Genomic DNA, 144179 nt, shown 5'->3' with positions numbered 1-144179 from the left:
ATCAGAGGCAAAAATGTATCGAAACATTGAATATTTAATGATAGACTGCTTAAAACTTAATTTTTGATGCATGTTGGTGTATTTTTAATTCGAAAAGTCTGCTTAACCATCTAGATGGGGAGAAAAATCAAAGTAGACGAGGGAGTTTGGTTCTCAACCTGAGTTTTGGCAGGATGGGTCTTGAGAATACTCTGTTTCCTGAAAAAAATCCTAGAACTAGTTGGTAAGTGCCCCAGACAGTCCACGGTGGGAAAACCAGCAAGGCTATCTATAAAAAACAAACACTTTAATTGACTAGATTTTCTTAATGCTGTAGAATTGTCTCTGCAGGTTACCTGCACTTTACACTGAGGAAAATAAAGTGAGTTCAAGCATTTCCAAACATTTTAGAATAACTCAAGGAAGTACTTTCATCATAATTTTGAAAGGCATAATTGAGGTTAACAACTGCAAAAACATGTATGCTTATTAGAATATACGCATTCTAATTTATCAAATTAGAATTTCAGATAAATCACCTCTGGATATTTATCTGTAGAAAGCTATGCTTTATGGGATACATATTTTCAATTTCAAAATGCATAAAACATCTAAGTTTTTCTCTTTTATTTCCCAATTAATTTTAATTATTTTACATTTTCTGGCCTCTGGATATCTTTATAATAGTCGTCTTTTATTTTATTGATAATGGGGGAGGGGGGAAAATGGCAGGCCATTTAAAGAATATTAGCACACTTTTAATAAGCCATGACAAATTAAACTGAGTAAGATTTTGGTCTCAACCAATTGCACTGCATATAAAAAATATTGGTCAGTAGACATACCAGAGAAAATAATTGAAGTTTAAAGTATATGAAGTCAGGAGGAAATAAGAATCTTATCATATGATGTAACTAACATACCAATGATTTATGAAGTGACACTATACATGGTTTCTCAGTTTCCTAGTTTGCAATTCATCAACAAGTTGACTAAGATATGAAATAAAAATTAGAGAAAAGAAAACAGTATTTAATAAAGAAAACACTGCAATAAAATTAAGAAAATAAAACCTTATTAGGTATAAATAAGCAGTTAAATTCAACTTTGTTGAAGGTTTTATTGTTCTTTCAAAACCTCTGAAAGTGGTGATATTTTGTATAAGATTTAATTGTGCTACACTTAAGATCTATCTCTAAAACTAAACCAAAACATGTTTATCATGATCACTGTGTTTTTAAAAATTTGATATATACATTTTTTTCTGATTGTAAGGAGAAAAATAATTATAGAAGGAATGAATTGCACTTCATGGTGTATCTAAATTAGTCAAATTCCTAGAAGCAGAAAGTGGAATGGTGGTTGCAGGGCCTGGAAGAGTGTGAAACGGGGAGTTGCTGTTCAATGGATTTTAGATTTTAGTCATGCAAGATGAACAAATTCTAGAGTTGTGCTGTGTGGAATTGTGTGCATATAGTTATCAGTACTTAATATAAACTACTAAATTTGTTAAGAGCATTAAAGTGCTATTTGTTTGTTTTACCACAATAAAAATAATTTGTATAAAGCAGATATTTTTTTCTCACTGTCTTAGTTATTAAATAATAAATAAAAACTTAGAATATTTTTATTGAGAGATAAAGACATGGCAATCTGTGAAAATAAAGAGTTAATGTATCTGGAGATATGTGTAGAAGTCTGATGAAAGCATTGTAGAATACACTATTACTATAATTGATTTATCTCTTTTTTTTTAAGTTAAAAGATAGTAAGTTTGTTTTCTCACTCGTTTTCTAATGAGGAAATTGAGTCACGGAAGTTAAGTAACTCCTCCGAAGTTATACAACCAATAGGAGGCCAGAGTCTGTGCTCTTTACCATTATTCTATAGGAATAAATGTAAACATTTTGTGGTCTGAGGGTTTTAGGAAGGTGATGTAACTTAGTGGAGAAAAAACTGGGTAGTGAATTAAATAACTTACATTCTGGTCATAATGCTTTATTTAGCAACTTTGTGATCTTGTGAGACCAAATCATTTGACATAGTTAATTATTTGAATATCAGTTCTTTTAATTATTTAAAAAAGGGCATTTATTTAGGTTATCTCCAAGGTTACTTCTAATTTTGTGAGACTATGATATAAAGATCATAGGATATAAGCATTGTCTACTAATAATAATAGAATTAGGTAATAACAAGACTGTCAGCTACAGCATTTATCCACACACAATTTATCCTGAGAATTACATTGTGAACAGGATGATCTTATAGTAATAAATAGTAATAAAATGCCTCTCTTCCCTAAGTGTTGTTCCAAAGTTATAATAACTTAAATGAATTAACCAGCTTTTGAAAAGGTCACTTTTCCAATAAATGGCAAATGAAGAAAAAAAAAAGGTTAACAAAATGAGTCAGACTCATAAATTGTTCCTTACAAGGGTTATTCCATCTGACATCTATATGCACATAATTATAGCCAAAGCTCTAAAATTGTACAAAAAAGCTTTTTGCCTTTTTTTTTTCCAGTCAGCAGAGCGAAGATTATATCTAACTGCTGCATTTTCACGTGTTTCAAAGCGACCTCGCTCCTCGTAAATGTGCAACCGCTCTGGTTGGAAGCAGCTGCTAGATGTTTTCTGCCTAGAGGTGTGTGATGGGTGGAGAGAATGAAAAATCTAGAGTGGTGTTCACATTGGGAAGGAGAGTCTAGCCTGGGGTGGAGTGGGAGGCTGAAGTAAAAAGCCTACCGTAATAGGTAAAGAGAAACAAACAGGGCATCCTTCACATCAGGGCTGGTACCCACATACACAGGGTAGCATTCAATTTAGAGAAGAGAGAAGGAAATGGTTCCTTCTATGGGGTTCTTTCTGTTGGCTATCACCGGGGTACTTGCATTATGGGCTAGGTCAGCAACAAGGGTTACATAGATGGGAAATGCCATCATACTCCACAGAAATTCCTTGTAGTTTGCTTTGAAGAGACGTCTCACTTTCAATTCTTCATTCAGGAAAACACACACGCGGGCGCGCACACACACACACACAGTTGCATCCTCCCTTGAACAGGCCTGCATTTAATTAGGATTTGTATATTTTCTGTAAACCCCAAAATTGGTACAAAAGGTTTGTGTGGAGGCTTTTCGTGTGGACATATTATTAGTTACATGAAAACTCCTTTTGTTGGGAAAGCAAAAATGTAAGACCTATGATTTAGATCCAAGGAAAGGCCTCAGAGGCAGAGCAGTGGGACCAACTTGAACGTCGCCTGCTGTCAGCCACCTTGTTCTCCTACCATGTAGTCAGAGGTGGTGACAGAAAGAGATGAGATAGATAGATATAGAGGAGAGAGAGAGAGAGAGAGAGAGAGAGAGAGAGAGAGAGAGAGAGAGAGAAAGAAAGTTACTGACATTTACTATCTAAAAGGGATAATTGAGGTATCATTGCACCAACGCTGAGGATACATCAGCAATGTGGTTAAGAGTGCATTTTGAAGAATTTGTGATGACAGAGGTAAAGCAGTGCTTTTTAGATGTCTATACAACTTGAGGGGTAACATTTTATAAATGTTACCCCTCGAGTTGTATAATATCAAAACACACAAGCTGCCAGGCTGGCATGGCTTGATGGTTGAGCGTAAACCTATGACCCAGCAGGTCACAGTTCAATTCCGGGTCAGGGCACTTGCCCGGTTGCAGGCTAGATCCCCAGTGTGGGGCATGCAGGAGGCAGCTGATCAATGATTCTCCCTGATCATTGATGTTTCTATCTCTCTCTCCCTCTCCCTTCCTCTCTGATATCAATAAAAATGCATCAAAAATGCACAAGCTACATAAAATCATTTAAAATTTTAAATTTAGCTTTATTAAAAAATCATATATTGTAGGAAAGTGGAGAGGACAATCAGTTCTTTATTTAAAATACTACAAATATTGGAATCCGGATTTTCTTTTTTTAAATAACTTTAAAGGCAGAAAGGAAAGTGCAATGTGGCAACTGTCAAATTTCCCTTTACCAGCAATTAACAATCATTTGGGAGAGGAAAAGAAGCCGACAGAGTTAGAATCAGAGTGCGGAGGTAGTCTGTTAAAAAACAACAACAACAGTAATGATTTACAATGCTAACATTATGACATGTTTTAATCTCTAATTATCGTCCTGCCATGTACTCTTATTTTTTATCTAATTGATATAAGAAAAACACAATCTCTATATTTGTGTTGCATTAAACACACATGTGTCACTAGAACTGAATACTTCTGTAAACCTGATCTAGTTTTATAAAATGTTCAAAAATATTTAGAATTAATATTGATTCTTGGAACTCAGCCAATCTCTGAAAAGAGTATTGTTAAAAACGGTAAATTAAAAAACAAATATTTCTCTTTAACCTAAAATCTCCTATTGTTCTGAATAAAGGAGCAGTGTTGAAGAATGACTTGGAATTAAACGATTAAGATTTTACTTGCACCCATCCGGTGTGGCTCAGTGGTCGAGTGTTGACCCAGGAACCAAGAGGTCTGGGGTTTGATTCCAGGTGCGGTTACGGTCTGGGTTGCTGGCTTGAACCCCAGTAGAGGGCCTGCAGGAGGCAGCCAATTGATGCCTCTGTCTCATTGATGTTTCTATCTCTACCCCCTCTCCCTCCCTCTTTCTCTAAAATCAATAAAAACATTTTTCAATAAAGACAAGATTTCATTTATCTTATATTCTCTTTAATAGTAGCAATAAAAGCCAACTTGCCCATTACCCCCAATAAAATGCAAGCAAAGGATATCATAAAGTTTTGTACCTGGGAAACACAGGTATTCTTTCTATCGGAAAACAGCAAGCCTTTCATTTTGGTTTGAAAATGCTACCTTTAGCCTCAGTTCTGCATTATTTGAGAAAAGCTGTTGTGAATGTTGCCAAGTCCATTCTGTACACTTCCCTGTTGTGTAGCAATGTTGCTAAGTGTGAAGAACAGTCAGGAAATACACTGCAGAACTATGTAGTGGTGCACTTGCTCTTCTGCCCTACTCTAGACAGACTAAAAAGTAAATTATGGATTTGTTTGTAAGTCAGAGCTGAGTGCAAATCCCACCTTTGCTGCTACAATGCTGCCTAACCTTCGATGGGACCTTTCTTTACCAGTTTGTTTCTTCTTGTTATTAAAGATCCCATGAGTTCTAGTATGACATGGTAAGAAAAAGTAATTGATCTAAAGCAGAAGGCTTAGGTCCCAGGGACAATATACTCTTACTAGCTCTTTGATTTTGCATGTATTTTAATTCTTGTTAGTCTTTTTATTTATTTCTAAAATTATTTTAAAACACTTATTGATAATACTATTATAAGACATAAATAATTTATGTGAAAGTGCTATTTCAATTACATTGCACTAATGTAATGTATTCATTATGCTATTACATACATCATATGTATACTGTACATTTTTATTTACTATATTTACAAAATTTGGATGGTATTTTTTTATAACTGATAAATTGGGCTACTTCAGTGGGTTGTGCAATTTGTACTTCAGCTCTTTAAAATCACTAACTTATCACATTCTAAAGCTTACCTTTTTCAGAGATGAGGAAACTGAGAAACAGAGAAGATGGATGATTTAAAAATATGGAGTAGAGAAACATATGGAGACATAGCGGAGTTCTAAAGATTTGTTAAATGAAAAAAAGTAAACACTTATCAAACCATTATATCCTTTTAACGAAAGGTACTCTGCATTAAAATTAATAGAAAAAGCAAGTCATTACTCTGCATCAGAACTGTGATGATGATGGGCATTGTTACTGCTTTAGGGATAATTCAGATATTTACATTCACTTGCTTCCATTTATATTTGAATGTGTTTACAATGTAATCCAGGGGTCCTCAAACTAAGGCCCGCGGGCCACATGCAAATACAAATATTGTATTTGTTCCCGTTTTGTTTTTTTACTTCAAAATAAGATATGTGCAGTGTGCATAGGAATTTGTTCATAGTTTTTTTTTTAAACTATAGTCCGGCCCTTCAACGGTCTGAGGGACAGTGAACTGGCCCCCTGTTTAAAAAGTTTGAGGACCCCTGATGTAATCAATGCCTTTTTTTTATTTTTTTTCTCTTTAATTATTGAAAGCATTTTGTTTCTTTGCATTTTTAGATCACTGATTTTCAAGTTTCTTAACTTCATTTCTAAGGGAATCAAGTATATTCTCAATGTGAAAAAGTCCATAAACAAAAACACATTTTAAATCTCTTGTTTAAAAACGTGGGAAAATTGTAGAAGTGCTTAGAACGGCTCCCTCTTTTTAGACCTCTAAATACAATTCATTAACAAACACAACAACTTTTACCTCCTAAATACCTCTTCGACCCATTCATTTATTTCCATATTTGGTACCTGTGACCTAATCCCCAAATTACCACTATTTATTTCCTGGACAATAACGTCCTAAGGGGGTTACCAATATTCCTTCAGGTCAATTTCCTAATCCATTTTCCACATTGACGTCAGATTAATCATTCAAAAAAGTAAAATCTGGTCTTGGCACACTGCCCTGCTGAAATGGCATTTTTTGCTCTTTCTTATTTCTCTAGCCTCATGCTGCTCCATACTTCTCCTTGGCTCTCCCCACTCCAGCTACCCTCGTCTTCATTTAGTTCCTCATGCTTCTTATTCTCAGCACAATAACTTTGCTCAGGGTGTTGCCTCTGTCTGGAATGTTATTCCTTCTCTCTTTATCAAATTCAATTCTCAGGTCAGTCATATTTTCCTCAGGGAAGCATTTTTGGAATTCAATTAATTGTCCCTCACCCCAGTATAAGCTTCCATAGAACTATGTTTTCTCTTTACTTCCTTTTTACAATAAAATGCTGTGTTTTTATGTGCAAATATGCTATTACTATCTGTCCTTACTTCAGGACCTATAGTACATATGGGCCGGATTTTTTTCAATATTCATTCATCATTGGATACCCATCCCTTAAAACAATTCAAACCAAAACAACAATAAGTAGCTATGTCTACTGTAGATGTGTTATTTTATTTAACTCTCATGATAAGCCTATAAACTGAGTACAGGTGTTAGTATTATCTTAAAACTAGGCAACTAGAGGTAAAAAGAAAGCAAATAAATTGTGGAGGCGACATATCTGTTAAATGGAAAATGTGGATTTTTAAACTAAAATTTTGTAGGACTCTGTTCCAGAAACCTGCTAAGAACCTCTATGTGGTGCCTTACAGGGTAGAGGCACTGAAGATGGACAATCATAATCCATGATGAAAGAATGTGTGTTTCTACCCATACATTCAAAAATTGAATTTTGAATAATTCATTCAATATATGGTTTAAGTTGAACAACATCATACAAAGGCTCCAAATTTGATGAAATTCCTTTGGTGTTTTCTATGTGATATAATACAAACAAACAGAGAGAATGTAATTGTGTTTACATACGTTATGTCTAAAGCAATGCAGCCCCTGTATATATACTAAAATCTGCAAACAAATATATGAAAGTTTTCTTGTAGACTAAATAATATTCCTATGTTTAGTAGAGGATTTTGATGGTGTTTTCTCAACATCTAACTTCAACTAAATTTAACTTGGCAATTCACTTGTTGATTAGTGAGAGGTGATCAAGTTTTATTCCATTAAGCTGTTACTTTAGAATATGGTACCTTTCTTCATATAGAGTCCACCTACTTTGTGATTAGCACTTAGGCATTATGCATGTAAATATATATGTAGAGTAGATGCTGTACTTTCGCTGAGTTTGGTCTATTGGGAGACATAGAGAAGATGACAATGCAATTTGATAGTGTGTAAAATACAGAGTACTGTGTAAAATTCATGGAAAAATTTTAGAACCAATAATTGTTAGCCAATTGAATATTGGGAAGAAGGACTATTTTTCTTCTTTTGTAAAATCATAGAGTTATCGAAGTTTTCATTCAGAGACCCAAGAGTAGTTTGTTATGACTGTAGTGTGGGATGTTTCAGAGTTAGACAAGATGGTCATGGAGATAGTGAAAAATGAAGCTCAAAATGTTAGCATTGGCCAGATCATGAAGAAGCTTGAGGTTAAGGACAGTCAACATTTTCCTGAATGTTAATGGACATAAAAAACATGTAGCAGAAGAGTGATGCATTTATATTGTTATGTAAATAACATTATCTTTGGGAAGAATGTGTTATAGAGATGGAGGGGGGCTTTTTTCTAGTAGAAATAGCAATTTAGAAGCAGGGTATGTATTTTGTTAAATGTAAAAGCATGATTGTTGTACTAAGGTTGCATTAAAGCTTTAAAAAATGGAAGAATGAAACTAATATGATTGAAAATGAGTCATTAAGGTTGGGAGTAAGCAAACATTAAACCAGATATTGAACTTTCCTAATCGATAGAATGGGGATGTGATATCTTTCTGTCTTTTGTCCCATAGAAACTGTCTTAGAATTTGTTCACATTAGTCTCCTCAGTTTGGGGTGAGGATTTACGCATGTTTTTTTTTAATTTTATTTTAGTATAGATGATTTCATTTAAAAATATCAAAATAAGTAAAATATTAAAACATCTGGCATGTAACAGGTTCATTTGTAAGTAAGATCATTTTAGGTAAGTACATGGCTATTAAATGGCTCAACCAAGGGATGAATCCAGACCCATCACTCTCCGTGGGAATTAATCACTACTGATTGTTTGCTGGGTGAAAGATGAAATGCATCAAACAATTAAGGAGATGATTTTATTCAAGCCATTCCAATAGGAAGCACTCTTGATATTAAGCGCCATTTCAAAGAAAAGGAGGGAGCACTGGGTTTATAGAGCAGGTAAACAAGGCAGTCATCAGTGAGACTTAGGAAGTAATGAGGAAGGATGAACAGCCAGCCTTACTGGAAGGGTGGAGGCAATTAATGTCACAGAATATGTGAGGACAGGATGGCCCTTTGTGATTAGCTATTTTTCAGAACATAAAAGGGTGGGGGTTTTCTTGACCACCACTGCTTCCCAGAAATATCAGGCTCAGGTAAAGTTCAATGCTGTCATCTGTTACTCAATTAAAATGATTTGCTGATTTGCAAAAGCTGTGTAGTGGAGATAATTCAGCAGCTCCTGCTAAATAGAGGATAACTGTTATTTTAGTAATTCTAATTACTAGAGTGCCTCTGTGTAATATAATGGACATGTATATATTAGATAGATTATTCCAAAATCTTCAATTTTTTTTTCTATTTTTCCCCCAGGCTTCAAAACTTGATTCCTGCTATGTACTTGCTGTTTCCATATTTAAATTATCTGGGAACTTAAGGTTCCAAATGCTCAAAACCCAACTCATTATCATCTTTTCCAAAACATGCTCATTTCATATTCCTTCTACAAATATCTATACAAGCATTCACCCTAAAAACTCAGAGTGACCCAAGACTCCTCCCAATCTTTTATTCCACACAGAAAATCAGTATAAAAATATTGTTAATTTTATAGTCTAAATTGATCTATAGTGAGTTCTTTTGCTTTTATGTCCACTGCAGTTTCTTTATTTACTTATTGGAATAGTTGCCTTGTCTTACTCTTATTCAGTGGTCGGCAAACTCATTAGTCAACAGAGCCAAATATCAACAGTACAACGATTGAAATTTCTTTTGAGAGCCAATTTTTTTAAACTTAAACTATATACGTAGGTACATTGTTATTAACTTAATTAGGGTACTCCTAAGGCTTAGGAAGAGCGACACTGAATGGGCCAAAGAGCCGCATGTGGCTCGTGAGCCATAGTTTGTTGACCATGGTCTAGGTCATGGGTGGGCAACCGCTGGCACGCGTGCCAAACATGGCATGGCAGTAACTTTGCTGGCACGCGAAACCCTCTCTTATAATCTTCCATTTACAATTTTTTTCTTAATATCAACTTTTTAATTTTTCAGGTAAATTCAGTGTAGGTGCATCTTAGATAAATAAATAATTTTACATAACAAGTTATCTTAAAGACCATAGACATGGATTGACAAGAGAGGGGAAGAAGAATTTCTATACCTCTGCCTTAATTCTCCCTGCCTTCCTAGATCTGACCAGTGTTTTGGTTTCATCCACATATGCTTGTGAATCTTTGTTCTCAGTGATGAATTTTGTTAAGTCTCCTAATAGGAGTAGCCTGACGGATGAAAGTAGTAGCTTGTGCATATCTCTGAAGGTCACGAAATATAAACCTGATGTAAAATCTCTGTCATCTGTGATGCAGCAGCAAAGATCCCATTGATAACATCAAACAGAGTCATAAAGTTTTCTGTCAGACTATCAGTGTACATGTATACATTAAAAAATAAATGTATTTTTCATCATCATATACTGTGTTTTTGTCGCTCGAATGAATTTTATTATTTATTCAAGGTTCTTCACATATGTACACCTTAAGAGATATCAAGTAGGCGTAACATATTCTTAAAAAATTAGGGTTGGCACACAGAAGTATTTTGAGTCAGAGATTTTGCTGGTTTTGGCACGCACTCACAAAAAGGTTGCCCACCCCTGGTCTAGGTCATCCACTCTTCCCAGTTAAGTAGTAACAGAAAATATTTCTTGCTCACTAAGGAAAGAAAGAAAGAGAGAGAGAGAGAAAGAGAGAGAGAGAGAGAGAAAGAAAGAAAGATTACATAATATTTCTCTTTTTATACTAGGATTATGAAATTTTACCAATGTACTGTTATATGTAAACATTTATTTTTTCATGGATCACAAAAAACTGTATGCCATGGCATCAGATGATTTTCCTAGACTCCTCTGCTCTCAATTTACATCTTTTTTTTTTTTTGGCCTTTAAACTGGCATCCAATAAACACGTACATTTGCATTCCGCAGTATGTCTCTCATTCTTGTCATACAAAGCCCTTCTTACCCTGTGCGGTACGCCTATGCATCTTGTGAGACCCTGCTCACAGTTCATTTTCATTCATGTGCCTTTGAAGACTATTGCATTGAACATAAACTTGTGTGCTTTTATAGTTTCTATTGTTTCTATAGTTTCATTTTCACAGTTACCGCTTCTCTCTCCCACACCCACTCCTACATAATTACACCTATGCTTGCATATATTGTGTAACAATACATATACACACAGTATGCATCTTGAGAGTCCAGTATGCATCCTGTATTACCCACAAAGGAGTTGTTCTTCTGAAAACTCCATGGAAACAAGCTGTGGCTGAAGGACTAATGTCATTTCCAATCACAATCACTGAGCTACATAATAGAACACAAGGCAAAGTTTTTCCCAGTGTTGCCCATTCCACATCCCAGTAGCGGAGGAGCTGGGTCAGTGCTCCACTTTTCATGCAGCTTAAGTGCCCTACCCCAACTCTGTAGATCCCTCTTCCAAAATCTGATTAGCCTGGCTTGGTTAGACGTCTGTACTCACCTGGAATGCAATGCGCAGATGGAGACCTGCACACTTGAGACCATGTTTGCCTCCCAGTGTTCCTCTCAATGGACACTGTTGCTATAGGCCTGGTGTGGGTCCTAATTTGCTTCTGTCTTGTTTTCCTTATATTTATGCACTTATGCAATGGCAACCAGAACAGGATCATGTTGGGGCACTGACGGTCTCCCCAGATACCATTATTGATTTAGCAATAATTTGGGGTATTGCTGGCTTAGTTTGTACAACAGAAGCAGAACGTCAAAGGGAAAGGGGAATTCTTTCAACTTCTGGAATTAGGAAGGCTTATGAGAAAGAGCCTCAAGTTGCAGGATATGAAACAAATGACTAGATCTCATGGAGGCCCTAAGAAAACTCAGAAAATTATTGAGCTTTGCAACAGCTGGTGACTTTAGGGGGGAAAAAAGTATTTTGATCCTTCAGCTGGCATGATTAATGATGGAATTGAAGATACTAAGTGCTTTGCCAAGGTTACAAAAGGATAAAGTGAGGAAAAGGAGCCAGATCTCCTACTACCCAGGGTTTTTTTCTTCACTCTTCAGTAATCTTTTTCAGTATTCTTTCCTGTATCACACCCTTACAGCTAAAGTTGGAGGTGTAAAATGCTTATGGTATTTTCAACTACATTAACACTGAGTGAACATTTTAACCAAATGCAATGTTTACTTACAAAACTCTTTACATGTTCTACTACATAGATGAGTGTCAAATAAGTTATATAGGCACAAAGGTTTAATTTTTGATTTCATTGAAATTATAATCAAATTGCCTGGAAATATGTCTGTTTGGTGGGAGAACTCATAAAATTTTCATGAAAATATTCATGCTGCCCTAAGTAAAGTCTTTCTACCTTCTACTGCAATGCACAATCTACATTGCTAATTTGTTCACAGAAGATTCTCAGTAGGTAACTATTTCCAAATCACTATTTTTTTTCAAATAAGTTTTTGTGACTGTTTTTTTATTTCTATTTTTATTCAATTTATTTGTAACTGTTCTTAGAAAATTGATATCAGTAGTTAATTAATTTTATATTTCCATTAGACCTCTAAAATTTCTAATTTGTTATAGCATCTCTATATTTTATTTTTAAAATAGTGGATAGAGCATTGGCCTGTAGAGTGAATGGTCCCAGGTTTGATTCCAGTTAAGGGCACATACCTCAGTTGCAGGCTTGATCCCTGGCCCAGGTTGGGGCATGTGAGGAAGCAAACAATTAATGTGTCTCTCTCACATTGATGTTTCTCTTTCTCTGTCCCTGCCCCTCCATTCAACTCTCTCTAAAAATCAGTGGAAAAAATATCCTCAGGTAAGGATTAACAACAAAATATATCTTGTCAAACAGTCCTTTGTGGGATACTGTATTAGAAACACTGTTTTTTGTGTGTTTGTGTGTGTTCCACTTAAACCTATTATTCAATATACTCCAATGATTTTACATAATCTATTGTATTAAAAAATCTAAGTCTTAAATATAAAAGAGTGTTCCTTAAGATTCTATAAATCCACAATTTTATTGCATTTCTTATATTACCTAGAGATAGAAATATAATAGTGTTTATATACAGTGTTCATGGTATTTTCAGCTACATTAACACTGAGTATACTGAAAATGCTACTTGTATAAACATTATTGCAATAGGATTTTATATCACAAGTAATGGAGAACATATTTGGGAGAACTAATTACACAAACAAGAGCACTAAAGACAGTGTGGGTAAGGAATTTCAGACTAAAACAACAAAAAAAATCAGGGCCTTGTTGATATCAAGGCCGCTGAGGGAGGAAGAGAGTGTCAGTACCTTCATCTGTGAAAGGATTAATATCAAATGAAGAGCAATAGTTATTACGGAAATAAGACCTGTATTCCAATAGATACTCCATCCATTTCAGAGTTGGAATATGTAATTTGTACCATTTCCTGAAAACATGTGATAAAGTTCATAAAGTACTGAATATCATCTTGTGTTTTTTTTAACTTTGTTTTAGCAGTTTTATTGAGATAATAATTTACATACCATATAGCACACCTATTTAAATATACAGTATAATTCTTAAAAAATATGTATATTCACAGAGATGTGCAACCCCCACCAAAATCTAATCTAAGAACATTTTCCTCATTCCAAAATGGATGTCTACATACATTAGCAGACATTTCACATTTTCCTAACCACTCCCAACCACCGGCTCCAGGCAACCAATGATCTACTTTCTGTCTCCATAGGGTTGCCTGTTCTGGACATTGCATATAAATGGGACCATGATATATCTGGTTTTGTGAGGGCTTTCTTTCCTTCCGCATAATACTTTCAAGGTTTGTCTGAGTGGTAGTCATTGTTTTCCACTAGTTGAGTTATTCCCCCAATTTCTGAAATGTTTAAATTGTAGTTGTTTGCTACCATTTTCATTATTTCTGTGGGAGGATGGATGGCCTCTCCAAGAGAAATCTTTGTCACTCTGGTAGTCCACCTTTTCATTTTGTTTCCTAAACAAAATATTTTACAGGTTTAAGATATCACCTATTTTTGGTATCATTTTAAACTAGTTTATCAGCATAGAATATTGCTCTCTTTTTAGCCTTTCAATTACATAATAGTCAATATAAAAAAAATAACAGACCCAGAAAAGAAGACAGAAGTATGGCTCACATAAAAAAAAAAATACATCTTTACAAAATAGCATGTACTCCAGTTATATAATATTTTTGAAACTGCTTACAGTCTTACAAACTGCAAAAGAAAACTGCTGTGGTCTTATAAAGTGAGCAGGATTTTGGACAGGTTCCCTATGGTTTTCCCTTAAAGCCCTGGGATTTTTTTAAAGGTCAGCAACTGACTGGTTTGTCATTTGATATATAGGTGACTTGAAATAAATCAAAACAAGGCATAGAAAATATTTTTAAATGAGAATTGTATAGTGGACATCCTACAGAGAAACCTTTATATGCGTTAGATCCCTGGAAATATAAGGGGAGATAGATGTTTTGAGAAATATCAGTAGGGTGCTCAGAGACAATACAGTACAAAAATATAGTTTGTAAAATATTACACAAAAGGTTGATGTAGTATTCATAATGCAGATCTTTATCTTATGAGCAATTATCCAATGCCTAGGGCATTGCTCAAAAAGGAATAAGTCCATATAATGGGGCCTCCTGTTGTGCCACTTGAGAAGAAAACTCTGCAAGGACCAAAACATGAAAAAACAAAGCTACTTTCACTGGGAACCTTGAAACAACTAATTGACGTCCTAGATTAAATTTAACTTTTTTTGTGTAGGTATGGGCATGAAGATTTTAAGGGAACTAAGTTCACTGCTTTAATAATAAATAACTTCATCGATATTAAGGGTGAATGTGTGCCAGGAATGCAGGCCATTCATTTCTTCATTTAAAAAAATTAAAGAAAAAAACATGTTGAAGTCATAATATGATATTTAGATGTTGGGGTGACAAATTTAAAGTGTTCATTTATATCACATAGATTACTGCAGTCAGAGAACACTCAATACATGTTTTTCAAAATAACAGTTTAAAAATATAATTATTGCAAGTCAATATTCTACTTGTTATTACATATTGTAGAGTTGGCTCTGACTTCCTTTGACTCAATGAATGACTGATGTCCCAATGTCCTGTTCTCAACAGTCCTGCTCAGCTCCTATAGACTCCTGCCTACGGCTTCTTTCATGGAGGCAATCCATGTCATATCTGATCTTCTTTCCCACTACCTTCTATTTGTTTCCAGCAGTATTGTCTTTTCCAAAGAACTTACCGTCTCATAATGTGCCTGAAGTAGGACAGCTTCCCTTTTGTCATTTTTGCCTCCAGCGTGTTTCAGGCTTAATTTGCTCTAGGACCTTCTTATTCAAGTCTCATAAGAGATAAGACTCTACAGCAAAAATTATTTGAGTAGCTACATATGAATTTAGGAATACATACTATTACTGCATTTTGATGATAAGATCATTAGTAAAGGCTTAATGTTATAATTATGTATATATTAATGTTATAGTTTTATATACACTAGAGAAGTGACGGCGAACCTGTGTGTCAGAGGTGACACGCAAACTCATTTTTTTGGTTGATTTTTCTTTGTTAAATGGCATTTAAATATATAAAATAAATATCAAAAAAATAAATCTTTGTTTTACTATGGTTGCAAATATCAAAAAATTTCTCTATGTGACACGGCACCATAGTTAAGTTAGGGTTTTTCAAAATGCTGACACGCCGAGCTCAAAAGGTTCGCCATCACTGCACTAGAGACCTAGTGCACAAAATTCTTGCACTCGGGGAGGGGGGCCCCTCAGCCCAGATTGTGACAGGGTGCAGGCCAGGCTGAAGGACTCCACTGGTGCATGATCAGGGCCTGGGAGGGATGTAGGGAGGGACGCGGGAAGTTGGCCAGCTGGTTAAGGACCTCGGTAGGGCTCCAGGGCATGTCCGTCCTGTCTCGCTCAGTCCTGATTGGCCAGACCCCAGCAGCAAACTAACCAACCAGTCAGAGCGCCTGCCCCCTGGTGGTCAGTGCATGTCATAGCGAGCAGTTGAGCAGCCTCAGCATATCATTAGTATATTATGCTTTGATTGGTTGAATGGCCGACCAGATGACTGGACACTTAGCATATTAGGCTTTTACTGTAAGTAGTGTTGGGCTTCTTGAGATATTACCTAACAAAAGTTCTTCCCTGAAAGCCAAACCTCACTGCTAAACAAAGACAGTATTCCTCTTTACTAGTCCTGAATGATACTATAAGCATCACAGGGTAGGAGCTATGTGTGTTTTGTTCCTCATGACCCAGTTTTGCGGAGCCACTCAGTTCTCCTTTTAGTTGCTTGATTTTGTTCAAGATGCATTCTTGTCAAACAGGAAGGTTTCTAATTAATACAAACGCATTTTTATGATTTCCCTTATGTGTATATCCCATTGTTTATTTCAGTTGCCATCTGGGAAGTGTGAAGAAAGACATATTTGTTTAGTATTATCAATGCTCATGTCCAAAGTACTTCAATTTTAATTATGATACAGTAGTTATGTCACCATCAAATGCTCCATTTGTTTTACTTATCACGACATAGTTAATAAACTAAAATTATTAATTGCATTTTCTTTGAAGATAGTTTCTTGAACTGTGCTTCTTAATCAAGTTATAAGTGATATAAATTCAAGATATTTTCAGTCATGTAACAAATTTCTTGATGACATCGACATTCTGTACACAGAAATGTAATGTTTCTAAGCAATATTGTTTTTCTTCATATAACTTGACACTCAATCAAAACAACTGAGTAAGGGACAGAGCTGGAAAGAATTGTCATAAACAAAATACCATTATAAATCACTGTATGGCATCTCGACCTGTCAAGATGATTCATTAGTCATTATTCCAATTTCAGTTCTGAGCCATTGACATATAATCAAGAACCAGGCAGAGAGACTGGATAGTTTGTCGAGTCCACCAACATCCCAGTCTTGCCATGAAGAGGCAGTTTTAGAAAGACAATACTTCCTTGCAGATGAGCATTTATTGAAAACTGTGGACTGAAAAGTATAATTTAAAATGTCTATTTAATAAACTGGAAAGACAGTACCCTGCCATTATCTTGGCTGCCATATTTCCTCCAGTTTTAGAACCTCATCAAATGTTCAGATCCCTATTACCAACCGTTTGTTAAAGGAAAACAAAATTCTACTAATGACTTTCCTACTAACTCCTTTTAAATCATTCATCTCCAAGTAGGAGTTATCTGAGCTAGTTCTACCTTTGATTTCTACTGCACAGGCCTTAAATATTTTCCTTTATGATCCTAAACTTTTTGGGGAGGAGGCTAACTTTTCATTTGAAAATTCTTCCTATAACATTCCCATGATTTATTTAAATTGAAACCAGGTGTTTTGTTCGTTTGTTGTTGTTTTCTTGTACTTCAAACTAGCCAATTATTTCCAACAGGAGCCATTCAAAATTGAATATTCTTATTCATGCATTCAATATAACAGAATAGTCCCTTATTTTATTTTCAATAAATGCTTAGAAATTTAACCTTATCCACTTTATAGTCCCATCAGCAATTTATGAGAGTTCTAATTTCTCCATGTCCCCCCCAACATGTGTTATTAAGTGCCTTTTTTTTTATTATAGCCATTCTAGTGGGTATAAAATGTTTTCTTATTATGGTTTTGACTTGCATTTCCCAGAGATAACTGATTTGAATGTCTTCTCATATGCTTATTCATATTTGTATATTATCTCTGGAGCAATATCTATTCAGATCATTTACCCACCTTTTAAAAAATTTGATTTTTTTTGTTTTTACTTGTTAGTTCTTTTTACAATATAGATTAGATACACGTTCCTTATAAGATGCATACATGACTTCCAAATATTTTCTCACAGTCTGTGGGCTGTCCTTTGACTTTCTTGATAATCTTTTTGGAAGCACAGACTTTCATAATTTTCTGGAAGTCCAATTAATCTAGTTTTTGTTTTTATAGTACTATGAAAATGATTTTAATATATGTTGTGAAGAATCTTAGATTTAATAAGGTTTATTGGTGCTATCATGTCTTAAAATTTTTTCCATTTCATTTTTCTGTAGGGTTATTGAGTATGGAATCTTTTTGGTGCAATGTCCTTTGTTCCTATTTAGTACAGGTAGAAGGTAATTTCCTGCTCGCTTTGTAAATAATTCCTCTTCTTTCAGTAAATACAATAAAAACCCCTAGCTTCCTTAGAGGAATGCTGGAAATATTCCTTTAATTTTCCTTGCTTAATAAATCTTTCCTTTTATACAAAGGTTAGTCAAATATTATGTTAATATTTATATTTTACACCACTGACTAGATTAATTTCAGGTTTAGTGAGTATAATATATTGCATTTAAGAAAAACAAAATAGCCCTAACCAGTTTGGCTCAAAGGATAGAGCGTCAGCCTGTGGACTCAAGGGTCCGAAGTTCACTTCCGGTCAAGGGCATGTACCTTGGTTATGGGCACATACCCAGTAGGGAGTGTGCAGGAGGCAGCTGATTAATGTTTCTTTCTCATCGATGTTTCTAACTCACTATCCCTCTCCCTTCTTCTCTGTAAAAAAATCAATAAAATATATTTTTAAAAAAGAAAAACAAAATAAATAATATAAATTTTACTAGAGTAAATTATAGCCAACATATTTAAAAATATTCCTTGCATTTGCATAACACCTCATAATATTCTATGTCACTTTAATAGACATTGAATCACTTGACAATCATGAACATACAACCAATTAAAATAGTCAATGGTTACAATAAGGAAATTACATTTCAGAGAGATAAAGAGTAATAGAAATATTTTAATTTGCTTTGTGTGCTTCACAGTATACAAAGCAATTTTACTGACTGTCTCTTTTGATCTTGTCACTGATTTTGTGAGGTGCTTGTGGAATATTTCAATTTCTAGGGCAGCCTAAGGGTTATTTGTTAGCAATAAATTATGTAGGTATCTAGATAAATATATGTAAAAATTTATCTTCAGTTTCTAATCAAATATGGAGTATTATTTTTGTCATATTTTAAATAAATCATTGGGTAATAAAGATGATAATTAGACAATTTCCAGAATATTTAATCACCAAAAAGAAATGATTATCTGGATAGAAAATCATGCCTATAAACATTTCAACGAGTCTATTTACCTGTGTAATAGAAAAATATTTACCATTTCTTAAGTATAAGACCTCTTCTAATTTACCTAAACTCATTTACATAATTTAAATGGATGTTCCTAGTTAATGCTGTTGCTCCCTGACTTGGACTTTGTTCCTGCCACCTAACGGGTTAATGTTTTTGCTGGTTCATTCTGAATGTTTTCCAACTTTGTCCACTCAAGCTTTGTATTTAATTGTCACTTGTTTAGCAACTTAATTTTCTAGTATTTCCACTTTATCTGGTTGCCATACCTTACTTCCTGAGTGATCCTTCTAAAAATGTGTTATTTTATATTCTTATGTCTTAGACTCTAAGATATCCTAAATATCTCTTTCCATTCTGCTTTCCCATGCTACTATATATTTTTTTAAATATATTTTATTGATATTTTACAGAGAGGAAGGGAGAGAGATAGAGAGTCAGAAACATCGATGAGAGAGAAACATCGATCAGCTGCCTCCTGCACATCCCCCACTGGGGATATGCCCGCAACCCAGGTACATGCCCTTGACCGGAATCGAACCTGGGACCTTTCAGTCCACCGGCCGACGCTCTATCCACTGAGCCAAACCGGTTTCGGCACTACTATATTTTTGATCATTGCAAAAGGTACTTTCCTCTAAGTGACTTATTATCATACTGGTATGCCACCTTTAAAAGTCAGAATTTGAAGCTCCTTCTTGCTTATAAGGAAACTAAACAAACTCGTGTAATTAGCCATTTTTTCATTGTTAATGTATCCCTGTGACAACATTGTAAACCCAAAAAGAATTCAGTAGTGTTAAAGAGGTTCTAAATGCAGAATAACAGAGCCCTAATACAGATAAAAGATGATCTCTTCTGCTTAAAATAAGTCCAGAGGTAGACAAGTCAATTGTGGTATATCAATTTAGCTCCATAAACTCTATAGGAGCCAGGTAACTTTCAATTCTCTAATCTACAGTTCCTAAGATATGGCTTTACTGCTGGAATACCAGCCATCCTAACTGCCTTAAACTTGATGTTGGAGGCACAGGGGAAGAGTCCGGACTCTTCTTAAGGGCTCTTCCAGGAGACTGCACACAGTACTCTCACTTATATGGGAACACTGAACCTTAACACATGGGCCAAACACAGTTGCGAAGAAACCTAGAAAAAGTAGTGTTTAATGTGGGCAGCAATTTTTGCCTCTAAGGTGCCTTTTCCCAGCATTAATGTCCTTGAGTCCATTTCTAAATAAACTGGAACAAGTGTCCTTTCAATGAGAACTACATCCTATATCTCCAGGCTGTTTGATAATACTCAAGTTTGTCATATTTCACTCCCCCATAGGGAAAGTGTGAGGTGTGTATATAAATATAATCATGTGCTATACAAATAGAAAACAAATTAAAGGGCATATAGAACACCATATTTATATGAATTTTGTGCTTTAAAAAACAACGTTTTACATTTTATCTGTCTTCTGAATATTCAGCAACTTGTTAAATTAATTTGAAGTCAGCAAACTATTACACTAATTTGCATTTTTAACTGGGAAGAGTTTTTTGAAATATAGCATCTGTCTCTGCCAAGTGCAATGCTGTATTTTCTCAAAGTTTTAGGGTTCTGCACGACTCATTGCCAATCACGTATAAGCTGCAGCAAAATGGAAAAATCCTCACAAAGAGTTCCACCAAAAAAAATCCTTAATGCTCTGATTATGAAATAGGAACACCTTTAAAGTGTTTACCTCAAAAAGGAACAAAAGCAGGAAAGACGTAGTGACTTTGCACACAATTTTCAGAAATAAATTATCTGGCAGCGCTGCTAAGCTCCCTGAAAGCTGCTTTCTCATAGTTATTAGATGTTCTGCACCCAACTACAGGGAGAACAAGAGACTCTCAACCAAGGGAACTGAGGTAAAGAGGTATTTCGTGAAAATAGTTTTTTTCTGTTATTTTTAAATTACAGCACATAACAATAGACCTAAAAGTGACATTTTAAAGATGTATTCTATTGCACAATATAAACATTTCTATGACTACAGTTAGATTACCTTTAATCCTCATATTGCACTCTAAGGAAAATGTCAAACTTGAGTCAAACTGGCTTTAAAAATAGGGGGATTGATTGTTTTCTTTCAAATATGTCTACAGATAACCTGACTTTAGGCCCAGCAAATTGGGCTCTGGTTCCAGGTTTCTATGATTCTCTGGGTTTTGCCTCTCCTCACTCCCCCACCCCCTCCCCAGGTTAGTGTGAGACAGGCCTTGCCCAAGAACACCAAAGAAGAGAGGCCATTTTCTTTATCATCAGTGTTTCCTAAATGAAGCAGAGAAACCTTCCCCAGAGCTCCTGAAGATATTCAGACCTGGGTTCATAAGGAAATCATGGCTGAGATAATGTTTATTATGTGGAGTGGGGTATCAGGCCACTTACTAAAGGTTATGCCATATTTTAAATTCAGAGTCTTACTGGTGCACCAATATGGTTTTTCTACATTGAGTGGCCATCCTGGTTGGGTCTCAGCTCTGCCTCACATCATCCTCACAGGCTGGGCCTGCATCTAGGAGCAGCTTCCATTTGGGGAAGGGCAGAGAGAGAACCACAGCCTGACTCTTAGGCCAGAAGGGTACCCTTCTCTTCTCCTCACTCTTCATTGTGTAAAACAAGTTCCATGCCCAGATATGCCATCCACAGGACAGGGAATAATGCTTCCTCAGAGAGAGGCCCTGTAAAAGGAGCCCATGGAAAAAAGACAATTCATATTTTGACCCCAGGACAATAGACCACAGAAAGGGAGGAAAATAAGTTTGTGTTCTTTGTGGTTGGGGTGTCCTTATCACTCATTATTGCTCTTCAGTGTCATTGCATGTTGCGGGACAGAATGTAGTATTGTCCATAGGGATAGCTTGAGGTCTACTTAGAAACTGTTAGAATAATGGAACCATTCAAACCTTTTTGTGTAAACATAGGTAAGGAAGATGTCTTTACTCTGACCTCAGTATGGTAACTAGATCGATTTATCACTTCCTATTTTTCAAGTTATTTAACATCTGCACTTATTTTCTTTAGTTTATAAGCTTTTGAGTGAAATCATTGATTCTTGATTTTTGTTTTTTAAACTAGTAAAAAGCATGACAGATGTTTAGGATTTTTTCTTGCAGAAGCAGCAGCACATCACTAGCTGTTAAACGTAACTAAAAATACACAAAAAGTAAGAATTATCTTAAGTGCTGCCTAACAAAGTTGCATACATTTCCTTTTTCTTGAAATGTCATTGTATTTTGTATTTCTTTCTACTAATATCCTTTTGAATATTAAACCATATAACTCATTTTTCACTATTAAAATATTGATCTTTGTAGATATGTGTAACAATAAGATTGGGAAAGAAATAGAATGCTTATATTTTTTAAGACAAATTTATTATCTAGAAATCATAAGGTAGAGACAGAAGCACACACATGAAAATGACTGCAGACTATCAGTGAGTTTAGCAAGGTTTTTATAGAATAACGAAAAGCTGAGTGAGTGTCTTTGCAGTTTTCGCTTACACACCGTCCTTGACTTTAAGCAAACTTATGGTTTGGAATCATTCCTGTGTCCATACCACTTGCTTCTAGTCCCAGGAAAAATCAGAACAATGTTTTCCTGACAACTGTTGAGGCAAGTGTTGTGTTCATTACCTAGTCTTGAGAATTCTGACTAGGTAATGAACACAACACTTATGTTCATTACCGAGTGACAGGACAGACACAGCCAAAAGGAAAGGAAAAGGAGAGAAGATGAAAGGCAAAGAGGTTATTCCCAAAGGTGACCCTCCATAGTGTCTGTTTAAGTAGGTTACAGCCTACTTGGATTCTGCAATAGCTCATAAATTATTTAAGCATAGTAGCCACTTTTACAAGAGGAGGACATATTTCAGGTCTAGAGTTGGAGAATAAACCTCAAGAATCATCTTCTATATTATTTTTTTCCACAAATGTTATGATTTGTTTTCAATTTTACTATACTTTTCGATTTTAAATTAATTAAACCGTGTGATTGTTTAGGTCAGAAAATTTTGTTTTGTGAAAAGTTATAGTATTAAGAGTTTTCACCTCAAATAAGAGAAGGAATTACACTAGGTGTTATAAAAACTTTAGATTGGGAAAGGGGAGGTGAAAAAACAATTTTTTTTTTTCTCACTCTCCCTGAAAGGTTCTTTCCGTTATGTCTCCCTCCATAACTTTTTTCTTGGCAAATTTACCTGACTATTTAAATTGTACAAAGTGCTACAAAATGTAGCTCTAGACCTAAGTCCACATGAGTTTTTTTCAGTATAGAGCCTACAGCTTTCAAACGGATTTTCTTCATCTGTCAACTTCATATCCCTCTGACAGGGAATTACCCAGGTTGAATCTCGTTGAGGGGTGGAGTGAGTTCATGTATGTACCTTGCCTGCCCTCTCTGCTGAACAAGGTGGGGGTTTGCCTGAAACAGCCCTAGAGAGAAAAAGAATGCTCAAACCACTGGAGAACTTGGAGAGTACAGACCCAGCCTAATGCTGCTAATACTGGCAACAAGCAGAATCAAAAGCATTACTATTCTGGCCAATAAAACATGGCTGAGGGCGTTTGAGCAATGCTGTATGTCGTGGAAAAGATTGAATAGTTGTTGTTTTTTCTGTATTTCTTGCCTTAAAGTCTTCTCTGAAATCAGAGACTACCTTCTTGGTCCTGAGTTTGCTAATGCACATAGAAATAACAAACATTTACATAAACATTGCTGTAGTTTTATTTTCTATTTCAGTTATTTCTTGGATTTATTGAATTTTGGGATGGCATTTTCTATATGCTCTTTTTGGGAAAATCAATTTGTTATCATTAGGAGAACAAGACAAAGAGAATTAACCCCAGGTATTAAGCTAGAACTTGCTAGCTATGAAATTAAAAGTTACACATACACACACACACACACACACACACACCAGCTTCAATCTACTAGCTGCAGCATGTCTGAAACTCAAAAGATAATTGAATTTCATGGGTTTTAACTTTTTCTTGGATGACAAATATTCCATACTCAAAAACAATAATTATAAAGTAAATTAAATAATAACCTAAGCTAAGCACAAATTGATATAAATCCCTTTTGGCTCAAATAAATATGCCAGTACACATATAAGCCTTAAAAATAATATTACTTTTTGAAAAATAAATATTTAAAAATACAATGTTGTTATGATTCATAATAAGAATGTTATCAAAATTATTTTGAGAAAACATGAGCTCATTTTTTGTGGTATTTTTCTCTTTGTAATCTGTATTAAAGAGAGTTTAAGATAAAAATTTTACAAAGGTTTCATTGAGAAGTTTTACTTATTAAATCTTTATAAAGAAGACCTTGGTAAGATATTTAAGATAGGAGCTAATTTTTCAAAAGGCAGCTAAAAATTTTCACCTTTAAGGGGATGATGACCTAATATACATTTCTATTGTCACATTCTGAGCTTCATTTCTAAGCTACATTTCAATGCCACCTAAACATATTCAGATAAATATATTATCATTCTCTCAAAAACTAAGTTTGTAACATTTATCCCAAAAGCTAGCTTTTTGTCCCTTAATACAAACTTAAGTTGAACATTCAATATAATGGTAAATATCCATACTTGTTTTAAACTTTCTCATCTTCCATTTCTATTAGTATGTATACAAATATATTAAATGGTTGCCCATTATTTTATATCTAGTGATGGATATAATAGTCATCTGAAATAGATCATTTTCTTTATAAAAAAAATGAGTGCTAGAAAAAACACACAAATACTACAAAAGCCTTTTATGTATTTGGGAGTCCCTGCCATTCTGGGTTTAAGTAATTCACTGGAAAAGTTAGAGGCATGTGATAACATTTTTATCCCAAATGTAATGAACAGTTATGTTTTAGGTTCTTATTTCAGAATGTTTACACATTCTCATTATCTAATTCTAAACATCAGTACTGGAGCCCTCTGATGTTTAAAAGTGGCATGTATCTCAATGCACAAAGTTTACAATTGGTTTCAGAGGTATAAGGATTCTGTGATGATACCCAGCTCTGAAGGCTCCTGCAGAATGCTGTAAAATTCACTATCAAGAATGTAGTGGCTAGACTGGCAATATTTAATACGAAGGCATAAATATAGAAGCTAAACCAATCAAGCTTCTAGAAAAAGCATAACAGGATATTTTCATGATCTTTAGACAGAACACAGAAAGCATTGACTATAAAAGTTTAATAAATCAAAATTCATTAAAGTTAGATGTGAAAAAGAAATTGGCTGTGCATATATACTATAATTAAGTACAAATATTCAGAAAACACAAAGAACTCCTAAAAATCAATTAAAATATTTTGATGAGAGCATTGAAACAATCTTTTCAGGAAATCATATTAGTCATTTCAAAAAGACCAATAGTACTTTAGAACAAAAGGTAAAAACCATTGAAAAGGTTAGAGGAAACAGGAAAGTATGAACACTGTGATAACAGAATACAAGTCATACAATAACTGTGGAGAATAATGGTTACCCTTGATGATGGTATGGATTGCAAGGGGGCAGTAGAAGCTTTCACTGTGCTGGCAATATTCTATATATTGATCTAGGTATTGGTTACACAGGTGCTTACATATGTAAAACATTGTATGAAAATCATACTCAATACTGAGACCACCCTTTATGTTCCAAGTCCATCATCTCCCTCTCCTCCCCTTCCCCATAAAGAACATTCTTCATTGTCACCTACAATTTACTTTCTCCCTCTCCATTCTCTCCTCAGCACCCTATAACCTGGTTTCCACTCTCATTAAAAGGTTCTAAAAACCATCACTAATTTTATTGCTAAAGCCAAGGGACTCTTTTCAGACTTCATCTTGCCAGGCCTAGAGATGGTGCTGCTATTGCTCAGAACTCTCTCTCCTCTGGACCACCCCCCATTGAAATTTTATTCTCCTTTGCCGTTTCTGGGAAAGGGTTAAAGTCAGTGCACACCTCACTGCAATGCTGTTGAGATGGATCAAGCTTGTATGATCTCTATGTAGATCTGTGACTGCAACTTCTCATTCTTTCACTTTCCCATTGGTAGGTGTTTCATGAAAATAAGCAGTCTTTAGTAAAGTTTGGAAAACTCGGGGTTAAACCAAGTTACACAGGTTTCTATTACAGAATATTTTCTTGCTTTCGACATACCCGTATGTTTTGTGAATTTTCAGTGGAGGATATTGAGCGTAGCATTTCTGACTTTATTTAACCACAAGACTTGTTTATACTGTTGTATTCTGTGGAATCTGCCTGATGAACAACAGCCAGGATACTGGATGTAAAAATTTACAAGGGAAGTAAGAGTGAGAGTTCAGCCATATTTTTCTTTCAATACAGTTAAAATACCACATAGCCAATTAGTAAAATCCTGAAACTATTATGAATATTATTATAGCTTTGGTCCTCCCAGTCTTGGAAAAGATCTGACCAGATTGTTTACCCTTTCATTTGCTGTAATTTAATAATGCATTTTCAAAACATGTCTAGTAATTTAAAATGCTAGATATATTAACACGATGAAGAGGAAATGTCCATTGTCACGAAAACTCATTTAACAAAATAACCTGTCTACAAAATCTTGACTTATGTAGAATCACATGATTTGGTGTTGACACCCCTAGAATTTATTCCAGCCAAGGTTGCAGAGAATAAAATGTCTTCATTATTGAAATGTTTATCTCTTAGCCTGTCATCTTTGAATAGATGAACATTAGTCCTTTGCCTTTCCAACCTGCATAACAACATGCCTTTAATGCCATATTCTTTTCTTTAAAAAAGTAAAACTTCCGCCATCTTAATATGTTTTTCCCTTCTTATGCAGTTACTTTGTTTGACAGGGAGTGAGCTCACATTTGCCTCTGCTGAAGAAAGCAATCTGTGAATCAAATACAGTTTGAGAAAAGCATCACCTTATTCAAAAGATAAATCATATGATATTGTTATGCTGAATGAATAAGAAAGCATGGATTGAGAATAGATTAGATGATTGCATTATAAAGACATCAAAGTAAACTGATCTGAAGTGTGCACTATGAATGGACTGAAATTCAAAGATATTACATCGCTACCTACGTCTATGAGAACCTAAAGAACAAATGCTGATTTTCTATTATAGACTTTCAGAAGACTGAGCATTAATGTGAGCACTATTTTAGGAAGTTTATTATATTTGTTATCCTTATTATGTATGGAATAATATGCTCAAGTAACTTATTTTTACTAGTAAGAACATTTAAAAAACTTTTCAGCTTATCCTTAACTGATTAAATAAAAGTCATTGCACTTTTAATGCTTAAATATTACATTAGTGTCCTATATCTGCAGTATAAAGTACCAAACCTGGGTAGCTTAGCACAAGATAAATGTATTGTAATAATTTTTGATAATAGAAGTCTAAAATCAAGGCATCAGCAGGCCCATGTTCCTTCTGAAGGCACAAGGCAGGGATCTTTTTTAGCCTCTCCTAACTTGTGGGGGTTCCCTGACTTCTGGCAACATAATTCCAATCTTTACATGAGTTTTCCATGTGTGATTGTTTATATCTGTGTCCAGAGTTTTCCCTTTTTATAAGGACACCAGGCAAACTGGATTAGGGCTCAACCTCAGGACCTCATTTTAACTAAATTATCTCCCAAAAAAGTCACATGCTGAAGTACTGAGGATTAGGACTTGCTGTAATTGAATGTGTCCTTCCAAAATTCATATGCTACAACCTAATCCCCAATGTGAGGCCATGAGGGTGAAATGCTCATGAACAGGATTAGTGACCTTATAAAAGTCTGTAACAATGAGAATCTGATGATGTCTAATGAAGTTGGTGATCCTGTCTTTTGTTTTCTATATCTTAAATTAATCACAAATAGGACTTAAAAAATGAACACAAAAATAGAATATTGAAGACCTGAGAGTGCTATCCTAAGTTTTTAATATAGTTTATTTTGCCATGGTAATCAATATGTTATCTCATTAATTATATCTTTTACATTACTAAGATGTAACAACATATGAACATACAATTAGTATGTGAGGGTGCTAATTTCTAAAAAAAAATAGCATACTTTTTCTCCAAGTATCTATATATATAAAAGGCTAATATGCAAAGTGTCCCCTCAGGAGTTCGAGCGGGAGACCAGGAGTTTGATTGCTAGCTATCATGTGTGCTGACCGCCAGGGGCCAGCACAGAAAAAAGAAAGGCCCTGGCTGGCAACCAGCAGCTGGGCAAGGGAGGCCCCAGCCAGCAGCTGGAAGACCCTGATTGGCCCTGATCACCTGCCAAGCCTCTAGTCCTATATAATAAAGAGGTAATGTGCTAATTGACTGTCACATCCTCACAAGATGGCGGTGCCCAGTCCCCTCAGGCACACCAGGGGGTGCCGTGAACCTGCCTCCAGAGTCCCCCAGTCCCCTCAGCCCTGCCTGCAGTGAATTTTCATGTGACCACTACCTTTAAAAAAAATCCTTACCCAAGCATATGATTATTTATTTTAGATCGTCTGTTCTCAGGGAGCAGGCCTAAGCCAGCAGGTGGGCATCCCCCAAGGATCCCAGACTGTGAGAGGGCACATGCTGGACAGAGAGACCCCCGTGTGCATGAATTTTCATGCACTGGGCCTCTAGTATTATTATAAATTGAAAAATATTTTCTCCTAATGATACATTTTATCCTGCCTCATTTAGTCTAATACAAAGGAAGTATACTTGTTTAAATATTATACAGAGAGACAAGTGCCTGAAGCAGAAATAATTTTAATTTATCATTTAATAGGGCTCTTGAAAATTTTTATCAGCCTAGTTCACTACTCTTATTTATGAATAAACAGATAATGTTGTGTATATATTAAGAATTTTTCTAATAATTACAAGTGTACATTGACATTTCTGTATACCGCACAATGTATTGTTGCTGTTTTGTTGCAGTATACATTTGTAAAATGTTCTGAGAGATAAAATATATTTATGTTTACTGTTTATCAGGATTGAACTGAAAGAAAAAAACCGCATGTTTCCTTCTATAAAGTTAAAAAATAACTGTCAGATGACTATATGCCAGGTACCAACTAGAACTGAATCCCTTCAGAGCAGACAGAAGTAAAAATAAATGGCATTAAAGTTAAGCACTATCGCTGAAAAGAGAACTTAATGAAAACAGTGAATCAAAAATAAGATGTCTTGAGGGTAGTAAAATGTCTAGGATAACTTAGGGCTTGTAACTTTGGCTTATATTATTTTATATATATCATATAAATGGCACTGCCTGTTCTTAGGAAAACAGTAAGTAATATTTACCAAAAATAATATTTTTCAAGAAAGACATTGTCTTGCTAGATGATTCAGCAGTCAATAAAATTGATTGCAAATAAATTGAAGCAAGTTGTATCAGACAAAATAATTCACAACTAGAAATAATCTTTATAAAATACTGCTTCAAAATAAATCTGGCAAAGTTCAATAAAATACCCACTTAAAATTTTAACTGTAAAACATCACAATTAAAGTTGAAGTAAACTATTTTATAATATGTAAAGTCTCATAAATCTTCCATAATTTTTTCCATTTACAGAAATGCAATATTATATTCAAATAGTTAAAACCAACTTTATCATTTAAGTTGAAAGAAATGTGTAATTGTAAAACATCAGGAGAATTTTACCTCCAAATGTGAGACTTATTTTTAAAGTTTATTTTTGTTTGAGTATAGATATGCATGATATTCAAAGAAAAATTTAAGCCATAAAGTCATAGACATCCAGCCCTAGCCAGTTTGGCTCAGTGGATAGAGCATTGGCCAGTGGACTGAAGGGCCCTGGGTTCAATTCCGGTCAAGGGCATGTACCTCAGTTGCAGTCTCAATCACCGGCCCTGGTCGGGGCATGTGCAAAGGCAACCAATCGAAGTGTCTCACTCACATTGATGTTTCTCTCTCTCTCCATCTCTCTCACTTCCACTCTCTCTAAAAATCAATGGAAAAATATCCTCAGGTGAGAATTAACAACAACAAACAAAACTAAATAAAAAAGACATAGACATTCATTCAAGAATCTGAAATGTAAAATATATATAATCAGTTTTGGGGGAAGTTTCAAGTTAGTGAAATATCATAAAATTGCCATTTTTTCATAAACCATGCCATTCCTATGCTATGTTGAAACCCTCGTTTGTACCAAGAAGCAGTCTTCGTAATATTTAAATTCCATTATTTTCTGCTTATTTTGTTTATTAAAGCAGTCCAGTCTATTTAAAGGTCTAATCTCAAACCCATTTCAGAGTTTACTTATTTCCATCTCCACACATAGCCATCTCTGGAATGGCGGCAGGGTCTCCCTGGCTCTAAGACACCAGGTCTACTCTGGTCCCCTGGTGTGGGGCAGAAAGGGATGAAGAAATGCACAGATCCTCTCACATTAGGACCCTCAGGCCTCGAGGAGCTGTCCTTCCCATCTCGGGGGTCATCAGTTTCCCTCTGTGATGCTGGTGGCCTCTCTGGATGGATGTCATGGCCTCCCTGTAGCAGGACTCATACCACTAGGGTACAATAGAAGATTGTACTCATATCACCTAGGGCACCTGGTGAGGTGCAATCATGAACTAATTTTGTCCTCCTGTTATTCCCTCAAAATATTTTCAATAGGGCAAGTACATCCCTGATCTTCCATGAAAAATAGGAAAGTTCCATGGTAAAGCATTTCATGATTTAAAAAAAAATCCTTTTGATATAATAAATATTCTGTTCTCTTTAAATCACCAAACACAAACACACACACACACACACACGCACACACACACACATACACACACACACACACCAAAATTTGGGTTTTTTTTGCTATTGTTTTTGTGCCCACTGTAGGGAGAGTGGGATGGCCCATGAGAAGTGTAGTGGATAAAGACCTAGGGCCTTTCCACTGCTTTCTATGAGTATGAGTAGAGAATGTAGACTCTACACTGTAGAGGGTGGATTCCGGCTCTGCTCTTTGAAAGCTCCTTGACACCCCTTTTTGCGCTGTGCATATTAAGTGCCCTCGTCTTCTGACTTGGATCATAGCTGTAATTCCAGGATTCGTGGAGACCCCTTACTTTCTCTCACATATTAATGAGTTACTTTTGTGCTCTGTATTGCGGTGGCAAAAGGAACTCATGTCTGTTATCTTTTCTTCTGGTTTCTCTCATAATATAGCCCATTAATCAGTTTTCTATAATTATCTTATTCCAAAAAGCATTGTGAAGGTTTTCAAACAACTTCAAAAGTGGAGTAAACTTAAAATTTCACTTTGGGAGTTGTTTGAATAGTTGCTCTAATACTTCATATTCTCATCCCAAATTTTGGAAAAGGGATTGGCCTACATTCTCCTTTTATAAGTTTGCCTTGATAAATTCTTATGTATAGAACTATAATAAATAAAATTATCAGGAAGCACTAATCATCTTTATTCCATATTTTGATAGTCACCTGACTGCTATACTTCATTACTTTTAATACCATCTAAAATTAGAACTTAAACTATTATATGATGTTTAGAAAATATACCACACATAGCCCAGCTGCGTGGCTCAGTGGGTGTGCATTGACCTATACCCCTATACCAGTAGGTCCTGGTTCAATTCCTTGTCAGGGCATATGCCCAGGTTGCAGGCTTGATCCCAGCGAGCAGGAGGCAGCCAATCAATGATTCTCTCTCATCATTGTTGTTTCTATCCCTCTCTCCCTCTCCCTCCCTCTCTGAAATCAATAAAAATAATATTTTTTAAAAGAAAATATACCACATACAGAACTTTTCTTTCAAACCTTTTTATTGATGTTTCAAGGTTACAATATATTTCCACATCTCTTTATATTTTATACGTTTTTAATGATATTTATTCAGTAAGCCCTCCTCCTTTGTCCCCTGTCTAGTTGGCATGGAGGAGAAGAGCTTTGCTTAGCCCTGAGACCTTTTCTGGGCCCAAATCTCCTGAGACAGAAAGGAATAAAAGAAAGGCAAAGATCTTACATAGCCAGACATAACATCAACTGTATTTCAACCACAATGTGCCAAAATGTTTAGCAAGTTCTTTCCTTCAAGTTCTTTTCCTTGAAATCCTTTACCATATCAGTTCGTTGGAGTCTCAACTCAGAGTGATGTCATGAATATATGTTTTTCCAGAAACCATTTCTGAATGGTGTTATTTTTATGCCCTTTTTTCAAATGTTATTTTTAATCATAGATGACATACAATAATACATTAGTTTCACTTACACAAGTGATCAACATTCATATACATTAGGAAGTGATCACAATAAGTCTACAACTCATCTGTTATGAATGGTGCTATTTTAAACCTCTTATTCTATTGCATGTAGCTTGAATTAAAACATTTAGAAATTAATTTTAGATAATAATTATGTATTTTTTATGTGTTATATATGTATATCATTATAATTTAGATTATATTACCATAATGATTCCCTGTTTTAAAAATAAAGTAAGCCATGCTTTAAAGGAAAAGGTTTGATAATACACAATTCAGAGCAGGAAAAATCATAACATTTTAGAGACAAATAAACTTACTTCAAGTTCTGGCACTGGCAATATACCAGCAATATGATCATTGCAAAGTTAACATTGTTCTAAACATCATATATTAAAAATGTAAAATTACAATAATACCTACCTATAAAGTGCGTTTAATAAATGACCTTAGATTACTTATGTAATTATTTCACAAAAGCTGACACAATAAAAGAGGCTTCATGATATTAAGACTATAAAATTGTTATTGTAAATTAAGGAAGAAAATCTGAAGTTTTAAACTAAAGTTATAAAATTATTTTGTAAGAATCTAGTGTAAGTCAAAATCCAAGGCAATGTTCATATGTAAAAGTATGATTTATCAATGCTTATGAGACACCTTTATCTTCTGTAATTATTCTAATATTGCATTTCTATTAAAAAACATGAATTTCTATGACATGATTTTAAAGTATTTGATGTGTATTTGTCATGCTGTTGGGAAAGTTTGATTTCAATACACATAAAATAATAACATAATTCCAAATGTTATATGAACCATCAGAACTTATTAAAAATAACTTTACATTCTATTCATGCATTTCATTTTTAGTACTATCAGTGAATAAAACTGTATTGTCTAGCAACAATTCTGCTAAAAACGTAATAACACATATTTATATTGACTATCTGGCCATCTGATTTTACTCTGTTATAAACCTGCAAACAAAAATCTGACGAGTAGAACATCATTATGACAGTTATTTTTATCATGACTTTTATTAAATTTTATGAGGTACTTGATGCTCATAAATATTAATATAAAGTTTACTCACACTTTTAAGAGATTCTTGTAGTAAATTATATTGATTTAGAAGGACTTCTCAAAACATTAATTTTATAGTGAAAGCAGGTTCTCTCCTCTAATCAAGGTAGTTCAGGACACAGTAGAAGCAAAAGTGACAAATCTACTCTAAATAAGTATATACATCATATTCCATCATCTGAAAACAAAACAAACATAAATGGTATGCCCTGGAGATAAACTAAGTATGTTATATCACTGTATCTAGGTCTTATCTCCCTAAAAATATAAAACTGAACATTTCCCAGAACTTACTGACTTCTAAAGAGGAGAACTTTATTTCTGACTTTCGTTATGCAAAATTATGTCATTTTTTTTAAATCATAAAGAGAATAATTATAATATCAGTAACCTAGGACATCTGTTTTTCTTCATTGAAATACCTTGTGTGTGTATGTGTATGCTTGTACATATGCATGTGAGGTTGTTTTGCTAGTTTTCTTGAAGTATAATTGACAAATAGTGATATATTTAAGGTATATGATGATTTGATATACATACGCATTATGGAAAAATGAAAAAATGCCTCCATTGAGTTAATATATTCATCATCTCATTAGTTACCTTTTTTGCTTGTTTTGGTGAGAACCTTTAAGTTCTACTTGCAGCAAATTTAAATTGTGTAATACTGTGTTATCAACTATAGTCACCACGTTTTACAGAAGATCCTCAGATCTTATTTTTATTATTGCTAAAAATGTGTACCTTTTTACAAACATCTTTCTGTTTTACCCCTTTAACCCCTATCAACCATTTTACTATTATCTCTCTATGATTTTGACTTTGAAAATCTTTCATATAAGTAGTACCATATAATATTTGTCATTATGCATTTGGGTTATTTCATTTAACAAATTTAAAAAAAAAGTGTTTTTGCAAATATCAGGATTTTCCTCTTTTTTAAGGCTGAATAATATTCCACTGCATATACATCTGTGTTATATTTATTGGATGCATTTTCATAGTTTAGATAGCTTTCTTAATAAAATTCTTAAGGAATAATATTGAAAATATTATATAACAGATCAAAAAGTTAAGAAGCTATAGAAAGTTTAGAAAAATGCAAAGCCTTGAGAGCAGGAGGAAAGTTTTAGCAAAAGTATAAACTGAACTCTGCTAATATTTTCCACACAAACTGTAGAAGAATTGGTGAAGGAAAACTGGGTAGAAACTTGACAAATGAGCATTACAAACTGTTGAACTGGTGACCAAAGAAGGGAAGGAGGGAGAGGAGGTTGCCCATAGGTTGGTCTAGCTTTGATGAGTAATAGCAAACATTTATTCAGTGCATACTTTGTGCAAAATGTTTTTCTTAATGTTTTGCATGTATTAAGTCATCCATCTTCACAGTATTCCTTTAAAGTAATGGCTATTATTGTTTTCATTCTGAAAATTATGGAGTTGGGTCACAGAGAGGTAAAACAACTCGCTTAAAACCACATAGCAAGTATGTGACGGAACTAGTGAGGCATTAAATATGTTAAAAGAAATAGCACTGAAACTGTCCTTATTCGCAGATGACATGATACTATACATAGAAAACCCTAAAGACTCCATCAAAAAATTATTAGACTTAATAAATGAATTTGGCAATGTAGTAGGATACAAAATTAACGCCAAGAAATCTATGGCATTTCTATAAACCAATAATGAACTTACAGAAAGAGAGATTAAAAAAGCAATCCTATTTAACATCGCACCAAAAAAATTAAGATACCTAGGAATAAACTTAACTAAGGATGTAAAAGACCTATATGCAGAAAATTATAGGACACTGAAAAAAGAGATAGAGGAAGACATAAACAGATGGAAGAACATACTATGTTCATGGATTGGTAGAATCAATATCATCAAAATGTCCATAATACCCAAAGCAATCTATAGGTTCAATGCACTCCCCATTAAAATTCCAACAGTATATTTCATAGACCTAGAACAAACTCTCCAAAAATTCATCTGGAATAAAAAAAGGCCCGAATAGCTGCAGCAATCCTGAGAAAGAAGAACAAAGTAGGAGGGATCTCAATACCAGATATCAAGCTCTATTACAAAGCCACTATTCTCAAAACTGCCTGATACTGGCACAAGAACAGACATATGACCAATGGAATGGAATAGAGAACCCAGAAATCGACCCCAAACCACTATGCTCAATTAATATTTGACCACAAAGACAAGAACATACAATGGAGTCAAGACAGTCTCTTCAATAAATGGTATTGGGAAAATTGGACAGATAACATGCAAAAAAATGAAACTAGACCACCAACTTACACTCTACACAAAAATAAACTTAAAATGGATAAAGGACTTAAACATAAGATGAGAAACCATAAAAATACTAGAGGAATCCACAGGCAGCAAAATCTCAGACATATGCCAAAGCAATTTCTTCACTGATACTGCTCCTAAGGCAATGGAAACTAAAGAGAAAATAAACAAATGGGACTACATCAAAATAGAAAGCTTTTGCACAGCAAAAGAAACCATCAACAAAACAACAAGAAAGCCCACTGCATGGGAGAACATATTTGTCAATGTTATCACCGATAAGGGTTTAAACTCCAACTTAACAAAAGAAAGATAAACAACCCAATCAGAAACTGGGCCACGGACCTAAATAGATACTTTTCAAAAGAAGACAGAAGGAAGGCCAAGAGACATCTGAAAACATGCTCCAAGTCACTAATCATCTGAGAGATGGAAATCAAAATGACAATGAGGTACCATTTCACTTGTCAGAATGACTATCATCAACAAATCAACAAATGACAAGTGCTGGCAAGGATGTGGAGAAAAAGGAGCCTTCCTGCACTCCTGGTGGGAATGCAGACTGGTGCAGCCACTGTGGAGAACAGTATGGAGTTTCCTCAAAAGACTAAAAATGGAACTCCCATTTGACCCAGTGATCCCACTTCTAGGAATATATCCCAAGAAACTAGAAACACCAGTCCGAAAGGATATATGCACCCCTATGTTCATAGCAGCACAATTCACCATAGCTAAGATTTGGAAACAGCCTAAGTGCCCATCAGCAGATGAGTGGATTAAAAAACTGTGGTACATCTACACAATGGAATACTATGCTGTGGTAAAAAAAAAAAAAGAAAAAAAGGAGTTCTTACCATCTGCAACAGCATGGACGGAATGGAGAGTATTATGCTAAATGAAATAAGCCAGTCAAAGAAAGATAAATATCACATGAACTCACTCATTTGTGGAATATAATGAACAACATAAACTGATGAACAAAAACAGATCCAGAGACAGAGACTCATTGATCAGAACGTCAAACCTCAGAGGGAAGGCAGGTGAGTGCAGGCGTAAGGGAGAAAGACCAACCAAAAGACTTGTATGCATGCATATAAGCATAACCAATGGACACAGACAACCGGGGGGCGGGGTAAGGGCATGAGTGTGCGGGGGCAATGGGGGCATAAGGACACATATGTAATACCTTAATCAATAAAGAAATTAAAAGTAAAAAAAATGAAATAGCACTGTAATAAAAATAAGATGTTCTCCAAATTGCCTTGGTTTTATTAAAACACAGTATTCCTGTTTAACTACAATGGAAAAGAGAAGCAACTTCACAATTAAAATTTCCAGTAATTCAGGTTGTATTTGCTAAGAAGTATAATTTAATGTAGAAAAGGAACTACCAATTTTCTTGGCTCCTAATGTTATGGGGAAAAATCACACATAAGGGATGTAAACCAATTATAAACCAATACACCAATACCAGATGTGAGATTTTATTATATTTTTAAATCTTCACCTGAGAACATGCTTAGAAAGTGGGAGAGAGAGAGAGAGAGAGAGAGAGAGAGAGAGAGAGAGAGAGAGAGAGAGAGAGAAGAGAGAAAGAGAGAGTGGGACTCATATGTGTCCCACTGGGGATTGAACCAGCAACATTTCTCTTTTCATGCAAGGATGGCACTCAACCAATTTAGCCACTCTGGCCAGGTGATTTGGTTTTTAAGCGTTAAATTTGTAGATCTACATAAATGGCTTACTGTGAGATATATTTTTAAGAACAGAGAGTGAAAGACAGGCTGCCTCACAACAAAATAAATGCTCATTCAGACTATTTGGAAACTCTAGGGAGTATTGAGATTCCTCACTGCCAGCCTCAATGTTGTGAATATGATCACTCTCAAAGTTTTGTGGGGGTTTTTTATCCCCCAAACTAAACATTCTGTGATTTATATGCTGCTATAGGATTCTGTGCTTAAGGGTATAATTGCAAGTTAATACATCATATGATAGAAACTTGCCATAACATAGTGATTATAAATCTTTTAGGTTTCTCTTCATAAATAAAGATTTATGAGCAAGAGTTACATTTTTCTTTTCTTTCATGTATAAATTAGCCCTAGGATTTTATGAATAATTCAATATGAAAAATATCATCTTTCAAAGCTATGGTAAATAGTAAACTTGTGTGATTTTATGCAAGTGTGTCTATGTGTACAGCTAAATAACACAAGTCTAACATGTGAACAAATTAAGAAAGCTTATTTTAATGTCTTCTAAACTTTTGAATATGTTCTTAAAATATTATATGTCAAAATACATATTGTAGTCTTAAAAGACCACCTGTAGCATAGGGTGATTTGTGAAGTAAATATTTTATTTATTTAAAATATTTAAATAATAATTTACATGGTATGTTTCTGTCCCCATGTATTTTTAAATCTGCAAAGAAAAAGCAGAACATTTTTAAAATAAAATTTTCAGTTCAAGTTAGGCTGCCTCCCTTGAGGTACTGATTCCACATACTACCAATTCTCCTGAAATAAAAAGAATATTAAGGCATGCAAAGCATTGGGAATTAGCCCAATCAGTATAATATTGTCCTTAAAATTATTTTTGACTTGTAAGAAAAATTTTCAAATTTAGGTCACATCTGGAATACATTTAAAACATTTATGTGCTATAATAAATCCCTAATCTTTTAGCAAACACTCATTAATACACTGTCCAAAATTCTGTGTACTAAATATTTTATACCCACAAATTTAGAACATTTTACTAGAAGATGAAAAATATTACCATGTTCTTAATTTGGTTTATTCTCTGCTTTAATTATCTTAATACTGAATACTTCTAATGTTGGGGAAATATTACAAAATACTGTTGCAACTAATTTTTGAGTCAACATTTGAAGCAGGCTGTGAGCATAAGATTTATAACCCGCCAGGACAGCTTTGGGATTCTTCTTTGGGTACTAATAACATTTCGGAGGTAAGTTTCTTCATCTCTAAAATGGAGATAACAAAAATCACTTACCTTGCTTGCCGATCTAAGCAAAAATGAGTCAATGGACATATATAGCTTTGTATGGTGATGCTTCCTAGTCCAGAGGCACATATTTTAACAGCCTCTGGGTATATAGGGGGTGAGGTAGTAGAGTAAAAGGAGGCCCTGATTTGTAGTGTTGCCAACCTCTTTGAGGTATAAAATAGTCTCACAACCCCAGCCGTTTTGGCTCACTGGATAGAGCGTCGCCCTGGGGACTGAAGAGTCCCGGGTTCGATTCCGGTCAAGGGCATGTACCTTGGTTGTGGGCACATCCCCAGTAGGGGGTGTGCAGGAGGCAGCTGATTGATTCTTCTCTCTCATCGATGTTTCTAACTCTCTATCCCTCTCCCTTCCTCTCTGTAAAAAATCAATAAAGTATATTTTAAAAAAATAATCTCTCCAAAACCGGTTTGGCTCAGTGAATAGAGCGTCGGCCTGCGGACTGAAAGGTCTCAGGTTCGGTTCCGGTCAAGGGCATGTACCTGGGTTGCGGGCACTTCCCCAGTGGGGGATGTGCAGGAGGCGGCTGATCGATGTTTCTCTCTCATCAATGTTTCTAACTCTTTATCTCTCTCCCTTCCTCTCTGTAAAAAATCAATAAAATATATTTAAAAAAAATAATCTCACTGTGGTCACTTTCAAGCTACCAATGGTTGAAACAGCTTGAGAACTTCCTAAAAACATAATAATCAATGAATAGCCAATTCTAGTGAACTGATATGAACCAGCTCCAAATTGTTGCTGCATTACTCAGCTTTATTTTTCATTAAAAAACTCATGGTCATCTAACATAGTCTATACTTAATAGTTAATTTTTAAAAATTATATCTCCACACAGCCTCTTACTAGAATGTAAAGTCACTGTAATAATGAAAATAGAGATAGCAGTCAATATCTTCTTTTTCTCCAAACTTGGCAAAAATACTGATTAATTTACCAATTACATTCTTCCCCTCAATGTCAGCAAGTTTGTAATGAATTTCTGTAATAAAAAATATTTTATGTTGAAAATTTATATCACCGCACATTCTCCGAGGTAAGAACTAGGTCATTTAAACTAAGATGGTTCCAATTACAATGGATCCACTAACTATACTTGTGAAAACACAAAATGGTCCTAACATTTTAGTACTATGAGAACAACTATCCAGATAAGTGAATGTTTTTAAAAGCCCATTTAGTCGATTACTCAAGTATTGAATTCATACCTCATATCAGTGGATCTCCACCTGTCTTGGGTTAAAGATTTTCATGGGTTGCTGGCTTAAAATGAAGATTCTTGGATCGACTCAGGATCCATTTTAGTATGTGAGAGGTGACTTTAAGAGGCCTGTATTTTTAACAAACACCCTCCACCCCCCAGAAATTGTGCTGCAGGAAATTATTGGGACACAGCTTACACTTTAGAAAACACTGCCATTCTCCATTGAAACTAGTTGTGTCGCAGAATAAAGATGGTTGTCATGAATGAGTGACCAAATCATATTAAGGGAAATTTCCTTGGAGACTTTTCATTTGTATCAGTGTGAAGACCATTTCTTATGTCACCACAGAGAGGAAGAAAGTGAGGATAATATGTGAAATCTCGATGTAAATGAACATCAAGGCTTGGAAATTTGTTTTATTAGACACAAATTAGCATCTATAAGACACTTAAAAGGTGACCAATCCATTCACATTCTGGCAAGCTGGAAAGAGAAGCCTATAACTGTAATCATCTCAAAATATTTTTGCAAGCTTGTATACTGCACACATGAGACATTTGATCATTCTGTAACTTAAATCAGTCATTTATATAAGCTATAATAACTCTGAATAATGCAAAAGTAAGTGACATATTGTTAATGCAAATACTTAAATGGGATTAAAAAATAGGGTTCTCTTTCTTTGCAATCTGCCTTTTCCTCTCATGATCGAGGTTGTGTGTTATTTTTAAAAAGCTGCATACTAGTTACCTTATAGGCAGAAATCAGGTATTCTTACAAGAAGTGGTGTGTCTTGTTCTTGAGAAGCTGGTTAAATAGAGCTACTGTCTCAAGGTCTCTAAGATTCTGCATGGGCAAACAGTATTGCTATGGTACATACTGGCTCTTCCTCCAGGCAGAGCAAATTTTAGCTACTAGATAAAGGATGTAAATTCAGGTCAGTGCTTGAGTACAAAAAAACAAAACAAAACATACACCATGTTATTAGCAAGTTACTAAGTTTTCCCTCTCCCACTAGGGTTAATCGTTTCTCTTTTTCAGTAAATTTATATTTTTGAGGGGCAGAATTTATAAATGTAAATTTAGCACAACTAGACATCAAACTTATGAAATTTCCAAATCAACACAATAAAGGCAAATGGAGAACTTGCTCATAAATCAGAGAATTAAGTTTACACCTTTTTATATTTGAAACATGGGCCCCATTAAATTATAATAACTTAGAAAATATTCTGAATTATTTACAATCTCTTAAAGCAAGATAGGCAAGGCCCTGAAATGAAAATTATTTTAAAGATTCCTGTGCATTATGCAGTTCCATTTGAATATATACATTTTTTTAAGTGAAGGAGATTCCCCCAAATAAGGATATTTCTGCCTCCACAATTTTCTGTCATTTGGACATGCTTTGGGACAGCTTTTATTATTTTCTGTCACACAGGTATATTTGGGGAATTTCTGAGTCCTTCAAAATAGCCCCTGATCCCTCTGCTATTCTCCCTGGCAATGGGTCGTATTTAGCTTACAGGATTAGTCAATGTAAGAATTAGCTGAAAAATCCACAAACACTTTATATGTAGGTTGATAAAAGATAAGAATAAAGAAAATCAGATTTCTATTTATTAACTCATCTATGTTTTAAAAATGATTATGTGCATGTAGTGTCCTCAATATTGCGAAATGTCAGCAATACAGGAGGAAGTTCTTCCAATAAGAAGCTTGCATTTCAGTTTGTGTATAAGTGTGGGTCAGAGGCCTATTTACAAAATTATTCTTATGAAAAGACATATTTATAAAAATATTCTTATGAAAATGTAAAATACAAACTTTCATAATCTAGTTAGTGTACTAGTATATAGGAAATGACCTTCTGAAAACTTACAGTTGGAGTAAGCCTCCTGGATACAGAATGTCACTGATAGTTAAGCAAGCAGAAGTTGAAGAATATTTTAAGTAGTCTGAGAAAGTTTCATCAGAGAAAAAAGAGGAAAATAATTGGCAAGAATGCAAAAAAAATAAGAAAGCAGGGAACAGTTTGAGAATGACAGTATTCAGTTGAGATGAAATGATGCAGTGGTTTTTCAGGGAAAGTGATTAACATTTCTGTTTTTGTCATGTTACATTTGTGACATATGTTCGACATTTAAGTTGAAATATTAAGTGGAAGGTTGAATATTAGAAAGGCTGCTGTCATATTGGTTATTAGAAGGACATTTTGAAAATAAAAACTTCAGCAATTTATTTCGTCTGTATAATCATGACTAAAGATATCTTTTTTTCCTTTTTCTATAGTTACACAACTAGCATGCCATGATATCATCCCATTCATAGCCTAGAGGAGCAAACATGTATTCCTCTTCATTGCCATATAACACATTTCCTCCCTTTTATATGTCAGGATCAAGAAAGGCCCTCATCTTCTAAAGGCAACTATCAGGCCACTTGCTATCAACAGAAGATGAACTAGAATTAATCAAACCAGGCAATCACCTGGCCTGCCCTGTACTCCCACCACACCATTTATCAAGTGTGTATTTTGAGGAAGTCAGACTCTCAGAGCAGCCATCTCCTCAAATTAAAATGTGGACTATAGTAACACCTGCTTATCCGAAAGATTACATATCAGATCATGAGCACACAGCAAGTATTTATGAGTGTTTGTTCCTGTCATATTTTCCACCACCTTTTTCTTATAATTTCATAAACCTTATTCATACATTATATATTTAAAATAAACAAAATTAAATATTTATTCAGCAGAGATTAAAGTGACATTGAAGAGCACGAAGAACAATTTTTAGGAGTTTTCAGGTTTAAAAGCTCAACCTAGGAGAGGTAAACATTTCTTTCAGGTTCATAATGTTGTTTGTATGGAGACAAAGAAGAATGCTGTAATTTAAATCCTTAGCATGTGATTCGGTATTAGATCACTAATGCTGTGGTTTGCCAATTGAAAATTTTTATTTCATAGCTTCCTTGAATAATTAAAAAGTGAGACATTGATGATATACAAACATTTTATCAATACACACCCTAATAGCTTCTCCCCATTCTAATTGCTAAACAACATCTTTACATATCTACTACATTTCAGAGCTCATTGTCTTTAGCTTTCTGCAATTATACTCACAATCTCAGCCACTGGACACATCAATCTCCAACTTTATTTAATAAACTGACATAATGCATATGACTATTTCATAAATGTAAACAAAATATTGGCCAAAGAAAAAGATGAAAGGAAGTAAATTAATAAACTAAAATGGAAAGCTATTGCAGAGAAGACAGTCATACGTTTCCTTTGGCCCAGTAGATATAAAAGCAGCCGGTAAAATGGGATTGAGGGAGCTAACATTTATTGAGCAACCATTAAATGCCAAGCATTTTATATAGGGCATTTCATTTTAGCATTGCCACTCAGCAGTAAGTATCATTTTTCTCACTCCCCATTTTAAAGATGTCAAACCTGAGTGATACTGAGTTTAAGTAGATGAAGGTGTTAAGCTTTAAGTAGTGGAGTTGAGAGTCAAACCGCAAACAATCTGACCTTCGTACGAAAGTACAATCTATTTCACTAAATTGAAAAGTGGTTATAAGAGAAATAACATGTCACTAATACAGGACTTACAGATACTACATACTCCCCAACTATTACTGCTGTATTGTGGGGGGAAAAGGCATGAATAAGTGGTCAGGAGTAAATAGATTTTAGCAGCACATTACTGAGAACAAATTATTGATCAGTTTTTAATGGATCTAATGTTCACCTTCCCCCCCCACCCACCCCACAGGAAATGTTGCATCACTTAGAAAACTACTACTCTACTCATCATCGCTTTGTAATTATTTTTTCTCTCTTATTTGTCTTAGATCATGGGATATACTTTATGACCTCTTAATAAGTCTATATATCTTCAAACATAGAAATAAATTATGTTAATATATTACAGATAATGCCCTAAATAATTATTTTTGACCATGAGAATTATGCTAACACAATTTTTCTGCAAAAAACTTTATAGTGATTTGTTTTCTAATGCTTCAAAGGCAATAATATGTATGCAACAAAGGTCATAATAATTTCTATAAGTGCAGGCTATTTTTGTTTTAAAATCTGCTTCATTCCATTGATTTAGAGGACTAGCTGGGAAACTCCAAACATGCAGAAAATGGATAAAGAATACTGAAAAGGATGGCCCAAGGAGCGTCGTTGCTGTAGGCCTTTCATTACAGAACTTGAATTAGAATGAATGCCTGAGAGAATTATATCCCACCTGAGATTCAAAAGGTACAGTTGAAGTAATTAAAGGAGAAGGAGGCTGTAAAAGACAAAAAATTATTTTAGATAATTATTGTTCTGTTGAAGTAAAAATGTATTAATAAAATTTTGACTCAGAAAAAAAAGCTTTAAGAATAATATTTTAATTATCTCCATATGTGATGACATATTATAATTACAGGAAATAAAAATCACACAATCATATGTATAATAGTGTTTATATGTATACTAGAGGCCCGTTGCACGAAGGGATTCGTGCAATAGGCCTTCCTTCCCCTGACTGCCGGCACCGGTTTTCCTCCGGCACCCGGGACCCAGGCCTTTGGTCCGACTTCTCCATCAAGCCTCTTCAGTCTTCAGTCTTCAGTCTTCAGTCTTTACTCTGGAGCCTTCAGTCTTCACTCCATGCCTGCATATGCAAATTAACCTCCATCTTTGTTGGGTTAATTTGCATAGTTGCTCTGATTGGCTGGTGGGTGACACCAATTTGCATGTTTCTCTTTTATTAGTGTAGATATTCAATATTAAGAATCAAGATATAGTAAAAAAAAAATCACTGAATTATGGATACCTAACTTAAAGTAAATAACATTTGACAGTGCAAAACAAAAATATATGTAACAAAATTTTGAGTTAGCAGTGGTTCTCAACCTTCTGGCCCTTTAAATACAGTTCCTCATGTCATGACCCCAATCATAAAATTATTTTCGTTGCTACTTCATAACTGTAATGTGGCTACTGTTATGTATCGTAATGTAAATATCTGATATGTAAGATTGTCTTAGGCGACCCCTGTGAAAGGGTTGTGCGACCACCAAAAGGGGTCGCGACCCACAGGTTGAGAACCGCTGAGTTAGAGGGTATCAATTCTGAAAATAATTCCCTTGTCTTTCACTTTATGTCTGCTAGGTGGCATAATATTGGAAATGCTTTCAAAATAAGAGATATCAGAAAATTTGGAACACTTATGTTTTGTAAAATAAAATTGTCGGGTTCAATTTTAAAATTGAAATTTTTTTAATACTTGGCAATTTTGTCACCCATCACCCTCACCAAAGTACAAGAAATTTTATTATCAACTTTTACTTTTTTTTTAATAATAAAAGTTAACAAAAGTTGAGACCTATCTATGGACCAGACACTGTTCTAAGTACTATACATGTATAAACTTATGTAATTTTGATATCAGAACTTGAAATGAGTACTATTATCATCCCTATTTTGGAGATGAGGAAACAGAAACATTCCAAACATTAGATGAATGTATCTGAAAGCCAATGTTGCAACACAGGAAATTAGATTTCAAAGCTTATATTCCTAACCAAGATATCACTGTCTATTTATGGTAAGGACATTTGTAAATTCATGTAAGTAAGCAAAAAACAAAAGAAACTGCATTGAAGCTGGATAGAAAGAATAAACAAGAAAGAGAACCAATTGTAACCGTCACATATAGAAAGTGGAATCGGCTAGTGTTGGTCAGTCAGGTCACCGCGCATCTTAGGACCCATTCATTGAGAATTTGGTATTTGAGCAAAGAGCTAAAGGAGATGAAGGAGTTAGCCATGTGATATCTGCGAGAAAATATTTCTAGGCCAAGGTTAAAAACTGGAACATGTGGAACCTTCACAACTTATCCATGAGCAGAGATGTCACTCTCTGGTTACAGTGAGTAAATTTGGTTATTTGTCATTTAAAAAACAGGCCTGTTGCAAGGATTTGGAAAGAGTTGCAACATAACTTTGACATTTTCTTTTCAAAAGACCATTGTTGTCAGCTGTTTTGAAAACAGAATGTAGAGAGGCAAAGAGGGGGAGGAAGTAGCTTAGATCTAGGGGACAGAAGGGAAATGTTTCAATTCTAGTTACAAGAATGTTTAATCAATGGGCATTCAAGGATTTTGGTCTCTGGAATTGAAAGGATGGAGTTGCCACTTATTGAGATGGGGAACCTGGGTAGAGCAGATTTGGGGAGGAAGAATAAAAGCGTTTTAGTTTTTTTGGTAAGTTAATTTATAGATATTTATTTTTCATCTACATAGTAGGTAGTCATGGATTTAAAAAAGCTGGGATAGATGTAGAAATGCTAATACCTTGTCTTATCTCAGTACTCTGTATCATGTTTAGATGATGTTGACCTGAACAAAGGTACTTGCAGAGGAATAGAGAAAACAGGAAAAATATTTAGATGATATAATTGAAGGCTATTATATTAATGCTAAGGGAAGAATGGAGGGAATAAAGGAAAAATGGAGAATCACAAGTTACATTTAAGAAATACTTTCATGGAAAATTTTAAATTATTACAAGACCTTTAGGTTGAAATCAAAGCCTGTTGGTCACACTGTTTTCTTAATTTTGGCTCAAGTATAATTTCAGAAACATAAAAAGTTCTGAGACTTCCAGACAGACTTATAGATTAATATCTCTTGCACTGCCTTCACAGAATACAGGATGGGGCAAAGTAGGTTTACAGTTGTAAGTATATGAAACACAGTTTATTCTTGTATTATTATTTATTATTGTATTATTTTCCATGCAAACTGTAAAGCTACTTTTGTACTATCCTGCATTTATATTACTTGTTTTATAGTATTCTTAGTGAAGTAGTCAATCACATCATGATACTTGTATTTAACACTAAAATAATAATATTATTTATAAAATGTTGAGATTAAGCTTTTTTTATTTAAGCACAAGGAACACAACCACACTGTCCCCCACTTAACAGTATTGAATACAAAGAGCAATTTAAACTGTACTAATTTTGCATATTAAACATTAATATTTAAATGGGATAAAATTAAAATGTAAATAAGACTACACATATCAAATGTCAATGTCCAAATGATATTTAGATAAATATATTTCTAGTGCATTCTATATTCTAGCTCACTTACTTTCACCCCTACCTCCTTGAAGAATGACTTTCTGACAGCACAGGCTGGAAGCTAAAAACATTCCCCCAGTTCCATAGCAGTTTATGTTTTAAATGTAACTTTTAAGAAACTTGTACCCAAAAAGGATTTAAGTTGGGAGTGAGAGGTGGGCATGAATAATGACGTTCTGTTGTATATTATTGCAGAACCAAGGCAGCTGCCTATAGATTAGCTTTCTGATTTGGTGACTTCCCGAGATGCCAACAACTTTCAGCTTTAAGGGGAGGCAGAGAGATGTCTAAGCGTTTAGCCAGCTTTTTGAAATTTGCCAAGGCCCCTTCAATAAAATGCTATAAATTATACAGGCCACATATGAATACTTTCTGTTAAGATTTTAAAGTGTTGAAGTGCACTCACGTCAAGGAATCACTTTAGGGATTGGTAAATTTACTAGTTTATGTAAATTTTACTAAAATAATTTTTTACATTTTTAGAATCATTTTCTACACTTAAATTTAACTTCCTGTAACTTAACCATCCTCTATTTATTGGAGACCCTTCTACCCTATACCAACACATATATTTACCACATTCTTTTAAAAGTGCTTGGTACATTATAATACATTAAAAAACAGTGTATTTTGTTGGAACAGATTTGGATGTGTGAATATACTTTAGAATAGATTTCTAGAAGTAGAATTACTATTTCTGTGTCAGAATATAAAAATGTCAGAATATAAAATGTACTAAAAATAATCCTCCAAAATAATGTAATAATTTACATTATCACCAACAGCATATGAATATATACATTTTAGTACACTTGATTTGCTATTGGTAGTATTTTAAAAATGATAGAGCCAGAACTTAAACACAAGTAGTCAACAGTCCAGTGACCTAGGGTTTAAATTAAGATAACATACTAATTATTGAAATGACCACAGGAAGGAATTCTCATTTTGCTTACATTTTTTTCTGAATTTGGAATTTGTGTTGTATTTTATTGTGCACTTTGGTTTCTTAATCTCTGAAGGGTTTTGAGCTATGATATTCCATTCTTATTTCTTTACATACACAATCTTGTCTTTTAATAACCTCACAAAGTCTCAGTACATTCTGGTCTGGTGACATAATCACTTCATTTTTTTCGGTGGTCTGATATGATTTATTCCATTATGTATATTTTTTGCAATTTCAAGGGTAATTTTAGTGAGAAGAGCATTAAAAAATATGTAATCTTATAAACCAAATTTTTGTTTCTTGTATGGTTTTCTCTACTGTATTTCAGCATAATATTTTATCATTGTGACATACAGTACAAGATATATTTTATAATTATAAAACACTAATCAATGTTTATAGCATTAACTGTTACTTGCTCAGACACTAATTTTTTCATGCTGATCTTTTTGTTTTATATTTGTTACTATGCTCTGATTGTTTATTTTCAGATACTTCATTACTTCTTAATATTTTATTGGTATATGTCTTCTTTAGAAACATACATTTGGGATTGTTACTTAAAGTTAATTAATGTTCTTTGTCTTTACAAATCTAATTCATGTATGTTATAACTGGTATTTTAGTTTTTAACTGAATTAAGTATATATTTAAATTGATGCAAATTCAGAGGACTATACTTATATTTCACCTTATAGAACAGATACAGGTGTTGTCCTATTTTTTGGCTTTATCATGTTTGAAATATTTACAAACATACATAACTTCTCCAGTAGGTGAAGAATGTATGTAGTATTACTGGATTGGTAGAATTGAGGTTCATGAAAATCTAAGATGAGGGACTTTAATATTATGCCAGTAGAAAAAATAATAATTTGTATGTATTTGTGTAAAAACTAACAGCAAACTTAATGATTATTTTATATAATAAAATAATAAAAAACCCTATGAAGATGAAAGTATTGAATCTTCATTTAACAAATGAAGAATAATAGAAAAACGGCCTTATTAGTCAAGAGCACACACAAAAAAGTTGGAAGAGCCAGGATTGAACCCAGTGCTCATGTAGGATACCACTTGGTTATTTGGCCTCTCAGTTAAGGATGATAGTATATGACCCAGGAAATGGTGTTTTTCCTCTGAAGTGATATGGATGAGCTTCTGCCCTGACAGTGTATGACTGGTGTTTGAACATCTCAGAACCCAAACTACTAATGTCGATGATCTTATTTTGTTTTAGAGTTAAGACAGTCAAATGCCTGACATCTATAGAAGTGAGTTAAACATCTATTCACTGCTAACTTTATGAGCGTCAGCTAAGCACTTTGACTTTCACATCATATTTCAAACTTTTGCTACTTCTTACATATATTGAAATTTTCCTTTTTAAAATAGTGAGTTATGATCCTTGAGTCATTTGTTATTATATCATTAATCTCCTATGTGTTGTATTGTTGATGTGAACATACTTAACCTAAAAATGTGAAATTCACTTCTTCAGGTATAGCGTTCTTTTTATTTCTCTTGACATTGACAATATTTTATTATATGGAGCCTTTGTGTTGTAAATGGAGCAATACTATGGTAAGTTGGTAATTTTAAACACTCTACTATAAGCCAAAATGATTAGCGTAGAAATTAGAATTGAAATGAGAGAACAACATGATTTGTGTATAAAACACTAATGACACACAATTATTCACTCACAACAAGCATGCTTTGTCTTTCTGCATGTTATCATTGGGAGTTGCCTGTACCAGCACAACACTTCAGGCTTGCGGTGTTCAAGTAATTCATGACACTTAGAATTACATGTGTTGGCAGACTATTTTTACAAGTTTTGAACAGATGGTTTTATACCAGAGATTTTTATAAATATAGAACAAATAAAAGTATGTTGTTTGTGGCCAAATTGTCTTTCACTGCATGAATTTCTATTAATTCGAGCGTATTGAGTGTATTTCTCTCTGAAATTCTATTTTGTAACTTGTGTATATGTGCGTTTCAAAGACTGCAATGCATTGCACATTTTAGAAAGTTGAAAATTTTTATGATAACCTAATTGTTAACATATTTTGCACAAATTTTCAGGATAATTATTCTTGTTAAAAAATAGGTTGCAGGAATTTCCTTTGGGAGAGATTCATTGCTCAAGGCTCACTTTTCTATGACTGAACTGTAGTAGGTTCTGCGAGGAAAATTGATTATTCTCAGCCTGGTGTCTTCAGTTCTGTATTGAGTGTACAGCATATAGAGGTAACCTGAAATCAGATTACACCAGTGAATGCTATCATAAAATGGGAAAATTTGCATATTTATGGAGGGATATAAAATTATAACACATTATATGATTAAGCCAGGAAAATTAGGGTCTTGTTTATATCATAGTTAAACAAATAACTTTACAGAGTTGCAATCTTACTCATCTTTAAAAATTAATTATTAAGCTATAAACACATTAATTATTTACCAGCTATAATTTCCTATGATTCCTGAGGAATTCATAAGTACAGAAAACTTATTTGCTTGTTAGAAGCACTCACTCTGCCTTATAGAATGCTTTATCATTTTTTTTTTCAAAATAAATACTAACAGGCTGTTTCCTAAAAAAATGCTTTAAAATATTGGTCTCATGTAAACATAATTGAGACATAATAATAAAAACCTATTATAAAAAAAGTTTGTCATAAAATAGAACTCCAAAGTTTTTATGTAATATCTACATAAAAATAATAAAATAAATAACATTGAATAGAGATGTTATAGATTTTTATCTTCTACTCAGTATTATAAGCTCTTTTATATATTAATCTAGTAAGAAAAATGTAAAGACACACAAACATATTTAAACAAACTTTATGTATAACTGATTTCTACTAATATGAAATCAGAGGCAAATGTCTATGTGTGTGGGTGCTTACGTCTTTTTTTCTATAACAGGTGCAGCATATATTTTGCATTATAGTAGTTGGTTCCATAAACTCAAAAACTTATTAAACAACTGGTGGATAGAAAGAAACTAAGTTTATTTGGCCATCTTAGCACTGGGGGAGAGTGGACTAGTAAGGCATGGTATTGTGTTATAGGTCAAGTTTTTATGACAGGGAAGATTGTTTTATGTGTTAAAAGCATCGTGATGTTTATAGGATAAACTCAAGAAATGCCTGATTGTCTGTATGAAAAGATAATGGCACCCTAGCTGGTCTGCTCAATGGATAGAGGGTGGTCCTATCGACTGAAGGGTCCCTGGTTCGATTCTGGTCAAGGGCATGTACCTTGGTTGCAAGCTCAACCCAGGGCAGCGTGAATGCAATGTGTCTCTTACACATTGATAGTTCTCTCTGTCTCTCCACCTCCTTTCTACTCTCCAAAAAACAAAACAAAACAAAACAAAAAAAAAACAGTGGAGAAAATATTCTCAGGTGAGGATTATCCAAAAAAAGGAAAAGGGAAAAAAAAAAAGATAATGGCAACACAAGAATGACACATAAACCCTCAGAATGAAATAGGGGTCCTTTATTTTTTATTCTAAATTAACACCAAGGATATTGTTAAATCATCTAGGATCCCTTATCCTCCTAAAACTAAGTTTGTTCTATTTAACATCATATTTTCAGATGTTTACAATGAAAGAGTAAAGAATTTAGATTTAACACACAAAATATTACAGTTCTTACTTTCTTTTCCCTTTAAAAATTCCATTTTGGTATATTGTTGACAGATGGCTGAATATGACATGGAATAACATAAATTTATAGATCAGTTTAAACAATATGGCCCCAAACCATTTAGAAAATATCTATATTCATGAAGCTCTATTGGGCAAAGGTATTCAACAAAGATGCTATTGTCTTCCACATGTTTTCCAGAAAAGTCTCCATTAAAAAAATGTTTACAGATAAATTTGAATATATGTGGATTTTCAGATGTGTTTATATTGAAAAGAAAGAAAAAATATGGCTAGTTTAGAAATATTCACAAATATAGTGTATGGACTTTTATTGGTGCTGGGGCACATAGGGAATTTAAATATACTTATTTTACAAATGTGTGATATATTCTGAAATAACTACTTACAATGGTAAACAAAACTATAGCCCTGAATATGGGACACTCCTTAGTTTGAGGAATCCCTCATGCCTATAGATGTATAAATTTGGAATAAAATATTTGAGTAAGGGACTAATAAGTGCAAATAATTGCATGTTTAAAACATCTCACTTTATCTCATGTAAAAATTATCTTTATAAAGGCTGGCAAATAACTAAAACTTGATGAGTATGAATGTCAAAATTTGTATTTTAGAGTTCATTCTTGGAAGGTGAACTATTAAGTCATCAAAGTCATGAGATGCTAATCAAGCAGATAACAATACAAGTTTATAATCCATTGTAAAACTTGGAAAAGATGAATATTGCAATATATAGGATCCGATAAATCACATAAGACTCTGCCATTCCTGTCTCTCTCCTGTGTTAATAATTTAGAAAAGTAATGTGGCATTATTGTTAGTGTCATAAATGAGGAAATTTTGGTTATTGTAGGAAGTCAATATAGATAAATAAGTTCGTTAGAAACTTTATCATAAAAATATAAAACTTTGAATTAATTTTCCTAAATACACTAGTGTACTGTATCTAAACCAGAAGTGTTGAATGATGTAGGTTCAGAAATAATATGAGTCATCTTGTAGTATAAACAAGTTAAATTAAGATATTTATTTAGCCTGGCCAGTGTTGCTCAGTGGTTGAGCATTAACCTATGGACCAGGGGTAACAGTTCAATTCCAGGTCCAGGCACATGCCCGGGTTGTGGACTGGATCCCCAGTGTGGGGCATGCAGGAGGCAGCCGATCAATGACTGTCTCTTATCGTTGATGTTTCTATCTCTCTCTCCCTCTCTCTCTAATATTAATAAAAATACATTAAAATTATATTTATTTAATGAAAACCTAATATCTTGCTGCTAATTTTTAATAGCATAGCATTAAGTATATAAAATATATTATGGTTAAAACAAAGGGGTTTGGAGAACAACACATTTTAATATCCCAAAATTTTCCCAGAAAACTACGTGAGTGTGGCCTCTCTACTGTTAGAGCAATTAATCCTCAAATGTACACATAGTAAATGGCATGAATATGTTTTAAGAAATAAAAACACCAATACAAAGATATTATCTGACAAACATTTCTAATATGAGAAGTCTTCCATGCCATTGATTTTTTTTTTTTTTTTAAATCAAGTCATGCAACTAACTCTGTGAAGTAGGCCACCATTTCAGCACAGGGGGAATTGTATATAGCAGAGCTTTAACCAGCACAGCGTTTCATTCAAGAAGACTGCTTCATGACTTCATTTAAAATTATCAGGGGCGCATTATCTGGGTACACAACAAGAAGCAATTATTGGCTTAATTAGCTGGCATTCACCACATCTCCCTCTTTCTCTTTGTTCCATTGCCAGGCAATTTTCTACAATCATTAAGCAAGGGAACTATAATTCCACAATGACCTAATTTACAGTTTCGTCTTATCACATTGGAGTATTTTAATGTTATTTATGACTGTCCTCAATAGGAACTAAGTCCATTGGGCAGAAAACACTTTAGGCTTAAAAATCTAATATGCATTGCCATATTCTAAATCTTAATTATATTTAATAATCTACTATGTTTTATTTCAGATAGATATTTGCCATGAATATTTGATTGAAAGGGAATATATATGATCTCTTCTACATGTTAAAACTCTGCAAGTAATTTGTATGTCTTTTACAAGTAAGTATACAAGTATCAGAAGAAAAATTTGCAACTAAATTTTAAAAAGTGAAGAAACTTTAACATATAACTTACTGAAAACAAACAAAAAATAGACGAATAGACTTATTCCAAGATGATTTTATCAATCAAACTCGGGCAGATGGTCAAGAGAAAGAATTTTCCCACAATTTAAACACTGATTTAGGTGAATTGCTAGAATTGTAATTGTAATGAAAGCTTCCTACATTAGGAGGCAAGAGTAAGTTCAAAGGCATAAAATTCTTTCCTCTGTGAGGCCATAATTAATACAGGTGTCTCTGTATTGCATGGGCATCTGGAAGAGGATTTAGAAGCAGTAAAAATGAAGTTCTATCTATATAATAAAAGCCTAAGTGACCTTTAAGGTGGAACGACTGGTCGCTATGATGCATATTGACCACCAGGGGGAAGACACTCAATGCAGGAGCTGCCCCCTGGTGGTCAGTGTGCTCCCACAGGGGGAGCACCACACAGCCAGAAGTCGGGCTCATGGCTGATGAGTGTAGCGGTGGTGGCGGGAACCTCTCCTGCCTCTGAGACAGCGCTAAGGAGCAGCAAGTAGGTGGGCGATAAGGAGCGAGGGCTCTTGGGCTATGAGAGGGATGTCCAAGTGACGGCTTAGGCCCACTCGTCACAGACAGACATCCCCTAGGGCTCCCAGACTGCAAGAGGGCACAAGCCGGGCTTAGGAACCCCCCCCCCCCCACCATGGTGCACAAATTTCATGCACCGGCCTTTAGTATTAAATAATTCATAAAGCAGGGTTTGGACCAGGAACTGTTTTGCAGGTAATTCCTGGATTATGAGGAGTCTGGTCATCCATTTAGCTAGTTCCATAATTCTTACCTCATTATGCCTCATGATCAATGAATAGTTTTTACAATGTTCTCCAATACATAAATGTCCAAATAGCTTATCTTATTCATATGATGCTTTAGATTTCAATTATTTTTATAGTAGCAATAAGCAGTATATTTATACATGCTTTTATTTTGAATTTTAAACAATAGTAGAAAAAAGAGATCAGTAAAGTGATGAAGGAATAAAATAAATATACTACTTCCAAAGAAAAATACAAGATTTTAAAATAAATTATGTGATATCTAAGAGTTGATGAACACCATTTAATAACACTAGTGTTGACCAGATGGGGTGGCTTGGTGGTTGAGTGTCAACCCATGAACCAAGAGGTCAACGGTTAGATTTTTGGTCAGGGCACATGCCCTGGTTGTTGGATTCGATCCCCAGTTGGGGGTGTGCAGGAGGCAGCCAATCTATATTTCTCTCTCATCAGTGTTCTGTCTCAATATACCTCTCCTTTCCCCTCTCTCTAAAATCAATAAAAACATAAAATTTTTAAGAATATATTTTTATTGGTTTCAGAGAGGAAGGAAGAGGAAGACAGAGATTGAAACATCAATGATAAGAATCATTGATCAGCTGCCTTCTGCAGGCCCCCTACTGGGGACCAAGTGGGCAATCCAGGCATATGCCCTTGACTGGAATTGAACCTAGGACCCTTCAGTCCCCAGGCTGACGCTCTATCCACTAAGCCAAACCAGCCAGGGCAAACATAAAATTTTTAAAAAATGTTTTAATAACACTAGTGTTGACAGACTCTATCAAGTAGCTGACAATTATATATCTAAGTGGTATGTGTGTCTGTGCTTTGCATTTTTAATTACTGAATAATCCACAAATTATATTTATTGTAAGATGTTCAAATGTAGAGATATATTGAGATAAATAATGTCTCCCTTTCAATGACTTCTCTGCCATCACTACCTTTTTTACCCCACCAAACAAACAAAAAACCCACATAGATGTCCATGTAGACAAGGTTTACATAAAAGGTACTATACATATTCATTTGTGACAGTTCAAACAATATTTGGTTTGTTTTAATCTTAAGGTTTTGATTACTAACAGGTTGGCACTTTTTGAAAAAAATGTATATTTTTCTATTTGCAAAAATGTCTTAACATTTCCCTACTTCTTCATCCATCCATTCCCCTCTTTCTTCATTTTTTAATTAGTCTTTTTGCTCTCTTTTAGGATAGGATGTGTTTTCTCATGTTCTTGGTTCCCACCCTTATTGATTCAGTAGTTTTGGATCTCACCTGTAATCTTCTAACAGTTATCCTCAATTTTTTATTACTCATACCTGGAAAATAGATTGGCATGCGTTCTCGTAAGTATCATTGAAAACTAAGTAAGATCTTTGAAAGTATCAATTTTCTTCCAATTTCTAGTTGGCAAAGAGAAACACATGACATAACTCCTATTTCTTTGTTAATTTAAACCTTTCAGAGGCTCAGATGCTTCTATGTAAGTTAGTGGCATAACTTTACCTATATTATGGAATTGTAAAGATTGAAATAACAGGGAGTTGCGCCTATGTTAATCACCTGAAATGACAGATGGTTAGAAAATGGCATTTTTTTAATTCTCATTTCTTTTTAAACATCAATATATTTATACTACGATTAAAGAGTTATGGATGTCATTGCTTTTTTCAATAGAGTATAGGAGTAAAATATTTGTATGCTAAAGCTAAGCTGTACTGTTCACACCAAATCATTTCAATGCCTCTCTCTGCTGTATAGGATGACAAGGTCATGTAAAGGGTATAGGAGTAAGATAGACCATTGAGCTTTCCTTAAAATAACACCAACTTATGAAGTGTTTAAGAAGACGATATCAGCTAATTTATGTATAAACACATAGGACACGGCATATACTTGAGGAGTATTAAGTAGAGTAATATTGTTATCATCATTTAATTATTTGAAATGTTGTTTCATCACATGCTTTGGTCAGGTTTCTGAATTGTACTTATTACCTGATGTAGGAGAATATTTGCAATTTCATGCTGTAACACCATGAAGAGCCGTGAAAGTATATAAAGGAAGAAATATGAAGAAAATCAACACAGCAAGAGGCACAGTCAATATTCAAGGTACAGATGTTTCTCCTAAATAATCAAGGATAAATTAAGAGAATGGGAAAAGAAAAGAGACAGCCAAGCCTGGAGGGACACGAGACGGAAACGGCAGATCGACTAACATCCAGACCAGCGAGGTTCTCACGTTTGGAACATGGCACAGTGATATCCTGAATCGTGGAGTTTTGTTGCTCAATTCAGCTGGAAATGAATGTACCCTCGTGGGCAGGTGTTCAGAGAGATGCAATATTTCGGTATTGGAGAGAGACATGTTCCTACTGAATAGCATACGGATATTAAAACAGAAAAAAATCCCTCAAATGAGAAGAATTGCTTGAGAACAAGATGTTCTAGCCAGCATGATAGCTGGATACAAGTATGGTTAAAATGCAACATCTCGTATCATCATGGCTTGGGGGAATTTAATGTTATTACACACAAATGAGAACTTTCCCAAATTATGTATCCAGTGAAAGTATTTCAATTAAAATGTTCATATTTTAAATATCCTTTTTTCCATTTCTCACTCATTCTTGTTGGTCATTTTGTTGTGCATTTATTCATCAACTATGTGCCAACCTGCACACTAGGGGAATTCTCTTATTAAATTCCATTTTTATCATGTACTAGCTATGTGCAAATTGAAAGTTAGCTTTTCTGTGCCTCAATTTTTCTTCTTTTAAATAGGTATAATGAGGTCCTAAGGGTTATAGAGAAAATGAATGGAGTAATTTGTTCGGTAGCACGCCTGGTATATATTTGGTTCATAATAAATGATAGTTTCCGCGTCCCCCATTTAGAACTAGAATCTAATTAGTCACAACAGTATGCTCAACACATATGCTTAGGTAAACTTGAAATTATTTTCTTAGCTATGTATGACTTTCTTGGCATTGAACCCACCTGCATTTTCCGGATGCTGTCATCTCCAGTGTGCTGCTGGCCCAACATATGGCAGCGTCCCACCCACAGCCTTAGCAGCCAGGACACACTAGCCTGACTTCCAAATACCAGCTGCTCACTTTGCCTCTGGGTTCTCTCGCCCCTAGACCCAACTTGACCACTATGCAGCCAGCTACACATGCTTTAGCATTAAACACCACACCACACCCCACCCCACCACCCCTGCACACATGCGGACAGAATCAATGAGAGGCAGATAAAGACCTCAGCTCTCCTAGCTGTCAGGTGGGGTAATTCTGACCATGTTCCTCATTGTCCCCAGGAGTCTCTCCAGGGAGACTGGATGCCAGTGTTCCACACGGGCAGCTGGCTTGATAATGTGCCCTTCTTCCTACTCCATTCCACTCTTCTCACCTTTCAAACTACTTGCACTGAATCTTGGTCTTGGGCTCTGCTACTGAGAAAGAAGAAATGGATTTGCTCAATCCAGACCAGTGCCTACAAAGCTAACCTGGCATTAAAATTCCAGCTGCTGTCAAATGTTTCAATGGCCCATTATTCCCATATCCAGGCGTTGTTTCAAGCATATTTTGGTCCCTCCCAAATCCATCACCCATCCTACTTCTTTACAAAGGGTGCGACTGCCTTGGAGCAGACACCTAGAGGAGGAGTCCAATGATGTAATTTAAGCCGCGTTAAGACAAATAGGGTGGTGCCAGCCTGTGGTTTCAGCCTGACTTAGGGCCAGTCGGGTGGTCTTGACACTGTGGTCTCTGCACAGCGTGGGTGTGACATATTTGGTGTCTCTCATAGAGCTGGTTCTTCACCTCTGAGGCGTCCAGAGTGGCAGCAGGGTCTCCCTTTGTCTCACGGCGGCTCACCAGCACACCACCCACCCTTTCCTGTTGTGGACACTGCTGCTCCTTCTTCCCATCGTTGACAGCCAGGATCCTTAAAAGTGTCTCAGGATATCGAGGGGCCTCTTTTGCTTCTTGCAACGTATGATTGCCATTTGGACTGTGTGCGCTGGATATTCCAGTAAATATTTCATTTTCAGATATTTCCATATGAGAAAAATCAAGTACTAGTCTTTGCCAGCCTCCTCTAAAAAAAACTCCCAACTCTGAAGGACACATAGATCCTCCCTCCTCTCAAAGCCAATTCCAAGACAGAGATGGGGGATGGGGTTAGTGGGCGGTACTCATAAATTCAGCTTTTTCTGTGAATGACTCTTTTGCATAGACAAGTTCACATGCACTGCCCTTTATGACCCCCTAGTACACAACCCCTTAGAACTCAGACTATGCAACGTCTAAAACCACAGCCAATGTTGCTATTAACTTAATATGTGAGATGAACATTCTTATTCTGAGATGTGAAACTACTCCTTGCAAAGCCTTGTTATTTTTAGAAGCACTGGAAATCATTTTTATGAAATCACACACGCACACATGCACTCATCTATATGATATATGTATGTACGTATATATGTCTATATAGTGTGTATAGATAACCCCACCCCCCCCCACACACACACACACATTTACTTATATGAAGGAACCAACAAACAAAAGTGATGTTGGGAAGAGACCAACCAAAGAATGTGTGCATATAAGCATAACCCATGGACACAGACAATAAGATGGTGAAGGCATGGGGAAGGGAGCGGGGGCGGGCTAGAAGGGGTCAATGGGGGGAAAATGGGGGCATATGTAATACTTTCAATAATAAAGATTTTTTAAAAAAGTGATATCTTAGAAATGTGCACAAAAATGTCAATGTAATTTATTGATTAAGGAAGTGATAAGAGTGAGATCAGAGACAAGAAGTAATTTTAATTGGACATCTTATTCAACAAATATTTACTGAACAGCGTTTATATGTGTCACTCTTCTAGGACCTGTAACACAGTAGTGAACAAAGACAAAACTCTCTCATGGAGCTGACAGAGTAGAAGGGAGATTGAACAAACATGTAGTCATAGATAGTGATAAGGGCTACAAAAAATTCTAAAGCAAAGAGGAGATGGATGACTGGTTGGGGAGGTGAAATTGTGGATAGGGTAATTCAGCAGATACAGAACACATGAAATAACAAACTTTCAGATTACACTGATCTAAGTTGCTGTTGAAACCTCTAATTTATTAATAAATTTAAATACTTCTCAGAGCAAGTGAATAGATAGAAATGACAGCTTACAATGTTATTAAGGGCAACACAAAACAGGAAAAATAATTCATATAATAATTTTTTAATTGTGGTTTCTGTCTATTATAATTTAACATCAGGAATTCAAAAAATATGAGACTTTTATAAAAATGACCATCTCCCCAATCCAGTGCATCATTCCTAAAATGTTTTATGAAATACTAATATCTCATTATAATATTTCTTTTATAATTTACATATATATGCTAGAAAAATATTTAATAAATTCATATTCATATATGCAAATATATTTTTTAAATTTGCTCCATAAGATGAGTGATTACAAGTAGCTATCATTTTCTAACTGACCTTTTTAGTAATTATATTTAAATGTTATAAATTTGTTTTAAAAAATCAATATGCTTTCAATATTATTCAGTTTTTACTGTATTAAATAGCACTGTGTTGTAAGAATTTAATTTTTATAATTTCTTGTACCAATTGTAAAAATAGTTTTCTGTTTGTTTTCAGCTCTGCCTTTTAGAACCTCCTGTTGGTTTTCTTGAAAGTTCTATTAATGCAATATAACTTGAAAAGGACCAAGCTTCACAAAAACAATGGAGTTCAAAAGGAAAGCTACTAAGTATTAAGTGTAAAACTTGATTCTGGCCAATTAGCTATTTTACATGAGAAATATTTCTGTACTTTTAGTTGATGTATACCAAGAAACAGATAGCAGACATGGTCAGGCCACTAAAATGATGAGGGGGGAAACTGAGGAAATGAAACTAGTTAAAAGAAACAGACTTTATTGTGATTCAAATCATCCTTCACGCGATTTTCTCCATTAACTTCTATAAGCTCATCATTAAGCATGTGTTTGCATTCTCCGAAATTTCTTTCACTGGAACTTATTTATACAGGTTTATGATTAATTTGTTTGAGTCCTATACTTGTAGCTCACTAAACAAGGCACCTGGTATGAAGCTAAAAGTGCATCACTTTGTAAATCTGCATATAGTCAAGAATACTAGAAGCCTAGAAACCCAGGAAAGGTGTGTTTGTTTTTGTTTTGTTTTGTTTTGTCTTTTCTTCTACCATTTTTTTTTCTAGGAAGACATGTTTTTTTTTCTGCAGTATTAAAAAGCACAGGATTTACAAAGGTGCAGAAGTTGATATAAAAAATGCATGCATATTCCTGGAACATTAATCTGAATGCAAGATTATCACAATATTTAAGAGTAGACATATTTAAATTTGTATAATACTGTATACTTTGGGGAGTGGTTGCTTATAGAATATTTTCTTCAATCCTCATAAAATTCTTTGCTGTAAGAAGACTTGCCTTAGGTACAGAACTGATAAATGGTAAATAGTGATGAATTCTTAATCTATATCAGCATGCTTGTCTTGTGTCTTTCACCTATTCTTCCAATTAGTTTGTGAACTTTTGACCCTGGTACTTGAAATCCTGAGGAGCCATTCATTAACATGATCAAAATAAAGTCTCTTAGAATTGTTTGCTGTTATTTACAACTGTGTACTGGCATAAAAATCTCTATGATTAGAAAAGAACTACCTAATTAGGATTGTTGGTGATATATCACATTTCCAATTGCACAAGAAAAAATAAAAGTTATGTAATCACAAATCATAAAATCTCAGGGTTTGATGGACAAGATCATCTCAGCCAATCATCCAGTAAAACTTAAGAAATATGTGCAAGTAAATCTGAGTTATATTAACATACCTGCCCTCTTATTTTAAGAAATGGCATGTTTTTACTTGACAAGAAACTGCTTAACCTTTACCAGAAAAAAAGTAGATGGTTTTAATTTTTTCGGACATTCAATTAAAATTGCTATAGAAAGAAAACTTAGTATTTAAAAATGAAGGGACAGAACGGAACTTGAAAGAACTAAGCAGAAATGCACCCTCCTCCCTCTTCAAGGACGCGGCAGAGACATGCTCTTCTCCCTCTCCTCTATCTTGTCTTGCAAGGCTGGGCCCTCAGCCCGAGCCACCCCGCCCCCCCCACCCCCCTGAGACTGACCACAAGAATGCTGGTATTGTCCTAACTCTCCCAACCACCCACCTGAGTGGACCAATGAAGCTCCAGAAATGTAGCTAAGGTCCTAATAAAGCTATAGTGGAGGACGGCTCCAACCTTCAGAATGTGATGGTCACTTCCTGACCCTTATGCTGTAAAACCCTGACCAATCTCTGTAACTCAACATCACCCCTAAAGCCCACCCCAAATAGCTAGCCCTATATAACCTTTGTTCTCCTGGGACACGCTCTCTCGCCTCACCGCTGCGCCGGATAGAGGCTGGGAGCCAATTCTAGAATTGATCAATAAAGACTCGTTGCTTTTGCATCGGAGGAGGCTCCCTGGTGGTGGATTATTGGGGACCCCGAACTCTGGGCATAACAAAAACAATATATAAAATGAAACATTATTTATTTATTTATTATATTTGGAAAACTGTTCAACTCTCCTGCATGCATGCAAAATTCACTCTTTTTTTAAAAAATATATTTTATTGTTTTGTTTTGTTTTGTTTACAGAGAGGAAGGGAGAGGGATAGAGAGCTAGAAACATCAATGGGAGAGAAACATCGATCAGCTGCCTCCTGCACACTCCCCACTGGGTATGTGTCCGCAAGCAAGGTACATGCTCTTGACAGGAATCGACATGGGACCCTTGAGTCCGCAGGCAGATGCTCTATCCACTGAGCCAAACCAGTCAGGGCGCAAAATTCACTCTTGCCTTTCCCTTGACATTTGATATTTCCAATGATATATACAAGAGTAAATTTCCTAGGGAACTCACACATGTCATCAGTAGGCTGATGCAGCAGGTAAAATATACGAAGTCTCTCTTGTCCAGTTTGTTTCCATTTTATCTCCCAATTAGCATTCTTCAAGTTGTACAATCTTTTGAAACTTATTCTGCCTCTTGATCTAATCTAGTTTGTTCATACTCCTTAAGACAAAATTAACTATCACAACTTTTTTTAACTTTCAAAACCAGCAACTTTTTAACTTACCAAGATAATGTGAAGTACCTCTCGAAACGGAAGGTTAGCTCACTACCTTTCCTCCTCCTAGTTAATTTATATGCTTTTAAGAAGTGAGTTTCCTTATTATTTTTATTTCCGTTTTTAAAATGCTCAAAAAATTCACAAGGGGCAAGGAAGGTAATGTTTGGCGCGGCCATTTAGGCTTCTTCAGATCACATCCTGTAGATTACTTTCCCCTGTTCCTTTATTGTCATCATTCTAACGTAGGCTGTATCAGGTAATATTTAGTTTGATGAAATAAAAGGAAATTAGGTAACCTATGATTAGAACTTCTAAGCTCTGCTTCTTTCCACGTTCTGTTTCTTGATAAAATAATACATTCTATTAAGCCTAATTTTAGGGATTTTTATGTAAGTTACTAATGTGATGTGTAAACTTAAACATTTAAATTTATTGTGTCATTTCATAGTTACCTGAGTGCTATATCATATGTAATTTTAAACTTAATTTTGAAAGTTTTTTGTGTTATATTTTATTCATTTTAATGATGCTGTTGGAAGCTAAGTCACTAGCTTTTTATTATAATCACTTGATTCATTTTCAGAGGTTTATAAATGTTTCAGTGTGTGATTTAAGTTTATATTAATATGCTATTGATAACATCATTTTTAATTCAGTTTATAAAGTAGACTTTGCCAAATATATTGACTTGGATTTAATTTATTATATTACTGATTAGGAAGGTTATATTTGCAATATACAATTTTATCTGAATTAGTAGATGATGATTTAAGTTCTCTGGAGGCTATATTAAATTTATGGTGTATAGAACTTAATTCAATATTTGATATAGGAAGTAATAGAAATTTCAGGAGTTAGCATATTCATGAGAGTATTCATGAGTGGATAACTGATAACAAATTCATTAAAATAGAAAATCAATTTCAGAAAAAAAATAATCACTTGATATTAGATCTTGGATTACAAATATATTTTGATATCTTCACAGTATTGATTATATCACTTTGCATATACTAAGGACCTTACAGATGTGACTCAATCTAAAGAATCATGTTCCTCAGATACCATTTTTATAAAATATATTTTTATTGATTTCAGAGAGAAAAGGAGAGAGAGATAGAAACATCAATGATGAGGGAGAATCATTGATTGGCTGCCTCCTGCATGCCACCTAATGAGGATCGAGCCTGTAATCCCACACATGCCCTGACTAAGAATCGAACTATGTCCTCCTGGTTCATAGGTCAGTGCTCAACCACTGAGCCACACTAGCCAGGCTCCTCAGCTACCATTTTTAAAAAGATATCTAAGAAAATAACTTGATAGCAACTAAGGATTTTTCAGAACAATACCTATTCATCATCTTCATTTTGGAGAAGACCAAAAATTACCTTTAGAAGGGAACTGAATCTTAAAATAAGTAATAATCCAATAACCATTGTTGAGATTTCTAATTAGGTGTACTGGAGTTGCACTTATCTGCAGATTTTTATGTTTGCCATCTCAGTTACCTATGGTCAATCACAATCCAAAAGTATTAAATGAAAAATTCCAGAACTAAACAATTCATAAGTTTTAAGTTGCATGCCACTCTGAGTACCATGATGAAATTTCTCACCATCTTGCTCCATCCCTCTCAGAAAGTGAATCAGAACTTTGTCCAGTGTATAGTTTCCCCACTGGTCAGTTAGTAGCCATCTCTGTTATCTGATCAGCTGTAATGGTATTGCAGTGCTTGTGTTCAAGTCACCCTTATTTCACTTAATAATGGCCGCAAAGCACAAGACTTAATGATCCTGGCAATTCGGATATGCCAAAGAGAAGCTGTAAAGTGCTTCCATTAAATGAAAAGGTAAGGTTATCAACTTAATTTTTCTACTTTATTTGTTATTATTATTAATATTTTTCTGTGACTAATTCATATATTAAACTTTATTGTAGCTATATATATATATGAAAAATAGTATATATATATATATATATATATATATATATATATATATATATGTATATGACTTAGTCTTATCTGTGGTTGCAGGCATCCACTGACTGCTTTGACACATACCCTCTATAGATAACAGGGCACTACTGTACTCTGATTTTGAAATTCCTTTGCATAGTCTTTTCTGCCCTCAATCAGGTCACAAAGTTTCTATGTGCTATGTCCTGCCAGACTTTATAATGAAAGTTTGTACCTATGCTAATCGAAGCTTCATGTCTATAGCATTCAGGGTTCAACTAGAGTAGAGCTAGTAACACTACATTTATATAAATAGAATGCTTATATTTACATATAAAATTATATATCTATATATGGGTTTGTTACAAGAAACTGGCTTACACTGTTGTGGATTTGTGGGGCTGGTTGAGCCAGAAGTCTATAGGGCAGATCAAGGGGAAGGAAAGATCATGAACAGGATGGAGCCCCACAGGAAAGAGCCAAAGCTGTTGTACACAGGTGGACTTTTCTCTCAGATGCGTATACGCATAACCCATAGAAACAGACAATAGGGTGATAAAGACCTGGGTTGAGGGGAGCAGGGTGGGAGAGGTCAACAGAAGAGGGGGGGGAGACATATGTAATACTTTCAACAATAAAGATTTTTTTTAGAAAACCTTCAGCTCTGTATTAAGACTGTTCAATCAGTTAAGTCAGGCTCACCAAAATAAGATCCCCACTTCAAGTCAACTGTTTAGAGATTTTAATAAATCTACAAAAATCTCACAGGAGAACCTAGGTTAGTGTTTGATTGACTACCTGAGAACTCTAGTCTAACCACAGAGCACATATTATCTGATTCTGTCTTACGACATTCAAGAGACAAAGCTAATGTAGGTGATAGAAGCCAGAATAATGGTTACTAAAGTGATTAAATCTTAATAAATATGTTTTATTAAACTATAGATTTATATTTCCACAACCCTTTGCAGAATCAGGAGTATTATTTTTTTTCTGAACTACAAAATTCCAAAGAGGTAAAACGGCATAAAGTAATGTCTAGACATAAAATAGTAAATATGGGAAAAATACAAGTCAAAAAGGCACTTACTGGTAAATGAGTAAAATACAAGATTAAGTAGTTCAGGCTACCTTAGGCAAAAACGTAATTCACTTGGTGACCATCAGAGTTTCTGATGGATAATATGATGGTGGGCAGTGCTTGGATAAAATGTAGAAATTAAGGACTCTCTAAATATGGGAAAGCAGAAAGCATATCAAAGGCCAGGCTCACAGCATATAACATCACCTGTCCTTTTTTCGATGATCCTGACATACCTGTGGGAGAGGATGGTTCTGGGACACACTGATGGGCTGAGCAAAATAATGTATCTTGGTCCTCAGGCATTTGAAGTGGAGCTGGGTGGGGGGTGGGGTGGTGGTTCTGGTCCCTTATGCCTTGGATGATGGACACATTCTCCAAGATCACACAGATACAGAATAAATTAGAGTCTTGGGTGGGGAGGGAAATTTGTATGAAATTTGAAAAAGTAATTAAGGAGAAAGGTTAAATGGATCTTCTGTGTTTGAATCTGCTTTATCTTTTAAAATGTTGAGAGGTTAAGAAAGAATAGAATGCATGTTCCTCGATGGAGCTAAGTCAAGCTACTTAATAATTTTATTTTTGATGATCACAATTGCTTTTGAAAAATGGAAAATTTCCCTCCTTATATAAAGTATTAAAATGATTATAAACCATTGAAGGAGAAGTGATCTACCACTGAGTGAATTAATATTTGTTTACTTATTAGCCTTTATAAACATAAATAAACTATCATTTATACTGAGTCACCAGATTATTATGACTGGCCAGATTATTATGACCACCCCATCAGTACAATGAAGTGAATTAGTTATGCAAATGATAATAATAAAACCTTGAGAGTATTTGCTTAGGAAGTTTTCAATATTCAGTATTTTTAGAAGTGTCAGTGAAGTACTGATGAGGTGGTCATAATAATCTGGCCGGTCATAATAATCTGGCCACTCAGTGTAGTTTATTTAGATCATTTAGTTTATTAGATAGTTCCTGAAATAAATAATTTAAGCTGATATTCTGTTATACTATAGTTAATGCCACAGGAAAAAATGTATATTTATTATATCATTTATGAAGAATAAATATGAACTACTTAATAACTAGGTAAAAATAAGCAAGCACTTTGATAAATTAATGACTAATAATAAATGATTTAAATTTAATTATAGTTCTTTAATATAAATTGACTATATTATGTGTAAAAATATATTTTTTCAGGTTTTATAAGTAAAAAGAGACACAAAATCTTTATTAATTTCAAACATGCCATTAAAAAGTTGCATGGTTGCTGATTTGTTTGTTACATGGATATAGTTTACAAAAACCCAGAACATTACATTGATATTATTGATATAAAGCTACTAAAATAGAATTACAGTAACAAAGAAAGTTGGGAAATTTTTTACCTCAATCAAATTTAATTCTAATTCTTTTGTTTAAATATCATGAACATTTAAGTTGTCTTGAGTATATTTAACCTATATAATACTTAAAACCAAAATGTAAAAGTCTCACCCACTTCTCTTCTTATGTGTTCAATTGAGATACAAACTTTTGCTTAATATATGAGCCAAAATACTGGTATGAACCTTTTCCCTTAAACCCACACTATTACAATAGAAAACCAAATACCCCTTCTATCATGAAAAAATAAAATAAATGAAGTGATTATTTTTCAGTTATGAAAAAAGGTCATTTAATCTATGCTTCTCTACTAGTTAGTTCAATTTAGGGTTTCAAGAGAGAGGGGAAAAGTGAATTATTTTTATCTCTTGCCAATTATTTACTAAAAAATAGAAATGAGGTGCACATTATGCAATACATTAGATATAGCCTACAGTTCTCAAAAATCGATAAATTAGTAAATGAATGAAAATATCCTAAAGCTTATCATAACCTGCTATTAAGGCATACTTAAAATAGATAGTACACTGCTGGTTCTCATGGGCACAACATATTTTCAGTAATTCTGAGTAAGAGATTTAGTAGAACTGCTAATTGCATACATGAAACTAGGTCATATAATTTGCCATTGAATTAATTATATTTACAAGTGTATTGTGCTACAGTTTGTAGTTTAGCAAGTTTTCTCTTGGTTATGATAGTTTATACTTTAAAGAATATATTTTATTTTTACTCAGAAAACAATTTTCCAAAAAATTAATATTATTTTTCAGAACACAATTGTAAAAGGTATTTTTTCATATATAAATACCTCTCCCTTTTCCTTTCAAAATATAATACAAATGAAGATGTGAAAATTAAAGGTAACTTTTAGTTGGTATTAGGAGAAAAATGATATTATTATTATGACAGATGGAGAAATATTAATTTAAGATGGTTTTAAGGCCAAAAGAAATATCACTATTATAAATTCATCTTCAACTTTAATTTGAGAAATTAACTCAATGTATATCTGATAGAAGAATATTATATTTACCAAAACAAATTTAAAATATTATTCAGAACCACGGGAAAGTCTGTACTATCTGCTCTAAGTCATGTTCTAAAAGTACACTATATCCACATGGATAAGGTTTGGTCAATTCTATCCTGACAAAGCACTATCTAACTTTGAATTACTATGCCAACTTGAATAATACCACAGGAATAAAAAATAGTATTCATACTTTAACATTCTACTAGTTTGCAAGGTTAATATTTTTATTTCATATGGAATTCCAATTCCATATGTCCTAGTATAAATGTATATACATATTTTTAAATATTTTTTCCCAGAGCAAATTTAATTGTGATAAAGAATTGTAGACCTTAAAAGAAAATTCAGCCAGATAGTTTTCCAGCAAAATAAATTTATTTGGGAACAACTAAGAATTACAATCAGAATGGCAAAAAGAAACCTCTCACAAGAGGAGAAGAGGAAGATGGGAAGGCTGTCACAGAGTTCTCCCAGTCATACTTCCTGATTGACTTAGTGAGAGTTCCCCTTTCTGGCCTCCCTCCTTCATTGTAGATAAGGTTTCTCTGTAAGGCTTTTTTCACAGAGTAACATGGAATATTATATTTCTACTAGAGGCCTGGTGCACAAAAAATTGTGCACTGGTGAGGGGGCGGTAGGGTCCCTCAGCCCGACCTGTGCCCTCTCACAATCTGGGACCCCTTGGGAAATAACCATCTGCTGGCTTAGGCCGGCTCCCCGGGTTGCAGATGGCAGGCCTGGATGGCAGCAGGGCGTGCGGCGGATCGCACTGACCCTGCCTGCAGTATGCAAATTTAACGGCCATCTTTGTTGGGTTAATTTTCATACTCTTCTGATTGGCTGATGGGCATAGCGAAGGTACCATCAATTAGCATCTTTGTCTTTCATTAGTGTAGATAAGATGGTTGTTCAAATTTTATCTTTATTTTTAACACTGAAAGATATCAAACTATGACCACATTTAAATTTGTTTTCATAATGAGATTACATACTGTTTTAGAGTTATTAGTGTTTATTTTATAACTATAATCACAATAAACTTAGAATACTAACAAATAGAGATGAAGTGAATGAGATTTAAATATATACATTCAAAAATAGATCCAGAGACATAGAAGCATGGAACAGACTGTGGAATCCCAGAGGGAAGGCTGGGGTGGGAGGGTGGGTGGGAAGTGACCAACCAAAGAACTTGTATGTATATATGCATAACTCATGGACACAGACGATAGGGTGGTGAAGGCCTGGGGTGGGGATAGGAGGTCGGCTATAAGTGGTCAATGGGGAAACAAAGGGGACATATGCAATCCTTTCAACAATAAAGTTTTAATAATAATTAAATAACTATATACATTCATATTATTAAGGATTTTCCAAATATAAATTTATTTCTCAATAAATATTCAACACTTATGAAAAAAGGGAAGTAAAGAGTATATGTATGGATATGTATATATCCTATAAAAAATAAATGATCCTCAGAAGTAAGCATCAGTTTACTATTTTTCAAGAAACAAATTAAGGCTAAATATATAAGTGGTAAAATGTACATGTATTATATGAAAATAATGTAAATTACAATTATGTCCACTTTATTAAATAGCAATCAATGTACCTTTTGTAATCTGACTAAAACTATGCAAATTATTATTTGGTGCCCTCCGACAGCTCCTTAAGTCTTCCCTTCCTAAATAAAAGCTGAATGTGCCTTGTGTGCATATATCAAAGTTATTGATTATCATTAATTATATGTAAATGAAAGGTACATTATAAGTAAAATGGTGCACAGCTAATTTTAGTCAGGCAAAGTCCCCCACACACACTTTATCCTAACATTAAAAGAAAATGAAAGAAGTGAAGTATTATTTAGCAAGTGCAAAATACATTTTTAAAAATCACAACCTTAATTAAAAGTCAGAATAAAACAAAATGTGAATAAAACTGCCCAAGGTATTAGTAAAATAAAGTCAGGGGTTATTGTTCTCCTAGTTACAGGCATTCTTTATTTTATTAAGCAAAATAAATTAGTACGTATTATTTAATTGTTGTTTTTAATCAAATAGTATATTTATACATAATCTGATAAAAGTTCAGCAACAGCATTCTGAGGATAAAATAAAGAAATAAATATTTGTCATTAATATTATTGTTATCATTATGGTTAGAATCATTAACTTTATGTAGGTCTTTAAGGTGTTATATAGTTATGAATATTTGTAAAACAAATATTACAAACTTAGCGGCTTAAAGAAACACCATTTATTATCTCAGTGTTTCCATGGATCATGAATCTATAAGTATGAACTGGGTTCTCACAAGAATGCAATCAAGGTGTTAGCCAGGCTGCAAATTTACTTGAGGCTCAGAATCCTCTACTGAGCTCATTATTTGTTAACAGAATTAAAGTCCTTGTAGTTGTAGGACTGAGATCTCCATTTTCCTTCTGTCTCTAAACCAAGAGCATTTATCAGCTCCTACAGGCTGTTCCACACCTAACATGGAGCGCTCTGCACAACCTAGCAGTTTGCTGCTTCAAAGGCCAATGGTAAAGTTTCTCTCCCTTCAAATTTCTTCAATCCCTTTCAAGGGGATCAGGCCCACCCAGGATAGTCTCCTTCTGATTAACTCAAAGTCAACAGATGAGGAACCTTAAGTATATCCAGAAAAAAATACTCTGCCGTATGAAATAGCTTAATCACATTATGACAGTTCACATATTCACAAATTTCACGCACATATCCACAGTCAGGTAGTATAAAAGGCTCATTGAGTGGTGGGCAGAAACTTTGCAGGTTATCTTAAAATGCTGCCCATCACTGCAACCTCATTTTTCCAAGGAATAATATATAAAAGGCTAATATGCTAAGTGTCCATCTGGATAATGTCATCACATAGCAACGCCCCTGGCTTCCTTTCCCTAGTGATGAATAGACTCCTTGCACTTTCTTCAGCAATATTAAAATATTTCATTCTAATTAATTTCCTTTCAATGTGCGCGAATTCATGCAATGGGCTACTAGTAATTCTATAAAAGTAAAAAAAAAAACACTTTTTACAATATATTACATTTCTTATGTAAAAGTTTTGTTGGTGTAATATTTGTGTATGTTCAAATATTTGCTGTCCTCTGTGGAAGAAGTTAATGAAATGGGAGCCAAAGTGTCCTGTGACTCCTCTAAGCAGAATCTGTGAGAGAGAGCACCGACTCCATTAGACACATCTCTTTTCATTTTATGTCCTAACCATATTTACAGGTAATAAAAATGTCTGCAAAATATTATAACTATTCCTTTATTTCATGCTAAACAAATAAGATAATTTATTAAATAATCGTCAATGTTTGCATCTCCTTTGGATATTTATCCGTAGAATATATAATGTGTAATTTTAAAGTGCATTCTACTTTAGTCACATTGGCATTGGTTCTGGCAGGAATTATCACATGAATTGCCACCTTCACCAGGAAGGCCAATGTTCTTAACAGGCCCTGGGCCTTATGTAGCATAAGTAAATTTGTACAGTTGTATTTGCTCTTATTCCAAGTCCACTATCTGTCAGGCTGAGTTGGCATTGTATTGATTGTATTGGATGTTTAATCTATTTCATAATTGTTAAGTATTTTAGTGACTTGATTAGCCTGCATTATAGTTAATTTTGCAACTTATATTTCTTTGTATAAATGTTTCCAGTGCCTATCAGGCATTCTCTGATAACATGATTATTCTATATCTTAGTATGTCATACTGATTAATCAATCATTGTGCTATAATCTGTGTTTGAGAATTTGTTTAAGAATGAATACATCCCTGGCCAGGTTGCTCAGTTGGTTGGAGTGTCATTCCATACACCAAAAAAGTTGCAGGTTTGATTCCAGGTCAGGGCACATACCTAGGTTGCAGGTTTGATCCTGGATTGGGGCATGTTTGGGAGGTACCCAATCAATGCTCCTCTCTTTCTCCCTCTTTCTCTCTCTAAATAAACATACCCTCCTATGAGGGTTTTTTTTTTTTTAAAGAATGAATACATAGATGCCCTTCCTTCTGAGTGTTTGAATATGTGATAATAACACTCTACACATTCACACATAAATCACAGGATGTCTGGGAATACTATTTGGTGAATTGTTTTGTGTAATGATTGAGAACAATGTAAATATCATTCCTTCATCTTCAGATTTTGGCTATGGCATTCATGGCATTAAGAAATTTTTCATTTATTTTCCTTCTGTGCATAACAAGTTTATATTTGCTTTTGGGTTATATTTAAGACTACACATATATTTCCATATTATAAAACAAATCTTCAGACTACACATAATGGACATTGTATTATATATCTCCATAACCCATTCTACGTAGCTCTCTCACATTTTATAGCACCCATGCCAATTTTAGAATTCTCACAGTTATAAAAGAAGATTTAGATTAATCCAACTTGAGTATGATAAACCTTGGGTTTAATTATTCACTGTATGATGGTCACCTGATTATATAAATTGGTTCAATGAAAGACACAAGTTTTTTTTAATATATTTTTATTGATTTCAGAAAGGAAGAGAGGGGGAGAGAGATAGAAACACCAATAATGAATGAGAATCATAGATCGGTTGCCTCCTGCACACCCCTACTGGGGATGGAGCCCACAAACTGGGCATGTGCCCTGACCTGGAATAGAGCCATAACCTCCTGGTTCATAGGTTGAAGCTCAACCACTGAAGCACACTGGCTGGGCGACATAAGTTTTTTTTAGTTTTATTGTTTCCTCTACTCTAAGGTTTTATTTACAATGAAGGACTAGTTTATGTCAGTAAATATCAGTCTCAGTTTCTACTTTTGGCATTAAGAAAAACAAATATCCTGAAGGCCTCAAATTACCAAACATCAAGATAATTGTGAAATTACTCCTTATCTATACTAATAAAAGGGTAATATGCTAATTAGACCAGACATCTTCCGGATGTCCTTCCAGACAAAGCCACGGAGATGGGGGCTGAGGCAGAGGCAGTTAGGGGCAATCAGGCTGGCAGGGGAGGGCAGCTATGGGTGATCAGGCCATCAGGCAGAGGCAGTTAGGGGTGATCAGGCAGGAAGGTAGGCAAACGGTTAGGAACCAGTAGTCCCGGATTGTGAGAGGGATGTCCCGGATTGGAGAGGGTGCAGTCTGGGCTGAGGAAAGCACTGCCCCCTCCCCCATGCATGATTTCATGCACTGGGCCTCTAGTAATTTATAACTATAAACCTAGAAATTGGGATTTATATTTATATAGCCCACAGGGACTGGAAACACTCCAGTGAAAAAATTAACATAAAATGTGGCCCCCAAGCCGGTGACATGCTCAAGTACAGGCAGCAGCAAAAGCAAACTGGTTGTGAAGGGACAGATACCCCACAGACAAATTAGCTCATAATCCAAAATTATAAGCCATGCAAGAAAACACAAATTTACACCACCTGCACTTGCAATCTTGGGAACTTGGAGTTGTGAAGGTGTGTTGTATCCACCCTTACAAGTCTCCTCACAGTGTGGGATGAGGGGTTATGGGCTGCTCTAAGAACACCTATATGCCCTTCTTTCTCAAAGTCTTAATTATAATAGAAATTCTACTTTCCTTAATTGCTCATGGTTTTTGTTACATCCTTGATTGTTATTCTTGCACCTCTAGCTAATACTGATTGTCAATCAATGTCTTCTGAACAGGAGGTATTCAGATTCTACCTCTCTACTGTGGCACTAAGAGTCATACAACAATCTCTGAAAGGGAAAATCCAGGTCTAGTTCTACCACTTACTCTCCCCTCTCAACAAACAAGCCATCCTCTTGAATTGGGTAACTGGCAGGACAACTCCATCAGCTTATCTCCAATTGAAAATGATACATCTTTGCTATGACAAAACTCAGGACATTCCAATGTTAATCATTCTCTTTATCCAGCTATCTGTCTCCAATTAGCTTTCCAATCTTTTAGATAGGTATAGAACAGTTAATCAATGCTGGTGGGGAAGTAGACTTCTAACTGCGAAATAAAATGCCAGGCTTTCTTCCCTCACGTCAACTTTAATCTCTTCAAATGATTCTTTTGGAGATGAGCCAGGCTCATTTCACTTGAAGTTGTGTCTGAAAAATAAGCTGCAACCTTCACAACTCAGCCAATGACATAGTTCCGACATCCCCCTCACCTCCCTGCCACCCCACTGCAGTGGCCTGTGGATATAGAAGACAGTGGTGATGGCCTGGGCAGTCAGTGGAAGACACTGACAAGCACTCTATATCTGATTCTTCATGGCTCCTTGACAACTTTTTTATAGATAGGGGATAAGAAATGAGTTTTTATCTTTACCTTTGGCTCCTCATTGCCAATTTCAGGACCAGAGGAAACATTCTATATAATCATTTGTTACAACTGTGAACACACAAATTTTAGTTTATATTTCTAGCTTCTACCCTGAATGGTTGTTGTCATGTTTCATCTTTGCCATCTCCTGCTTTTTGTTTTTCAGATTTATGAAACAGTGAATAAATGTGTCTTCTATATGCTTGCTCTAGTATTTCACACTATCAATTCTGTTTCGTACTGCTCCCGTAAGTCTACATTTTTCGTAACTATTCCTCTTTCTTGTCCCAGATGTTGTATATAATTATGATCTTCTTTATTTCAACTTGTTGTCTTATCTTTGCATTTTTAAATAATTTTTAATGGAAGCTTAATAAAAAGCCTGTCATGTTCTGAATCGGGAAGTATAGAAAAAATATAGTAGAGTCTACCTCTGGCCCAAGTTTCTTAGTCATTAAGTTGCTCTCTCTAAAGGTAACATAGTTACACTTTATGTAAAAGAAAAATTATATAAATAGTTTCACAAATAGTACCATATCATTTTACTTAATAATATATCTTGTAGATCTTTCCTTACCAATACATAAAGATGCATTTATAATTTTTATATCTGCATATTCCATTATGTGCTATCATAAATTGAATAAACTCAATCTTTATAAACAGCAAAGGGTATGTGTGTTAATTATCTTGTTAGATATTACTAAATCACCCTCAATTGAGGTGGCTAATATATATGGTTTAAAATCTTTAAGTTTGCTAACAATTATAACTGGGCAATATGATAGATAAAAATGCACACGCTATACACCAACAAACAGAATTCTTATTTTTAAAATGGTCATAAAATCTATATGACATAAAAAAAATTAAGAAAGTGAGCTGCAAGATTATCTCACAGGTATATGTGTTTTTCCCCCTTATTGCAAGTCATTTGAAAAATAAATAGAAACAATAATAATTATATTACATTTTCTCACATTAATCTGTAGATCAATAAAATTCTAAACAAAATTACACGGTGTGGGGGCAAAATAAGATTATCCTAAATTTATTATGAAAGAACAAAGGCTAAGCTATCCCAAGACATTGAGGTGATGCATCCAATATACTGGGGGCTTCTTGGGAGTGATGTGTATTGCTTGGCCTGGATTCTAATTATACATATGTTAAATGTATTATTGTACTTTAAAATCTTTCAGGCATTAGACATGTTCATTATATTTCAGTACTGTTTAATTGTGCTTTTCTCATTCACAGCTGAAAAGAAAGTTGTAGTGAATAATTTCTACACTAATTTTCAATACCTGGCAAAAATCCATTCTGTAAATTTCTTTAGAACTCAATTTAGAGCTCCATTATTTTCCTACACCAAATGCCTTAATGGATAACCCTATGAACTGGTCTGAAACTTGTGAATTCATAACTCTAAGATGTATCCCTCTGTGGACACAAGACTGTTTGTCTCAAAACTTTATTTATAGAAATGTCATCTTCAAAGTTTTCCACACATTTTAAATCATTGCTTTCCTATGAGTTCTGAATGGATATTTAAAAAGAAAGTCATACTGATTTGGTATGGTGAGAGGGTGATGCAAAACTTACAATAATGCAGTCTAACCTGAAATTGTGTCAACAGATTAGAAATATGATGGTCTATATTTTTGACAGAGAGAGAATCAACATCTCATTGTATTACATCTGGAAAAAGGCCATCACACCATAAGCAAAACACCTATTGAATCTTTTCCCTCCATTTATTTTAGACTTTGAAGACTAATCTGCATAGTCTAAAACATTCTGCTTCTGTCCTTCCTAGGTATATGAGTACTATGATTTTTAATTTTAAAGATTTTTATGAATTGACATGTTTGCATGTCTTTATTTTAGTGAAGACATGGATATTTTTGAAAATATAAATAAATAACCTATTTTGGATATTTCTTTATGACACTTATATAGATACCTCCAGAACCAGTATACCTATTTCTGTGACAACTATTAATAAATAATGAAGTAAAAGTTAGAGTTTTAGACTTTTAGAGTTGTATATATCTTTCTATAATTCCAGAACTTTCAAGTTTACCAAATCAAGTGACAAACATTTATAACTTTGAAGATATATATATGTTAAAACCAAATTTATGTATTCTTTCTTTTATTATTATTTGAGTGAGAATCATTAATCAGCTGCCTCCTGCACACCCCACACTGGGGATCCAGCCTGCAACTCAGGAATGTGGCCTGACAGGGAATCGAACCATGACCTTCTGGTTCATAGGTTGACGCTCAAACACTGTGCCACGCTGGCCTGACTAAGTGTTTTTTCTTAGAGTTATGGACTTCAAAGTAGTGAGCACACCTGAGGATATGTAAATTTATTCATTAGATGCAGGAGAAACACAATTTATATTTCTGTTATTTTCCATATTAAAAATAAATTACTTAAGTTTTTCCACATTTAGTGCATAGATTGGCACTGGTGCCCCCACAGGACCTTCATTTCAGACAATTATGTCTGGGAATGGGAATCTCCAAGTGAGTATATTTACAGTGGCATCTCCAGTATTGAGATGTATTATGCTAATTAAACTAAAGCAAATTTCATTAAATGCAAAGGTGATTTTAAAGATCATAGTAAATCAAGTGTTGGTTGATGACAATGGTATGCAAATCCAAGAAAACAGGACAATGGTAGAGCTATCAATTCTACACTGAACCATGAGTTCATAATTAGTCTTCCTATAAGACAAGATCAATGGTGATCTACTTGGATCTGTAGCCCAGACAATTAAGAAGACTATCTTATATAATAAAAGGGTAATATGCAAATTGACCCTAATGGCTGAATGACCAGTCGCTATGATGCACACTGATTACCAGAGAGCAGACACTCAAAGCAGGAACTGCCCCCTGGTGGTCAGTGTGCTCCCACAAGGGGAGTGCCAGAAGCTGGGCTCACAGCTGCAAGTGCAGCGGCGGTGGCAGGAGCCTCTCCCGCCTCCTCGGCAAAGCTAAGGATGTCCAACTGTGGGGAGTGAGCCTAAGCCATCAGTCGAACATCTCCTGAGGGCTCCCAGGCTGCAAGAAGGATGTCTGACTGCCAGCTTAAGCCAGCAGGTGGACATCCCCAGAGGGGTCCCGGACTGCGAGAGGGCTCAGGCCAGGCTGAGGGATTCACCCCCACCCCTGAGTGCATGAAGTTTCGTGCACTGGGCCTCTAGTTATACATAAAGATTTATATCCACTGGCTTTGCAGACGCTGCTACCCCGAAGCCGCCCGAGACTAGCCATGGTGAACCCCACCATGTACTTTGACATCACCGCCGACGGCGAGCCCCTGGGCCACGTCTCCTTCGAGCTGTTTGCAGACAAGGTTCCAAAGACGGCAGAAAACTCCCGTGCTCTGACCACGGGGGAGAAGGGATTTGGGTACAAAGGTTCCTGCTTTCACAGAATTATCCCTGGATTTATGTGCCAGGGTGGTGACTTCACACGCCACGATGGCACAGGTGGCAAGTCCGTCCATGGGGAGAAATTTGAGGATGAGAACTTTGTCCTGAAACATACAGGTCCTGGCATCTTGTCCATGGCAAATGCTGGACCGAACACAAACGGCTCCCAGTTTTTCATCTGCACTGCCAAGACTGAGTGGTTGGATGGCAAGCATGTGGTCTTTGGCCAGGTGAAGGAAGGCATGGATATTGTGACAGCCATGGAGCGCTATGGGTCCAGGAATGGCAAGACCAGCAAGAAGATCACCATTGCTGACTGTGGGCAACTCTAATAAATTTGACTTGTGTTTTATCTTAACCACCAGACCATTCCTTCTGTAGCTCAGGAGAGCACCCCTTCATCCCGATTTGCTTGGAATGTTCCATAATCTTTGTGCTCTTGCCAGTTTATTGGGTTCCATAATTTCCCTCCCCCTTCCCAGTCTAGCTGGATTGCAGAGTTAAGTTTATGATTATGAAATAAAAACTAAACAGTTGTCTGTCAAAAAAAAAAAAAGATTTATATCCACTGTTGTTCATGAACCTGATTCCAATTATGTTTTGAGAAATTAGTTTATGATAAAATCAATTCACAAGGCATTTAAATATTTTTTCAGAGTATCAATTCCTCTGTCTTTGAAAATCATTAGTGGTTTTGCATTAAAATGCTACATGTATGTAATCTATAATAGTAAAAGCATAACATGCTAATTAGACCAGACATCCTTCCAGACAATCTTCCAGACGAAGCCAGGGCTGCGAGGGAAGCCCAGGTCCCGGGTGCCTGCCGGCGGCCAGAGGGAAGCTGGTGCCAGCAGCCGGGGTAAGGAAGTCATACTCTTGCATGAATTGGGCCTCTAGTTTATAATAAACATATGCATGTTAAGTGGGTGTGCTCAAGATTTATTGTACTGCTAGGAAAGCATGTATGAAGGAGTTTGGAGACCTGTGCATTAAAGGCCTATGTGCTTTGGCACAAATAATTAGGGACCGTCACTACAAAAAGGAAATGAAACTTACAAGGGAAGCTGAGACTGCCTAGAACTAGGTTATGTGCAGGTATGCCAATGAGAGAAACAAACATATTTCACCCTTTTTACCAATATTTATTGAGACTACAATATGAAGGATGAGAATGCTCGTGCTGAGAATTAAAAGAAAGAGTCCACTTGGTGAAAAGGATGCTATGCCTGGGACTATTGAGAAACTGTCCTTTCCCAGCCATTGTCCCGCTCTGCCACTTTAGGTTCTGTGAAAGGGACCAGGTTACTGAACTGACTCTACCCTAACTGGAAAACGACAGTGAGAGCAGCGTACAACTCAGAGACTTGTTACGATACTTGGATTTTTGTGTGCGAAGCACGTACCCAATGCCTGCGTTTTCTAATTGCTGGCTGAAGTGATGTTTTCATAGGCTCTGTGCTTCTCAGGGGGAGCATCTTTCTTTTCCACTCAGTATTGGATTTCCAGCACCTGGAATCTTGTTTTAACAGGGCAGCAATTGCTAGAAAATAAATAGCAAAATAAATAAAACATCAAGTACACTCGGTATCAGAAGGAGATGGCTGGAGAGACAGGTCTAGGAGAAAAGTCATATTTTGGTTTACCTAATTCTTTTTACTTTTTAAATATATTTTTTATTGATTTCAGAGAGGAAAGTAGATGGAGAGAGAGATGGAAACATCAATGATTAGAGGGAATTTGTGATCGGCTGCCTCCTACATGACCCACACTGGGAATTGAGCCTTCAACCTGTATATGTGCCCTGACTAAAAATTGAATTGTGACCTTGTGGTTCATAGGTCGATGCTCAACCACTGAGCCACACTGGCTAGGGTTTACCTACTTCTTAAGGTAATTAGTAGTAGTCTGAAGGCATGTATGTGTGTACATTATATATATATATATACACATACATAATGTATAAATATGTATATATATAATGTATAAACTTAACTGCATTTGATGTTGAATATCTGTTGATAAATTTAACTGCCTTTGATGTTGAATATTTGTATATATTCCGTGCCATGGATGCAGACAGAACTGCATGAACAAGCATGTTATATGAGCACTAGGGGTCCAGTGCACAACAAATTCTGGGTCACATGGCTGCAGTAGGCACAGGGGTGGTTCTTGACCCACCACCTTGCCCCTGCCCCGCCCCTCCCACCACAGCCCCCACTCCCCACCCCCCATCCCCTGTCTGCTGGCAGCCTTGATCCCACCACCGCTGCTCCCACATGCTGACTGCACCGTCCCTACTCACACCCGCTGAAGGCACGGAGCAATTGGGGCCGGTGCTAGCAGTGGGTGTTAGTGGGGTCAGCCTCCTCAGTGGGTGCGAGTGGTGGCTGCTGCCCTGATCACCCCTCAGGAGCAGAGGGGGGTGGAGAAGCCCTCAGGGGTGATCAGTGCCAGCAGTCGCTGCTCACACCTGCTTCTGGCACCGAGCAATTGGAACTGGCAGCTCTGTGAGTGGCAGCTCCATTGCCAGCTGCGGGTGCAAGCGGGGATGGCACTGGCAGCAGGTGCAAGCACTGGGTGGGACCATGGCGCATAGGAGCAAAGAATTTTCAGTAACCACCAGAGGCTCGCCCGATGACAGTGACCAGTGCTCCGCCTTGGTCTGGCGCCCCTGCTCACCTACTCCACCATCCTGCCGTGGCCAACACCTTCCATGTTCCATACACGTCCCCTGGTGGTCAGTGCATGTCATAGTGACTGAATGTTCGGCTGTTTGGTTATTCCGGTTGTTCCACCGTTCTATTTGCATATTAGCCTTTTATTATATTGAATAAAGTTCAGGATCAAATATTTGTTCAGAAGCTGAAATGTATAAATGCTTACATACTTAATATTATTTTTACAGCTACATGGTTAAGTTTTTATTTACATTTAAGCTTTTTCTTTGCACAATTTTATACTTTATTTTAAAAATTATGCATCAGTTTCTGCATCAATATATTATGGTATTGGCTATTTTTCATAAAATCTGTATGTGATGCAAAATAAGAAATTCATGTGATGAAGTTAAGACTGTGCTACAGGTAATTTATAATCTGATATCCTATGTTTTATTTTGTGATACATATTTTTGAAGTTATAATAAACCTCAATTGATGATAAGTACCTTTCTTTGAATAATCATATTCCATATTTTCAATTTTTTATACATAATATTGCTTTAGTTACATGTATTAGTGAAGCTTTTCTAAAGACTTTTCTTTCAACACAGTAATATTAAAAATATGATTCTTTGAATTTCAGTATAATATTTTTTAAAAATAATTTGTAAGCAAAAGATCAATTTTAAATATTTATTTTCTTTTTAATGTCTCCACAAAATATATATTAAAATGTAAATCTATCTCCTTACTATATTCAAACACATTGTTATAAAGCTAAAACTCCAACTGTTTTATTCTGCAAGGTTAATTTTTAATTACATCTTGTTAAAATATGTTACTGAACATTAAGAAACTAAGATGTCGTTAGTTTCAATAATAATATGGGATGATATAGAGACTGGAATAATGGCATAAATGAAGAAATACAAAATAAGATGAAAATAATACCATTTGCTTAAAACCTATAAATTACTGAAAATGACATTCTCCTTGTTTAATATATTTAGTGCATTTTTTGTTTCTCACTGAATATTCTTCTATGATTAACACTGTAGTAATCTGGATGAATGCTGGCAAAAATAACAAAACCAAGCTGATTGATCTCATTACACATTCATGCTATTCAATCCAGAGCTTTTATTCTTAACAAATGACAATGATTTCTAATTGGCGCCCACAGATATTTTTCAGATTTTAAACATGAACTATTCTCCTCAACATACTCCCCCCTAACACACACCCTCTACACACTAATTCACTCTCCATTCTCTGAAGATAGAAACCATCTCTTGTAAACACCTTCAGTTTCTCTTGTTAGAGCTCATAATTGCATGAATCTCCTACTCTCTTTTCTTATGTCAAAATTCATTCTGCCTCTTCTACAAAGCTAATCACCTCCTTATAGCCTTGATCGTAGTTCTTATCTTCCATCCAGATTTCACGCAACTGTTATGGATTTTCTCTAATGAATGATTTTTTCAATCCCCCCCCCCCCCACCCCAGTGCTGACTGAGACTAGTGACGAGAATTTGCTTCTTCTTTCATGTTGGTAAACACGTACATTAAAGGAGAATCAAGAAAAATGCCCAAACATTTAAGTTTAGTATATTTTACATTTATGAAGGTAATTTATCATTATTATTATCATTATCATTATTATTATTCTGTTGTTGTCATTAATTCTCACCTGAGGGTATTTTTCCCATTGATTTTTAGAGAGAACGGAAGGGAGGGGGAAAGACACAGAGAGAGAAACATTAATGTGAGAGCAACACATCAATTGGTTGCCTCCCGCACACACCTGGAATCAGAGATCAGCCTGCAACTGAGGTATGGCTGGAATCGAACCCTAGACTCTTCAGTCTGTGGCTGACACTCTAACCACTGGGCAAACAGGCTAGGGATTGAGTCATTTCTTTAGTCTACCATGACTAACAATAAATTCCCCCACACAAAATAAAGACAAAATTCATTTCAGTCTGTAATTGAAATTTATATTCCTCCAACTCCATTTGAGGACCCCGTCTCTCCTCATCTAAGCTGACATTTGACATCTTTCAGCATAAGTAGTGATGAAAACATTGACCTTGTAGGTTGCATCTGCCACCAGCACTAATTAGCAATGTGGCCTTAGGAAAATTACTTAATTTTGCTGTACCTGTTTCCTCATGTCTACAAGCAGCAGTAATAACAATAACAACCTCCTAATTCTGTTATGAGGATTAAAAATGCATGTCTAGTCAAGGGCCAATGAGTGGCATATGGAATACTATATAGTCAATTAAAACATTCTTACTATTAAACCAATCGAAGTGCTTTTACTGACTCTATCATACTTCTCACCTGTTATTTAAAACTAGAGGCCCGGTACACAGAAATGTGTGCACTCAGGAGGGTCCCTCAGCCCAGCCTGTGCCCTCTCACAGTGTGGGACCCCTTGGGGAATGACCACCTGCTGGCTTTGGCCCGCTCCACAGGGGATTGGGCCTAAGCTGGCAGTCAGATATCCCTCTGGCAGTCCGGGAGCCCTCAGGGGATGTCCACTTGCCAACAGGGAGCAGGTCTAGCTGCAGTCGTTCATCCTTAGCGCTGCTGAGGAGGTGGGAGAGGCTCCCACCACCACTGCTGTACTGGAAGCCATCAGCCTGGCTTGTGGCTGAGCAGAGCTCCCCCTGTGGGAGCACACTGACCACCAGGGGGCAGCTCCAGCATTGAGCTTCTGCCCCCTGGTGGTCAGTGTGTGTCATAGTGACCAGTGATTCCCAGTTGTTCTGCTGTTAGGGTCAATTTGCATATTATCCTTTTATTATATAAGATAGAGGCCTGATACATGGGTGGGGGCCAGCTGGTTTGCCCTGAAGGGTGTCCCAGATCAGGGTGGGGGTCCTGCTGGGGTGCCTGGCCAGCCCGGGTGAGGGGCTGATGGCTGTTTGCAGGCTGGCCAAGCTCACCAGCAGGGACCCTCATCCCATGCGGGTGTGGCCAGCCTGGGTGAGGGGCAAATGGTTGTTTTCAGGCTGGCCACAGCCCCCAGCCACCCAAGATCTCAGTGGAGGCTGGCTGGAAGCAGGTACCTGGGATTTATTTAGCTTCTATAATTGAAACTTTGCTGCCTTTTGTGGGGGCCACAGCCAGCCAGAGCAGGCAGGAAGCTTGGCTTCCTCCATTGCAGGGGCAACCAAGCCTCCTGCTTGCTCCAGCTTCGTGGCTGCTGGCCTCCATCTTGGTTGGGTTAATTTGCATATAGTTGTTCTGATTGACTGGTGGGCATGGCTTGGGCATAGCGAAGGTATGGTCAATTAGCATCTTTGTCTTTTATAAGTGTAGATGCTAGTAACCTGACTTGTTGTAATTCCAACATTTTGCCTTGGTCTCCTGGATCTTCAGTTTCCACAGACTTCCTTCATTAAAACATATGCCAGTGTTAACACCCTTCTTGAACCTTACTCCTTGCTTCCACAGGCATTTGATTCTGCTTGCTCCTCTATCCCTCTGTTACTTCTATTACTGAATCTGCTCTCTTCCACTATAAGAAAAACTAAAGTATGTATGTGTTTGCATTTCTTCTGGGACTGTTATGACATAATCACAAACTGGCAGGCAGGCAATGTGGTGTTTTCAGCTACAGCTGTGTCTTATTAGTCTACAGGGTATTTCTCTATTATTGTTTCCATTTATTTTTTAAATTAAATTTATTGGGGTGACAAAATTGAGCTTTCTTTTTCAAGGACTATGGCTTTGGAAATGGCCAGGTGAGACATGTTCTTGTGGTGGACATCTTGTCATGGTTTTTGCTTGCCCAGAATATTCTTATTCTCATAAAATATTCAGAATATTCCTGAACACACTTTTCAATTGGTATTGTTATTTACAGTCTGCTATAAATCAATTAGTATGTGAGACAAAGACATAATCAGCAGCAAATAATTCAGACTCATGATCAGCAGGGGATTTTTGTGTTTGTTTTCTGCCCTTTTCTTTTTTGTTTTTGTTTTCTTTTTAAATTTCATGGTTTTTTTTAAATAGTTTTATTGATTTTTAGGGTGAGAGGAAGGGAGATAGGGAGAGAGGGAGAGAGAGAGTAAAAAGAGAGAGAGAGATCAATTGGTTGCCTCCCATACACACCCCAAGCTAGGATCAAATCCAAGCTAGGATCAAATCCAAAAGCTGGATTTGTTCCCTGACTGGGAATGGAATAGCAACCTCCCGGTGCACAGGACAGCACCCAATCCACTGAGCCACAGAGGCCAGGGCCACTTTCACAGTTTTTCGTTCTAGGCTCTTCAGGGAGTATTGGGGGTAGACACATGACTTAGCCCTTGTAAGCGACAATATTTTATTTACTAGCTATAATTATTTGTTAGAGAAGGGCGTATAACCTAATCCACATGAATGAACCTTACCCGGGAGGCTTTTCCTTAACTGGCAGGGAAGGAAACGCACAATTTTTAACTCTGAGTCAGAGATGCTGTCAGGTTGAGAGCCTACCTAGGAGTGAGGTCAGCCTTGAGAAAAGCCAAACCAAGATGACAGAGGAGAGAGCGATACACAGAGAGGGACTCCTAATCTCCTGATGCAATGTTATTATGTGAACACAGATACCATTTTATTTTACATAAGAGTTGCCTATGCTTTTTAATCTAAGTCAGTTTGAATAGATTTTATGTCACTTGCTGCAGTGGAAGTAGTTTTAATGAATGCCTATTTCAATACAAAACAGCTGTTTTCCTGGTCTAAAGAAAACACAGTAAAACAATTGCACATTAAATATAAAATTATGCCCTGCTTCTCATTAACTGATTCCTATGTAAACTTCTGGATCCATCATATTTTTTTATTTTTTACTGTTACTTGATTATGAATTAGGATAATAAAAATATACAACAATAAAAAATTAAAAATAAGTTATGAAATATTTATCAGTAATAAGATATAGATTCTTTAAAACTGACAAATATACTCATTCTGCATAACATTTTATTTAAAAACAAATTTGATTCTCATATATATTCAGAAGTATATTTTAATATTGGTTATTTCATACATAATATAAACACTAAATGTTACTTGACTAAATTGTATACTTACCTTGTAATTGCAAAGAATTTTGACATATTAACATTTAAATAGTAACCTATGGCAAATCAATTTCATAGCAATTAATTCTTAAACTGCTAATTGGCATTTGATACCTGTGTTAATTGATATAAATAGCATAGTAGCTTATGTTAAAAGTCAAATGTATAAGTTTCTTACAATTAAAATTTATTAATGGTATATTAGATATACAGGTTCTGTCGTGTAATGTTAAGTACATTAGATTTTGCCTCAGAAACTTATTTCTATGCAATATTTTAAATAAATTATTAAAGACTGAGTAATTTTGCAGGTTATCTGCTTGATTATGAACAGAAAATTTGTACACTATACCCTCTTATCATAAGTGATGTAATTTTTTTTATTTGTTTCCGGTAATACCTGTGTTGCCTGTGTATTTTGCTTGATGGTATTTCATATTACCCTTGGGTTCTGTTTTTCTTCATTCTTTTCGTCTTCCTGCTCCTCATAGTGGATAATTTAAACTGTCTCATCTTTAATTTTGCTGACTTTTTTTATGAGTACTTGTTCAAATTTGCTATTGATTCCTCCTGGTGATTTTTTCATGTAAGCTATTGTTGTTTTCAGTTCCATAATTCCTATTGATTTTTTAAAATAATTTCTCTCTTTACATTGATATTTTCTATATTTTTTCTGGTTTCCTTTATCTCTTTTCCATGATTTCCTGAAGGTCTTTAAGCATTTGTAAGCACTTAAAGTCTCTTATTAGTAAGTCTATGTTGAGTGTTTCCTTCCCAAGTCCTACGTGGGTCAGGGTTCAGGAACTGGAAGCAGAGCGGCACACAAATGAAAATGAAAAGACAAGAGATAATTTGAAATTTTGGGGGACCAGGTGGGCAAGTCCAGTTCAAGGGGAAGGACTTTCACCTGTGCTCAGGCCTCACCAAGCTTTTATTGATCTGGGATGTACCCGTAGCATAGCCCTTAGGCAGGCAACTCCCCAGTAACAGGCAGACTAGCCCATCAGCAAGGATTTACATAATAATAAATGGGGGAGTAGTTTCAGCTACCACTGTCTGGACAAACAGAGGTGGCGCCTAGCTCCAACCTTTGCTAGGGCTTCAAAGGCACCCAGCCTTCTGGGGGTATTCTGTCTACGCTTATCAGATAGTGAAGGCAATAAACAGTTTCCCACAAGTCTACCATCTTGGTTTCCTTGGGGATGGTTTCTGTCAATTACTAGTGAAAAAACAAATAATCAAAATTGAAAATACAACTGGGATAAAAATTCTAATCTTACAGAAAAAAATGGATAAGAAAATATTGCAAACAATTGTATGCTAACAAATTAGACAATCTATAATGAATGAACAAATTCCTAGAAATATAAATATTATAAAACCTAAATAAAAAAGACATAGAAAAACTCAACAGACCTATAACAAGAAATTGAAAATATAGATATAAAGACAAACCACAAGAATATGAAAATGTGGAAATATACTTGCAAAATTTAATTTTTAATTTAAAAATAAAATGTAATAATTATAATAAATGGATGGGTTATAGCTGAAAATAAATTATAGCTGGAAATAAATTTATTTAACAGAAAATATATCTAAATATATTATTCATAATGCTGTAGTATCCCTTTGAATGTTTCTTCTTTTCTTACAATCTTCTTGCTTACAATTATTTATTCTAATTCTAAGTTAATATTCTTCATTTCATATATTTTTTAAAAGAAAGCTATCTGTTTCAAGTGTAGATATTGAGTAGTAGCATATTGTTATTTTAGGAAATGTGGGATTTCAGAAAGCAAATTACAGTTTTGAAATCAATAGTTAAAATCTAACTGGAGGGGGCATCCCATTGTTGATGCAAAAGTTAGTTTATTGATACATTTATATACTTCTATACAGAAAAAGAACGTTTAAAATATAAAAATATAGTTATGTTTTTATATGACTATATAAGTATATTCCTCCTAAAATCACCTTAAATAATATCTGTAGTTTTATTTATTTCCATTGGTGTAACTAAATTATATTTTATTTTAGCCATAAAGTGAAATTACATTAAGTTAGAATTTAATACTAAAACTACAGATATTATGTAGAAATTTTGCATAATAATTCGGTACTCTATTAATCAGGAAATAAAATGTGCATATAAACTATGATTTATTGAGGGAAAATGTTATTTTACATCTGGTGCATACTGTAAAGTTTAATTCTCTATGCAACACATTAGAAACTTCACACTAACCATGAATTAAATTTAAATTAAACTGCATAATGAGGCAAGTCTTATTTTATTTGTAATATCACTTGAAAAATATCACTATCCAAACTTGCGTATACATCTCTTAAAATATAAATTGTTTTCAAAATTTATGAAAAAAAGCCTTAACTTTTTATGAGTTTGAAATAATTTAGTGTAGTATATTTCATTTTAAATATCTATATATCATAAAAGCCACTCTCATATGAAAAACAATAGTTCTACATTCAAGCTATTGAAACAAGAAATGTTGTAAGGCATTCTCAATTTTGGTTTTCTTTTTAATTTCACTTTCTTTTAAAAAATTTTCAAATGATACCTACAAACAGGCTCTTTATGCTTGGACCATATTCATGTAATTATTGGGGTTAGTAGTGTTTTCAGAAATAATGGTGACTATGTTTGTGTATTGTCAATAGGTTTTAATGAAAACAAGGTTGCAAAACAACCTGATAAAATAAGATTATCCATTCCATAGAAAAATGTGTTTTTTTTATTGCTACTAATCCATTTTGAAAGAATGAATGGTAACTAAAACTTTATTTTCCTTTTGTCTTCTAAGTTACAGCACAAATTACATATTTGAAAGAGTGAAATTTGTATACTTCTAATATTATGTCAAACAATTAATCAAAATGATCACTATTTGAAATAAAGACCAATATAAACATTTCTGAAATTGCAAAGGAAATTTAAATGAATGCAAAGCATCTTCTATTTATACATTAAATGCAAATGCATATAGTCTTGTTTAATAATATTTAAAAGCACTGCAATGTTGTATTTAAAGTAACTGTATTTTGAAAAAAAGAATGAGAAAAACTATGAGTAGGTTACCAATATTTACCTTAATTTTTTTTTCATTAAAATATGTAAGAGTATGCCTTCTATTTAAACAATTTTAACTTTCAGAAAATTATATTATAAATTACTTTCAAAATATATCCTTATACTATTTGTATATATTTTATAACATACTAGAGGCCCAGCACACAATTAAATCATGTGTGTGTAGGTTCCCCTAGGCTTAACCTGCCATCGGGACCATGTCCACTGCCCCACGAATCTCCAGAAGCCCTGCCACCCTGCTGGGGGCCTGCAACACCCCAAAAGTCCTGCCCACCGCAGCTGCCATGGGACCCAAAAGTCCCGCTCGCCATGGCCGCAGCAGGACCCATCAATGCACCTCCTGGTGAGTCCAGTAGTTGGTCACAGCAACACAACCACAGGCCTTTTATGATATATATTAGCTGATTATAGTTTAGAACCATAACTTATCTATATATATAAAAGCCTAAGTGACCATCGCAACCGAACAGATGACCGAACAGGAGGCTTGGGGTGACCAGGCCAGCAGGGGGGTTAGTGAGGGGTGACCAAGAGACCAAACAGCAGGCAGTGTGGGGAGACCAAGCTTGCAGGCGGGGCAATTGGGGGCAACCAGGCCAGCAGTGAGGGGTGACCAGGCTGGCGGGGAGGCAGTTTGGGGTGACCAGGCTGGCTGAGGGGAGGTAAGGGGTGGCCAGGATGGCGGGACAGGCAATTAGGGGTTACCAGGCTGGTGGGGGGGCAGTTGGGGACAACTAGGCCAGCAGGGGGGGCAGCTGGGGGTGACCAGGTCAGCAGGGGGGGCAGTTAGAGTGATCAGGCAGTCAGGCAGGTGAGCAGTTAGGAGCCAGTGGTCCCGGATTGTGAAAGGGATGTCTGACTGCCGGTTGAGGCCCGACCGGCAGTCCGACATCCCCTGAGGGGTCCCAGATTGGAGAGGGTGCAGGCAGAGCTGAGGGGACAAACCCCCTCCCCCGGTGCACAACTTTCTTGCACTGGGCATCTAGTTAATTAATAATATAATGATGTCCCCCTGATAACTAAATTCAGCACTTTATCGATGTCTTATAAATATAAACATTTCAATTGTATGTACAAAATACTGAATAATACAAGGGGCAGAAAGGAGGGGAAGTGAATTTTAAACTATGAAATGTAAATTTAAGGCAATTAAAAGAGAAAAAGAGGTGTATTATGCAGTATACAGTTGATGTTTAACTTGGGTGAGTGAATGTGTTGAGTCATATATTTTAAAACATAAAATCAAATACTTTTGATAAGTTAAAACTTTTTTGTATGTATATTGCATTCAATTTGTACTTCGAAAGGGCCCTTTTATATTCTGAACTTATATGAAATATACAAATAATCTTTCCAAAAGCAGTCCTTTGAGTTGAGTAAGTCTTCTTAGATGATTTTTATCTTCGTTGTGATACACTGAGTCATATTATGAATAAGGCCCAGGTAAAGGTATTTGCCTAAGTAGATGTTTCATTTAGTTACACTTTAAAGGATCTAAAAGAATTGTATTAAATTATATTAAACTCCGGATTTTCCTTTGCATGATATCTTTACCCAGTCCTGAACTACAGTAATGCTTTTTAGGTTTCTTAGATATTGCAAATCTGAAAAAATACTTATTCAAAAACCATAGGCTAACAACATAATTGGAGATGTCATTCAAGTAGTGACAAAATATGCTGTTCCACAGTGCCCGTACTTTCTATCCTCTGAGTAGTAATTGCACAGAAAACAAGATTTTTAAAAATCAGTCATTACAGTGAAATATATTTATGATATTTAATTGACTTTAAAATCATATTCTAGTAAAAAAATTAAATGACTTTAAAATATCTATAATAATAAAAGCATAATATGCTAATTACACTGGACTACCTTCCAGACAAAGCTGGGGCTGCGAGGGAAGCCCAGGTCTCAGGTGCCGGAGGGAAGCAGGTGCCAGGAGCCAGGGTAAGGAAGGCCTACTCTTGCACAAATTTTGTGCATCGGGCCTCTCGTAGATTAATAAAATGACACCAATATGTAGCTAGAGTTATATATGCTAATGCAAAATACTTGCTTTATTTTGTTTGTTATTACAGTGACGTTGACTACATGAACTGGTTTTAATAATATTTCCTTTGAAATTTTATGAAAATGTTAATTTAAGATACTCTGGAACTATAGTTAACATTTCAAATATACTTAACTGGATAACCAATAAATTACTTAAGAAAAAACAAATAACTTGATTTTATACATTTATAAATAACTCTAATGAAATACATTCCAATTACATCATTCTTTATCCACGTGAAATGAATTTTCAGTAAGCACTTTGTATTTAAAGCACATGGAACACCTGTGGTTTGAAATCTGAAGTGATATATTGGGTTTCAATTGTTATTTTAATTTATTGTTTCTTCTTTTCATAGCATGGAATACAAAGCATCAGTACAGCATTCATACTGTGCTAAGATGCAATCATTCTAGGCTCAAGTGAGGGTCTCATCATGTTATCACAAGATCGCAAATAGGTTATTAAGCACTAGAGCAGTATGGACACTTAAAAAAGCTTTTAAATGGTAACCATGCTGAGCACAAAAGAGACAATTATGGATTTAAATGGATTTTCAAAGCGATAAGAGAATTATGAATATGTTGAACAATTAAATAAAAAATATTTCCAAAGGATGAAAATGTGGAGTGTTTATTTTATTGCTAATATTACATTTATGTATCTTCCTTCTTGTTTTATCATAATTTGCATATTCAAATCTGGATATATAAATCAGAAGGACGTCTGGTCTAATTAGCATATTATGCTTTTGTTATTATAGATGGCTCTAAAGTCTATATTTGCTGTGTAGTCATTGCATTGCTCAGTCAAATATGAAAAAACAGTAGCTATTCCTTAAGCTGAATTACCTAAGAATGGCAGCCCAGTGGTTGGGACCACACTAGATTTCCCAGCTGTGGCCTAGCTCTGGCAAGAGTGCTAAAATGGGCGGGCTGTGACTCCACAGGCACCGTAGGACCTGGTCCTCAGATGTTTTACAGCCCGTGTTCCCAGGCAACTCCTGTAACGGCAGCCTAATGTCACCAAGCAGCCATGCAGGCCATATTTCCCCCCTCTAAGGAAGAGACCCACAGAGCAATATGGGGTCCCTCTGCTGCAGTCAAACCACGGGCATCTGCCGCTGAGACTCTGACCCTGGCCTGCCATCCACTGGATGATGTGGAGGCTAAGGAACTACCTCATTCTTTGTCTTGCTGATCCTGCACTTGTGATTTTTTTTTTCTCTCTCCTATCTCATTAATCCATTAACCCCATGTTTTTTGACTTTGTACAAGTCTTCCTGACTCCTGATCCCAGTGTGGCTCTGAAGGGTCCCACCCAAAGCAACACAGTTTAAAGCCTAACTAACAAAAACATTCCTCCAAGTCAGCGGTGGGGAAACTTTTTTTTCTGCCAAGGCCATTTGGATATTTATAACATCATTCTCAGGTCATACAACATTATTCACTTAAAAACCAGCGTGCTATATTTGGTCATTTAATTAACTCACCCCTAATGCCTTGGCAGGGCCAGGCCAAATGATTTCTCGGGCTGGACATTCCCAATCCCTGCACTAAATGGATAAGTTATACTTTCAGTCACTGAATTTTGCATAGATCTATTGGAAGAATGTCTTTTCAACTTTGTGTGTATTCGGACTCATTCAAAACATGAAGGAATTTAGTAAAGGGAAGAACATTTTTAAAATGGCTAATTGTCCAGTTCATTGTATTCATTATGTAACAGTGTTTTCTAAAGGAAACATCTCTGAAGGTGAGTCTTGCCTAATGGAAGATGTATATCACATTGAACTTCATTTTAAGTAACATAGGGGGGATGCATAGTGAGAGGACATATGTATGATCACAACATAACATAAACAATGTCCTTCTGCTTTAAAAAATACAAAATTTTCTCTGCAAGCTTTTCTTTGAATTTGCTGATTCTGAGCTTGAGAACAACATGATGTTTTAACAGTTTTACATAAGAAATTACACTTTTTTCTTTTAGCTAGCAAAAAATCACACTACATGCCGATTCTAACCTTATGAATTTTCAATTTTGAAAAACACACCTCTAATTATTATTACATCAATTAAGAAACTTTAGGACCGTGGGCTACAAGGAGTAATGGAAAAGGCCTGAGAAATTAAAATTTTATTCAGGATGATTTTTCTTCTTGCCTTAATCAGGAATATTGCGGTGTTCGAAATGGACCAAGCTTTTAATGAAAGATCTTGTGTACTAGCATTTTTCTAATGTGGGTCAGGATGCAATGATGACATTATTCAAGGTGTAATCATGATAACTATCCATTAGCATCTCAAATGAATCGTTGTGAAATCTAACTATATTTTTCAGGATAACTCAAAGCAACTACGGAGCTCACATCAAAAACCTTAATTACAGGTTATTTTAAAGATGTTATCCATGTTAATAGCCATTACTAAAATATCAACTTGGAGGAAATGGATACTGAGGATATATGATGGAGAACTCTTTCTTTGCAGTTTATTCTAAAACATTTAAAGTAAAACAAGGTAAAATAAGCTAAGGTTCTTCAGAATCATGTTGCATCACTTTATTTCAATAACCCAATTTGAACTATATTTCATGACTAATTTTGAAAATTTATATTATTTCCATGTTATACTAATAGATGTCACATTTTAAATGAAAAGTTGTAAGATTAGAAATCAGGAAAATAGCACTTTTGTTATAACATTTTGAAGATAAGTAGCATTTCATAATTATATAGAAAAGAGAGTATTTATTTGTATAGACAATAAAAATGTAAATCACATGCTCAGCTGGCATGGCTCAGTGGTTGAGCAATAACCTATGAACCAGGAGGTCAAGGTTCAATTCCTAGTCAGGCACATGCCCAGTTGCAGGCTCAGTCCCCAGCAGGGAGTGTGCAGGAGGCAGCCGATCAATGATTCTTTCTAATCATTGATGTTTCTCTCTCTCTCTCTCTCTCTCTCTCTCTCTCTCTCTCTCTCTCTCTCTCTTCCTTCCTCTCTAAAATTGAAAGGGTTAACTAGCTAACTTAAGACAGGAAGGGAAGTGGTCCAGAGAGGAAAGTGGCATCTTGGCCTGAGTAAATTAAAGCATCCATAAACCAAGGACAGAGATATCTCTGGCCTGAGCAGCTGGGAGAGTCATAAAGGTATTCTAAGCAGAGAAGCCAGTGGTTTCAGTATCAAGGCTTGGCAGGATAAGGTTGCAAGGTACCATAAGATAGATCAAAAGTAACTCCAACTTAAACAGGTAAGATGACTACGTGAAGGACAAAGAAAAGACACAGGATATAGGGGAGAGGGAGGGGACACCGAGTGGGCTATCACCTTAGCAGAGTAACCAATGAGGAAGCACGGGGTCCTAAGTTAGGGAAGAGTTCAATTAGAAAGGGTCATCCTATCTAATAAGGAAGGAATATGCTAATTGACCCTCATGCCATCTCAAAGATGGCTGTGCCCACAGCCAGTAAAGAGGGAATATGCTAATTGAATACCCCGCCCTTAAAGATGGTGGCACCCACAGCCAATAAAAAGGGAATATGCTAATGAATGCCCAGCCTTCAAAGATGGCAGTGCCCACAGCCACAAGATGGCCGGCAGAGGAGGGCAGTTGTGGGCAATCAGGCCAGCAGGGGAGAGCAGTTGAGGGCGACCGGGCTGGCAGGGGAGGGCAGTTAGGGGGGACCAAGCTGGTAGGGGAGCAGTTAGGCGTCGATCAGGCTGGCAGGGTAGTGGTTAGGGGCAATCAGGCAGGCAGGCAGGCGAGCGGTTGGGAGCCAGCAGTCCCAGATTGTGAGAAAGATGTCCAACTGCCTGTGGGATCGGGCCTAAACTGGCAGTAGGACATGCCCCAAGGGGTCCCAGATTGGAGAGGGTGCAGGCTAGGCTGAGGGATACCCCAGCTGGTGCATGAAATTCGTGCACCGGGCCTCTAGTCCTATCTAATAAGGAGGGAATAAGCTAATTGAGCCTCATGCCATCGCAAAGATGGCAGCGCCCACAGCCAATAAGGAGGGAATATGCTAATTGACTGCCCCACCCTCAAATATGGCAGCGCCCACAGCCAATAAGGAGAGAATATGCTAATTGACTGCCATACCCTTAAAGATGGAGGCACCCAGTCCCCTCAGTCCCGTCAGGGCAGCAGGCGTGCAGCAAGGCTGGGCCCACACCCAGGCAGGCCCAGCCATTCCGTGTGCCTGCCTCTAGAGTCCCCCATTTTAGTTAAAATTATTATTTTAACTAAAAAAGGGGGTGTCTTTCAAATTAATTTCTTCTTTGTCATCACAAATTTTTGAAAGATAAAAGAAAAATAGGATAAAATTGTAATACTCTAAACCCAAATCTGCACTCTTGACTTACATATTTTAAAGTTACTCATCTTTTGTAAAAGAGTTTGAATAATTTGAGGAGAGCTGTGGTGTTTTAGTGGAGTACCTTTTTTACTTCATCAGTAGCCTTTTTAAGTCCAATTTATCTCTTTATGGTACTCATCTTTTCTCTAATATATTAAATGCCATTTTTTTAGAAAATAACATTATTAAAATAACTTTCAGATAAGCAATTTGATTGATCACTGGTTTTATGTATTATTGAACAAACACATTAAGGAACATTTCATAAATTAGAAAGTACTCATTAGCATGGATTTGTTGAAAAAAGAATAAATTAGCTTTGGGAATAAAAATATATAATATATATTGATATGTAAAATAAGTAAACATATATATTTTAACATACATAGGCAATGTGTAAAGAGCTATTTTATTGCAAGATAATCTTTAAAAAGATAAAGTAGTAATAGTCTTTCCCTCCTATAAGTTTTGTTAGCTATTAATTTAAAAACCTAGCAAAAAAAAACACCGCTTTTTTTTTTTTTTTTGGCCAGTCAGCATGACTCAGTGGTTTAGCAATGGCCTGTAAACCAGGAGGTCACAGTTCAATTCCCAGTCAGGGCACAAGTCCGGGTTGCGGCTCGATCCTCAGTAGGGGTCATGTAGAAGGCAGCTGATCAATGATTCTCTCTCATCTTTGATGTTTCTGTCTCTTTCTCCCTCTCCCTTTCTCTTTGAAATAAAAAAAATATATATATAAAACAATAAAAATATAATTTAAAAACCACCCTTTTGTTATATTGTAATTACATTATCAAATATAAATTTTTAAAACATTTAATTTAAATAAGTAGTCATGACCCAATTAGGTGCTCATGAAAATACATTTTAATAATTTTCACAATTTAAACTAAATTATTTGCCATGAAAAAAAACCTGTTATTATACAAATGGAATGCTGGTCTGTAAAAGTAAATATGGGCAATTCAAGGTGAACTCTTTTTTTTTGTCTTAGAATTATTCATTTCGTTTCTAAAAGGGAAAAGATTTACGTGTAGATTTTTTTTTTTAAATATATTTTATTGATTTTTTACAGAGAGGAAGGGAGAGAGATAGAGAGTTAGAAACATCGATGAGAGAGAAACATCGATCAGCTGCCTCCTACACATCTCCCACTGGGGATGTGCCCGCAACCCAGGCACATGCCCCTGACCGGAATCGAACCCGGGACCCTTCAGTCCGCAGGCCGACGCTCTATCCACTGAGCCAAACCGGTTTCGGCTACGTGTAGATTTTTTATTATATTCTATCAAAATTAGTGAGTTCAAATCACTAAGGCATACTCTCCTTCAAGTTTCCAAGTGATTTTAGGAGCTTGTTTTATCTGCATTGGAAGAAATATTCAGATGAAACATTTAAAAAAATTGAACCAGTTTGTATGTTATGAAACTAACACCCACTTCCATATGTTCATGTTAATTAATTCTCAAAGTGTTAGTTCGCTGTCATGCAGACAAACCCATAAAAGAGCATAGACCACTCCACCCCCAAGATAATGAATGACAGGGCTCTGGCAGCAGATGGTGACTAGGTCCTTTCTTTTTCCATCTGAAATCATACCTGTCTAGCCTAGAAAACACAGAAATATTATGAAAAATAGATATTATTTATACCTGGGACAGCCCAACTTAGAGCAATATGTAGAAAGGTCTATGCAAACATAAATATATGACTGAAGACGGTGGTGAAGATCAGTGCATTTATTGAAAGTTTTAATTACTATTATTGATGTCACCATTAATATTTTAGATGACTACGTGATGAAAATCAGAATTATTTTTTCTCAATTTAATATTGAGAAGAAAAATCCCTGAAGTCTTATAGAAAGTTAGCTCAAAAATAAACAATTTTCCAGCTCTCTCAAGAGAACTAATAAGGTTTGAGTGGAAAAAGGGAGAGACTTTCAGAAATTATTAACAGATCATTGGCAATTTGACTCTCATCAAATGAGAGTTCCATTTGTAACCTTGATCATTTAGATTATCCTTCAAAATTATTTATCTTAAAAACAAAGTTAGCAGAGCAAAATGTTTATTTATATCTGCTTTCCACGAAATAATGGGGCAAGTTTGGGGAAGAATAAATGCCATTCATACTGCATATAATAATTGATAGCAAAATAATTTTATGAACCAATCTCATTGAAATATCATTGTCTTAATGGAATATGCAATGAATATTTGCTGACTTGATAGATTTCATTTCTGCATGTGGTTATGAAACCAAAATGTTGTGTTTGAGTCAGAGTTCATTGTCTCGCAAAACTAAAGGATGTATTCTTGGACAAAACTGGTTATTGGAAGCAAAGTTTATTGAGAGAAGCCAGTCCTGGAAATGGTACAGCTTGGGGTACTGGGGTTTCAAAAGTAAGCCAGTGTCCAGAGCTTCCCATTCACGTTGCAGTCAGGTATAGTTCAGCATCCAAACTAAAGTCCATATTAGCCTATGTGTGGTGGGTACGTGCTTGCTAGCTCCTGGATGGTCCTTTCAAAGAATTCTGCCTTAGCAACGTCCTTGGGATTGGTTCATATGCCTCACTGCTTTTGTGATTGGTCATCTGCAAGATGCCTATCTTAGCAACATCCACACATTTTAAAGCTCATGTCTCCTGTGCACACCTATCTTCCCTGCCCAGATGGGTTGCCTTAGCAAGTCCACCAAGTTGGGTCTAGTCTTCCCCACCCACCTGGGTCTAGCAGGTCTTTAGTCTGTGTCTGTAGTTTTTCTCAGAACTAGGCTCAGCAGCAAGTTGTATTCTGCTTTTGTCTGCTACACTCCACTTTTCCTTCCCTTGCGATCCTGTTCCTCTCTATCTAGCCCTTCTACCTCCTCAGTTAGTTGGTAATTCTTATAAAGAGAATTTATTCATCAGCTTTCTTCTTTTTTCTGGTTTTAATTTTAAGTTGCAGTTAAAATTAAAGTTAATTTTACTTTTTTTGATAATATTTTTTCACTGAGTTGCTTAAAGGTAGGTATTTTCTTCTCTTTGTCCTTTAATCCTTACTATTTTGTTTGTTGTTTCTCTTGCTGTAGTTATGTTGTTATGTCTGGTTGGATTTAGAAGTTGAAAATTTAAGCTATTAGCTGCATGTTAAACTGATTTAAATTACTTACCAAGAAGACTAATGATTGATCACAGTATGAAAAGGAAATGGAGACAATACTGACATTTAGAATGGAATAACCCATTTTCCAATAATTAAAATCTCTTTATCTTACAAGGTTGAGTAAAAATCCTTAAGATTTATATCTCTTTTTTAAAATATATAATGAAAGTATAGAACTAGGAAAGTGACATGATGCATAGAATTATAAAACAACCTGAAAATATGGACCTATAAGAAAAATACATGCTAAAACAAAGATGCTAAATAAGGAAGACAAAAGCTATTTTATAACGTACTACATACAGATAGGTTAATATTTTAATATAAATATAATTGTATTATCCAAGTCTACCTTTATTATGTAAATTTTAATATAAACATTGAAAATGTACATAAATATCATACATCATATTATCATATGCAACTTTGCTAAATTATCTTTTAACTTTGTTTAACAATAGTATAAAAATTACAGCATTGAAAATATAGGGAAAAATGAAAAAATATATAATTTCATAGAGAAAGCAGATAAACAGATTTGCACATAAAGTCTTCATTTTTGTAATCTTCCTCTCTCTTTTTCTTTCCATTTGGATCCCTTGAATTCGATTTAGAATTGATGTGTCTCCTCTCTGTCTTTCCCCCTCCCTTGCACTTTCTCTAAACAATTAATGGGAAAATATTCTCTGGTGAGGATTAACAACAACAACAACAAAAAGAAGAAGAAGAAGAAGAAGAAGAAGAAGAAGAAGAAGAAGAAGAAGAAGAAGAAGAAGAAGAAGAAGAAGAAGAAGAAGAAGAAGGAGAAGAGGAAGAAGAAAAGAAAGAAAAGGGAACCTTAGGGCACTGTTATTTGGAACCTAAATTGGTGCAGCCACTATGGAAAACAGTAGGGAGGTTCCTTGAAATATTAAAAAATAGAACTACCATATGATCAAGCAATTTCACTTCTAAGTATGTATCCCAAGTTAATGAAAACAGGATATCAAAAACATATCTCACTCCCATGTTCATTGCAGCATTATTCAGAATGGCGAGTATATGAAAATAATAAACTTGTATGACCTGATTTTATTATTTTTAGTTTCATTTTAAATCAACTGGTTGTGTTTGCTAATAATGTCTAGGATTTAGCTATATTGTCAAATTCAATGAACTTATAAGAAATTATATCTGCTCATTTTTAATGAGTTAATCTGTCTACCATTATAAACATGCATTAATTACATCTAGAAAAGTTTTATCTACCTGCTAATAAAATAGCATGCATTAATCCTTTTACTTTAGAGTGTCAACTAACCTATAAGAGGCCTTACTCTATTAACACAGATATGGTTTTTTGGGGAATATGTGATCTATATACCCCAAGAATATGTGATTCAGCTTTTGCTTATAAGAGTTTTGGTTCTATTGCTTTTGAAAATCTCCAACCTCTCTTGTAATTATCCAAGACTGCAATGATACTTTTATATCAGTTGTTTTACATACAATAGATGCAAAATTATGGTGGAGATAACTAATTTTTCTGTCACTTAATCAGAGTCACTAAGTATAACTTTGCTCATTAACTGCTAAAATTAATAGCATGACTTCAAATAATTTTCACACTCTATATAATATCTTAGATTATGTTAAAATTGCAATTATTAAAAGATTTATTTTATGATTTAATTCTCATACCTTCTTTTTCAAAACATTCCATGTACATTCTGTTGAAATGGATATTACTTTTAATAATGTTATTTTCCCTTGTATTTTTTTGGAAAAGTTAACTTCATAATATAAGTAAATATTGAGTTATGACAATAACCTGTTTATGTAAATCCCTCTTAGATTAGCTTTTAAAAATGAATGAATGATAAAGACACAATAGCAATAGCCTTTTTGATTTTGTACTCTAACCTCAGAAGAACAGCTTGAGGGACTATTATGCAGATCAGAAAAAGCTAAGCTCATTAAAATCAAAATGAGATGGAAATTTTATGATCATGACACATGCATACATTTAGAATTATTTCAGTGTTTTCATATTTTTTCCTTCATATATGCATGATATTATTATGTGTTTCATTAAAAAATCTCAAAGAGTTGTTTTTAAGAGAAATAAATGGCATACCTTTGTTATTATCACTTTACATTATAAATTCATATACTTCCAAGAATTCTTATGTTTTTTATTAATATAATTGACATCTTACCCTTCAAAACATTACAATGCAACCAATCCTATCTAATAAAAGACAAACATGGTAATTAGTGTATGACTGCTACCCTTCCCATTGGCTAATCAGGGCGATATGCAAATTAACTGCCAGCCAAGATGGCGGCCGGCAGCCAGGCAGCTTGAAACTAACATGAGGCTTGCTTGCTTCAGTGACAGAGGAAACCAACGTTCCACGCCTGCCTTGCCAGCCTCTGAGCCTGCAGTTTGAAATATTGTAACAAATATAGAGGCTAAACAAAGCCCCAGAAACCTGCTTTCAGCGAGCCGGGATCTCACAGCTGGAGTTATACATTGTTTCGATTATAAAACGCAAACAATCCAGATACCTGCTTTCAGCAGCAGAGGCCTCAGAGCTGGAGCCAGAGCTAAAGCTGGCCCAGAATAAAAAAAAAAGAAAAAAAGGAGCAGTTGGGAGCTTCAGCCCTCAGCCCCTCACCCAGACTGGCCAGGCACCCCAGTGGGGACCCCCACCCTGAAGGGTGTGTGACCAGCTGCAAACAGCCATCAGCCCCTCATCCAGGCTGGCCAGGCACCCCAGTGGGGACCCACACCCTGATCCAGGACACCCTTCAGGGCAAACCAGCCAGCCCCACCCGTGCACCAGGCCTCTATCCTATTTAGTAAAAGGGTAATATGCCTCCCAGCACCGGGATCAGCAGAGCCGCGAGGCCTCCTGGCACCGGGATCAGCGTGACAGGGGGCAGCACCCAAACCCCCTGATAGCCCTGCGGCTCTGTGTGTGACAGGGGGCGGGGCCACAACCTCCCTATCCGCCCTGCTCTGTTCCTGACAGGGGAAGGCGCCCCAACCTCCTGATCAGCCCTGCTCTGTGCCTGATACGGGGGAGCTCCCCAACCCCCCCCCCCTGATCGCCCTGCGGCTGTGTGTGACAGGGTGCAGTGCCCCAAACCCCCCAACCCCCCACAGGCCCTGCTCTGTGTGTGACAGGGTAGAGCCATAACCTCCCCACCGGCCCTGCCCTGAGTGTGAGAGTGGCGGCGCCCCAACCCCCTGATCCGCCCTGCTCTGTGTGTGACAGGGGGCGGTGCCCCAACTCCTCTATCGGCCCTACTCTGTGTGTGCCAGGGGGGAGCTCCCCAACCCCCTGATAGGCCCTGCTCTGTGCGTGACAGGGGGTGGTGCCACAACCTCCCCATCGACCCTGCCTTGAGTGTGACAGGGGGCAGCGCCCCAACCCCCCAATCGGCCCTACCCTGAGCGTGACTGAGGGTGGCATGCAACCTCCCGATCCGCCCTGCTCTGTGCATGACAGGGGGCGGCACCCCAACTCCCCAATTGGCCCTGCTCTGAGCCCGACCAGGGGCTGCACCTAGGGATTGGGCCTGCCCTCTGCCACCCGGGAGCAGGCCTAAGCCAGCAGGGCGTTATCTCCCGAGGGGTCCCAGACCGTGAGAAGGCACAGGCTAGGCTGAGGGACCCCCCACCCTTCCCCCCGAGTGCACAAATTTTTGTGCACTGGCCCTCTAGTCAAAAATAATTTACTTGAAAAAATCTTTGGTTAACTCAGAAATACTCTCATGCTATTTTGCTTTTGTTTATTTATTTCTTTGACTTTGCTGGAATAAAAGTTAGTGTTTCTTCTAGTTGTCTTCAGCTATAGCCACCAAGCTAATCAAGTGTGTTGAGTAGTGGAGTAGAGGACAACAATCCACTTTGAGTTTTTATGCTACCTATTCTCTTTTCCTATGTAATATGAGGGAATATGCTAATTGACCCTCATGCCATTGCAAAGATGGTGGCGCCCACAGCCAATAAGGAGGGAAGATGCTAATTGACTGCCCCACCCTCAAAGCTGGTGGTGCCCACAGCCAATAAGGAGGGAAAATGCTAATCGACTGTCATGTCCTCAAAGATGGTGGCTCTCACAGCCACAAGATGGCGGCGCCCAGCCCCCTCAGCCCCGCCAGCGCACAGACATGCGGCAAGGCTGGGCCCGTCCCTAGAGTCCCCCAGTCCCCTCAGCTCCCCAGCTGCCCAGGGCTGGCCCGAGGCACAGGCAAGCCTCGACTGGCAGCTGCCCAGCTGCCCAGGGCCACCTGAGGCTCAGGTAACCAGGGCCGGCCTAGACTAATGCTGCCGGCAGTGGCAGCAGCAGAGGTGTGATGGGGGCGTCGACTTCCTCTGATCGCCGAGTTGCCTCCCACCCCTGAGGGCTCCCGGTCTGTGAGAGGGGGCAGGCCAGGCTGAGGAACCCCCCTCCATGCATGAATTTTCATGCACTGGGCCTCTAGTATAATATATAAAGTCTTCTACAGTATTTAAAATGCCTCTCAAATTAGTTTTTAATTTGCATATGCACTTATTTGTTTAAGAAAGAGTATGATGGCCTCTAGTGGTACAGAAAGAAACATCATTGCTTACATTTTCAAAGCAATAACAATAAAAATATTTTTAATAAAAAAATTTGGGAAGCTCATGCAAGTGTTTCCCATGGTGTAATTTTTGAAATAATTATTCTCAACACATTTACTAGTATGTACATACAAACTTAGTAAAATACTCTCAGTTATCACATACATAAAGCACATACTTGTATGTTATAAGGTTATTGAACATGTTTTACTGTTAAGCATGTAAATTATTGATAAAATAATGAGAATTAAAAATTTTAGGGGATTTATTTATACTTTAAGGTATGTATTGGTTAGAGCTTTGTGAGCAATCATAATGATCATAACTATAATAATACTATCTAATATTAACTGAGAATGTCTGTGGCAGGAATTTTGCTGTTTTATAGATTATAACATTTTTAACTTCACAACAAGCAGATTGAGTCACAGTATTGTAACTCATATTTTATAACAAAGGAAAGTAAGCCATGGGAATTTACATTTTTTTGCTCAACATCCCATTTTGTAAAGACAGAGGCAGATTTCACACTGAGAATTTCTGTCTCCTGACACTAAAATCTCAATAACTATTTTATATCAACACTTACTATAGTGGCATGACATTTTAATATAAAACATAAATAGCAACTCATCAATTAAAATTGTGATGTTACTTTATAAGATTTAATAAAGAATGTTAAGAGTATTATAATGGCATGGATTTTTAATATAAAAGCATACAATTAAACATTTTATTACTACAAATTATTTTTTTTAATATATTTTATTGATTTTTTTACAGAGAGGAAGGGAGAGAGATAGTTAGAAACATCGATGAGAGAGAAACATCGACCAGCTGCCTCCTGCACATCCCCCACTGGGGATATGCCCGCAACCCAGGTACATGCCCCCGACCAGAATCGAACCCAGGACCTTTCAGTCCGCAGGCCGACGCTCTATTCACTGAGCCAAACCAGTCTCGGCTACAAATTATTTTTATTGTGTTTAAATTATACATCAAAGTATTTTTATAAAATGCAATATTTATTTTTAATTTTATATTAGACTTGGCTGACATACTTGATGACGTTAACACAAAATATAAACAGTAAAAACAGAGATCATAATATTTTGATCACCAAATGCCTTTTATTTTGTTTTTCTTTATTATTTTTTCCCATCACCATTTATCCCCCATATCCCTCTTCCACCTTCACCCCCCTCCCTCGGCAGTCACCACACTGTTGTCCATGTCCATGATTTCTTTCTCTCTTTTTTTCCCCTTTTTGCTCAATCCCTTCACCTTCTCCCTGCCAACGCATAGCTGTTGTCCTGCTATGTGTTTGTCTCTATTCTGCTTGTTAGAGTCACCTTTGATACTGGGTTTATCCATAGGGTGGCACTTTTTCTTGCTGGGTATTATTCCACTGTCTGGATGCACTGCCGATTGCTTATTCATTTACCTGTAAAGAACTTTTGCCCTAACCGGTTTGGCTCAGTGGATAGAGCGTCGGCCTGCAGACTGAAGGGTCCCAGGTTCGATTCTGGTCAAGGGCATGTACCTTGGTTGCGGGCACATCCCCAGTAGGGGGTGTGCAGGAGGCAGCTGATGGATGTTTCTCTTTCATTGATGTTTCTAACTCTCTATCCCTCTCCCTTCCTCTATGTAAAAAAAAAATAAATGAAATATATATTTTTTTTAAAAAGAACTTTTGTGTGTCCAGATTACAGTGATTTCACACCTAGTTCTTATGTGAACATGTTTCTCTAAGGTAAATAACTAGTAAATGTTAATTGTGTTTTACTTTATGTGTCACACTAACCTCTTTTTAACTTTCAGATTCTCCATTGGGAAAGATTCTTCTCCAACTATATTATTTTTCATTTTCTATTCACTTTTGCTGAGCATCTATCCAAAATGTCTAGCTTATATTTAGGAGACTGATTTACTTTAGTGGAATTACTAAACCTCCATTGTCTTCATCCTAATTATCTTATTAAATAAACAAAAAAATATTTTGGGTACATAACATTTCCTTTGCTATATGCAACTTGGATTTAATTTTCACTACTTTATTGGATAGAGACAGACATGGGATAAAGTAAAAGGAAAACTGTACACATTATTTTGAAATATTAATTCAATGGTTCTTTTGATTATTTTTACAGGTTAGTAAAGGGCCCCTTGGGTGCTGTTAAATTGAGTACAAAGACAGCCTTAATTGGAGGCGCTGTCATCAATAGCCTTCAATATAGCAGTGATGATAATGTGCAATATGACATCTTAATAACCATCTCAATTGGTTATTAAAGTGCAGCATTGCATATGAAAATTATTCTGTTCTTCTTGCAGAAATACCCAGGAAATACAGTTTCTCAACATTTTTCTGTTTTTTAGTGGTAACCTGTAACTTTCATGAGTTCTTACCATTTCAAAAATTCCTCCCATTTCTTTATCAACTCTCTACCTATCTATTCATACTTATATATAATATATGTAAAGTCATATGCATATGTTAATTTTAGTAAGACGTTTTCATTATGGATCCCTGTTGAAGATTTAAAGAGACCAAAAAATCAATAGGACAGTTCTGTAATAATCTGAGTTCATTATGCTAGAATTCAGAATATTACATTACCCTGAGAAAGCTGTTTTGCCCTCATAATGTGGTAAAATACAGCTCAGAGTTCTGAATTTTAAAGGCCTACACAAACCATTTGAGGATTCTATTAGACTATGTTCTTATCCTTAGCTTCTCCCTCAATCAAATAGCTCATATTCAAATACAATGTCTTAGAATTGCAGTTGTTTCCAGTATTCTCATGCAAACCTGATTAGCTTAAAAAAAAAAAAAAAAGATAATTATGGCCCTGGCAAGTTTCTCAGTGGTTAGAGCATTGGCCCTCTGTCCAAAGGGTCTCCAGTTCAATTCCAGGTCAAGGGCATGTACCTTGGTTTCAGGTTCCCCAGCCTTGATAGGAGAGCATGTGGGAGGCAACCAAGCTATGTGTCTCTCTCACATCGATGTTTGATTCTCTCTTCCTCTCCTCCCTCCCTTCCATCCTCCTCTCCTCCCTCCCTTCCATCCTCCTCTTCTCTCTCCCTTCCACTCTCTGTAGAAATCAATAGAGAAAATATCCTCATGTGAGGATTTTTTAAAAAGATAACTATGCTTGTATTTTATGCTATGTAATTTTTAATGAAGTAGAAGACCAAAAAATATACTTATTTTTTCTATAGTTTAGTCAATTTTTAAAAAAAATATCAACTGATGTAGTGGCTTAAAATATCACATTAAGGTCAAATAAGCTTTCGGAATCTCCAAAATGTGTATATAAGATTAAATCATTGCTAAGAAAGCAAAATGAGTCATATATGGAAAAATTAAAAATTCAAGTTTGAAACTATGGAGGGCCAGGCAAACTCTTGTTATACAGTTTGGCTTATCACTATCAAAGGTCTCTGACAAGCTAGCTCGCCGCTGGCCTGTGCCAAAGATTCTGTATATATTCTCAGCTAAGGTCAGCTTACCTTGCACACCCTGTGCATGACCAAATGCACTGCTCACAGACTTCCCCGTTAGGAAGATTCTCCCTCTTTGCTGTCTTTCAGGCCCGCCCTTGAATGTTGCTGTAGCGCAGTCATTCTGTTTTTGGGTTGCACATATTTCCTGACTGACCTACCTATTAACCAAGCCCGGGCTTTGCTGCTTACTCAGTTGGATGTGGACGACGTTGCATCTCTATGTAACCCAAGGTTCTAGCTAAGGATGGATACTAACGAGTGCAGATGATGAGGATGCCTATCAATGTTATGACTTGATGGGTCTGACATAGTCTACCTCACTAAGGGGACTTCCACATCCATGTTCCTCTGGTGTCCCATGATCAAAGGTTCCAAGCTTGCCAACGTTCCTAGCACTCCAACAGCTGTTCCTCAAGTAGGACAGAATGCCCCAGCCTTTCTCCAGAATCCAAGGGACTGGCGCCATGACTCACCCACTGGAGCTTATTGTAAGTTTCCTACTACATCTTTCTCCTCTACTGTCGCCTCTAATGCAATACAATGTGCAGGATCATGTGGTGTAAGCAACCAAGGCAATTGTACAATGACCTAGACCAGCTGAAGGTGCTTTTCTTCCTTCAGGCCCCACTCAAAACTCATAGCCCTCAATGCAACCAGGTGTATGGAGCAGAATAATATTCGTAGACGTGGAAAATGTTATATTCAGAATCCAAAAGGCCTACCCGACACAGTGCTTCTTTTTCTTTGATAGGGAATGCCAGGTGCAGCACTTGTCTGTTACTGTGGAAGCGTTATCAGCACCTCTCCCGACCACTTAAAAAATTAATGAAAATGGATAGTCACTTTTTTTAAAAATCCTTACTCGAGAATATTTTTCCATTGATATTTAGAGAGAGTGGAAGAGAGAGGGAAAGACCGAGAGAAATATCAATGTTAGAGAAACACATCGATTGGTTGCCTCCTGCATGGGCCCCGCCCAGGGCCCTGGCCGGACAGGAGCCTGCAACCGAGGTACATGCCCTTGACAGGAATCAAACCTGGAACCTTTCAGCCTGCAGGCTGAAGCTCTACCCACTGAGCCAAACCAGCTAGGGCAATAGTCACTTTTTTTTCTTTTCTTTTTTTTTAATGTGCAAGGGTTTTACTAAGGAAAATGCCTGTCTGAGAGCCACTAATATGACTGAAAAGCAAGCCACACCCTGTGGAGAGGAGATGAGTGAAGTTGTGTGGATGTATCCTAGGCCACTGTGTAGTTTAAAAAAGATCCAAGAAAGGCATTGGGAAGCATTCAAGTCACGATGGGCCACCAGGAAAGACCTGTGCCTCCTAGGAGCGGCTGTGTCTTGGTGTCCCAGGTGTGCTCGTTCTAGGAATGTGACTCCTGGTCTTGGTGCAGTCGTTTTAGTAGGTTTCAGAATGCAGCAACCATATCCCTAAACCAGTTAAACTCCCTGTCGCTAGAAGTCAGCTAGAGTATTCTCATGAACACCACATTTTTAGAGAATTGATGTGTATGTTTTTTTTAAATTTTTTATTGATTTCAGAGAGGAAGGGAGAGGGAGCAAGAGATAGAAACATCAATGATGAGAAAAAATCATTGATTAGCTGCCTCCTGCACACCCCACACTCAGAATTGAGCCTGCAACCCGGGCATTTGCCCTGACTGGGAATTGAATCCTGACCTGGTTATTAGATCAATGCTCAACTACTGAGCCATGTCGGCTGGGCTGGTGTGTATGGTTTTTATCAGCAAAAAGTATATAACATGGTCTGTGATGCCAGGCAGAAATAAGATTAATCTTCCTCCAATTTTAGTGGCATGAAGATGAGTTAGATGATTTATATCTCTAAGATTATTTCCTCAGTTAAATGAATGGATATAGTAACACTGAAGTACATGAAGAAGAAACAGGGTAAGTAAATATGTAAAATACCTGGTTCAAAGTAGTAACCCAAGACAAATGTGCAATATTAGCTCTAAGATTTTTACAGGAAAACTAAGATTGTGATCAATCGTGAGTCTGAATGTGGTTCAAATCTATTATAAAAGGGAACCCTAGAAGCCATATGCATAATTTAAAAATTAATGGCTTTGGTTTCTACAATTAGGAGTCGAGGTCTCAGATATAGCTGTATGTTAATGTCTTTGTCAGTCGATGAAAAGAACTCAGTGATAACAAAAAGCTTTGGCTATAAGGAGGGCTAAAAGATGAAGAAGCTAAATCACTCACAGACAAACAAGAGAATTAATAGTAACATGTCAAGGCAGTGGAGCATACTCAGATATTAAAATGTTCTTAAAAGAACAAAATAAATCATTCCTACATGCAACAAACACCAATATATTTATCATTGAAGTCTGAATTTCGATAAGCTCATACATTTATCAATATTTGTTATTTTAACTGTCTCTAAAATTTGCTTTACAGCTAACTATGAATTTGTAAATTTTCCTGTATGTACATTAAAATGCAGTATATTGTATAACACAGGAAAATATATCTTCCACATTCCCTTGTGGAACTTACGTCTAGAGCCACCTGGACTTGGAGTAACAGAAAGAAAGGACACTAGCCTCATCCATTACACATACACAGTTAAAGGAAAAAAAAGATTAGATGAAATAAAAATTGCATTGCCCAAGTACCTGAACTATGGGAGGAATTTATCAAGAGGATTAATTCTCTCTTATGAAAAAAAAACAACTTTTATTGAATAGCATATTCTTATTGCTAACAGGTATGAATGGTTTAAAATGAAACCTGTAGGTAGTCCAAGTAGAATATTTAACAGCCTGTAGTAATTTGTCCCATTTAATTTTCAAATCATTTATGATTTAATATTGATATTCCTATAAAATCATTCTTATTGGGAAAATGCCTCTGCTTTAGCCACAGGTAGATTTTTCAAAACTAATATTAATTAAATTATATAGAGCTGAGTTAGAGTTAATTATATTCAACTTGTTTGTTAAATGCTCTTTAGTTTCTCTGGAATGTAGTATGCTCTTACTGTATGCAATAAATTGGGTATTATGAATGCTGTTGGCAGAGGTTTTATGAAGAGTGGTAGAATTGAGGGGAGGGAGCTAAAAAGAGGTAAAAATGTGCTGCATTTCAAATAATGCCCCCACAAAAAAACAGGGAAAGAGATAGTTTTCTTCAGGTAGTACCCCTTTCCCTTTTTGGGGACACAAAATCATATCATATGCCCACTTTCAAATACATTCCTATTATGAGTTGTAAGCATTATCACTTGTGGGTTATATTTTGATTCATTTTCTAATGTTTTATTTTTGTCTTTTTAACTAAAAAAATTATTTCTTACAGAAAAGTTTTACAAATGTGATCTATAAATATTGAACTTTTTATAGGTTGGCTTGTTGTGATCTTTATTTGTTGGGTGAAAATTTTTAAATATCTTTCAATGTACACATACTGAATCCTATTTTAAAGTAGAAAATCCAATAAATGATTATTTTATCTTCCATAAAATAAGTTTGAGGAGTGGGTGTTAATATTCCTGATATCCCATTGTTGAATTCCCTGAATTATCTTGTTTAAAATATATTTGACATATAACATTGTGTAAATTTAAGTTGTGCAATTAAATATGTTAATTTTATAAATGTAGATATTTTAATATGGTTGCCATTGTAGCAATAAATAGTACTTCTATCACATTACGTAACCATCATGTCATTTTAATGATTAGAATAATTAAGCTTTACCCTTTAAGCAAATTTGGTGATTATACAGTACTGTTGTCTATATCATGATGCTGTGTATTAGATTCCATGTATTTATCTAGTAATTATTTACTACTTGTTATAGATTTGTAACCTTAAACAACATCTATCCTTTCCCCACCCCTACCACCTTACCCCTTTCCCAATTTACACTGTTTTCACAATTTGGTTATTTTGAATCCCACATATAAGTGATATTATGCAGTATTTTTGTTTTATCTGTCTGACTTAATCCTACTTAGCATAATGTGCTCAAGGTCTATCTCTATTGTCAGAAATAGCAGATGCCCTTCTTTCTCAGGGCTTAATAATATTCATATCTATCTACCTATTTATCTAAATATATTCATAAATATATAATTATAGATTTATATAACTTCTTTATCCATGTATCCATTGATGGGCATTTAGGTTGCTTCCATATCTTGGCTATTGTGAATAATAGGGATAAATGTGGGAGTAAATATATCTCTTTAATATCCTGTTTTCATCTTCTCTGTGTACATATCCAGAAGTGGAATTGCTGGATCATATGGTAGTTCTATACCTAAGTTTTTGAGAAATCTCCATATTTTTTCCATAGTGGTTGACAATTTATATTCCCACTAACAGCATACAAGGGAATTCTTTTTGCTACATCCTCATCAACATTGTTATCTCTTGTTCTCTTGATGATTGCCATTCTAATGAGTGTGTGGTTTTAATTTGAATTTTTCTGATGATTAATGATTTGAGCATCTTTTCATAAGCCTGTTGGCCATTTGGATAACATCTTTAGAAAAAACTGTCTATTTAGTTCCTCTATCCACTTTTAATCAGATTGTTTTTGTTTGTTACTAAGTTGTATGAGTTCTTTGTATATTTTGGACATTAACCTCTTACCCTGAATATGGTTTGCAAAAATTTTCTTCCATTTTGTAATTTACCTTTTTATTTTTTAAATTGTTTTGTTGGTTGTGCAGAAGCTTTTAAATTGATGTCATCCTACTTGTTGATTTTTTACTTCAGTTGTTCCTGCTCAGGGTTTCATATCCTTAAAAAAAAATCATTGCCAAAACCAATGGCAGGGTACTTCTTCTTCCCCTTCCCCAGTTCATGAACATAAGTCAGCTGTGAGACTTTTCCAAGACTGACTACTTTGGTGGGGACAGGAAAATGAAAATAAATGGAGGAAAGATGTAATGGAAATAACGTAAGATCCAAACATACATGACAAATAACAAATCTTCCAGCAATATTTTAAATTGTTTTTTCCCCCCATTTTTTAAAAAACAATTTAAATTGTTTCAGTAAGGCCAGACTTTTGGCCCTTCACTTTCTTCTTGAGCAAAGGTGAGTAAACTTGCTGAGACATTTGAAAGACTGTTTCCATATATTTTGTACTCACCAAACCATTCACAAGAAAGAAGCAAAACGAGAGAAACATGAGGGCTTAGTGCTTCAAGGTTCAGGGTAATAAAACAGTCATGAATATCATGTGGATCAAAGTCATTCTCTAGGGTAGATAGGGTTACCAAACCAAATGGTTTTAGTTGGGTCATCAGAGTTATTAGAGATGAGTTGTTATTAATCAGTGTTAAACTTAAACAAGTAGATGGTAGGTCAATTCTTCAGCAAAATGGGTTTATTCTGGAATAACAAAGAATTGTAATCTGAGGCCTAGTCTAACGGTGAAGCATGCCCAATTCCCAAGAAACAAAGGAGAGGAAACTCTTACAGAGAAGAGGAAGTTGGGAGGGCTATCTATCACAAATAAAAAATTTTCTGTTGGGCTCTGCAATCCACATAGGGTTTGAGAGTTCCCCCTTCTGGACTCTCACCTTCATTTTAAATGAGTTTTCTATTAATATTTACATGAGAAATTCATGTAAAATGTATTTAAGTAAACAAACAGAAACAATATCACTGAATACTAACTATATGTGAGTATTTCTTTTCCACCTTTTCAAGGTATGAGTTTTTTCAAAATAAAATATAGAGAGTGGAAACCACTTGTGAATAATTATGGTAGAACCACAGAGTGACTGAAAGTAGAAACTAAAAGAGATGTACAAGAATGGCCTCAGCATTTACCTTTTAAGAATTGATTCACAGCTAGTAATTGAAGAATTAACTTAGATAATCAGTTCATAAACAATAATATATTTTGTCTTAGTTATCTAAATTTATATCCACGACAGTTGCATGTTAACCACTTAATTTCAGTAAATGCCCCTTTAGGTTTAATATATTCACTTTTCATTTATTAGTTCTTTAACTGACTGAATAGAAATAGCAGAAGTATTTACGTCTCTTGATTTCATTCACATGGTCAGTTGCATTTGTAAAAATGAATCTTAGCAAATCAAAAAATGCTGCACTGACAAGCTGTGAACAATGACAATAATCCCACTAATGCAGTTGCCAAGTACACTAATTCTCCTAATGACGATTCAGTTGTCTGATAATCACATCCCCCAAGGACCATACACAGTCAATCTACACAGCTGCACAGCCCTCTCTAAGCTCATTTTGCTTGTTCCTGTCTCGGTAAAACGACATAATATTACTTTATTAGCATAAAATAATCATCAAAGCTGAACATGAGTTGAACATACAGATAGCTGGGCTGCTAAAGGGTAATCGAGGACACTCCTCCATGAGGTGCTGAATCCTGTATTCATTTCTCTGATGACTGATAGAGCTGTAATTTAGACCACAAACCCGCTTCTTCCTAAAGTAATGATGTGAATTTTGAAGAAATAAGAATACTTAAGTGACCCATTTACTTAAGCCAATGGGCACACTGCTTGATAAAATATGCTGAAAACATAACTAAGTGATGTACTTATAGGTTTGCTGGCAAATGTTATTTTATTTCCTTCCCAAATTCTCAAGTAGCAACTAAAAATGACTTTCACAAGACTATTGAATCTTAAAGTATAATTTGCTAATAATTTATTTTGTTCATTAGATTCCACATATAAGTAAAATAATATGGGGGTGGGATAAATGGTGACTTGACTTGGGGTGGTGACCACACAATACAATATACAGATGATGTATTATAGAACTGTAAACCTGAAACCTATATAATTGTTTTAAGCAATGTCACCCCAATAAGCTCAATAAAATAATTTTTAATTAAATTCATTGAGGTGACATTGGTCAACATGATTTTATAGATTTCAGGTGTGGGTTTCTATGTTACAAGATCTGTATATCTCACTATGTGCCTACCACCCAGTCAAATCTTCTCCTCTTAACAATATATTTGGACCCTTTTTCCCTCCATCCCCTTTACTCTGGTAACCACCACATCACTGTTTGTGTTCACAAGTTTCAGTTTTATATCCCACATATGAGTGAAATCATATGGTTCTTAGCTTTTTCTGACTGACTTATTTCACTTAGCATAATAATGCAGGATACTTCAGTTGTTTACATGTCTTGGCCACCAGTAATAATGCTGCAATGAACATAGGGGTACATATATCTTTGTAAATACATGATTTCGAGGTTTTAGGTGTATACGCAGTAGAGGATTTGCTCTATTCTTAATTTTTTAAGGAATCACCAGACTGCTTTCCAAACTAATGGACCTTGGTCATAGAGAACATTTTATGAACTTGACCCCAAGGCAAGGGAAGTAAAGGCAAAAATAAATGAATGGGACTATATCAAACTAAAAAATCTTCTGCACAGCAAAAGAAACTGACAACAAAACAAAGAGGCAGCCAACCAGATGGGAGATGATTTTGCAAACAATAGCTCCGACAAAGGGTTAATTTCCAAAATATATAAAGAACTCATAAAACTCAATGTCAAAAAGCAATTCAATAAAAAGTGGGCAGAGGACCTGAAAATACACCTCTCCCACGGAGACATACAAACAGCCAATAGATATATGAAAAGATGTTCAACCTCATTAGCAACTAGGGAAATGCAAATGAAAAGTACAATAACATAACTACCTCGCACCTGTTAGAGTGGCCATTATCAACAAGACAAGCAATAACAGATATTGGAGAGGTTGTGGGAAAAAGGGAACCCTCATTCACTGCTGGTGGGAATGTAGACTGGAAAAAAAAATTTTAAGTATAATTTGCACAGATAAGATAGCAAAACTGTTACTTGGGGAATGGCAGTTTAATGATTATCTATTCTAGATACAAAATTTTTGTGAAAGATTTTTTCTCTTTCTTTAAACTAAATTTCTTGATTATACTTTTGTTAAGAGTTGGGAAGGGTTTGTGATTTATATCCTGCTAACATGTTAGTCTGTCACAGTTTCATGGATGCTGAGGAAGAGGCTCTTGGGTCAGGAACCAAAGGCTTTATTATTCATCATACAGCAGAGGCTATATGTTTTCATTATTTCCATTTGTTTCTTCTTTTAAAACATGCTTTTATTGATGAGAGAGAGAGAGAGAGAGATAGGAAGGGAGAGGGAGACAGAAACATTGATAAGAGAGAAACATTGATCAGCTGCCTCTTGTATGTCCTCTACTGGGGACTGAGCAGGCAACACAGGCTTGTGCCCTGACTGGGGATTGAACTGGTGACCTCTTGATGCTCAACAAACTGAGCCACACTAGTAGGGCTCCCTTTGTTTCCTATGTCCCAGGGGCAATGTGGAGCCACCCAGGTGGACACTGCCCATAGAGTTGGCTTGTATCACAACTAAGAAATATAAACTTTGGATACTCCAATCTTTTTTTTCCTTCAGCCAAGGATATTTTTCCATTGATTTTTAGAGAGAGTGCAAGAGAGGGGGAGAGATAGAGAGAGAGAAACATTGATGTGAAAGAGACACATTGATTGGTTGCCTCCCACACAAGGCATCGCCAGGCTCAGGGATTGAGCCTGCACCCGGAGTACATGCCCTTGACCAGAACTGAGCCTGGCAGTCTTCAGTCCATAGGCCGATGCTCTATCCACTGAACCAAACTGGCTAAGGCTGGAATCTCCAATCTTTTAAAGGACCTACTAGAAAACCTTTCCAAAGTTTGCCTCAGAGGAACTTCACTTTCCTGGAGAAACTAGCCTTATTTTCAGCCTCTGCTTATAAGATGTATAAAAACACGGGAGACTAATGGTAATTATCTCCCAGCAGATTTTCCAACTATAGTCTGATAGTTTGCAAAAACTGTCACTCTCCAGATAGTTTTTATTCTGATATTCTTTATAACTTCCCTTTTGTTTTCATTTGTTTGTTGTTTCAAGTGGAACAGTAACATATAGCAGCTGGAAACAAGAACAGAGCAGGTATGCAAGTTTGGATCCTCCAAAAATAGATGCCACGACTGAATTAGACATGCAAGATATTTGTTGGTAGATAAAGGGAAAGGAAAGCGAGGATAGGCAGAGGGAACTTTCAGAAAACAATGCGCATGAAAGAACGGAGACTCAGACTGCCAATTCTGAGAAACACTCGCCCAGTTCTATGAGAAGCCCAGAGCAAAGATGAGCCGATAGAGGAGACCCCACTGTAGTAGCCACACTGAATGCAGTCATTGTCTGGGACCAGTCTGGGAACAACGTGGGTTTGGCCTCTATGCTGCGCTGTGTCCTAAATATGTAGCATGAATACCGTGTCAGCTAAATATACTCCTGGAAGCAAGTTCTCCGTTGAGAGACCTCATCAGAGTATTCACGGGCTGCTGTCCAAGGATAATGAAACTTTCAAGGATAGTTAAACAGCCACAGTTTACTTTTGTCTTGGAATGTCCTCTGTGTCATAAATATTTCAAGGTTCCCTTCCAAAGAAGACATTATTAATGATAAGTGTTCTTATGGTTGGCAATTGGACAATAAGTTAAAATTTGACAGGTAGAAACAAAAGGAAATACAAAAGAGATTCCAGTGTTATAGTACAGGACAGAAGTCAGCCAACTTTTCCTTTATAAGGCTGAGTAGTAAATATTTGTGGTTTCCATGCCTCACAGATTCTGTTGCAGCTACCCAACTCTGCCTTTGCAGAGTGAAAGCAGCCGTAGACAATATATAAAGAAATGAGGTGGCTGAGTTCCAATAAAAGTTTTTTTCCTAAAACAGTGGTGAGCCAGATTTGGTCCACAGACCATAGTTGGCCAAACACTGGTGTAGAATAATGTAATAACTGTGTGCTCTGCACAAGTTTGTCATCTCTGTGCATGGTCAATGGTAGTGACTAACTGACAGGTGACAATTCCATCTATGATGTACAGAAGCCAAACATTGGAAGTATATGTTTCCTCTCAAAACTTATAATCTTGCCTATTGAAGAAAGTCTCTTTAGACTATCACAAAAATGTATGAAATTATTCTGTGTTTTAGAAAAACAATTGAATGTCATGTGTTGAAATAAAACTATTTAACAGAAAAAAAAAAGAATTCACACTTACTTATGTGTACAAGAATTTGAAATAGAAACTGGAAAGCAAAATAAGTGCTTACAAAGTATAAAGGTTTCCTCTTAGTGTTTTAGCCTCCTCCATCCCCCCAAAAGAAAAAAGAGACACTGGCTACCCAAGTGAATACATACTCCTCTGTTTTAGTTTGTTCTCTTCTAAAACAGCACCTAATCCAGGTGTAGGTAGCTTATTTGGAAAGTGATCCCAAGAAATAGGAATAGAAGAATAAGACAAAAAGGAGAAAAAAAAATGTATACAAGGCTGCAGTTGTCAAAGTCACCATGATAGGTAACATGAACTCAATTCCTCTGGGACCATTGGGAAATCATGCCTGCCACCCAGAATTGTTCATCAGTAGGCTGTAACTACACTCGTTTCTGAGGTTTATTTGTCCATGGACCAAGTGGGCTCCCATATGATATGAGAAGTCTCTGAGTGAGAAGGTAGAAAGACCCACAACTATAGTAATGCTAGAAACAGGATTCCATAAACCAGAGATGAATCTGAGTTCAAAGGACATTGTCAACAGTAGCAAGAGCTGAAATCAAGAGATGGGACCAGGGTATGTGGTGTAGGGCACCAAAGGCATCTGTCTGCGCCCTTGTGTTTAACTATGTATTCTATGTATAGTCATAGACTCATATACCTTTTCTCTGAATTTGGAAACTGTTTTATTGCTTTCATAGGTACAAAATGGTACATGTGCCGGAAATCTTCCCTGGGATCATTAGGATAATAAATTGAGATGCTATTTTTTAAGATTAGTATTTATTCATTGCCATAATTAAGAGAGCAGATCATACATTGTAATGTTATAGAAATTGCTAAGCACCAATCTCTTCACAGACTTATTCCTATAATCCAAATACCAACTTCTTTTTTATTATATTTATTAATAAAATTGGTATAACATCCTATGTAATAAAAGGGGAATATGCAAATAGACCAAATGGTGGAATGACAGGTCATTACGATGCGTACTGACCACCAGGGGTCAGACACTCAATGTAGGCGCTGCCCCCTGATGGTCAGTGCGCTCCCATAGGGGGAGTGCCGCTCAGCCAGAAGCTGGGCTCATGGCTGGTGAGCGCAGCAGCAGTGGCGGGGAGTGAGCCTAAGCCATCAGTTGGACATCCCCCAAGGGCTCCTGGACTGCAAGAGAGTGCTGGCAGGGCTGAGGGACTCCCCTCCCGAGTGCACGAATTTTATGCACCAGGCTTCTAATTGGTTAATAAAATTATACAGGTTTCAGGTATACAATTTTACAATACAACATCTAAATATTGTATTGCTTATTTACCACCCAGTCAAGTTTCCTTCTATCACCATTTATACCCTCTTTACTTCATACTATTATATGTTTATACAATCAGTGCACCATACTATTTCTATAGAATGAAATTAAATAAATTAAATAAAGAAACAAATACATCAGTGTTGTTTTTAATGGTATCCCTGACATCTTTGCTACTATATCTGCAATGTTTCTGGACTCTAATTTTTTAGTATGAACAGTTTTTAATGGCCTTACTTGCTTTGGTCTTCTAATTGTGTAAAAAAAAAATCTTATTTACTTGGAGTAGACATTATTGACATAGGTTTTTTTTCCCTAGTTCTTTTAACTAGCACAAAATAATTCCATTAGAAATCAATATGTTTTTTTTAAAAAAAAAAAACTGCTTCATTTCCCCCTACCCCCACCCCCCGCCACCACCAGAAATTTTCCTAATCCAAAGTGATGATGGGGGAACATCAACTCTACCTAACCTCAATAAGCAGAAAGCATTATTTTAAAATATGAGGAGGACTGATCCCTTTTGCCCTTATTCATGACCAAATCAATTTTTTTCTTTTACCATTCCACATCCCGTTTGATTATAAAATCGCACCTGGAACTCAGCCAAATGCAGAGTCCAAATGGGACTGAGCTGGAGCAAATGGGCTGGTTACTAGTTATACAACTGTGTTTAGGAACCGAATGTTATTCTTTTAGAGCCAGATGATAAACATATTTCCAATTGAAAACAAACTCTGATTAATTGGTAGTTGCTGCCTGGAAGTCTATGTTGAGAAAACTTCTGCTTGTAGGCTAAATGAGAAAGTGCTCCTTGGCTAATTATTGATATATGCAAGGGCACTAGTGGGTGTTCCTGAGCTAAATAGTCTCACCCCCTGCCCAGGAGAAATTTTAATGAGGGCTGATAGGAAAGCCATTTCCTCCATGAAATACCTATAAAAACCTAGCCAATTAAGTCTGTTGTGCCTGTTTCTTTCTTTGTAATATGGGGTTAAAATTATTGTCTACCTATAAAGGTTTTTCTTTTTTTCTTTTTTTGTTTTTTTGCAGGTGGGGTGAGGTTGTGATAGAAAGGTGAATAATTGAAACAAACTTAGTAAGTTGCTTAGCAGCGTACCTAAGAAAAATTCAGAGATAGGTAAGTACTCATTGTTATCATTGTAATAGCCATTGCCTTGAAAGCCAACAGCATTATTTATGCCTGAGTCAGACACTGTGCTAAGGACTTTACATCTTTTGGGTTTTTTTTTTTTTTCTTTCCTCACAATAGTCATATCAAATCATTTAAAATAATTGTTTTTTACCACAATCCGATCAGTGTGATACCTTTTTAATAACCTGGTTATTAATTAATAACTGGAAAGGAGCAGAAGGAAGCTGCGATTTAAAAGCATGTCCAGTAAGGTCTGGGTGACATGGGAAGGTCACACCTGGGAGCAAGTCAGTGTCCAGAATAGGCTTGACCACTGCAAGTGCGGGAAGATTTGATATTTAAGTTCCTAAACCAAGGGTGTTCTCTCCAGTGGCTCCCTTGGCCATCTTGAGTTCCTGGTTTGCCTATTGCAGGGGGTGCGCTCCCCTGCATTTGCCCATGTGGCTCACGACCAGATGGGAACCACACAATGGATTGAAGAACTGAATCTAGCCTGATGCTCTGCCGGACTGAATTCCGCCATGGAACAGAAACGCTGGACGCTGGCTTTGCTTCTAGCTGCACATTTTCCAGGACTGGTTTAAGGAACATGAGTGTTTGGAAACTGAGAAATATAATTCCACGCAAATAAAAATCACTCATTCTCCTGAGCAAGTTTTAGAAAATTATTTTTCTCAAGATAGTACAAGGACCCCATTCCCACTAGGGACAGCGAAACTCTACCCACTCCATTATCAGGCAATAAATGGAAACAATGAACTGTTGAGAATGTTGCCGCACATAGGTCAAAAAGCTTGATTTGGAAGAAGTCAATTTAGATCTATTATTTACTTACTATGCTAACCTCTGTTATACAGGAACATGTGTATATTCATTCTCATAATAACATGTTTTAGTGGTATAAATAAAATTGATATTTTTTGTTTGAACAGTATACTTCTTAAAGCTCTATTTGTAATCATTTGAACATGTGATCAGTAAAATGAATGTAGGTATTAACCTATGAATGGAAATTTTCTTAAAAAATATGCGTAAGATATTTCCTTTAGGAATAAGGGAAACAAAGTTATATTAATCATTTAAATAAATGACATTAAGTACACTAACATTAAAATTTACAATTAGTCAGAAATATTTTGTATCATTAGCATAGGCAACAACACAAATTACAATACAGCAATTAGGCAATATTCCCCCCTACCCCCGTAAAAGTAAATAAATAAATATATCTTACCTTGCTAAATGGGTCATGGGAATAAATAAGCTAATGTATGAGTGCTTTGTGAAATGTCAATCGTCCAGGAGACACAACATAAAATGCACCAATAAAATGTATTGGCCACACATTGTTCAAAAGGAAGTCCCCAAGCTCAGGACCCCCTTGCATCACATAGATTCTTTCCCACAACATTGTGATCAGGCTTGATCCTGTGATTTGCTTTGCTCATTGGCATGTAGGCAGAAGGGATAGTGTGCATGTCTTGTGATTTAAGAAAAGGGAGGAGTCAGGGTTTTGAAGGAGACAATAGCTGAGGATGTCATAGAATTAGATCTTATAGACAACGCTTACATATGTAAAATCATTATTAGTTACAATTCTGTAACTAATATAAATATTCTTTATTCTTTTGCACCCATTCTACAGAATGTTGGAACTGAAAGAATATATAATTAGGAAACATCAATACCCCTAAATTTGAAAGTCTATAAGTAGCTTCTTGGTGAATTCTACCTCAATTATTCATGACAGAAATTAAAGATGTATTTGTGTGCCCTGGCTAGTGTGACTCATTTGGTTGGAGCACTGGAAGGTTCCAGGTTTGATCATGGTCACATCCCCAGGTTGTGGTTAGATCCCTGGTCGGGGCACGCTCGGGAATCAACCAATCAACGTTTCTCACATTGATGTTTCTTTCTTTCTCTCTGTCTTTTTTCCTCTCCCCCTCTTCCTCTCTCTAAGAATCAACAACAACAACAGCATTTTATTGTCTTTTTGCGCTCCTGGCAGATTTAAAATTATAACACAATATCATATTGTATGTTTTCTCCATTGTGACACAATCCCTTAAAAAAAAAGTGAACGCCCATATTTCTCTCAATATCTTTAAGGATATTTAAGGCATTTTGATTCCTCTCAGAAACTTCTTTAATTTTCTACTTCTAGGGAATACTCCATATTTATTATATCTCACTTCCAGGTGTTGCCAACTCTTCTTGTCATTATTTTGTTCTGCTAGAAACCAACCTGGAGCCATCCCACCCAAAAGAACTTCTGATGCTCATTCTTTGTGATAAGCTTTGCTGAATACAGGGGTTATATTATCACAAACAGTTCACATAAAAAAAGAAAAATTCAATAATAGATATCCTTGTTCTTAAAAGTCTTGCAGTCATTGGGACCATAGGGTATGTGTGACTTGAAGTTTCCTTCCATTTTTTTCTCAACTTGTTTCCAGAGTAGAAAGTTCCTTATAGCTTTACTTATTTTTCTGGTCTGTCTTTCCTCTATGCCAAACATAGTTTTGGACCTTTCTTTACAAAACGCAACATTATTAAGGAGCTGAACTAAATTTTAACTATCTACTCATGGCCATAAGGACTGTATCTATTAGTAATACAAAAAATGGCAGAAACTTTGAAATAGATGCCCTTCTCTTAGCAAATAGCAAATTTGAAGAATGTGGCTTCTTTTCCCATCATTCTTTACAAGCATAAGAGAGCACTTTATAGATTTATTTTGCCTGGTACAAAGCTATTCTCTTATTCCCTTTTTGAAAGCAGAAGTGCCCACAGGAAGGTTTTGTTTATTTATTAATACTGAAATTTGCCTTTCCTTTTCTTGAATTTCAGGTTTGCAAGGTACCTTAGAGAGCTAATCTAAAATAATGCCTTTCTCTCTCTCGCAAAACACCATTGCCAGGTCTTGTAGCAGATGATAAATTTCAGAGCTTTGGGTTGTTCCATGGCCTCACATGCTGACTTAACAATGCTCAAATATTTTTCATTTTAATGAATCTTTTAACTATATTTTTGGATTTTAGTTATATGCATAAGTGGCATTTAGTTATGCTTCTAAGGCTAAAAACAAGAGTAAACTAAATAAAACACAACTTTATTTCCAAGGTTATAAAAACCTGACTCCACTCTTCATGATTTTTCAGTAAAAAAGCAGTAACTGTGTATGTAGGGTAGGTGAAAAACAATTACAATGCGTGGGTAAAATTACAATGAATGCTGACAGAGATATACGTAAGCAGTATTCAGAAGTGGTGTGAGTTGATTGGCAAAGATGTATTACAGTAGCATTAGTCACAGATGCATAAAATTTACAGGATAATTAGAAATAGTCTTTGGCATATTGACTGACCATTAAAAACGAAATTCATTTTAATAAATCTATAATTGTGATACTGTGCTCTGATGGATTTGTTTATGAGCCTCCCTCTCTCTCCCCCCTACACCCATGCATTCATGTTCTGCCGAGAGAGAAAAGTGCAAAGGTGCTACTGATTTTAGTGGTTTCTGGTTGTTACTGTGTTGCTGTGTTATTGTCAATGTTTTAATAGTTATGAGGAAAATCAGGTGATAATCTGAATTAATAAACATATTGACCAATTTTTTTTTGGAAATAAGTAAAACTGCCTAAATATATCTTCAAGCCATTTACAATTCATATCCATTTAATATTTTTTCATAACATATATTCAAGTGATACAAAAATTATGCAAAATTAATTTTTAAATTATCACATATGCTGAGGTTTTTGAAATCTTAATATGATTTATTGGTGGCCTTTCTGGTAGCTTGACAATTAATCAAGTCACAATAATATTTTCCTCTCCTTTAAGATATAGAGTTAAGTTTACAATGTTAACTAGAAGGCAAAGTCTTCTGTCTTTTGGTTACCATGATACTTTATGAAATTCAAAATAAATAGTTGACTAGTTGACTATGTGATGATCTAATATGTTCAGCATAATATCTAATTATATCCAATTTCTAGTTCTTTATGATGACATATGAATTTGTTGGATTGGTATATCAAAAAAATTTTGAAAATTCATCTAAAAAATATTTTGACACTTGTGAGGAATATCCAGATATGGGGACACATATCTGAAACTATTACAATAGTTTACATTTTCAAACAAGAATTTTCCATCTGAACCTATGGAATCTGCAATCTCTGAATATAAAATATGAACTTATTATTAAAAAGATGAAATTTTTTGCTCAAAGTGATTGAACTATATTATTAATTATTATTATTATTATTATTATTATTATTATTAGGTTAATCCTCACCCAAGGATATTTTTGCAATTGCTTTTTGGAGAGAGGAAGAGAAGGAGGAAGAGAGAGAAAGAGAGAGAGATGTGAGAGACACATTCATCATTTGCCTCGACTAGGGCAGGTGATCGAACCTTGCAACCTAGGTAAGTTCTCTTAACCAAGAATCAAACTCCAGACACTTTGGTGCATGGGCCAATGCTCCAACCATTGAACAACACCAGCCAGGGCTACACTGTACTATAAGACAGCAAATATACAAAAGAGACATTGGACTGGCTTAGGAAACACGTATTTTGGGAAAATACATGAATAAAATACTCCTGCTACTAAATAAAAAAAAAAAAGATTGTTCCCACTGAAAATATTTCATTACAGTGATATTTGTAGCCGGAAGAAATCTGAGTAGTGTTTTTAAAAACTTGTGCATTCACATCAGTATCACTAAACAGAAACCTCAAATAGGGCCCAACTCTTGGAGCTTTCTTTCCCTCCCCCATCAACCAACTGTGCTAAATCATGCAAAGAGAAAAACATACAAATAATTCACTCCAAGGCTGGAAATCAATGTTGCAGAATACCTGAGAGATACAGGCCACTCATCAGCGAATCCAACCAGGCATTAAGAAATTAATGCTGAGTAACCAAGAGGATGGGAACCTGCTGTGGTTGTTTGGTTCAACGCTTCATGGGCTTGGCTCACACAGAGCACATACACTTCAGAAATGTGAGGTGGATGATGCTTTCTTACTTAGCCTTCATTGTGTCTTTGAAACAGTAATTGGTTGTTGAAATGAGTTGCTCACAATACACTTAGAATTTAATATCCCAAAGTGTAGGCTAGAGAGGACCGGCTGTTATTTTTGCTTTAAAGCTGGTAGCTTAGTTTGTGTTGTTGACATTTAAAGCACTCTTCTGGAAAAACAGAATATTCTGAGACTGGAACAAAGCATCACAATTCCCCTAGAACATTTTTGGAGTTTGGGGGAGAGGGAGCTAAAACTTGAACTTGAAAAGGGTTAAAGCAGACAGTGTATCTGAAAAAGCTCAGAGGACTTCTTTTATTCTCTCTCCAAAACATCCCTTTAGTTTTGATTGAACTAAAAGTCCCAGATGGGAAGAAACAGGGCATCAACTCAAAGGCACCCTAGCAATATTTATTTTTAAATTTCTTCTGAGTATGGCCACCTTTTCACAGAATGTGGAAATATTTCTAATAAGATGCCTCAGAAATTTAAATATCTACATAGAAAATCACAACCACTAATATTTGCATATGGCATGCACTTTTATATTCCAGGATGTCTAGACTAATTCTCCATGTGTTATGCTACATCTTTTCACAGAATGTGGAAATATTTTTAACAAGATGCCTCAGAAATTTAAATATTACAAAGAAATCACAACCACTAATATTTACATATGGCATGCACTTTTATATTCCAGTATGTCTAGACTAATTCTCCATGTGTTATGCTACTTCACTGCACAGATCACAAGCTGAAAACTATTAATCCACAAAATTTTTCTCAAATACCAAAGAAATAATCCTATCTAATAAAAGAGAAACATGGTAATTGGCGTACGACCGCTACCCTTCCCATTGGCTAATCAGGGCAATATGCAAATTAACTGCCAGCCAAGATGGCGACTGGCAGTCAGGCAGCTTGAAACTAACTGGAGGCTTGCTTGCTTCAGTGACGGAGGACTGCAACGTTCCCCGCCTGCCTTGCCGGCCTCTGAGCCTGCAGTTTGAAACATAGTTACAAAAATAGAAGCTAAACAAAACCCCAGAAACCAGCTTTCAGCAGGCTGGGATCTCAAAGCTGGAGTTGATACAGAGTTTCGATTATGGAACCTAAACAAACCAGATACCTTCTTTCAGCAGCTGAGGCCTCAGAGCTGGAGCCAAGCCTCAGAGCTAAAGCTGGCCCAGAATTAAGAAAAAAGAAAAAAAGGAGCAGTTGGGAGCTTCAGTCGGCCTGAAAACAGCCCTCAGCCCCTCACCCAGGCTGGCCAGGTACCCCAGTGGGGAACCCCACCCTGAAGGGTGTGTGACCAGCTACAAACAGCCATCATCCCCTCATCCAAGCTGGCCAGGCACCCCAGTGGGGACCCCCACCCTGATCCAGGACACCCTTCAGGGAAAACCAGCCAGCCCCCATCCATGCACCAGGCCTCTATTCTATATAGTAAAAGGGTACTATGCCTCCCAGCACCGGGATCAGCGGAGCTGAAAGGCCTCCCGGCACCGGGATCAGTGTGACAGGGGGCAGCGCCAAAACCCCTGAACACCCTGCAGCTCTGTGTGTGACAGGGGGTGGGGCCACAACCTCCCTATCGGCCCTGCTGTGTGTGTGACAGGGTAGAGCCATAACCTCCCCACCGGCCCTGCCCTGAGTGTGACAGTGGCAGCGCCCCAACCTCCTGATCCGCCCTGCTCTGTGTGTGACAGGGGGTGGTGCACCAACTCCTCTATCGGCCCTACTCTGTGAGTGACAGGGGGGAGCTACTCAACCCCCTGATGGGCCCTGCTCTGTGGGTGACAGGGGGCAGCTCCCCAACCCCCTAATGGGCCCTGCTCTGTGCGTGACAAGGGGGAGCTCCCCAACCCCCTGATGAGCCCTGCTCTGTGCGTGACAGGGGGTGGCGCCGCAACCTCCCCATTGACCCTGCCTTGAGTGTGACAGGGGGCGGCGCCCCAACTCCCCAATCGGCCCTGCCTGAGCCCGACCAGGGGCTGCACCTAGGGATTGGGCCTGCCCTCTGCCACCTGGGAGCAGGCCTAAGCTAGCAGGTCGTTATCTCCCGAGGGGTCCCAGACTGCGAGAGGGCACAGGCCGGGTTGAGGGACCCCCCCCCCCCAACCCCCGAGTGCACAAATTTTTGTGCACCGGGCCTCTAGTCCTATATAATAAAAGCTTAATATGCTAAGTGTCCAGTCATCCATTCAACCAATCAAAGTGTAATATGCTAATGATATGCTAAGGCTGCTCAACTGCTCACTATGAAGTGCACTGACCACCAGGGGGCAGATGCTCCGACCAGTAGGATAGCTTGCTGCTGGAGTCCAGCAGATCGAGATTGAGTGAGATGGGCCAGACATGCCCTGGAGCCCTCCTGTGGTCCCTCCCCAGTTGGCCAAACTCTTGCATCCCTCCCTGGCCCCAATGGTGCACCAGTGGGGGTCCCTCAGCCTGGCCTACACCCTCTCACAATCTGGGACCCCTCGAGGGATGTTGAAGAGCTGGTTTCAGCCCAATCCCGCAGCCCAGGCTGAGGGACCCCACCCATGCATGAATTCTTGCACTGGGCCTCTAGTAATATATAAATGTCAGTCAATACATGGGTTTTTTTGTTTGTTTGTTGCCATCAATGTTTATTTTATCTAGCTATATTTGACCACCAAAAATGGCCATGTTGGTGATGGTAAATGTTTAACTGTAAGAAATTTGAGTTATGTAATCTACACTAATAAAAGAGAAAGATGCAAATTGACTGTGCCTTTGTGACACCCACCAGCCAATCAGGAGTGAGTATGCAAATTAACCCAACTAAGATGGCAGGTTAATTTGCATACACAGGTGCTGAGCGGCCGGAGATGCTCCGGGCCTCTGGCAGTGTGAGAAGGCGAAAAGACGGCTCCGGGCCGGAACAAAGGCAGAAAGGTAGCTCCTGGCCAGAGCGAAGGCGGTGCCAGCAGCCAGGGGAAGGAAGGCCCATTCTTGCACAAATCTTCATGCATCGGGCTTCTAGTACAGATAATAATAAACTGAGAATAATTACTTTTTACTGTTTTAGGATGTTAGAAATGTCAATTAAGATCAATACATAACTAGCATAATTGATTGGGGCTGATATTTAAATTGTGTCCAATATTTACCGAACAGCTTTCAGACACACTTGCCTCTTTGATTGTATACAAACAGCTACACACACTTCTGTCTTGAGTAAGACATTTGCATCCTCTACCTAGAATTCTCTTCTCCAGATATGTGCATAGCTTTCTCCCTTAACTCCTTCATCAGAGCACTGCTTATAGCTGCCCAGCTGTGGCCTGCATGACTCAGGAGGTGTTATTCACATAGGTTAGAGTGTGAATGATGCTTTCTGGAGCTCTGTGATGCTGCAAGCCTTGTATTTGTATTATGCACACATCACTTTATGAAAGAGGCCTTCCCTAAGCACTGTTTACAACTGAAACCCCCCTCTCGAAAGTCCCCTACCCCCTCCCTTTTAGGATATATCCCCATAACACATACAATATATTTACCTTAATTTTTTTTTGTATCTTCTTTTAGAATATAAACTCTATGAAGGTATGGGATATTGTCTATTTTTCTACTGATGTATTTCCACCATCTAGAACAGTGGTAAGCTGTCAATGAATATTGAGTAAGCAAACAATTGGTACTATATCTTATACTGAGTGTTTAATTGAGGAGGGTGGGGCAGGAAGACAAAGACAGAAGATAAAGAGGGAGAGAGATATTTAACTTAAAAGATCTTATTTAACCTAAAAGATTTTATGGAGCAGGTGGGAAAAGAGACAAGAAAAAAACACATCAGGATGCCAGACAACAATGAAATGAGATACATGGAATAGAGGCAAAAACTACTGATGATGTCGAACAAAGTAACAGCAATGTGAGGGCTAACTCAGAGGCCACAAGTAGAGATAATGGTGCAGAAAAATATAAGAATAATAATTTAGAATATTCCCATTCTTCAAAAAATATTCCCAGTCACTACAAAAAAAAATTTGTTTTCTCAATTATAGTTAGACAGGGCTAGCAAGTTCCTTCCTTGGTGAACTCAATCATGCACTTAAATCCATCTGACCATTGGTATGTTTATCACAGACTCTGTAGTCATGCTAGGATATGAGGAATAATTGGATAAAATTGTTTTCAAATACTTGGATATATCAAAGTTAAGTAGTTATTCAGCTTTTCCTTAATTTTCCTGTTTTCTACTTATAGGGCACAGTGTGTAATATCTATGTGCTTATTTTTTTCTATATGAAGCACTTGACACAAGTGTGAAAATTGTAAAAAACATGTACACATTATATTTTAAACATAAAAATCATACAATGTGGTAATTATTGGAGATTTTATAACTTGGGGTAGGGTGATAGAATAATAATTAAAATTTGATCTTAAATATGATGCAAAAATGCTAATGTTTAAAAAAGACTAAAAGCATCAGAACCACTTACTAAAATATTTATAATCCTGTTATAGTAGCCAGTTGTCATTTAAAGCAATGAAGATTATAATAGATTCAAAATATAATTTAGTACTTCACTAAAATGTTCATTAACTCAAAGTATCATTTTAGTGTTTTAATTAATTCTTAATCGTTTTCTTCACTCTATGTTATCAAAAATGGTCTTAGCCCAGGCAGTGTGGCTTAGTGGTTGGACATCGACCTGTGAACCAGGAGGTCATGGTTAGATTCCCAGCCATGGCACATGCCCAGGTTGCAGGCTCGATCCCTAGTGTGGGGTGTGCAGGAGGCAGCCGTCAATGATTTTCTCTCATCATTGATGTTCCAACCTCTTTCTCCTTCTCCCTGCCTCACAAACACACTGAGTGGACAGATTATTATGACCACCTGACGTTTGTAGGAAATTAGCCATACACTGCATCATTTGGGATATGGAAGCCGAAGGCCTGTTCGAACACCTTTGCTGCCTGCAGTTACCAAGATAAAACGTCTCCAATTCGCACAGGGACACAAGGATTGGACAGTCGAGCATTGGAAAAAAGTCATGTGGTTCGATGAATCACGTTTCCAGTTGCATCATGCAGATGGCAGAATGAGAATTGGGCAGAAACAGTATGAACGCATGCACCCCACATGCATGAGTTCAACCCTTCAAGCTGGTGGGGGCGGTGTTATGGTTTGGGACATGTTTTCCTGACATGATTTGGGCCCTTGAATTCGTGTGGAACAACGTCTGAACAGCACAACATACCTAAGTATCGTTGCTGATCAAGTTCATCCTATCATGTTGATGGCATGTCCCAGTGGAGATGGCTTCTTCCAACAAGACAATGCGCCATGCCACGGTGCTCGTATTGTGCAGGAGTGGTTTCAAGAACATGAGGGAGACTTTACCTTGCTTAGGTGGCCCCCACAATCACCAGATCTCAATCCAATTGAGCATTTGTGGGACGAAGTTAAAAGAGCCATCAGGCAGCTGGTTCCACAACCATCAAATCTCTCAGAACTGGACAGTGCTATTCATCAGGCATGGTGTCAGATTCCTTGCATCACCTTTCAGCATCTCATGGAGTCAATGCCAAGAAGAATCGCCGCAGTACTGAAGGCAAAAGGTGGCCCAATAAGTACTGATGGGGCGGTCATAATAATCTGGCCACTGTGTGTGTGTGTGTGTGTGTGTGTATAGTCTTATAGACCTAGCTGGTTTAGCTCAGTGGATAGAGCATTGGTCTGTGGACTAAAGGGTTCCAGGTTGCATTCTGGTCAAGGGATATCCTTAGTAATTCTCTAAGGGTCTCTAAAAATATAGAGGCAAGTATTCATGCCAATGTTAACACGAGAGATTTCAAGTTGAGAAAAAACATCCTAAATATGTCTTTTCCTACTTTTCTATGTCCTTTCCTAAATGTGTCTGCTTTTCGTTTTCTAATATTTCTTTCTGCTCTCAAAAGAAATCTGTGACAGTCAACTGCAGCATGTAATTTTACCTAGAAAAAATAGTGTAATTATACCAATATAATTCTAAATAAATAAGCTCTTTATGCATGTTAATATGGATATGTTTTATGTGTACTTATTTGGTGGCGCAATTAGTAGTCCTTTAATCCCATCATTTCCCATTGTGTAATTGTTTTGAGTTACATTTCTGACAAAAGCCTCTTTCTATAAATGCATTCAAATGGAAATCATATCATATATTTGATTGTAGTTTAACATTTGGAATCTTTTTAAATTACTTCAAAAGTCCCAGTTATCTATTCCCATTAGTTCTTTACTTAATAACCCATGTCAGACAACCTGCAAGTGTATCTGCTATTAAAATGTTGTGTGTGTGCTTTTCTTTAATTTTAGAATGCATTTCATTCTCTGAAAGATTTTTTAAAATGAGCGTGTTTGAGTACTGTGCTTATAGCTGTCTGACTCACAATATAGAGTGAGTCCCTAGATTTTGGATTTGGGGCATAAACTCCATAGGAGTCTGTGGATTCTGAGGCTAATAATATGGGGACACAATTTGAGAAGGATTGAGGAATACATCAGTATTTTTACCTCTTTGGGTTATTGCATAAATGTGTTCATAATCTATCAGCTGCTGCTTATAGCATTTCTGATTCCCCACCTTCATAGAACCAATGTATAATTATCCCATGGGGCTTCAAAAGTGTTTGTTACTACATTGTTGATTTTGCACTTAATAAATATTATCTTGTTGAACTAAGGAATTGTAGGCCTTTGACTCTTAAAAGCATTTAAATATTAAAGAGCACAGGGAGCAAAATAAATAAAATAGAAATAGGCATGTCTAATAAAATACAAAAGTTTAAAGTAAAATCTAGCCAACACATTCAATGAAATAGTTTTTTTCCAACAAATTTGAGACTTTATAAATAATAGTCATTCTTGCAAAGATTCAAGAAAATATACACTTTATAAACTTTCAGTGGGACTTACGTTAATTTTTTTTCTGCTAGGAAATACACCAATATGAATTAAAGATCTGGAAATTTCCAAACTTTTATCAAAGTAATTCTATGGCTTGGTGTGAGTCCTAAAGATTGTTTACTACTATGATGTTTAACATAGCAATATTCCAGAAGTCATAAAACATAGAGAGTGGTTACATAAATTTTAGTAAAGAGACATAATATATTATAATATGATTATTTAAATAATTTTTTCAAAGAATTTTTAATATCAGAAGAAATATTCTTGAAAAATTCTAAAGGAAAAAATGGAAAAACGCAAAATATATGACTGTCTTTTAAAAACAAAGTGATATGCATATATGTATGTGTGTGCATGGTGTGGGAATATGTGATTTTTATAGAGGTTATCACTTACAGTTGAGATTACATGAGTAATTTTCAATAATTTTTTTTCTCATTGTTTTGAATGTTTTAAACTTTCCACAAATTATAACAATAAGTATCTTAAAAATTGCCCCATTATTGCAAAACATTGTTTCTTTTCTAAATATTCCCCTATATTTCATTAAAAGTTTTTCTTAAGTAGGGTTTAAGACTTTCAGTTAGCTTATTAAGTAAAAAATGTCCAAAAAAATTAATGTTATAGATAATTACACACTAGAATAAAATTTCTGGAATTGCAATATAAAAGCCATATTTATTTCTAATTTTATTAGAAATGTATGCCCTTTTTATATGCTTAAAATTATTAACCTCTGTAAGTTTTAATATTAATGTTTATCATTTAGTAAGGGCTTAATATGTACTAGGCTTATCGTAAGTGGTTTACATATTTTAACTCATCTAAATCTTAGCACAATCTTAGGAAACAGGTCTAAAAGTAGAACTGAACTAATAAGGCACTGAATTTGATGCAAAATGTAACGTCACCAATATGGGTCAATTTATGAGTCCTTGATTACTCTGTGTGCATATTCAAAAACTAAGTAAATATGTGACATAGTGAAGTAAATTGTAGCATATGGTTTATACGATTTCACTATGCACCCATCAAAATGCTACTTATTATTGTCTAGTGGTGATTCCCTAATGCTTCATGAATAACTGGCTTAGTGAGTAGGAGTAGCTATCCTGTGTGATGTATTTCTATGAGTTCTTGGGAGACTATTGTCTAAAAATTAGCTCTGCAACCTATTCATACTCATCAAATGGAACATAGCCTTTAATTTAATTTAAAAAAATGGCTAAAATTATAAATATTCTTTTAAAAAAAGTCAATAATGTATAATGAGTTGTAAAATGACTCAGGTAAGAGAAGAGAGCTGTATGTTTGCCTAATGAATACAGATTGAACTTTAACTTAAATTATATTATTTCATTTTTATTTAAGAATGCTCAAGATTTTGCTGAATATATAGTAGTAAAGTCCTACTATTCTGGAGAGTATATCTTCTTCCCCAGGTTCAACTATTCTGCTCAATGAGCCTGTTAGCTAAGAAAGCAATATTTTTTTTTTTTTTTTTTTTTTTTTTAATATATTTTATTGAGTTTTTACAGAGAGGAAAGGAGAGAAATAGAGAGTTAGAAACATCGATGAGAGAGAAACATCGACCAGCTGCCTCCTGCACACTCCCCATTGGGGATGTGCCCGCAACCAAGGTACATGCCCTTGACCGGAATCGAACCTGGGACCTTTCAGTCCGCAGGTCAACGCTCTATCCACGGAGCCAAACCGGTTTCGGCATGAAAGCAATATTATAGTTTATGAGGGATTTAAAATTTATGCTCATTAAAGGAAATATGGACATATATATGTTGGTTCATTTCATGCACTCTCTTAAGGGAGCACCTATGAAGTCACTGAGGCCACATTATTTCTGCATACATTCTGCAGTGAAATGTCAATCTGCCAGCTTCATTGCAGTTAGAAATTATCTGTACACACACTATGCATTTAGCATTTTGCAAGCCACTTTCAATGAATCAACATGCTATATGATTTATTCTGTCTTTCAGTTTACAAACACTGACAGTGAAACTCTACAAGAGTACAAATTGCTTTTAAATTTATAATTTGTATGCGATGGCATGGGACTGAAACCATTCATTTTAAAAATCCTATATAATAAAAGGGTAATATGCAAATTGACTGAACAGCAAAATGACCAGTTGCTATGATGCACACTGACCACCAAGGGGCAGATGCTCAACTTAGGATCTTCCCCCTGGTGGTCTGTGCGTTCCCACAGTGGGAGGACCGCTCAGCCAGAAGCCCTCTGGGCTCACGGCTGGCAAGCACAGTGGCGGTGGCAGGAGCCTCTCCTGCTTCCGCAGCAGCTCTAAGGATGTCCGACTGCCTTCTGCCAGTTGGACATCCCCTGAGGGCTCCTGGACTACGAAAGGGTGCAGGTTGGGCTGAGGGACCCCTTCTCCTGCCCGAGTGCACGAATCTCATGCACCGGGCCTCTAGTTTTAAATAATTCTGAATAGAATTCAAAAGCAGTAATGTTAACTTTGGGAATATCCTCCTCCCCTTTCTTTTATTGGCCAGGGTAAATTGAGGGTTGTCTTTGGAAACTGATTTTATTAATTTAATGTAGTTGCCTGAAAAGTTAGGGACAATGGTGCAATATAATATTTGTTAAATTGGGAGAGATGTTGACAGTGTAGGGAGTATACAAGTAGAAGTGGGGTCATTAAATAAAATTGGAATTTTGGATTGAATATTCAGGAATCTTGGGCAACATTTGCTGCAATGTACTTACAAATTAGATGGAAGCAAGAATAAACAATTATCTTGAGTGTTGTGTGCTCTTTTACTTCTTTTATGTGTTTTTTAAATAAATATATTTGTATAGTAATGGACATTATTTTTCATTTTTGATATAATTTTTCCTAATCTGTTCACTGAGGAGGTAAGTTTTTAAAACTCTTACAATTACTTGAAGGAAATGCTTGTACTCCTCTAAATCTCTCAAAAGACTTTTATAACAATGTTTGGCTCAATTAGCCACAATTCTGCAGATATTCAGATTCGTACACACAAAGGTTTTCCGGTAGAAGAAACTCTTGACCCCATTCTATTCTGAATCCATTTTTCTCTGAATCACGAAGTCGTTTTTCTCGTTCCTTTTGATGAAACACATCTTTCAGTAGCTTTCAAAGAATAAGAGCATTTAGGACCTTCTATGGCTTAAAATATAGCCATCTTATCAGCAAATTTGCAAGATCTTTTAGCTGAGCAGAGAATTTAGGTAGAAAATACTTTTTACTCAAGCTTTGGCAGAATTGGCTTACTATTTCTAGTACCCACTGCTGATAGCAATTGTCATTTTTCTGCATATTATTGCATGTAAACTTCCTTGTGTTTCTTAGGTAGATCTCAGAACATATTTTAAAGTGCATTTGCTATGACGTTCCGTAACCACGTAGGTTGAGGTTAGTCTTAATTGTTGTGTTGCATATGGTATGGACATTTAAAATCGAGAAATCAAGTTCTTCAGTCTGCACAATTTTTTAGTTATGTGGTTGATCATTTTTACTTCGAATTGTGAATTTACGTTCTGAAGCTTCTGTACATCAGTTTTAGAAGATCCTGAATTGATTCCTAAGTTTTTCTATGTCTTTATGCTTATTTTGTTTCATTTTATTTTATTTTTAAGTAGTTTGCAATTATTTTTTTTACTTTTTAAAAAGTCTTGCCCTGGCCTGTTTGGCTCAGTGGATAGAGCATCGGCCTGCAGATTCAAGGGTCCCAGGTTCGATTCCGGTCAAGGGCATGTGCCTTGGTTGCGGGCACATCCCCAGTGGGGGGTGTGCAGGAGGCGGCTGATCGATGTTTCTCTCTCATCGATGTTTCTAACTCTCTATCCCTCTCCCTTCCTCTCTGTAAAAAAATCAACAAAATATATATATTTTTTAAAAAGTCTCAATGCCACAATTAATTTTCAAGAATTATTTGTTTCATGAAATGTCTTCCTTTCCTTTTTATAGAGCACTGCTTTAGTTAATGGTTACAGTATATTTTCTTGGCTCTGAGAATATTAATTATAGTTTCTTTGGAGTTCTACTCTGCATTTGGAATTTTGTTTTTGTCTTGATCTCTATAAATTCATGTTAAACTTTTTTTTTTATTCTTTGCTTTATATTTGCAGTTGGAAGCTTTAGAAACTAATCATGAGAAGGATGCAGTGACTAGAAGGTTGCTATCCAGTTTTCAAATGAAGTTGTGACTGTTTCATTGTAACTCACTATGGCCACACGTCTTCCCAATTGGCCAGTTTGAACTGGCTGCCAATTTCTGGGACCCTAGTGGAGAGAGAATTCTTAAAGAATGTGGGAATACAACCTATGAGTCTTTGAACTATTACTTAGAGCTAGTTTCTGAATCTTCTTGGTACTCCTATAGTCAAAGTTTCGGTAGATTTTACTGCTTATGGTTCAGCATCGTCAGGAAAGAAACCTTTTACCTGAAACCAGAATAGCACAGGTATTTTAGTCTTTACACAAAGAAATGAAAAGGGCAGCTAAGGGTCTCACTGTTCCTTGTACAATGTTTCAATTCCTCTTTTCACTCCATATATCATTCACTGTTAAAGTTACCTTGGACCTTCCCTTTCTGAGCCTTGTTGGTATTTTTTATTCCAATTTATTTGTCTTACTGGCATGTCTTTCTGTAGGTTGTGAAGAGACTTTATTTTCCAAAATGACCATTTTTGAAGTTTTTTAATATTGATCATCTTTTTCATTTTCCCTTCCATTTCTTTCATTCCTGTGGGCTTTATGCATTTTTATTCTTGCCATATGATTAATTGATTAATCAATCAAGTGGAGATAATAAATTATATTCCATATACTAAATGTGTCTTTTATATTTCCTTGATTCTATGGAGAAAGTAGAGATAGTCAAATGTATACCACAAACCAAATATATTCCACCTACCACATGACTTTTTAAATATTTCTTTGGATTAGTTTTTCTGTAATATAATCTTCCTTTCAACTACACATTTGTACATCTGTGTATGCAAGTACAGTGTATATGTTTGTGTGTTTCTCTTTGAAAAATTAAAAGATTGGTTTTGAGATAATCCAATGCTTACTTTTTTATCTTTTAATTGATATCTTAAATCTTGTATTTTATTTATGTTTTAGAGTATTTATTTCTTCCCCATTATGAAAAGTGAGACTATCAGCTTGTCTATAGTTCCTTTCACTCTCTGTTCTCAGACTTGCATTTTGTTCATTTTATTCTTTTAACTGGAAGTTCAAACTCAATCGTTCTCTTCACTATTTTTACTCTTTCTATAGTGGCTGATTGCCATTTATTTTTTTTTAGTTGCAAATTATTTGTCTGCTTCTCTAGATAGGTTTTCTTGAATACATGCAAGATTGTCTCCGATAGTTCCCGAAGGTATGGACTTTATCCTATTAAGTCAGAACTCCAGGGCCAGTGCTCCGAAGCATTGTTTTGTACAGGTTTATCTATTCTTTCTGATGAAACATTTTGATAAAATTTATTCAACAAACTGCTGAATTAAAACATAGAGGTCAAGGTTGGAGAGATTGTGGTATTTGAAATGACTGGTAGAACACAATTTGTTCATATATAGAACTAAGTTTAATAACTAGAAACCATATCTAGAAAAAGTCACCATATCAGGCTTAAGACTGTTAATCTTAAGAAGACCTGTGTTGCAAGTTTGGCCCTTGACTGGCATTTGGAAACGTGGATTTTAGGAGGATTTCAATTATTTTTAAAACAGATAAGAGTATGATTAAACTATACCTAGACTCCTTTGCAAGCAGCATGATTTTATAATGAATGCCTAAATACCTTCCTGAAGTCTTGATTTTTGGAGCATGCTAGAAAAGAGTGCCTATGTGATCAATCCCCAATAAAAACCCTGGACATTTCACATGTGTTTCACTAGTTCTGGCTGGAAAAATTAAGCACATTCTTTGTGACTCAATTGGGAGAAGATTCTGGAAGCTAGCATCCAATTTCCTCTGGACTTTGCACCGTCTTCCCTTTTCTTTAGCTGATTTGGCTTTGCATCGTTTCAGTATAATGAATCTTAGCTGTGAGTCCCAGTGAATTATCAATTGGAGAAATATTTGTTCATCATTACACTTTATTTGGATCCACTAAACGGATATAATCAGGGAGAATTTTGTATGCTCGTGTTCTGGGGTTCCTGTCTTTCCAGAGGGAAAACAGGAGGTACATAATATATTTGACACATTCCTTCCAAATCACAAATACAAGAATGACACATACATACTTAGGAGTATGTTGCCTCCAAGCATAACCTCTAGAAAAATTTATTTAAATTTTAATATCTATATCTATAGCTATCTGTCCCTTTGCAAGCAAGTTAATGCTTTGCAGTCTTATTTTCCATAATTTCCCAAGACCCAAGTGTCTAGCCTTACCCAACTTTTTAACAGCCCCCCAATATGACATACTGTAGTACTTCTCCACACATGAAACCAAAATGTTTCTGCCTGCTAACACCTACTCCTCCTCAAAGATACAGAGATCTAGGCTCATTAGGTCCTCCAAGTCTGGGCACTATACAGATAGGCCTCCCCAAATGTGAATTCTTGTGTGGGACACAAAATTTTAAAGAAAAAATTATAGATGACTTTAAGAAAAGAACACAATGAAATGGAGATTACAATTACATTCAAATTTTAAGGTTACTTCCGGTGAGTGAAATAATATCTGAGTAAAATCCTTTTTATTCCATATGTGTCAATGCCCTATAACTAAAGACGATCAAGAATAGGCGTATAGTTTTTAAAAGTTGACTATGAACTTACTGCAGTAAAAGACCAGGAGCACTGTGGAGAACTACAGAGCTCCATAAGAGAATATGAGTAGATTAGTGGAGGTTTCAAGAAATGAAATGCCATGGATTGAATGCTATCTGGAAAGTGGTGATTCTATTATTGGGTATTTTAAGCTTTATATAGAAAATGGTAGGAATGACTGTGGATAGTTATGTAAGGGCAACTATAGTCAGATGGATCTTTGGTGAAGAAGCAGTGGCCATTTATATTAGTCAGGATAGGTGGATATTTGATCATTTTTGTGGATTATTTTAACATGTTCAGATATGATTATGTAGTGTTCTTGTTTTTGTCTCGATTCATCAAGATCCAAGAGTGGACTCTAGTGTTGTTTGTATTCCGAGAATTTTTATTTTCAGTAGAACACAAAGACTACCTAGCTGTGAATGCCAGGCTAGTTCCTGGCAACCATCAGCCAGTTCCTGGCTGTCAGAGTTGCATTTTTGTGTATCCTTTCCCCCTTTTCTGCCCCAAAATAGATGAAGTCAGGATTAAGGTCATTAACTTATAATATAGAGATCTCCACAATTGCTAAAATCTTGCTGTTCAGGAGACTATTTAGAAAATGTAGACTGTAGTTTTATTGATATTTGCTTTTCCTGCTCAAATTTTGTTGCAAGGTCAGCTGATGAATGCTCGGAATTGACATTGGATGTGTAGTAGCATTTAACATTCTGGGCAGGATATATCATCCATCTTCAACCCAGGCAATTATCAGGAAAAAAACAACAGTGTTCATTTCAGGTAAGCAGGACGTGGTTGCTCCATCTCCCTGTGTGTGCTTGATCTCTCCAAATATTGGAATGGCAGCTGGCCAGGCAACCTCAAATCTCAGATGGATCCAAGAAAAAGCATTGACTTTGAGTTCGCTCAACATTTTCTAATGCCAATTTCCCGACTCTACATCTTGGAGCTGAAATCAAAATTTCATTTAACAAGTATTTTTAATCTTAGGTACCAATAGGTTTTGCAAGTACCCAAGGTGATCCTGGAACTACAGGAGGAACACAATGCTTGATTCAACTTACTCTGATTTAGTATCAAGACAATTAACAAAAAATGATAGCATTTTTACAAATATGTATAGTACACTATATTTTGTCCCAATTGTAAATGTTTAAAATATTATGATTTGCGTTAATTTTTTATCTCTTGTGTCAATTTATGTAACTCACTCACATCCTTCCTCATTATATATCTTTTCATTTTGATTCTCATTTGCAATTACATCTTGTTTTGTTGCTTTGATTTGGCTATTTCTGTTTTGAATAATGTTTCATTTTTAATTAAATGTATTTAAATCTTAATAAAACTTTTAAAATATAAACATTAGAACCTTATTTTACATTTTGTGGCTCTGAAGGTAAGGTTAAGATAAATAATATGAGGTTAATGATATTCCTAACTTCAGAATCTCTTGTCACATGATCTAATATAAAGTCCACAAGAAATAAAATATAATTAACAAATGTTAATTTATTATAGTGAAGACTAATTCATATGTTGTTTTGTCTTCAAGTATATTATTACTTTTTAAAGAATCCGTAATAATATATTCTCTTCCTGCTTTTTGCCAGAACAGGGATTTAAAAAAATACCCTACAGTGTTAGAGTAAAATTATATAGCACACTGCAAGAGAAAATAGAGATATGACCAATTTTCATTAAAAACTCTAGTTTAATAAGAAATAGAACACCCAGAAATCAATGGCTTTTTTATACTCTAATAATGAACTAACATAAAAAGAAATTACAAAAACAACCCCATTTATCATTGCACACACAAAAATTAAGATACCTAGCAATAAAGACATATGTAATACTTTAAACAATAAAGAATTTAAATTTAAAAAAAAATAAGAAATTGTAGAAGGCCACTTGTCAGGATGATCTCTTAAACTCTGCCAAAGGATATGTATGTGTGTGTGTGTGTGCGTGTGTGTTTGGAAATACCAAACACTAGTTAAGTTGGCACAAAATTAATGTGATTATATAATAATGATAATTTCACATCTTATCTACATTAATAAAAGAGAAACATGCAAATTGGTGTCACACTCTGCTATGCCCACCAGCCAATCAGGGTGAGTATGCAAATTAACCAACAAAGATGGTGGCTAATTTGCATATGCAAGCAAGGAGTGAAGACTGAAGAAGACTGAAGACTGAAGAGGCTTGGCTTTTCCGCTTTGGTCAGAGCGGAGAAGCCTCCAGGCTTGACTTCTCCGCTGCAGCTGGAGTGAAAACATGGGTCCCGGGTGCCGGAGGAAAAGGTGCCAGCAGCCAGGGGAAGGAAGCCCTATTGCAGGAATCTCTTCATGCAACAGGCCTCTAGTTTCTAATAATGTTTAAGCTATATTTAATCTATAATTTTGTATTGATCATAATATGAAGATAGAGGAATAAATTATTCCTTAGATATTTGACTTTTTTTAATCAAAGTAAGTTAATAAACAAACTTGCCATTTCAAAGTTTATATTTTACCACAATAAATTTAAATACAATCAACACATTTTAAATGTCTTAGAGAGAATTATAACACAAAATTCTCTGCATTATTATGTTCTATAAATATCATGTAGGTAGATATATTATTTCTATGTCCTGACAATCATTTTAAATATTTATATTTATCAAACAGTGTAGTAGACTGCTTTATTACCTAAAAATTAAAACAAAGGACATGGAATTTAATTTTATCAAAAATGTCTTGCAAACATGATTTAAAGTGAAGAATATGTCCCAAACTCCGCCACTTTTCAAAAGTTCAAGTTATGCCAATTTGTTTTTACAAGACCTAAACTAATTCCGGTTTTCACTAACTCAAAGAGTATTTTTGCTGTTATGAAAAAAGCCGTTACTATTAATGCAGGTCTTGGTAAAAGTGAATTCAAACTTTAAGAACGCGAGGCATATTTGTAGCTGGTTTGCACAGGTGAAAGTTTCAGAAGCTAACACATCTAGATAATTAGCTAAGTCTTCTTATTAAGTGAAGAACATTCCAAATGTTCTTAACTCCTTCTCAGCTAAGTTACCTTAAGGCTGGGTGATAGAAGGATCCTGAAACTTGCCACTCCTCCACATTAAAAGTGTCCCATGGACGCTTTGCTGTGGCCCACTCCAAGACAGTTTCTGTGATGCTGTTCAGGTCCAGGAGCCTCTTCCCCGCCTTAGAAACATCTTCATAAATTTTGAAGTGATTGCTTTCTCAATACTTAAATTTAAGATGTAAAAAGCATACTTACTTATATAAAGTAAATATGCTTCTTGGTTCAAATAAAAACAGTACTTCCAACTAAATGAACTTTATTATGTATATAACTTTTATAAGAAGCTTGGGTTACCTTATGTTATACACAATTCTAGCCAAATTATTTTGAAAGTGCATTGATTTTATGATATTTCTGAGACCTCATTTTTATGTAAGTATAATGCCTTTGTTATATGTCATTTGACTTAGTCTTATTATTCATATATATTTTACGTGCATTTTTTCTTTCAAAATTTACTATATTTTAAAACTCCAAGTAATAGAATTTATATTTATTTTTCTCACTAGGATTTCTAATGGTCTCCCTGTGGGAACCTGCTGAATATAATATATTTTTAAAGATTTCAGAAATTAAGCTCCATATGAAAGAATTTATTTTGCATTTCCTTCATGCTTGTTTTTCTGTCTTACATAAAATATCAGCATACACACCAGAAAGTAGAAAAAACATATTCAGAATTATATATTTCGAACATCACCTTATGGTTTCCTCAGCATCATTGGCTGTGTACGCCTGGCAGTGGGAAGTGTTTTAGCAAGGTAGAAGCATAAATTCCTACTTGCTCTTAAATATGAGCCAAATGGGTGAACTGTTGGGAGCTCCTAGCCTTGGAGAAGTCTACTTACAAGAGATCAAGTCATTGGCATAGTCTTAGCATAATCTTTTTAGCTCCTTGATTTTTTCCATGTAGCATAGATTAGAAGAAAAATAAGTTTGAAAAACTTAAAAGGAAGAGAATAAAAATTAAGGCTTTTCACAATTTCAAAAGTGTTAACTTACATATCTCTTTGCAAACCCTAAGTCTACAATGAATAGACAAGATAAAATAACTAAAAATGCATGAATTTGCAACATATTCTCAGCCTAGGTATTTTATTATACTTTATGTTTTATTGAGGCTTGAGCTGATTAAGGAGTTGAGAATAAAATAAAAACCTAAGACATTTTGTAGTCTTAGGTAGAGAAATCATCACAAAACCTTCCACTAGCCACTTATTTTTTACCTACTTTAAATATATATATATCAAAACAGATTACTGAAATCTCCCATGTGAGTTATAATAATAACAATAGTCCCCAAACTATACCAGAAAATAAAGGAGGAAACACTTCTTACTGCATTCTACAAGTTACCCAGATTCCAAAGCTAGACAGAGATATCACAAAAACAAGAAGCCTATAGGTCCAAATCCCCCATGATTATGGCACAAAAATCCTCAACAGAATACCAATCAAATCCTGCAAAACATAAAAAAACTTAGACACAATGACAAGTGGGGTTTATCACAGGAAGGGAAACCTGATTTAATAACAAAAAATCTCAATTATACAATATATTATGCAACAGAATAAAAGACAAAAAACAAATCATCTCAGTAGAAACAAAAATATTAAATAATAAAATTCAAAACTCATTTATGATTAAAAAACATAACTCTGAACACACTAGAAATAAAGGGGAAATACTTGAACTTAATAATGAATAGTTTTTAAAAAGCATACCCCACTCAACATTTCTATTCACCATGTCACTAGAGGCCTAAGCCAATGCCATTAGGCAAGAAAAAGAAAAAAGAAGAGCAATAATATCTGGATAGATTGGTAATAAAGTGAACATTGTTTGCTGTGATTCAACATGATCTTGAATGTAGAAGATAAGTAATATACAGGGTGGGGCAAAGTAGATGCAAAGTTATGGGTACGTAAAACACTGAGTTTATCCTTGTATTATGATTTACTAATTATTGTATTATTTTCCACATGAACAAGTCTAAACCTACTTTTCCCACCTTGTACACTCACACACATACATGAACACACACACAAACACACATATGCACAACTACAGGTCTCATTAGTCTCAAGTTAAAAGAACAAATATCAATTTTTAGTGCAATCAAGGAAATTACATTTATAATAGCATTAAAAATAAAATATTTACAAACAAAGTTAACTTAAGTTGTACAACTATTCCACACCTAAAACTGCAAAACAATATTTAAAGAAACCAGAGCAAGAGCTAACATAAATATCACTAGGAAACTTTTATGAACAAGGTTGGAAAAACATGATATTTTAAAGATGGCAACAATTCCCAAATTAATCTAGTCAATGTGATCCTTATCCAAATTTCTGCTGACATACTTTACTGAAATTGGGAAGCCTGTTATAAAACCACATGGAAATTCAAAGGACCAAATAACCAAAAAAAACCTTAAAAAATAAGAATAAATGCACTTCTTTGTTTCAAAACATAGTAGGAATCAACAGTAATCAAGACATTGTAGGTATGACATAGGAAAGACATGAATATCTAAAGCAGAATTGAGGGTTTTGATATAAATTATTTCATGTATGATCAATAGATTGTTAAAAAGATGCCAAAAATATCCAATGGGGAAAGGATAGTTTTAAACAAATTATTTGACAGCTGGATATCCAAGGCAAAAAGATGAATTTGAGCCTTTGCCTCACACTGTACAAGAAGGCTATCTCAGAATAAATCACATACATAAATGTAATTGCTAAATTTATAATACTCTATGAATTCTATATTCTAAATTAAGATTAAATATTCTAGAATTTAGTATAGGCAATTATTTCTTAGGCATTGCATAAACATAGCAAGACATAAAATAAAAATTGATAAATTGGACTTTATCAAAATTAAAAGCTTTTGTTTTTCAAAAAAATACCCTAGAGAAAGTGAAAAGGCAAACTATAGACTGGCAGAAAACATTTGCAATCATATAGCCTAAAACCACCTATATTTAGAATGTTACACATCAAGAAATCTTATAACTCAAAAAAACAAAG

The 144179-nt window shown here is 35.8% G+C and overlaps 1 protein-coding gene across 1 annotated transcript; it reads left to right on the top strand.

The window, feature by feature from the left end:
- The first annotated feature begins 77996 nt into the window (after window positions 1-77996).
- LOC308520488 (peptidyl-prolyl cis-trans isomerase A-like) lies at window positions 77997-78660 on the top strand. The gene has a single exon (XM_081093049.1). It carries the CDS (start codon window positions 78030-78032, stop codon window positions 78522-78524), a length of 495 nt encoding a protein of 164 aa, XP_080949175.1. The 5' UTR covers window positions 77997-78029; the 3' UTR covers window positions 78525-78660.
- The last annotated feature ends 65519 nt before the right edge of the window (window positions 78661-144179 follow it).

The sequence above is a fragment of the Myotis nattereri genome (genome assembly GCF_964212035.1).
Source record: "Myotis nattereri genome assembly, chromosome: 5".
In the NCBI taxonomy this organism is placed as follows: domain Eukaryota; kingdom Metazoa; phylum Chordata; class Mammalia; order Chiroptera; family Vespertilionidae; genus Myotis; species Myotis nattereri.
This window is presented reverse-complemented; position numbering and strand designations above follow the sequence as displayed.

Coding starts and splice junctions, on each gene's coding strand:
- LOC308520488 (XM_081093049.1), top strand. CDS start 78,030: ATGGTGAACCCCACCATGTACTTTGACATCACCGCCGACGGCGAGCCC.